This window comes from Haliotis cracherodii, unplaced genomic scaffold (assembly GCF_022045235.1).
Source record: "Haliotis cracherodii isolate W230 unplaced genomic scaffold, xgHalCrac1.p SCAF_7, whole genome shotgun sequence".
NCBI lineage: Eukaryota > Metazoa > Mollusca > Gastropoda > Lepetellida > Haliotidae > Haliotis > Haliotis cracherodii.
In genome coordinates this window covers 8,541,603-8,685,781 of record NW_027266330.1, presented here as the reverse complement: position 1 = coordinate 8,685,781, position 144,179 = coordinate 8,541,603, and the positions used below count along the sequence as shown (strand labels likewise).

General features: G+C 39.2%; 4 protein-coding genes across 4 annotated transcripts; all 4 read left to right on the top strand.

The window, feature by feature from the left end:
• Positions 1 to 534: 534 nt before the first annotated feature.
• On the top strand, positions 535 to 15,662 carry LOC139448569 (uncharacterized). The gene is made up of 4 exons (XM_071230138.1): positions 535 to 632; positions 9,643 to 9,754; positions 11,222 to 11,401; positions 14,856 to 15,662. Exons 2-4 carry the CDS (start codon positions 9,682 to 9,684, stop codon positions 15,587 to 15,589), a joined length of 987 nt encoding a protein of 328 aa, XP_071086239.1. The 5' UTR covers positions 535 to 632; positions 9,643 to 9,681; the 3' UTR covers positions 15,590 to 15,662.
• Positions 15,663 to 40,840: 25,178 nt separating this feature from the next.
• On the top strand, positions 40,841 to 45,635 carry LOC139448051 (uncharacterized). The gene is made up of 3 exons (XM_071229554.1): positions 40,841 to 40,948; positions 42,597 to 42,749; positions 44,917 to 45,635. The coding sequence occupies exons 1-3, from the start codon at positions 40,876 to 40,878 to the stop codon at positions 45,633 to 45,635; spliced, it is 945 nt and encodes a 314-aa protein (XP_071085655.1). The 5' UTR covers positions 40,841 to 40,875.
• A 17,259-nt stretch (positions 45,636 to 62,894) lies between these two features.
• On the top strand, positions 62,895 to 106,952 carry LOC139448049 (uncharacterized). The gene is made up of 4 exons (XM_071229553.1): positions 62,895 to 62,968; positions 100,989 to 101,100; positions 102,564 to 102,743; positions 106,198 to 106,952. The coding sequence occupies exons 2-4, from the start codon at positions 101,028 to 101,030 to the stop codon at positions 106,950 to 106,952; spliced, it is 1,008 nt and encodes a 335-aa protein (XP_071085654.1). The 5' UTR covers positions 62,895 to 62,968; positions 100,989 to 101,027.
• A 30,285-nt stretch (positions 106,953 to 137,237) lies between these two features.
• On the top strand, positions 137,238 to 143,438 carry LOC139448047 (uncharacterized). Its single transcript, XM_071229550.1, has 3 exons — positions 137,238 to 137,310; positions 139,066 to 139,245; positions 142,684 to 143,438. Exons 1-3 carry the CDS (start codon positions 137,238 to 137,240, stop codon positions 143,436 to 143,438), a joined length of 1,008 nt encoding a protein of 335 aa, XP_071085651.1.
• The last annotated feature ends 741 nt before the right edge of the window (positions 143,439 to 144,179 follow it).

Here is a 144,179-nt window from a genome sequence, read left to right as displayed (position 1 = left end):
GGTCGTCTAAGGCGCCGCGATTCGCTGTACAGAGTTGCCTCCCTTGGGCCAGAAACCTATGATTGAGGGTTCGAATCCCGGTTCGCCCCGATCAGTTTCTAGGTTTGTCAGCACCATACCCGTGCTCGTGGGTTTCACCGAAGTGGTAAAAGCGGCGTTAAACCCAACTCACGCATTCATTCACTCACTCTCTCACTGGAATAATGCTGGCTGCGGCGTTTAACAGATAAGAAACCACATTGAGCTCACACACCGTGGTATAAATGAAAAACTGTTAAAAACAGTATCAAGCCAATCATCTCACTCTTTTACTTGAAAACTATAGTTCAGACATTGATATTAGGACGTGTACCTTTATAGCTAGAGAATACATGCTAATCATTTTCCTTCCTGGCAGAGAATGCAGAAGAACATGCGCATTAAATAATTGATCGCAATCGCACAGAATGTCTAGCAACCTGTCGGCAACAACAACAAACCAAAAGCTGGCATTGTTTGTCAAATCACGTGACATTCACCTGAACACTAGGCAGGAATTTTATTCTGGTTCCATAGACAGGTGTAGACGGTCTGACTGACGAGGTCTTCTGACTGAATTAAGTGGAACTTGACAAAGGGCAATCTTATACCAGGTAGGACTCTCTTGATTAAATTTATTTCATGTGTTTCTTTAGCTGGCCTATGCTGTAGCCAGTTGTAACGATGAGGACAGGTCGTGATATGGTTTTGAGAGTCGATTGTGGGTTATTGTTTAATCATTCGCGAGCTTCACATGAACACTTACTCAAAGATCAAAACCTTGAAAAACATATAACATGTAAAAACAAGCGACAAAACCATTTCCATAATCAAAGAAACATCTGATAACAGTAGAGTCCACTGTACGATTCCGACTATATCATAAGCATATGGTTATAAGTCACTATTAAATAGTGGGACCGCCTCCGTGGTCTAGTGAAAGCGTCCGACTTGAGATCGGAAGGTCCTGGGTTCGTTCCCGGCCGCGTCAGGCCAAAAGACGTTAAAAGATGGCACTTTTTGTTCCTCTGTCTGGCGCTCGCCATTAAGGGGCTAAAACTAGTCGGCTGGGAGTCAATATATTGTGTCTGAGTGGGGTATTCATGCGGCATGGTATCCTAGTGGGCTAGCACTATAAATCGGCATCAGTCCAGACTAGTACAAGCAGCTAGATACACGTGCATGCACGCCGCTATATAAGTGCAATAAACTTGTACGCGACTTTAAGCCCTATTTCACCTCACCATAAAAAAGTGATGACACCAGGTTTCCGCGTACAGGTGAGCATAAGCTTCCCCACCGGTGCCACCCGCCACAAACACATGCAAAAGCAAGCTCTTTTGTCAATGCAAAGCTGATATCGAATATCATGTTGGGAGGCGCAACAGCTAACGTGTTCCGTTCACTGCAAATCGATATTAAGGTCGATTCATTGTGTAATTTGTGTACCTGGGAACTACCTCCTTGAATGCTGTTAACTTAATCATGACTTCCTTGTACGTCGATATAAGTCCATTGTTATCTTTATCAATCAATACCGTATTCAACTTTACCAAACTATGTCGTGTCAACTGCATAATCGCTAATCAGATCTTTTATTTTGATCAGGAATATGGTGACAACGCTTGTCCCCTACCTGACAATGGCCATCGCTCGTTTGTGATCAGTAATGTCCCCAAATATGTCATTTACAGTCTACAGAAGTAATTTATTAAAGATCATGTAAAGAACGATATGATGTGCAATAGTTGACTGCCTTTAGTATTCTGTCCTGGTTGTTTAATGTGATTTTGAGATTGCTTTTATTTTTCACTTTGGCAAATTTGATGAAAACAAACAATGAAGGCAGATCTGCCCCCAAACACACAACAATAATTCACTGAAGAAAACTTAAATAAAGGCAACCATTCAGGTGTATAAACTTAACACAAACAGCTGTATTTTGCTACACACACATGCACCCACGCGCGCACGTACGCACACACGCACAAACACATACAAAGTGTGTGGAAATATTACTGACGATAATTGAACTTTGTCGGAACACGTGCCAGGGATTGCATTTACCATGCCATTTCGTAATTAGTTTGATTTGAACATGTATGTGATGAAGATGTTGAGATGAACTGCCACACGATAAACTGTAGCTGAAAACTTACAACGGTAATAGACACGTTACTTGTTTTCTCATGCGTTTTGTCAGCTTCTAAAGACGGTAACACATTGTAATAATTTGAACAATAATAATGAGTGTACTGTTGAATTTCACTCGGGATGAAAGTTATCTGACTTATCATAGTACAGTTGCATTCCTGAAAAGGAAAAGATGTCTTTCCTTGGACAAAACCATGCTATATTGTATTAATTTCAGATATTTAAAGAACAACTTTTCAAACAACTCGCTTGGCTCTGTATTGATGGATGTACCTTCCTTTGTGTGACTTAAGTGTCATGTGTCTTAAAAAAGGGAAGAATGGGTTTCGCAAAAGCAAATCAAGCACTGATAGTCAACAGATTAAAATTAAGAAAATATATCCTCGTTGAGTGCTATAATGAGTATTTGCCATGATAATAAAAGCGACAAAACTCTTTTCATAAACATCAAAAATCACCATTGTAAGATTCCGACTCTATCATTTGGCGGACATTTCCAATTTGATGCATCCCTTACAAAAATGATGTCGATGCAATTCTTTATTTTGACCCTGGGCCATTCCACATATAATTTGCCTTCTACGCGCCAATGGACTTTTTTCTCGTAGATCTATGCTCATAACGTCAATCACCGTTATGTCTGGTCCAGACACGATTATTTACAGTGCAGCATTAAAACAACAAACAAAAAAGACACCAGAAGTGGGAATTCTCCCATCTGGGAATCACACACTGGTCTCTGGCGTAACGATCGAGCGCTTGATACGCCACCGCCCATTTTTGTTGGAAGTGCCAAACCAGTGCCGGGACACGGGTGGCCCAGACGTCTAAGGCACCACGATTCGCTGTGCAGAGTTGCGTCCCTTGGGCAGGCTAGAAACCTATGATTGTGGGTTCGATTCCCGGTTCGCCCGGATTATGTTTCTAGGTTTGTCAGCACCATACCCGTGCTCGCGGGTTTCACGGAAGTGATAAACGTCTGTGACCTATTTAAAGAAGGGTAAGGGCTCTACAAACTATGCTGGCCGTAAGATATGGCGTGATCGATCGAGTTGTCAGGCGCGTTGAATTGTTTGTTTGCAGCCATCGTTGCTCATAATTCCTTACTGGGTTGTGTGATCCCGACTCAATTATTTGCAGATCGCTGTCATATTAATGGAATATTGCTGAGTGGGGCGTTAAATAACTCGAACCACATCATTGACGTTGACCACCCAATACATATATTAAGAGACCTGTAAAACCGTGAAATAGTCGGAATCGTACAATCGGCTCTGCTGTCTATTGGAAATGGAAAGGTTTTTGTCGCTTTGTTAATATTCAATATTCCAGTAGCACTAATCTTAAGTGTCTTAACTTTTGAGGCACCTGCGAGCATGCTCTTCCAAAAGGTCATAATTAAGACTCTTGCTCAAAAGTGTGATTGATCAGGGTTACATCATTCAACATCGTATGCTTTCAATATCTTTTATATTAGGCATGAGGTGGACGTTTCCAAATTTCACGCATCACTAACTAAAATGATGTGTATCGTACAAAATTAAACATGCTGTTTTCATGGGAACATACCAAGGAAGAAAAAATGAAAAAAAATTGTTCAAAAACTCAATATTTACACTAAGTCGCCCATGGGCCTTCATTTCCCATTTTATGTCTCGTTAATACATCACACTGGGAAATTAAGTGACACTAGATATGAAATATACAGGTACACGTGCGCGTATTTTAATGGGGAAAAAACCCGATTCGTCTTTCAATGCATAACGTCTAGCTGAATATCTCACATTCTAACGAAATCTCGAAATAATTATTTCATTATATGCGGTGCGATGTTCACAGGCGATTGAGGAAATCTTGAGTGAATATTATGACACTAAAGCAACTTTTAAATGCATTGTAACTTTTGGTATGAAAATTGTAACAACAGCCTTCTTATGATAATTCTCATATTCTTATTAGTACGATGTATCTAAATACAGAGTCGGCATTATTTACAGGTGAATTAAGTTGAAATGAGTTAAATTTTGTGTCATGATACTTGAAAGATATACATATATGTATTAGCGAAACAAAAACATGAGTTTTAAGTAAAGGAACATAAACTGACGGGCTAAAGAAACTAAACCAAAGTATTTTGTATTTAAAAAATACCACATAAGCAAAATCGCATGAACGCAGCTCCGTCATTACTGAGTTTTAAAAATCCTGCTTCTTCCCGAATATGGACTTTATCAAGCTTTTTTAATTCAAAATTGGATGCACGTGCATCACGACAAAATGGCTCGGAACGGTATAAAACTCGCCAATCTGTATGTTTTACACCACAATCGTACCGACCACTGCAGCTGACATGCCGAGACTGACCGAAAAAAGAGCGAGAGAGAGCAATTGGGATGTTGCAGTTGGGAGCACGCCATGCCCATGTTGCTCGCACCTTCAACTGCACCAGAAAAACGATAACGAGGCTGCAGACACGACTCATACAACCAGGTCGTACAGATGGCAGGCCAAGAAGTGGAAGACCCAGGGTCACAACCACCAATGAAGATCGGTACCTCCGCATCTTACATCTACGCAATCGTTTCGTCACTGTGACGTCATCGGCAGCCGCAGCCTTACATCATGTGGTCAGCAGAAGGACAGTTGCCAGGCGTCTTCGACAACACAGTATTCGGGCCTACCGGCCCTTTCGCGGGATGACAATGTTGTGTTCAGGAGCCCGTGCCATTCGGTGGTGGATTCATCATGGATTTACAGGGACCGTACAACAGACCTGGTTGTCTTTGACCGTAATTTAAATGCTCAAGTCTACATCGACCATGTATTGCGTCCTGTGGTGCTTCCCTTTCTCCAGAGGAATCCCAGAGTAATCTTCCAACAGGACGACGCTCGCCCCCACACCACCAGGATCACCAGAGACTTCCTAACTGCAAATAATGTAAACCTTTTGCTTTGGCCAGTAAGATCGTCTGACTTAACACCCATTGAGAACTTCTGGGACTATCTGGACAGACAAATAAGGGAAAGAAACCCCCCTCCGCCAAGTCGTTAAACGTTGATTCAGGCACTGTTGGAAGAATGACGAGCCAACCCCAATGACGTCATCAGGGATCTTGTAAACTCCGTGCGGCGACGTGTCCAAGCCTGTATTCAGAGCAATGGAGGCCATACAAGATACTGACAGTAATGCATTTATTTAAAAAAAAGGTTTTCTGTTTTCTTTCAGATGATTCGTTTATTTGGCAAATTGTCATTTACTCCCTGTGTCATTCCTTACCTGATATTGAGGTTCATGTAAACGCCACCTTTGTGTAATTAGAACCAGACCATTGTCAGATAAATTTTCTTTCCAACTCGCAACAGTATATTTTTGTGATATATTTGATAATGTTGTCAACACCAAATCAATGTTGGTATGGTTTCTTTTGCTCGTCAGTTTATTCTCGCCCATGGGCGACATAGTGTAAATATTGAGTTTTTGAACATTTTTTTTTTAATGTTTTCTTCCTTGGTATGTTCCCATGAAAACAGCATGTTTAATTTTGTAAATACCTTTGACCGAGTCTGGGCAAAGACTGTAGAGTTTCTGGACTTTTTGTTTCCAGAATTAAAATGAGACGTGTTTAGTATACATAAGTGTTTGTGAAGGTTCTAGTTTCTTCTCTTTAGCCAATGTCAGATGACATTATTCGTTTAAATGAGCGCAATATTTAGAACAAGTGGTTGAGAGTTTATTCCAATGCCGCGTTGACCACTCTTTAAGTTGTATCCTAGCATGTCGGATTGATCTGGAAATAAAAGTGACAAAACCCGTTCCAAAATCTAAAGAAAAATCAGTCCACAATTATATTCCGTATGTATCATAAGAACAAGTTTATGAATCACTAGATATCGAATAGTGATGATACGAGGTGTTCGCGGAATTGCGATCAAACAACTTTTGAAAACCAGAAACCAGTTTTTGCACCATATCTAGTAATCCGTTCAGATCGAAAACTTAATCGAGTATAACGGTTATTTGTTTGTGTTTAAGAAATTAATTGTGTCTAGGCATAAGTGATTTCGATTATGCTACTGCCTGTATCTTGCCGAGCATTTTGAGAAGGAATGTTAGCTTTGGTGCAATTATAACTGTCACAAAGACAACATGACATAAGTTACCCTTAATAACACCATACATGACAATGTGTGCCGCTTGTCTACATAGGTGAATATATTGGAGTAGCCACCTGCTTTATATCACTTGACAAATTTATCTAGGAACATAGGTCGATGTAGACAAATGCTTCCCTTATCCAACATGTGTCGGACCTGTTTTGTATTCAGGCTCTCGTTTTCCCTTTGGGCAGTTTCTGACCAGGCCACGTTTCATAAAACTATGTTAGCGCTAAGGTGATCGTAACTCCCATACTTTAACATAGGCCTGCGACAGTCGCAGCTCTAAGATCGCTTTGTGCAACTGGGCCCTGTTGTTCTGCGTTTCATGTCGGTTGTACCGATGTTTACTCTCTTGTACCGAAATACAGGTATCTTGTCACACGGTACAGGTGTATTGTATTATGGAACAGGTGTGTGGTAACATGATACAGGTGTGTTGTAACATGGTATTATTTGTTTGTTGTTTAACGCTGCATTCACAATAGTCGGCTACATGACGTCGATCTGTAATCAATCTTGTCTGGACCAGACAATTCAGTGTCTGACATCGTGAGCATCGATCTAAGCACTTGGGTTACAATGACATGCAGCACCCAAGTAGTGTAGTGCATGTGTGTTGTGTTGTAGTGCACGTGTGCTGTATTGTAATACATGTACATATATGTTGCATTGTACAAGAGGTGTGCCGTACCGCGGAACAGGTATGTTGTGTTTCAGTAGATGTGTCTTGTATCTTGGAACATATGTATCATATATAGGTATGTGGTATGATAGTACACGTGTTGTACTGTGGTACAGATGTGCTGTACTGTGATCCAGGTGTGTTGTACCGTGGTACAAGTGTGTTGTTTTGTGGAACAGATGTGTTGTATCATGGTACAATTGTGTTGTGTTGTAGTAGATGTGTCTTGTATCTTGGAACATATTTATCATATATAGGTATGTTGTATGATAGTATACGTGTTGTATTGTGGTCCAGATGTGTTATACCGCGGTACAGGTGTTTTATAGTGACATATATGTCGTGGGACAGGTGTACTGTGTTATGGTACATGTGTTCTTTACCGTTGTACATATATGTGTATCATGGTACTTGTAAGTTGTATTGTAGTACAGGTGTGTTGTATTATAGATTCTCAAAAACGAAATAGAATATAAATATAGCAAACATATCAACTATTTTATTGACGACATATGTTGGAGTGAACAACAGTTATGGCACCTGCCACGCAGGTGGTCTAAAATGTTTGAAAGCTGGGGACTTTGATATTGACCAGAAAGAGAGCTGTTATCATATTGTTTCCTCGAAGTAAATATATTTGTTGTCAATATTTAGCTTTATCTCGTCACGGCATGGCTGAGATATTGCCGATGTGACGTTAAATCTTAACTCACTCACTCACTCACTCACTCACTCACTCACTCACTCACTCAATAAATGATTGATAATTGATGGATAATTAATAAACATCATTTAATTTAAGCAAAGAGTGATGGCTTGTGGGATGTCTGAGCCTATTTAAGTATTATTCCGTCTCTTTATGACTTAAATATTAATTATAACTCACTGATGGTCACTTTATATATTCGTGGATCACGAAGATACCTGTTGCATGGTTCTGTCGTTATTTACGAAGTGTGATCATGTTGTTTCCTATTACAAATGATTATTTTTTTTGACACATGTATGTGATTGTAGTGCATGTAACTTTGGTTGAACATATATAAAGAAGCTACCAGCCCAAGGAATGCCATCAGACTGCATTCCTATCACCGCATATCATGTATGTAGGGACACATCACAAACTCTAGCTTTACCGTCCGATAGTGATATGTCATGGCGATTTAGTCAGGTGTGACATATGTCGCTGTTATGAACACTATCATGTTTTCAACTTTCTCGTTACTGACGTTCTAGATTGCTTCACTATTGAACATGGCGGCGGCCATATCAGGCGGTCTATTGCTGTGAACCTCTTTCGTGATATCAAAGTTATTCATGTGTATTGAACACTCTGGCTGATAATAGATTGTTCATGTGTTCATTTTGTTGAAGCATTGTGTTTGAAGCCATGAATTTGTTCAGAGACATAATGTAATATATGTTTACTTTATCTATTGAGTTCAGTGTTTGTGTTCGTGTAGATATGAGGCCGTTCAAAAATAAACGACAAAATCCTTTCCATCGCCACACGAAATCTCGATTGTCGATTGTACGATTCCATCTATATCATGAGCATGTGTTTATGAATCACTATCAAATAGTGATGATGTCAGGTGTTCGGGAAACGCTGGGGTTATCCAGGAATGAACAGGGATATATGATTTCAGGTTTCATTTTAGCTGGTCAAACATGGGTTTTGGCAAAAACAAGTACGTTTCACGAAGTATTTTTCTCCATTACATCGCACGATATGACTTACATACCCTAGAATTTGAGATGTTAAAGTCTTATATATTAATGCAATTCAGAAATATGTTTCATACATAACTCTCGTGTGTTTAACCCACCGTTTTTTCATAGGAATATTGCTATATGACAGTTGTTGTATTTTAGTTATACCACTAATTCGAAGCTACATTACTTCCTGGTGTTGTGTCTCTGAAATGTCATATATGGAATCCCATTCCAGAGGTCTTTCTTTAACGTGTAGTGGCATCAGTGAGGCTAAGGTATTAGGCCTCCATCAATGCACAAGGTGGACACAGTCGCTATTGACTATCTGGGCCCGCCTCTGAACCTCTCGTGTGACATGATTCATTTTCCATATGACAGGAGCCCTCTTCATCTTGACTGTTGCTTGCTACCGTATCTTCAGGCATTGTTCTTTCCATATGGTATAATTCCATCCAAGACAGTAATTTGTTTTGACAAATTCTCTTTGTTTTTGCTTTTGAGTATATCATGTCCTATATATTATAGTGAGTGAGTTTGGTTTTACGCTGCTTTTAGCAATATTCCAGCAATATCACGGCGGGGGACACCAGAAATGGGCTTCACACATTGTACCCGTGTCGGGATTCGAACCCGGGTCTTCGGCGTGACGAGCGAACGCTTTAACCACTGAGCTACACGACCGCGCCCCCCCCCCTTATATTATATCACACTAGTGGTGAATTTAAGATGGACACCGGCGATAGTAAGAAACATATTATATTTTTTTTTTTTTTTTTTTTTTTTTTTATATTAACACAGAAATAGATTTTGCCAGACTAGTGATAACTGTATAAAATGTCACAAACTGCACCATCTGAGGGTGTATACACGAAACGGATGTTTATGTGTTTTACCGACAAGGTTTATGTTTTCAGCCATTGGAAAGACTTGAAGAACAAACTAAACAAAACGACATGGACCACGCTGACCTGAAGGAAACTTTTGAAAAGGAAAGAACTGGAAAGCAGAATGAGGATAATGAGGCTCGTAAGCTGACAGTTAGATTTGATATTTCAAATCAAGCTTTTATTCGCAAGTTGGAATATACCTATGCTGACAGAGTTTATGGTGACACGTGCCACGGTGCTGGCTACCATAGACGTTTTATAAGCATTGACCACATGGTCGTCGTAATACAACTGGACCAGTGTGGAATGTGCCGTTAAGCAACAAAGCAACAAACACACACACATTGACCACATGATGTATTGACTTGAGATATAATTAGTTTCAACATATTTACTGTTACACATGCTATGTAAAGTCGGGATTTTTATCTTTGCAATTTGCACATTACAGCTACGAATAAAAACAAAGTTTAACTCTCAGTTTGAGATTGGTTAGGTAGTACGTACAGTCGAACCTCGTTATCTCGAACCACATCATTTCGAATGTACAGATATCTCGAACCTATTCTCCGGTCCCAACCGCCTCAATATATTCATACATATAAATTTACCTGCTTATCTAGAATTCGAGATATAAATACACAGTGTTACCTCGAACTAAATGTAGAATTGTGTACCTTTATCTTGAAGTTGGCATTTGCCACATTAACAGTTTTGAGCAATTTAAACCAATTGTTCAAAACATTATGTACTTATATTGTAATTCAATTGTAATGGTAATCTTAACTGACAAACAAAACATCGTGAATAGACACGAGGAAAAACATGACATCACTTCCTGAAAAAGCCACTTTACGCTACTCACAATATCCAAGATGGGAAGAAACATGCTTGAGCTAAGAGAGGCACTTTGTTGTTTGTGGGCAGATTAAATAGTGACTGTTGCTATGCCTAATAACATACATGTTATCAACGAGGAAGTCCAGCATTTCCCGTATTGTTTTCTCAGTAAACTTCAGATGGCATTTGCTTTCATTTTTGACAAATTGCTCTGAACCTCTGAGTATAGGTACTTAGCTGTTTCTGATCACCATGTTTGGTATCAAAAGCCCATGAATCAAGGAATGAAATTTGTCCTTAAGTTTGTCACGTTGGATAGTGAGGTACAAAGATAAAATAATAATGTTTGGAACGACAGAATGGAACTTGGTTCTTTTCTGAGATTGCATAAAGTCAAGCAAAACCTTTGGATTTTTAAGAATCCATATGGTATTAATTCCACTGGTCACAAACACTTTCTGTGAATATAAATAAAGTCCTTCCTTGATTGTATTGATTGGAGGATTATGGTTATTTTGTTTCAATTGTTTGTCATGAGCATCAATCCCCGCATTTAAATACAATGACATGCATCAATCAAGTTAGCGATGATGACCACCCGATCCTTTTGTCGCCTCCAGCAGAGAAATCGGCCCTGCTAGGTTGGAGATAATGGGGTCCGACTGAATGTGTTTTTGTAAGTTTGAAGAGACAAATCATGAAGAAGTTGGTTCAAATAAAATGGTTAGCGAGAATGTTGACACTTCACATGCCGTCCATACTTCAGCAGTGTCAACAAAAGACAACGAGGAGCCAAACGCTGTCACTGGTGTACGGCAAAAGAAATCTGATGACAATCTCAAGAAGAAGCTTCCAGAGGATGACACAGACCAGAAAGCTGTGGAAGATATTACCGACAAATTTGCTGGCCTCGCCGTGGATACAGATTCACAGTCTACTTTACAAGGTAAATACAATCAAAAACGTGTAAATTCAAAATAATACTCAGGGCACATTTACTAGTACCTCATTCGACATAAGAGGTTTGCTTAAATGTCTCAATCAACTTAATTGATGATGCATACACATAAAACAGCATTTAATCCCGAGAGGGGTCGGGTAGCCTAGTGGTTAAAGCGGTCGCTCATCACGTCACGCAGAAGACCCAGGTTCGATTCCCGACATGGCTACAATGTGTGAAGCCCATTTCTGGTTTCCCCCGCCATGATATTGCTGGAATATTGCTAAAAGCAGCGTAAAATCAAACTCACTCACTCGCTATTCCCCACATATTGTTGTAGCACTGATCCACACAGCGTGATAGACTCAAGAGTCTTAAGAGAATATACATTGAAAAGAGACTATTATTTACTACTAAATAATGGATCTATACATCTCTACATGTCTCTCCTGAGAGAACAAGACACCAACACGATAATATGAATAATTTTAAATCAAGTATTGCTGGAATCATAAGTATAATATTTCTTCTATGAACCCATATACACATATACACACAGAAAAAAGAGATTGAGCTCGTTTATAAAGCTCACTAAAAATATATATTTATTCTGAAATTTTATATCGTAACTTCCCTCCATATTCATGAATACATCTCCTCGACTTTAAGGCATGTACATGCGTTTCTAATACTCACACACGTGTTTTCCTTTTTATGTAAACAGCACACAATGATTGTTTTACTATCAGGTGCTCATGAAACACTTGTGTTTAACTGTAAATAATGCTCATACAATGTCACGGCTTGCTGAAAATCAACGTCAACGCGCCATGGTTATGCTGCAAACAGCAATGGCACAAAAAGAATTTTCCAATCATTTTAATGTTTATTGAAGTGCAAGATCTCTTGGGAGACGTTATCTACAGCAAGACAACACTCATGACTTGCCACGTACCGGTCGTCCACGTGTGACGTCACGTCAACAAGACAACCATATTATGTTCGTGCATCTATGGAATCGATACTAAACTGCTACATTAACTTTTTGGACAATTCCTGGTTTGAGAGCATTTATTGGCAGAACATATGCAACCAGTAGAGGGACCACAACACCCGGCCCCAATGTCCCGTGATACGACCAATTTTGCTCGCACGTCTCCGTCAGGCACGCCTTGCTTGGTGTAGACAGCATCTGGGGTTCAGGAGACAAGATAGGGACAGTATACTGCTCACGTATAAGTCCAGGTTTCATCTGGACATCTCTGATGGGGTCTCCAGGCTTCCAGCAGAAAGTTTGGGCGAAGCTTGCATTACTGAACGTCGTCATTTTGGGGTTGAAGTGTAATGGTATGGGGTGGCATCAAAACTCATAGTAGAACACATCTCATCATTGTCAATTTCAAAAGCGTACGCTACCTGGACGACCCTTCAAATGCAGGGAAGTAACGTCAGTGTGCAGTGGATAATGCCCACCTACACGTTGCACGTGTTGAAACAGACGTTTGGAGGTAACATAACATTGCTGTACTGCCATGGCCGACAGTTTCACCAAACCTCTCTCCCATAGAACATGTCCGGGATGAGATAGAGCGATGCCTCCCACAGGACCAGAGCCAGCCGGTAACGCTAGCTCAGATGGTCCAATCTTTGAATGACAATTAGAACCTGTCACAGGCTGTCTGGTGCCTTGCCTGTATCAATGCAAATGGTGGTTACGCCCAATATTGGCATTGTTAATTGAGTTCTTCACCATTCCTCTTTTAGAGCGTACCACTGTCCCCTGTTACCTGGTATGGGTTTTGCGAATATTTTTTTTATGATGAAACATTGATCAGACTAATGACCATATATACTGAACAGCATTGAAAACGCATCGCCATGAAAATGGATGTATTTTTATCCGGGCTTAAGTCATATGAAAATATATAAGTGAATGAGTAATATACGACGTTCTGGACGAAGCATGAAGAAGAACAGGTTGTCAAAAGACATTCCTAATTGTTTTGTGAGCGAAATCGCCAAAACGCAGCAAATTGCGTGCACATGATGGAAAACGTGTTTTGTTTCACGGGAAGCATGCAGAATGGGGCTATGAAAGACAGACTTTTAAAAGCTACATCACGTGTTGCTGCAGACGTAAAGGGTACTGACACAAGAAATGCCAAGATTAACAGCAGAGGAACGTGAACGTGCATTGGGCATGCTTCAAGTTTGTACGTCAAGTAGAGTCGTTGCACAACGGTTTCAATGCCATCATTCAACAGTCCTCAGGCTACTGAGCAGATACCAGCAGACAAGAACCACCAGAGATCGACCACGTCCGGGTCAACGTCGTGTAACTACACCACGTCAGGATCGCCATATTGTTCGTCGGCATCTTCGTGATCGTACACTTCCGGCTACCAGGACTGCAGCAACCGTACAAGGCCGGCGGAATTGATCAGTGCTGACACCGTACGTCGACGTCTCCGCTCAGAAGGGCTACGTGCTCGACGTCCATATGTTGGACCCACACTCACTGATCGACATCGAAATGAACGTCTGCGTTGGGCCAAAAGTCATCGTCAATGGAGATTGCGGCAGTGGCATGGTGTGCTGTTCTCTGATGAGTCCCGTTTTCATTTACGGAATGCTGACGGTCGACTGCGAGTGTGGCGTCGACGTGGAGAACGTTACCACAATGACTGCGTTGTACAGACAGATCGATGGGGGGGGGGGGGGGGGGGGGGGGAGGAGGAGTGTCATGGTGTGGGGCGGCATCAGTCATAACCATCGAACAGAGCTTCATGTTTGTGGAGGAGTTAATGCCCTTTACTATAGGATTAACATATTGCCAAATCACGTCATCCCATTCTTTCATCAGCACCAGGATATGCACACCTTCCAGCAAGAGCGTACCTAACGAACAATAATGTGCCTCTGCTTCCATGGCCAGCCCTGTCACCCGAGCTATCGCTAATTGAACATCTATGGGATTACCTGGGTCAACGCCTCTCACGTCGTCCGCAAGTACAGAACCTGAGAGAACTTGAAGAAACACTACGTCAAGAGTGGAATGCCCCAGATCACTATTCGCAGTCTTATTCGATCAATGAGAAGACGTTGCATGGTGTGTGTTGCTGTCAATGGCGGACATACCAGATATTGACTTTTCATTTTAACCCTATGTGTCTTCCTTACACTGATGACGTAATTGTAATTACTGTGTGGTATTCCTGTATCCTTTGTCGTCTTTCCTAATAATCCGTCTATGTCTGTTTTAATCAAAATCGGTCATTGCTCAAGTTGTTTTTGTAATATTTCAAGATTTATTGCTGGTGCGTTTTCAATGCTGTACAGTATATTATGTTGTTATTTTCAATAACATAACATTTACACCACTTTATATGAATCACAGTTACTTTTTGACGCTAGTACATATTGTTGGCTCCAACGGTTCTCTTTGATATATGTGTTTCAGCTACACCGCCCAGTCCGGATCGCGTACCAGCTGTCCCTCCTCAGGATTCTGTGCCTATTGTGCCCAATGCATTGGTCGTGAATGCGCGATCCCTAAACAAAAACAAGTCGTTCCTACAGCGTCGTCTTGATGATGATCTCAACAGGGCGCACGTCATTCTGGTGTCCGAGACGTGGTACAAGGATAAACATACCGAAATTGAAAGAAGCATAAATAGGTATAATGGTTTCTTTGAAGATCGAAAGAAAGATGTAACAGGGAAGAGTAAATCAGGAGGTGCGGCAATCTATCTCTCAGCTGCAGACTGTTCAGAAGCAACGTATGTGTACAAAGAATCCAGTCCTCATAGCGAGGCTATAGGGGTGACCTTCGTGTTCAGAGGCGTGGTATGGTTGGCGATGTGTATTTACAGTGTAAACGCAACGGGGGCCAATAAAGAGGTCCGAACGAATTGGAACAACAAATTCATTCAGTGGGTACTTGCCAGCGAAGGAGCTAAAGACATAGATTTGGAACAGACCATTATAGTCGGTGGAGACCTGAATCACAGTGAAGTGACATTGCCTGGTTTCACCAACTACGTAACAACCAGAACTCGGGGAAACGCCATGCTCGACCTACTCTACACCAATAACGCCAGGGGTTGGGATTCGGTGAACACCTTGGAAGACGAGGAGACACACAGGCCTATTTTGGATCATTTAATTGTGTGGGCTTTCTCTCAAGATATATGAAAGTAATTCCGGAAGTGGGAGGAGTTCCAGCTAACAATTTCACGTTGTGACAACGTTGTGTTTTCGTTGTGGTAACGTTAGGGATATTACGTCCATATCACGTTATTCCGTGGATTCCCATTGTGGGAAACCACGTTGTCACAACGTCATGGGGTAACATTGTGTTACGTCATACTCACGTCGTCATAACGTTGTATTTTTTTCGTTATTGGAACGTTGTATTTTACGTTGTAATAATGTTGTATTTTAAGTTGTGGTAATGCTATAATATTACGTCCCTACGACATTATTCTGTGGACTACCATGGACATTGTCTCAACGATGTGAAATAACTTTGTGTAAGAAGGATGAAATACGTTGTGACAACGTTAACATTACCCGCGAAAATGGTGTAAAAACATCCCAAAAAACATTTCGCGACATGTTCCGGAAATGTTTTTGAATATGCTTTAGTCACGTGTATGTGTATATTTCGAGATACCTTTTACAAATGTTTTGTAAACTGAGCTGTAAACTAGATACATTATGATACCATGACCCTTGCGGCTTGTACTACAGGAAACAAAATAAGAAGGCTGGGCATGCTGGGTAATGTAGGCGAGCGGCCGTGTTTACTGAGATCCCGAGATGGGTATATGTCTAGAGCAATATTGTGCGAAAATAGGCACCTTTTCGCAACCAAATAAGTCCATACGCACTATGCATGGTATTTCGCTCAGAAGAAAGTATCTTTCGATGACTCTGAGGCTTGTTTTGATGTTGTTAACACTACTGACTGTATGTGGTGACGTGGAAGCTGATACCGGTCCGGACACCCGACAATCAACTCTCTCGCAGAAAGATACAGGTGCTGTCGGCATTTCAAAGACAAAATATACAAACGATGATATCATGCAAGCTCTGTTAGACCTAAAACCTGATATTAAAACAGTGAACGAGCGTGTAACGACAATGCACATGAAAGTCGGCGAAAAGGCGGCTGAGGTATGCGAACAACGAGACGAAATCGCTCAGCTTCGTGATCATAATAAAGTACTCCATCAACAGATCAGTGCGATGAGAGACCGACTTGATGACTTCGAATCTCGATCAAGGAGGACTAACCTTCTGTTCCATGGACTTCAGGAAGATAAGAACGAAACTTTGGAAACTTCGGAGCGCAAAGTTCGAGAATTCATGAAGGAAAAATTGGATATCACTGAAGCAGACAATATACTTATCAAAACAGCTCATCGATTACGCAATGGGAAGCAACCCTGAACTGGGGCGTCACAACAACATTCCATATAATGAACGTGTCTGAACTTTCTGTTTTTCAAAGGGACATAACCATGTAGAAGATGAATTCCATGTTCTTATGATTTGTGACCAGTATTCTAGAGCAAGAAGAAACTCTTTTCCCAAGCGTCTCGTTACCCCTCCCTCTATTGAGAATTTTATAAAACTTCTGTCAGCTGAAAACGAACAAACTATTAAAGGCTTAGGAAAATTTCTCTCTCACGTCATGAACATCGAAAGGAAACACAGTGTGGAACGGTAAATCATTATCATATATACAGTATATTTCCATTGTATTATGGGCCGGTGGCCTGAAGTACCGAATAAATTTGTCTGTCTGTCTGTCTGTCTGTCAAAATAAGAAGGACAGACATGGTAAGGGGTTGACCATTTTATATTCTGGGGAGGCTTGGGGCCTGTCGCTGAAATTGTTCACAAAATGTTTAGGTTTCAGACTGGTGAAACAAACGTAATTGCCTGCCACAAAAAATGACATAGTTGCAAGGTGCTTCTTCATAGACTTAAATACAATATATATTTGGTTTTGAAGCTGTGACCGAAAAATTTCTCCTCTCAACAGAAACGTTCCAGCCAACATAATTCACAGCCAGGGGTTTATTTGGTGTATTCCTCAATGATCCAACATTCCTGCTTTTATCTCCTGGAATGCTCGTGTCCCATTTTCACCATTGCTGCAGCGAAAATAACAATTTTCCACATTATAACAAAGTCAAAGCTAGAACTATATTCAGTAAGCATAAATTAATAGTCTATCCAAAAAGATAACACATATTGTATAATTGTCTAAAGGTTAGGTTACACTGTAAATGTAATATCCACATGTAGAACGTTCAATCGGAAATATCTCAGGCTACAGATATCAGATATAAGTAACAAAATTATGAAAAATTGAGTACCATGATAAAAAACACCTAACGTAATTTTGTGTCCATACCATACTCCGGTCTGAAAAGAATGGATTCTTGGCCAGACAAACCAGTGATTGGTATTATGAGCCACGTCCAACAACCTCGGTCAGAGTACAATTACACACAATCAGCCTTCATTTTATCGCCCCTTAGCAGCTGTTAGTACAAACATAGATAATTGTACATTTTTTTCCCGATTCGTTGAAAATTCCTTACACTATTTTAAATCCAATTTATCAAAACTACAGCTTATAGTATAATAAAATATTCCCAACTTAATCTTATATACCTGTATATCAAAATTATTGTACATTTAAAATTAGCTACCTTTATTATTCTGCTTTTATTTCATTTTAATTATTTTACTTACCATATGTTTTATATAAACTTAATATTCCCCTTAGGCAAAGGATTACCGCAAGGCAAACATTATACCAAATGCATTGTTTTTAGAAAGTAATCCTCTTATCGTTAATGTCAAACAGTAGGTTAGTAAAACTCGGGAAATCAGTCAGTCATTACAAGCCTCAGGTCAGAAATTCTTATCCAATTAAAATTGGCGTTACATACTTTAGACCAATAACAGTAAAGGCGCAGTTCCAGCTCCTCGGCCTCTCAACTATGTAAAACCATGCAGATGCCCCTTTGGTATCACATCTACTCAAGAATAAATACTGGAACTGTCGCCATCAACTCTGTGATTTATATTCTCAACTTTATGTTCTAAGGTAAGCTGGTTTCCCTTGTTCAAAATATTTACATGTGTAGTTATTGTTTAGAAATGTTTGAAGTTAGACCAAACAAATATGCAGTAAAGTTATCTCACTTGAACTGAGTACAGGTAATGTATTTATGTTGTCGTTGTACAATGTAAGTAATTATTTGGGATGTGTGTGTTTATAACGTTCTATTCAGTGTTGTTGCAATTAATTATAAAATGTTGTTCATATTTTTATAATACTGCCAACAATTATCATTTATTGTATGTCACATTTTGTTGTGAATAGTTGTATTTTAAATGTATTATACCGACCTCAACATTGTTGAGTTACCGCACATTTATCGATAATGTGAGTATTATTAAAAATATTGTAAAAAGGCTAGTTTAAGGAAATGCAAAGGGCAATACCTATCGTAAGCCTCAAGCTGTTTGAATGTGTACATATCCCATATCCATATTATTAATATACATAAATGTTCATAATCTTGATAGATGCAAAGGTGGTAGTCTCTATATCCGTTTAATATTATGTGTTTGTGCTTAGCCTGGAGTTTAATTATGTCCTTTCTACTTTCAGTATCCAGTTATTTGTAATGTGTAAATGATATCAACTGTAGCCAGTCATCTTCCCGCCATTGTCAACACTACCATGCTAATTCCCCCAACAATCAATTATCAACTCTATGAGCTTATTCTCTCATGAATATTCATTGATAAAATGTTAAATTGTAATATTATACAATATCTTATGTACATCTTTATTATTGTAATAACTTGAAATTTTGTATTGAATGTATCTACATAACATCTGCTCAAGAATAAATACTGGAACTGTCGCCATCAACTCTGTGATTTATATTCTCAACTTTATGTTCTAAGGTTACCCAAATATATGTGAGAGCGCACAGCAGGCTTTCTCATACAGAGGCATAACAACTAGCAGAGACTGCTTTTGAAAAATGAACTAACCTCAACAACTATCCGGTTCCATTTGCTGCACAGTCACTTGGTTGTAATAAGCCTATGTATCCAGAGTGAGCTTGAACTAAGATGGCGGGTGACAACATATGTTCCGCGATAATGTGACGTCATTCTGAAGAATGGGGTCTGAATATTTCTGAGAATGTTAGCGTGTAAAGTGTAGTTGTACGTGTGCCAGATATATGCATGGGAAAGTATGTGTCTGATTACAATGAACGGTTATGCAAGCCTGGCGGAAGAACGGGTGGTAACAAATTACGTACGTATAGAATGTTTAAAGATGGGTATGGATGTGAAAGTTATGTAAGTATGTATATGCCTCGTTCTTACCGCTCTGCCTTCTCCAAATTTAGATCAGGTACTGCTCTTCCGAAGTTGGAAACAGGCAGATATATGAATATGAATGTGAATGAAAGAATGTGTTTTCAGTGTAAGGAAAGTATTGAAGATGAAAGTCATGTATTACTTGATTGCCCTGTGTACGATGATTTGCTTGAAAGTTTATACGAAAAGGTCAGTTTTAGCTATCCCAACTTTCTAGAGTTATGCAATACGTATACTAATCAACGTTTTAAATATTATGTATATTTTACAGCCAAAACCTGCTTTTTAATTCTCCAACGAAGAAAAAATATTTTATATGGCTAGTTACGGATAGAATATTTTCATATCCCTTTTACACCAATATATTTATGCTGTACGTACTGTGATACATTTTAAGTCTCTCGTAACCCTTAACGGGTGGCGCACTTTTATGTCCTTTTATATGTATTTATGTAATTATTTCTGTGAGGTGAGACTCAAATAAACAATCTGTCTGTCTGTCCGATATCAGACTACCGTATTTCCTCATTTGGGCGCTACGCCGTCTATTAATTTCGCGAGAGCCATTGACTCGGAGTGTATTAGATACCTGGCTTGTATTAGATACATGGCTTGTATTAGAGACCCAGCGTGTAATAGAGGAAATACATTTTACAGTTCATATGGGGGTTGATTGATTGGCAGCCATTTTTGGTTAATCGATATGTAGGCTATCTATGTATTCATACGCACGTTAGTTTGTGTTTTGTTTCTCTCAGCAATATTCCAGCTATATGACGGCGGTCTATAAATAATCGAGTCTAGACCAGAGAATCCAGTGATTGATATCATGAGCATCTTATTGAGATACGATGACATGCATCAACCAAGTCAGCGAACCTGACCACCCGATCCCGTTAGTCGCCTCTTGCGACAAGCATAGTCACCTAACAACGAGCGTGATAATGGCCCGTCGTCAATTAATATGAGGGAATTATCAAGTTACAGTGGCCCGCTCATTTTTGATATGAGCGGGCCACTTTAAGGATTGACTGTGTTTTTTTTTCGGTTCATTGAGGTATGAATCGAAAAGCCGATGTGCAAACTGTATGAATCCGCGTAGCGTTTGCACATCGGTTTTTCGATTCGTATCTCAATGAACCGAAACAAGTACACAGTCAATGCCTATAATTAAATTCGACAACGTAAAACATGTCTTATCTACAATAGTTTAATCAAAAACAGTTGTACATATCAAAACAGACAAAAATGACGAGATTGATAAACATTCGAGGTGTAGGAATACATACTGTGGCGTGGCATGAATCAGGTGATCGTTTAAGTAATGCACATAACTTGACACGCCTACACCATCATTAGCTCAACGGAGAGTAGAATCAAAACAATGTTCATTGGACCTGTCAAGTAAGGCAAGAGGCGAAACGAACTGCAACAGTCAGACTGTAACGAACCGGAAGAAATATGTCCGGGAGAAGGCGGCTGTTTCAAATAACATGGTCAGTTACCGCCAGATTCAAACATTACTTCCCTGATTACGGTAAGACACAGATGGAGAAATGCTAGTTAGAAATGAAACCCGAAGACATGAAAGTTGAACCGAGGCGGGCGGGACAAATTAAAAGCAGGCAAGCGAGCCTGCACGTTTGCTGTTTCATTCATTCTCGGCCTTCGGTTTCAAAGGATAGTTTGGACAATGAATATGCATGAAAGTCGCTAAATCTCCTGTGCATGACGATAAACGTGAGCATAAAGGGAATTCCCTCGACTGTAATATTGGGATTCCCCGACATTCCACAGTAATAAAAGTAGGTGGGCGTGGCTTAATTCTTTACATTCATTGGGAAATGAATGCAATAACACGTGACCAGTTCAGCTAATCAGAATGCAGGAATTTCCATGAACAGAAGGAAAATGTACTAGTATGTACTAGTCCGGACTGATGCCGATTTATAGTGCTAGCTCACTGAGATACCATGCCGCAGTATTAACATGAATACCCCACTCAGACACAACATACTGACTCCGAGCCGACCAGTCCTTGTTTTAGCCCCTCAATGCCGAGCGCCAGACAGGGTAACAACAAGTACCATCTTTTAACGTCTTTTGGTATGACGCGGCCGTGGATCGAACCCCGAACCTTCCGCTCTCCGGGCGGACGCTCTACCACTAGACCACGGAGGCGGTCCTGCTTCCAGGTAGTATCGACCCGTGACGATCTGGGGTAGAATAGGTCTTAAGCAGCCCATGCTTGCCGTAAAAGGCGACTATGATTGTCGTAAAAGGCCACTAACGGGATCGGGTGGTCAGGCTCGCTAACTTGGTTGATGCATGTCATCGATCCCAATTGCGTGGATCGATGCTCATGATATTAATCACTGGATTGTCTGGTCCAGACTCGATTATTTACAGACCGCCGTCATAAAGCTGGAATATTAATAAGTGCGGCGTTAAACAACAAGCCAAACCAAACCAAAATCCAGGTAGTATCGTAGACCTTCTCAAGATTGAAGAAAACAGATACTACATGTTGTTTGTTTACAATAGCATTTGTGACAAAGGATTCTAGTCGTACTGAATGGTCTATAGTACTTCCATTTTCGAATATTCCATTGAATATTTGTAGTTAGATTATTGGTTTCCAAATACCAAACAAATCTATTGTTTACCATTCGTAATTTGAGGGATCTGATAGAATACAGCGGTCAACATTACCAGATTTGCCCATGAGCCACCGCCTTCTGACATAAGACTCTAGGCAATATGTTACAGAAATAATTTGTGAGTTCAAATATGTTATATACTGGCCAAGACCAAACAATACATGTATATAAATCATGAATGTGCATACACAATTTTATGCACAGGCCTTTGCATGACCAGCCGATTGATAGGGTCGGGCCCATCCTAGCACCCGTCTAGGTGAAGTAAGGGTCGAAGTGGTGTGTTGGGCAAAGGAAAGCTATTCCTCCGCCGACACTGGGACGCAGGACACGACAACTGGGCTGCCCGATTCGGTTGCCTTTTACGGCGAGCAGTGGAAATTCAAATATTTACATGTACGTTACATCAACACTGGTGTCGTCTCATACCATTGTGTCTGAGGGACGGATCATTTGAGGGAATGAATTGAGGACATTTTGTAGCTGCAAAACCCGATATTTCTTAAATAAAGACTATTAGCCTAAATAGATCTAGAAAACAATGTTAAAACACCTTGCAACAATGAATTTTTTGGGTGGCAGACAATTCCATTTTTTTCAACAATCTGAAGTATAATTCTTGTCTTCAAGCATTTTAAGGGATACCCATTTGTTGTTCTGTTTATATCAAACAGGTCTTTGGACATATCGGGTAACAATGTCTTTATTAGTCAATATATGTGATGATGTTCACATATCCACAATGAAGTCCTAGCAAGTCTCGGGTGTCAATATCAACGAACCGATCAACAAGTGCATTTGATTGTAAGATGGTGAGCTTCCTTGATTTATATATTGTTTACTCAAAGTAATTGGACACCAGGTCATCACGCTCAGATCTGTACACGTCTCATGTGATGTGGTGTGTGATTAATGCATTACAACCAGATAAACAGACAGACATGTATTTTATTTGAGTCTCGCCTTGTTACATTACATAAAAACACACACATATACTATTATAAAAGTATTTAAAAACATTTTTACAAGGTATGGAGCCACCCCATACGGGCTTAATCATGAAAATGACGAGGTAAGATTTTATGTATGTACAGGTGATATACAAAGTATCACAGATCTCTAAAAGTACTAGAAACAATTACATAGCGAAGTACAATCTATCCTATATACAAGTCAAATACAAAATATCACAGATATGTCGTAGAGGTTATCTCTGCCTCTATCTTCAGGGGAGCAAGTCCATATCTCAACCTTGACAAGGCGCTTCTCTGTGATCGGGTAAGATGATGGCTTAAAGAAGTTTCAGTCTGATCATAGTTCTTAAAGGTGCAGTATGATCGCCATTTATTGCCACTTGTTTCTTGTTTTCAGGTGGGTTATGCAATAGCACTTTTCCAATATTCCAAGTTCATCAAAGATTTCATCCATAATTTTGGAGGTCCCATGTTTCTTATCATAGACGTGGTCAAGCGAAATGAAATTACTTGTGCCAAGAGCTTCAGACTGCATGTGTATACTAAATATATGATTCCTTTTTCTTCTTATTGCCAAAGGATGACTCCGAATGAATATTCGCATATTTCACCTGCATATGTTGTCTTGTAACACAGCCCCATTGTCGTACCGTAGAGGGAAGCCAGACCATATCGCCACATATTGTAATGTTGAGGGCGTAACATCGCAGTCAAATGGAAAATCTCATGGTCCTATTCTGTGCCGCTTGTATCCAATCCAATGTATCCAATGTGTGTGTATCACATATATCTGTAATTGTTTTATTAACACATAACAATAGACGGACGTTCTTGTTGTATTAGCACACAGTAATACACGGACGTTTCTTGTTTTATTAGCGCACAGCAATAGACGGACGTTTCTCGTTTTATTAACACAAATCAATAGACGGAAGTTTCTAGTTTTATTAACATAAAGAAATAGACGGACGTTTCTTGTCTTATTAACACATAGCATTAGACGGACGTTTCTTGTTTTCTTAACACATAGCAAAAGACGGACGTTTCTTATTTTATTAGCACATAGCAATAGACGGACGTTTCTAGTTTTATTAACGTATAGCAATAGACGGACGTTTCTTGTTTTATTAACACATAGCAATAGACGGACGTTTCTAGTTTTATTAACATATAGCAATAGACGGACGTTTCTTGTTTTATTAACATATACATGTAGCAATAGACGGGCGTTTCTTGTTTTATTAACATATTGTAATAGACGGACGTATGTTTTATTTAGAAAGAAGCAATGGGTTTCTTGTAATAGCAATGCTGTTACTATGTCTGATAAAAATAATAGTTTAGATTGTATAATATCAACTACTTTTTGACAATGAAGTTGGTCGTCAATTCAGAGTAGGAATCCGACAAAGAACAGGAACAACTGCAAATAAACCTCTAAGCTTCCTTGACATACACTATCTTTCATTGTAAATGGTATTTCAATATCTGCAAGTCTCAACATCAACAGTAAGCTTGAAATTGTGACATATAAATATAGAACTGGGTGTTCTCAAATATTGTATTAATATACTTGAACAACTCGTTCTACAATCGGAACACCATGATTAGTATCCTTATTATTACAATGTTAAGTGTAACGGTGACTTTTTCGTTTTAACTAGACCCCGGTCTCGCCGATACTTCACTATAACACTGCTTATATGTGACAATAAACCCCAAATCACTGTCCACGAGACACTTGAACATCCAGGGTAGAATAAGTCTTCAGCAACCCATGCTTGCCGGAAAATGCAACTATGCTTGTAAGAGGCGACTAACGGGATCGGGTGGTCAGGCTCAGTGACATCATGTCATCATATTCCTTTTGCGTGAATGTTGTCATGTTGTTCCAGACTCGACTTTTTACAGAACGCCGACATATAGCTGGACTATCGCTGAGTATGGCGTTTACCAACAGACAAACATAAACAATATTCCCACAGAATGTACCCGGAAATCGGTACTACAGCTTTCACTACTACTTCTATAATTAACAACAAAAGTTCCTGTGACATTGAATAAGAGTTAATGCAAAATTATGTTTTTCACCAAATCTGAAACAATTTCGGTTTGCAACAGATAAAAGACTTCTGTATGTGTTCAAATGGTATAATTTGCCAAACTGACTTCAGAAAATGCTTCATGAAAAAACATGAACATGCTTAAATGTCAGTTTACAAATCAGTAGCGTGTGTGTCCACCTCTGGTTTGCGATGCAAGCAACCCATCTTCATCTCATGGAATGGACCAGGCGTCTCACAAAGTCCTGTGGGATATCTGTCCATATCTGCTGGAGCATGTTTCGAAGTTCATGGAGTGTCTATGGGACACGTTGTTGACGACAAAGGCGCCGATCCATCTCATCCCACATGTGCTCGATTGGTGAGAGATCAGGGGAGCGAGCCGGTCAGGGGAAGACATTCACGTTGTTTTCTTGAAGAGAATCCTGAACAAGTCGAGCAATATGAGGCCGGGCGTTGCCATCTTGAAAGGTAATGTTTAGGCCATGACGACGCAAAAACGGAAGAACAAAAGGGCCGATGATCACTTTACGGTAGCGCTGTCCATTGAGATTTCCCTCTACCACTATCAAACGGGTCCTCTGTCTTGCTGTAATACCACCCCATACCATAACGCTGCCGCCGCCGAACCGACTTTGTACCATGACACAATGATTGACGTAACGTTCACCTCGACTTGGGTACACTCGAATCCGTCCATCGCTGTTGCTGAGGTGAAAACGAGACTCGTCAATGAATAGAACTTGTTCCCACTGCATGGCCGTTCAGCGTAGACGTGCTTGACGCTGGTTTCCTTTCAAAATGGGACGACTGGCTCGTCCTCTGGCTACAATCCCTGCACATCCGAGGCGACGACGTACGGTTTGTGAAGATATTCGTCGAAGGCCAGGGATGCTTCTTGCAGTCACTGTTGCTGGCTGGAATCGATTTCGTAGGTGTGTTGTTCGAATCCAGTTGTCTTGTCGATTATTGGCTACGCGTGGCCTGCCACTACGAGGATGGTCTTTGACTGCATTCGTCTGTTACCAACGTTGCCATAACCAAGAAATGGTGTAACTGTGGACGTTAAATTGCCTTGCTATATCACGTTGATTCTGCTTCAAACATACCAACGGCTCGCAGAAGCTCATTTTCGGACAGGCGTGGCATTTCGTAATGTTGAATAATTGCGCAATTTTGTTGTTTTTCTGAGTGACTGTTGTCAGCACAATGCTAACAATGCATATGGTATCCCGTTAACGCACATGTTTTATACCCATTCTTGGGTAGTGAAATGCATTGAGCTTGCATAAAAATCAACTCTTGCATGGAATGCCTGCTTTTCTGTAGAAGTTGCGTTTTTGTGACTTGATTCCATACATGTATTACAATACTGAAAACCAAACTTTACTTGTTTGAAAAATACACTAAAATATTGGTGTCACAGGAACTTTTGTTGTTGAGTATATATGTTCTGCAGGTGACCCAGGACAGAACAGATTACCCAGTACCTGATTCTTGTTGTCTAGTAAATGTATGGTCCAGGCACAATGTGTGATTGTATCATTTTCCCAACCCATCGACCACTGTTCGCATGAAAGTCAATTGTTAGCTGTAATATGACTGACTGCGGCTTTCTACAACATTCACCCCCTCACCTTCCCACATGCAATGGTAACTCCACCTCCCTCAGACGTCCCAGATACCCATAAATTCGTATTCGAATTCTGGTTCGACATGACTGTTTCTAGGTTCATCAGGAGCATACCCCTGCTCACCAAAGTCGTTACGTCTGAGACCTGCATCAATTCTGGCTCTCCTCCAACATCAAGCTGTTCTGTTCGGCACTGATGCAACCAAATTTTGAAATTTTGAAGATTTTCGGACAAGATTTATATGTGTCGGAAATTGGTGTTGGTAGATGCTTTCAGAAGTTGATTAGTGTGTATCTTTGTCAAAGAATAGGTGTTTCCACCCTGGTGCTTAAATAGTCTGTTTCTACAAATGTTGACGAAAATCTCCTTGCCACTTCGGGCATCGTAACCAACGACCATGCTGCGTTCATCAGGAAGAGACAGCGACAGGTGATCAGCATCGATGGCCACAAGCTGCCATTGGCGACCACATTAACCTGGTGTTACATCTCATAATGCCGTAAGTAAAAAAACTAAAGTTATAAACGAATCATTTCTGCTCCAGGAATTATTCTTTACGGCAAACATTGTCCCGTCATTTTAATTTGAATCAAGATTAATTTTCTGCTCTATAGCTCACTGTAACAGTGTTTATGTAAGGACATATATTTCCAGTGCTCGTCCGTCCACTATCAACAACTTTAAGAAGGACAACACAGACGTGAACTGATCGTCATGTTTGTTTATACAAGTGACTGAATAATTCTGAAATTAACAAAATTATTGTTTCCTCTTCCAACACCTGCCAATTACACCACTTAATGTGCAGGTATGGACAGCCTCTGATTCCCTCCATACCCATATGTCTGGTCACTAAACTACCCAAGCATTTCATCAATCAACACATAGCCAGCATGATCCAAAGATGCCAACTTAACATGTTGGTGTTATCAGGATCTGTGTGTCCAAAACTTGGTACAACTTCCTGCTTCAGACACGATCGTCCACTGCTGGTGTCCATGTGTACCTCCTGATGACTCGGCAGCTCTGAGGTGTTGAGGGATGTTTCATGTTTCACGCCTCATATTTCTACCTGAAACACCCGCTAACACTTTCTTGTTGAACGATGACTCGGTTTTATTCACAAACATTTTCTCGGGTAATTGTATTCGGTGAACGTCTTTCGTCAGGTGATTGTTGAGAAAGATTTTAATACAGGTAGTATGGTATGTCACAGGTATGTCTGACAATGCATCGAACTGCATTTGGTTAAAACGTCACATCAACAAAATGTTTCAGTTACCATTCATGATACAATGAGTTAAAGGAGAATATTCCTAATCATGTGTCGTGCTTGGGTAGGAAGTTGGCAGTATCAGTCTACCACTGATATGGACAAGGTAAGTTTCAAACTGCGCTTATTTGATGGTTAAAAATTATTAGATTCACTTATAGACAGACTCTCCCAAACAACTTTCTTCAGAAGTATAAAACGTCCTACCTATCTTTCCCTTTACAGAACACTCCTTTGGACAATTCAGATCTAAGTCCTTTTCCTCTGTGGGAATTGACATCTGATCACAATCTGTACTTGTACTGGCACCCTTGACGCAGCTGTACACAGCACCGTCTACCACGCCTCTCTACCACATCCGTCAACGGCAACCTTCTCCACGCTAATCTATGGTGTCATGGTATCTGTCATGTGTGATAATAGTGGTGTACAAAGTTGAAAAATCAAATGTTTTGGCAGAATGGAACTTTGAATACACAATGCCATTTAGAAAGTGGTCAAATGTAGCACGTTATATTTGGGATAACACTTTCTTAGTAAAGTACAGATATTCACGGCTTTCGGCCATGGGAGCCGTGCCAATTTACACTTGTCAGAGGGGTACTCAAAGAACTTGATCTAGACTACCAGTTGTCGGACTTTCATTTTCTGTGGAAGCCTCGGTGGCTGAGTGGGTTAGATCGCTGACTTTGTGTGCTGGCGATTAGGTTCCTCACTCTGGCAAGTGTGGGTTCCAATCCCGGACGGGACTCAACTCAAAAAAGTATAGAATTTGTACTTTACTGAGAAAGTGTTATGTGTTAGAATGGAACTTGGTTCTATTCTGAGATTGCAAAAAGTCAAGCAACCTCTTTGACCTTTTGAGAATCCACATGGCATTAATTAATTCCACTTGTCTGAAATACTTTCTGTGAATATAAAGAAAGTCTTTCCTTGAATTTATTGAGGATTATTAAGGCACTGCAGATCGCTGTGCAGAGGTGCACCCCTTAGGAGTTCCAGACACCTATGCACGTGGGTTTAAATCTCGGTTGAGGTGTCTATCTTAGTCATCACTGAAATTGAAAACATCAAAGACCTGCATCGGGTTGGGCTTTCCTCCCACAATCTGACCTTATGTTAAATAGCTGAAATACTATTCTAAACAGGGGTAAACCTAAGTAACTCGCTCTGTCCCTGACAGCCATATGTTTTGCTATAATACCAGTGTGAGGTTCCCATTATCATATTGACGAAAAGGTTCTGCACAGTTGGCCTGAAATATGTGTGAGCTGAAATACCTGCTCCCATGATTGCTGCCCCTTCTGCCATGAAACAAGGAAACACGGAGTCATTAATTATTTCTCTCAAACTTGCATATGTACAATTCATATGATCATTGGCTGCAATCCCAGATTCGCACCGATTATGATTCTTGGTTTTGTGAACAACATACCTGTGCTCGTGGGTTTCACTAAAACTGTAAACATGTAACACCTGAACTTCTTCGGCCTTTTTTAAAACACTAAGCCTGGAATAATGGGGGACACGGGTGGTCCGGTCGTCTAAGGCGCCCCGATTCGCTGTGCAGAGTTGCCTCCCTTGGGCCAGAAACCCATGATTGTGGGTTCGAATCCCGGTTCGCCCCGATCAGTTTCTAGGTTTGTCAGCACCATACCCGTGCTCGTGGGTTTCACCGAAGTGGTAAACGTCTGAGACCTGCATCACTTCGGGCTTTCCTCTCACATTAAGGTGACACGCCCGTGATATAACTGGAATAATGTTAAAAGTGGCGTTAAACACAACTCACGCACTCATTCACTCATTCACTCACTGGAATAATGCCGGTTGCGGCGGTTAACAGCTAACAAACCACATTGAGCTCACACACCGTGGTATAAATGAAAAACTGTTAAAAACAGCTTGCAGCCAATCCCCTCACTCTTTTACTCGAAAACTGTAGTTCAGTCATTGATATTAATACGTGTACCTTTCTAGCTAGAGAATACATGTTAACCATTTTCCTTCTTTGCAACCAATGCAGAAAAACACATACAAACGCTTTTCGCAATAGAGTGATTTGGTTTTCTTTTGACACTGTTTCTGGTAAATATTCCCTGGATAGAGAAGATATTGGCCACATGGGTTCCAAGCATTGTTTGATATTTGTAAACAATTCAATTCATTAATTTGAGCTCGAACATATGTTTAAGAAAGTAAGAGAGGTTCTGATTACTCGCCAGTGTGTTATCGGATATGTCGACAGATGGATTCAAACTTCAAATGGTATATTTCGAAATTCAAGCGTCTATACTGACTGCACTAACACCCGCCAACAATGTTAGTGAAATATTTAATATGCTACAGTTTCATAGTAAAAGCGACACAATCCTTTCCATATTCAAAAGAAAATCTCTGCTAAAAGCATTCCGACTGTATCGTGAACATGTGTTTATAAATCACTATCAAATAGTGATGGTATCGGGTGTTCGTGAAATGTTAATTCCATGTAAGTGGAAAATAATACAACACAATCGTCTTGCCTCCTACCATCCCAGATAATATTTCCCCCGGGCCCCTTTCAAGGATGTTCTTTTAAACACATACATGCATATCTAAAGAAAGAAGTCTGTGTATTGCTTTAATAATAAATATTGCATATATTTAAGGCAAAGCATTAAACTGACACTTTTGCTACCTACACGTGTCACAAAATGAACCCGTTAGACCACTTCAGGAATTTATTTATTAAATTGCGAAATGTCAGCGTCCAACGGGTCGATGCGTATGTGAACCAACTATTTAATTATCTGTTTTAGAACATTAAAATGTTTCTAACACTGACAAGAGGTATAATAAGTGAATAGTTAGAAGGGGCACTACTTATCACTAATCACTGAAATCAGTGAGTGAGTTGGGTTTCTACAATCTCTAGCTTCTTCTCGGCAGTCTGACATTGACCGCTTGGTCACACTAGTTGCCGTGAGTCGATTTTGCTCACAAACGCAACTGAGCGTGACAAGAGACTGGGCTACCGTCTGCAAGGACAGCTAAAACAACTTGGAGGCAATATTTGTTTTACGCATTTTTCAACACTGATTGGTTACCCGTGATCTATGAAGATTTGGACAAAGGGCGCATGTTAATAAATTTCTTCAGCCTAAACAAACAGACAAAAAGAACGACAGAAGCTCATCGGATGTCGTTATTTGGAAATACCCCTGGTGGTTATAGTTTATAATAAGAAAAGTATCCCTGGAGTGAAAGCATTTTCGGATTTCGGATTGCGTGGGTAAACTACTCCCTTGTTGTCATCCATGTTTTCTGGTATAACCCTAAACTTTTTTATTTGTCGTCATTCAATTGATGCTCAGTTAATTTATTACAGGTATAATTACTGGAGGCACCACTCAGATTACCTGATAAAGGTTCCCATTAGGCATTTCGTGTGTCTGGGGTATTTATTCAATTCAAATCCAGGTTTAAACCGAATCCAGGTTTGAAGTGAGGTGAAATGTATGTCATATAATATGCACGTTTCAGCCCAGCAAGAGGAGTGATCACCATCATTCCTCGCCATCAAAGGATCAGCAGAAATTACGTTGATTGAATAATCACTGTTATTTTGCACAGTGGATTTGTCAAAAGTAAGCGTTTACATGTGTATGTTTACTAAAGAAGACGGAATACCCCAATATCTGGGCGTGAAGTGCCGATGTGAAAACAACATACTTTGTTCAAAGCCGATATAACGTTGATTGATTGCTCATTGTTATCTAACTCAATGGATTTTTTTAAAGAACTGTGGACATTATGAAAACAGTTGTCACGTGGGCTTTCTCAGCTGACCTTTGAGACTTGACACCTATGTGAAACAACTGAAACAAACTAAGTGATCAGTTGAGAAACCAAACACGGATTATAATATCCCGAAACGATAAATATATTTTGAAATATTTGATTGTTACAGAGACAAGTGACATCCAATAAGTTTCTTTGTACAGCTGCAGATGTGTGGAATATTGTTCCTTTATGTGAATATTTACGGTTGCATTCCTCGAACAAGGCAGCTGACTAAAAATATACATATAACTTTGGTAGGTTGTAATTATGATATTTGCATTTTGTTTTCATTCATTTGCTGTAGCATTGAACAGAATCATTCTTGTTCCTCTACGTCTTGGTTGAGAAGTTCTTCGATGCGTGATAGACGTTGTTTTTCACAAGTCTTTTCCTTTGTATGCGTGTATATGTTACAGTCAATGTGTAAAATATGATTCACTCAGGCAATTTATAGAATGTCTAAATATTTCAGGCGATTGACTGAAAATTCTGTTCATTTATTTAACAGATTGACTAAAAATGACTAAGACTGTCAAAAGGGGTTAAAAACATCACAATAGATTAATTATGCTTGGATTAGAATCCAAACAATATAGAAATGTACTTTTAATATCCTTACATTTTCAGTCACTTGGTGATGATATTAAACATAAAAATGTTTGGATTTCGTCATCATAATAATACAGATGGGCATATTTTTCAGTCAATTTGTGAAATAACTGAATATTTAGGCGTTTAATAAATTTCCTAAGTGAAACGTTTGCACATTTTGACTGTAAAAAATAAACACCATAAAATAAGCAATGGGCAGGTGAAATATTTTCTTTGCCTTGCAAGTCAAAATAGTGTAAACGAAAATCACACAATTACCAAGCAAGTGACTTATCAAAACACCGTCACCATTAATGATGCTACCCACAAAGATACCTACATTTCCTTATTATTTCCAAAACTGTATTTCATTTTGTTGATAAATGTGACCATACGCCCTTATACTGTCAATAAAAGTTACAACAGGCCGCGAACTAGTCTAGATCTCTGCTATATCATCCGGGTACTCACGGGGAAAAACAATAACAAAGGCAACAACTCTCGGGGAATTGCTTTAGGTAATTGCCCATTTAACAGTATTCAAGTTATATCACGGCGTGTCAGCTTAATGTGGGAGGAAAGCCCAAAGTGATGCAGGTCTCAGACGTTTACTATTTCGATGAACCTCACGAGCACGGGTATGGTGCTGACAAACCTAGAAACTTAATTGGGGCGAACCGGGTTTCGAACCCACAATCATAGGTTTCTGGCGTGCCCAAGGGACGCAACTATGCACAGCGAATCGCAACGCCTAAGACGACTAGGTCACCCGTGCCCCCCCCCCCCCCCCCCCCCCCCCCCCCCACTGAAATCAAAATCGGGGCACCATGTTATAAATCCTGAAGACGCTCAAATAGCAGTTCATCGAAGATTTACATTCTCTCATCAATTCTAAGATATGTACTTGAAAAAAAAATTGATTTAAATTTCCCAATCAAATCTAGTTATAATCAGCCTGATAAGTCTATGTAAATACATACATGTATATTCTAGTGTCCTCCTCTAAAACACGAAACCAGCTCTTCCCTAAGTTTATTTCAGAAGCTTCGTATAATGTTGTGTTATTTCAATGTGGTAACTGTACATGTATGTCTTTGACTTGCCAATACCTGACTTGCATTTGCATGTGTTTTGTGGTGGATACGCTCTAACCTGATTCATGAGTATGATTCATTAACACATGCTTATGATATAGTCGGAATGGAATGGAAAAGAAGTAAATTATGGAAATGGTTTTGTTTATTTTGTTTCCAATAAAAAGCGTATTCTTTTACAATGTTAATAGTCGTCCACACATCAAGAACAAGTCACTGTGTAATACAAATACCTAACGACGTAATATTTGTGAAGGACTTCGTTTACCATAGGAAATCTTTAATAACCAAACGATTTTGTCCAGACTATTTCACATTATATTCAGAATAAAACTTATCACGAAACATTATGGGATACTAGACATGCACAAAACATTAGTTGGTTATGAGGTTTCCTGACGGTCATTTTGGCCGACACATGATAGTGTTTGATTCTGTTCTTATTTCTGTTCTTATCTTATTTGTTGCCGTGAAAATCACCTCAGCTAATGTGTGTACGAGTATTTGTGATTGGCGTCATGACCACAAGATCACCTTACATTTGAAGTCTAAATAAAGTATAGATATCGGTATTGGTAAAAAGAAAAGAAGCTTTACACTATGATCTTAAATAATGCAGAGTAGCATGCCATGGAAAACGTAACTCAAAATCAGTCAAGGAAAAAAGTAATACAATATATTGCACCGTACATTTAGCACAACTGTCACAAGATAGCGTGACTATTCTGTCTCGAAAGTGTCGCGATAGTGGCGTGAAAGTGGCGTGAAAGTGGCGCGATAGTGGCGAGAAAATTTCGCGAAATTTTCGCGAAAATAGGGGAAGTTACTTATGAAATGTAGTTTACGCATTCAACTATTGATCGCAATCGCACAAAATGACAGGGAAACATAACACACAAGCAGCCTGTCGGCAATGCTGGCGTACTTTGTAACAGGTGTTCCTTCAAAGGCTGGCCGTGTCTGTTATACCACGTGACATGTAGTTAACTGTCTCTAATTCAATAGACAGGTGTAAACGATCTGACTGACAAGGTCTTCTGATTGAATTAAGTGGAACTAAAGCAAAGGGCAATCTTATACCAGGTAGGACTCACTTGAGTAAATTTATTTCATTTGTTTCTTTAGCTGGTCATGCTGTAGCCAGTTGTAACGATGAGGACAGGTCGTCATATGGTTTGGAGAGTCTATTGTGGGTTATTATTTAATCATTCGCGGGCTTCACATGAACACTTACTCAAAGAGGCCGCCTCTGTGATCTTGTGGTAGAGCTTCCGCCCGGAGAGCGGAAGGTTTGGGGTTCGATCCCCGGCCGCGTCATACCATAAGACGTTAAAAGATGGTACTTGTTGTTACCCTGTCTGGCGCTCGGCATTAAGGGGCTAAAACAAGGACTGGTCGGCTCGGAGTCAGTATACTGTGTCTGAGTGAAGTATTCATGTTAAACTGCGGCATGGTATCTCAGTGAGCTAGCACTATAAATCGGCATCAGTCCTGACTAGTACAAGCAGCCACACAAACACACACACACACACACACACACACACACACACACACACGTGCATGCGCATCACTTTAAAGTGGACGCGACGTTAAACCCAATTTCACCTCTTACTCAAAATCCAAACCTTGAAAACATACAGCATGTAAATACAAGCGACAAAACCATTTCCATAATCAAAGAAACTTCTGATAAAAGTAGAGTCCACTGTACGATTCCGACTATATCATAAGCATGTGGTTATGAGTCACTATTAAATAGTGGGACCGCCTCCGTGGTGTAGTGAAAGCGTCCGCCTGGAGAGCGGAAGACCTGGGTTCGTTCCGGCCGCGTCATACCAAAAGACGTTAAAAGATGGTACTTGTTGTTCCTCTGTCTGGCGCTCGCCATTAAGGGGCTAAAACTAGTCAGTTCGGAGTCAGTATACTGTGTATGAGTGGGTATTCATGCGGCATGGTATCTCAGTGTGGTAGCACTATAACTAGGGGGACTAGCACAAGCAGCTACACACACATACACGTGCATTCACGTCGCTATATAAGAGCAATAATCTTGGACGCGACGTTAAACCCCATTTCACCTCACCTCACCTGTACCGTGGTACATTTAGGTGGTATATAGAACGCAGGATTGACCTTGTGATGATTAGTGGTGTACGCGCCACATTTGTATTAGAGGGACATGTGATGTCTTAACATGGACTGTGTTGAGTCTTTGTTGTGTAAACGTATTCATATCAGTTTCATAGTATGCATCACTGACGGTAGAAGATAGATCTTGTATTTATCATGAGCAGTCTGGCACAATCTTGTATATACATGTAATCCAATATGTAATTTTTAATCATGCATATATTATAATCCAGGATTTTAGGTAAACATGTGATGGTGTTGCGACACACTGTATGTCACATTCAAACAGACATGAATCATACCACAGTAGCCAAGCTCTCAACATTCGTTACACACTTAGTTTCGTTTGTTTGTTTGTTTGTTGTTTAACGCCACACTCAGCAATAATCCAGCTATATGATGGCGGTCTGTAACTAATCTGGACAAGACAATCCAGTGATTGACATGATGAGCATCGATCTACGCAATTGGGACACGATGACATGTATCAACCAAGTCAGCGAGCCTGACCACCCGATCCCTATGGTCGCCTTTTACAAGTCTGTACACAATTAGTGCTTGCTTTGTTTTATGGATGTATACATGATGGCCGCTATTATGATTCTGTGCGATTGTATTATTATCACAGGGGCCGTTATGTAGCCCAGTGGTTACAGTGTAAGGTCGCCATGCTTTAGACCAGGTTCGATTCCCCATACTGGTACACAGTATGAAGTCTGTTCCTAGTGTCCTAGTCAATATATGGCGGGAATATTGCTTAAACAGCCTGCCAACCCTACTTACGCAGTGATCATCATCATTAACTTCTTAAACATTGCCACTTTTATCATTATAATAATAATAATCACAATACTCGACATATTTATTTTCATGATATTAAACCCAGTCTTTATCATTATCATCAACTCCTTATATTGCCTTAGTACCCCAACATTGCCCAAGAGTCACTTTCAGCACGCAATGTGTAGATTTCCAACTCAGTATCAATGTTCATATTCACAAGTAATGACCTCACAGCTTTAACTGGGACAACCCAAAGCGACAATTAATACGCATTCCGTCGGGTGACAAACATCTTTCAGTGTGTGGTTATGGGATCGATATATAATCACCGCGCATGTTTCACTTCAACGAGGTACATGCTATACAGCTGAAGATATTATTTTGCGCGTTCACATTTTGGTTTGAAAGGTAGGTGCCAGTTTTCCTTTCCTGTGTAATTAGGTACCACTAGACTATTATAGAAATATAATATAGAAAAATAACTTGAAATGAGTTCTGGATAGTTCGATTCACATTTGCTGGCACTAATCTTGCACTAACACTGTCTGTCCCAGACTCCATTGTTTACAGGTTGTTGTGAGAGGGTAGGTACAGTATCTGACCATGTCTGATTGTGCCTCCGTATACCTGAACGGCAATGTAACATTGCCTGTCCCCAACTCGATTGTTTACAGGTTGTTGTGAGAGGGTAGGTACAATAATTGCCCCTGTGTGATTGTGCCCCGATGACCTGAACGGCATTGTAACACTCCCTGTCCCAGAATCGATTGCTTACAGGTCGCATTGAGCTGGTGATTAGAATTGGTCTTCAGCAACATATGCTTGTCGTAAGATGGAACCAACTAGATCGAATGGTCAGGCTCGCTGACCTGGTTGAGGCCTGTCATCGTATCACAATTGCATTGGTCGATATTCACGCTGCCCGTCATTGATCGCTGGTCCAGACTCGATCATTATGCAATTGCAGTCATAAAATACTGAGTAGCCACCTGCTTTATGTCACTTGATAAATTTATCTGGGTCGATGTGGACAAATGCCTCCCTCATAGAACATGTTTTTGTCTGACCTGTTTTGTATTCAGTACAACATAAGGCTCTCGCTTTCCCTTTGGGCAGTTTCTGACCAGGCCCCGTTTCTATGTTAGCACTAAGGTGAACGTTACTCCATACTTTAACATGGGCCTACGACAGTCGCAGCGCTAAGATCGCTTTGTGCAACTGAGCCCTGTTGTTCTGCGTTGCATGTCGGTTGTACCGATTTTGTTTACTCTCTTATACCGAAATACAGGTATCTTGTCACATGGTACAGGTGTATTGCATAATTGAACAGGTGTGTTGTAACATGGTATTATTTGATTGTTGTTTAATGTTGCATTCACAATAGTCGGCTACATGACGTCGATCTGTAAATAATCTTGTCTGGACCAGACAATTCAGTGTCTGACATCATGAGCATCGATCTAAGCACATGGATTACGATGACATGCAGCACCCAAGTAGTGTAGTGCACGTGTGTTGTGTTGTAGTGCACGTGTGCTGTATTGTAATACATGAACATATATGTTGCATTGTACAAGAGGGTGTGCCGTACCGTGGTATAGGTATGTTGTGTTTAGTAGATTTGTCTTGTATCTTAGAACATTTGTATCATATATAGGTATGTTGTATGATAGTACACGTGTTGTACTGTGGTACAGGTGTGCTGTACTGTGGTCCAGGTGTGTTGTACCGTGGTACAAGTGTGTTGTATTGTGGAACAAATGTGTTGTATCATGGTACAATTGTGTTGTGTTGTAGTAGATGTGTCTTGTATCTTGGAACATATTTATCATATAGAGGTATGTTGTATGATAGTATACGTGTTGTATTGTGGTCCAGGTGTGTTATACCGCGGTACAGGTGTTTTTATAGTGACATATATGTCGTGGGACAGGTGTACTGTGTTATGGTACATGTGTTCTTTACCGTTGTACATATATGTGTATCGTGGTACGTGTAAGTTGTATTGTAGTACAGGTGTGTTGTATTATAGACTCTTAAAAATGAAATGAAATATAAATATAGCAAACATATCAACTATTTTATTGACGACAAGTGTTGGAGTGAACAACAGTTATGGCACCTGCCACGAAGGTGGTCTAAAATGTTTGTAAGCTTGTGACTTTGATATTGACCAGAAAGAGAGCTGTTATCATTTTGTTTCCTCGAAGTAAATATATTTGTTGTCAATGTTTAACTTTATCTCGTCACGGCATGGCTGAGATATTGCCGATGTGACGTTAAATCTTAACTTACTCACTCACTCACTTAATCAATAAATGATTGATAATTGATGGATAATTAATAAAGTTCATTTAATTTGAGCAAAGAGTGGTGGTTTGTGGGATGTCTGAACCTATTTAAGTATCATTCTGTCTCTTATGACTAAAATATAAATTATAACTCACTGATAGTCACTTTATATATTCGTGGATCACGAAGATACATGTTGCATGGTTCTGTCGTTATTTACGAAGTGTGATCATGTTGTTTCCTATTTCAAATACTTATTTATTTGACACATGAATCTGATTGTAGTGCATGTAGCTTGGTGACTTTGGATACATAAAGAAGTTACCAGCCCAAGGAATGCCATCAGACTGCATTCCTATCACCGCATATCATGCATGTAGGGACACATCACAAACTCTAGCTTTACCGTCCGATAGTGATACGTCATGGCGATTTAGTCAGGTGTGGCATATGTCGCTGTTTTGAACACTATCATGTTTTCAACTTACTCGTTACTGACGTTCTAGATTGCTTCACTGTTGAACATGGCGGCGGCCATATCAGGCGGTCTATTGCTGTGAACCTCTTTCGTGATATCAAAGTTATTTCATGTATATTGAACACTCTGGCTGATAATAGATTGTTCATGTGTACATTTTGTTGAAGCATTGTGTTTGAAGCCATGAATGTGTTCAGAGACATAATGTAATATATGTTTACTTTATCTATTGAGTTCAGTGTTTGTGTTCGTGTAGATATGAGGCTGTTCAAATATAAACGACAAAATCCTTTCCATCGCCACACGAAATCTCGATTGTCGATTCTACGATTCCATCTATATCATGAGCATGTGTTTATAAATCACTATCAAATAGTGATGGTATCCGGTGTTCGGGAAACGGTGAGGTTATCCAGGAAGGAACAGGCATATATGATTTCAGGTTTGATTTTCGCTGGTCAAACATGGGTTTTGACAAAAACAAATACGTTTCACGAAGTATTTTCTCCATTACATCGCACGATATGACTTACATATCCTCAAATTTGAGATTTTGAAGTTTTATATATTAATGCAGTTCAGAAATATGTTTCATACATAACTTCCGTGTGTTTAACCCAATGTATTTCCATAGGAATATTGCTATATGACAGTTGTTGTATTTTAGTTATACCACTAATTCGAAGCTACATTACTTCCTGGTGTTGTGTCTCTGAAATGTCATATATGGAATGCCATTCCGGAGGCCTTTCTTTAACGTGTAGTGGCCTCAGTTAGGCAAAGGTGTAAGGCCTACCATCAATGCACAAGGTGGACACAGTCGCCAATGACTGTCTGGACCTGCCTCTGAACCTCTCGTGTGACATGATTCATTTTGCATATAACAGGAGCCCTCTTTATCTGGACCGTTGCTTGCTACCGTATCTTCAGGCATTGTTCTTTCCATATGGTATAATTCCATCCAAGACAGTAATTTGTTTTGACCGATTCTCTTTGTTTTTGCTTTTGAGTATATTATGTCCTATATATTATATCACAATAGTGGTGAAGTTAAGATGGACACATTCGATAGTAGGACACATATTATATTTTTATATTAACACAGAAATAGATTTTGCCAGACTAGTGATAAGGAGGGGTACACGAAAGACTAGGGGGGGGGGGGGGGGGTACACGAAACGGATGCTTATGTGTTTTACCGACAAGGTTTATGTTTTCAGCCATTGGAAAGACTTGAAGAACAAACTAAACAAAACGACATGGCCCACGCTGAACCGAAGGGACCTATTGAAAAGGAAAGAACTGAAAAGCAGAATGAGGATAATGAGGCTCGTAAGCTGACAGTTAGATTTTCTATTTCAAATCAAGTTTTTATTCGCAATATAAGCATTGACCACATGGTCGTCGTAATACAACTGGACAAGTGTGGAATGTGCCGTTAAGCAACAAAGCAACAAACACACACACATTGACCACATAATGTATTAACTTGAGATACAATTAGTTCCAACATATTTACTGTAACACATGCTATGTAAAGTCAGGAATTTTTGTCTTTGCAATTTGCTCATTACAGCTACGAATAAAAACAAAGTTTAACTCTGAGTTTGAGATTGATTAGGTAGTACGTACAGTCGAACCTCGTTATCTCGAACCCCATCATCTCGAATGTACAGATATCTCGAACCTATTCTCCGGCCCCAAACGCCTCAATATATTAATATATATAAATTTACCTGCTTATCTAGAATTCGAGATATAAATACACAGTGTTATCTCGAACTAACTATAGAATTGTCTACCTTTATCTCGTAGTTGGCATTTGCCACATTGACAGTTTTGAGTAATTTAAACCAATTATTCAACTAATTATGTACTTATATTGTAGGCCCGTAAAAGGTGACTATGCTTGTCCGAAAAGGCGACTAACGGCATCGGGTGGTCAGGCTCGCTGACTTGGTTGTTACATGTCATCGATCCCAATTGCGTGGATCGATGCTCATGATATTAATCAGTGGATTGTCTGGTCCAGACTCGATTATTTTACAGACCGCCGTCATATAGCTGGAATATTGCTGAGTGTGGCGTTAAACAACAAACCAAACCAAGCCATATAAATATTGTATTATATATTGTAATTCAATTGTAATGGTTATCTTAACTGACACACAAAACATCGTGAATAGACACGAGGAAAAACATGACATCACTTCCTGAAAAGCCACTTTACGCTACCCACAATATCCAAGCTGTGAAGAAACATGCTTGAGCTGAGAGGGGCACTTTGTTGTTTGTGGGCAGACTAAACAGTGACAGTTTTTTGTAATAAGATACATGTTATCAACGGGGAAGTCCAGCATTTCCCGTATTGTTTTCTCAGTAAGCTTCAGATGGCATTTGCTTTCATTTTTGACAAATTGCCCTGGATCTCTGAGTATAGGTACTTAGCTGTATCTGATCACCATGTTTTGTATCAAAAGCCCATGAATCAAGGAATGAAATTTGTCCTTAAGTTTGTCACGTTGGATAGTGAGGTACAAAGTTGATAAAATAATAATGTTTGGAACGACAGAATGGAACTTGGTTCTTTTCTGAGATTGCATAAAGTCAAGCAAAACCTTTGGATTTTTAAGAATCCATATGGTATTAATTCCTCTTGTCACAAACACTTTCTGTGAATATAAATAAAGTCCTTCCTTGAGTGTATTGATTGGAGGATTATGGTTATTGTGTTCCAATTGTTTGTCATGAGCATCAATCCCCGCATTTAAATACAAAGACATGCATCAATCAAGTTAGCGATCATGACCACCCGATCCTTTTGTCGCCTCCAGCAGAGAAATCGGCCCTGCTAGGTTGGAGATAATGGGGTCCGACTGAATGTGTTTTTGTAAGTTTGAAGAGACAAATCATGAAGAAGTTGGTTCAAATAAAATGGTTAGCGAGAATCTTGACACTTCACATGCCGTCCATACTTCAGCAGTGTCAACGAAAGACAACGAGGAGCCCAAATCTGATGACAATCTCAAGAAGAAGCCTCCAGGGAATGACACAGACAGGAAAGCTGTGGAAGATGTTAGCGACATATTTGCTGGCCTCGCCCTGGATAAAGATTCACAGTCTGCTTTACAAGGTAAATACAATCAAAAACGTGTAAATTCAAAATAATACTCAGGGCACATTGACTAGTACCTCATTCGACATAAGAGGTTTGCTTAAATGTCTCAATTAACTTAATTGATGATGCATACACATAAAACAGCATTTAATCCCGAGAGGGGTCGGGTAGCCTAGTGGTTAAAGCGGTCGTTCATCACGTCACGCCGAAGACCCGGGTTCGATTCCCGACATGGGTACAATGTGTGAAGCCCATTTCTGGTGTCCCCCGCCTTGATATTGCTGGAATATTGCTAAAAGCGGCGTAAAATCAAACTCACTCACTCGCTATTCACGAAATATCTTTGTAGCACTGAACCACACAGTGTGACTCAAGTGCCTTTTGAGAATATACATTGTAAAGAGACCATTATTTACTACTAAATATTGGATCTTTACTTCTCTTCATGTCTCCTCCTGAGAGGACAAGACACCAACACGATAAAAAGAATAATTTGAATTCAAGTATTGCTGGAATCATGAGTATAATATTTCTTCTATGAATCCATGGGCCATATGCATATATACACACGGAAAAAAGAGATTGTGCTCCTTTATAAAGCTCACTAAAATATATATTTATTCTGAAATTTTATAACATAACTTTCACTCCATATTCATGAATACATCTCCTCGACTTTAAGGCATGTGCATGCGTTTCTAATACTCACACACGTGTTTTCCTTTTTATGTAAAACAGCACACAATGATTGGTTTACTATCAGGTGCTCCCGAAACACTTGCGTTTAACTGTAAATAATGCTCATGCAATGTCACGGCTTGCTGAAAATCAAAGTCAATGGCGAGAGGAATGGCGAGAAAAGAATTTTCCAGACATTTTATTGTTCATCGAAATACAACATCATCTCCTAGGAGACGTTATCTACAGCAGGACAACACTCATGACTTGCCACGGGCTGATAGTCCACGTGTGACGACAACCATATACTGTTCGTGCATCTATGGAATCGATATCAAACTGCTGCATTAACGGCTCAGCTAATTCCTGGGTTGAGACCATTTAGTGGCAGAACCTTATGCAACCGGTAGGGGGAGCACAACACCCAGCCTCTATGTCCAGCGATGCAACCAATTTTGCTCGCATGTCTCCGTCAGGCACGCCTTGTTTGGTGTAGACAGCATCTGGGGTTCAGAAAACAAGATAGAGACAGTGTATACTGTTCACATATGAGTCCAGGTTTCATCTGGACATCTGATGGTCGTGCAAGGGTCTACAGGCTTCTAGCAGAACGTTTGGGCGAAGCTTGCGTTACTGAACGTCGTCAGTTTGCGGTTGAAGTGTAATGGTATGGGGTGGCATCAAAACTCATAGGAGAACACATCTCATCATGTCAATTTGAAAAGCGTACGCTACCTGGACGACAACACTCGAGATCATGTTCTACCCTTCAAATGCAGGGAAGTAACGTCAGTGTGCAGTGGAAAATGCCCACCTACATTTTGACGTTTTGAGGTAACATAACACTGCTGTACTGCCATGGCCGACAGTTTCAACACACCTCTCCCATAGAACATGTCCAAGATGAGATAGAGCGATACCTACATCAGGACCAGAGCCAGCCGGTAACGCTAGCTCAAGAGGTCCAATCTCTGAGTGACAATTAGAACATCTCCGAGGCTGTCTGGTGCCTCGCCTCTATCAACGCAAATGGTGGTCACGCCCAATATTGGCATTGTTAATGGAGTTCTTCACCATTCCTCTTTTAGAGCGTACCACTGTCCCCTGTTACCCAGTATGGGTTTTGTTAATGCATTTGTAATGATAAAACATTGATCAGACTAATGACCATATATTATGTTGTTATTTTTAATAACATAACATTTACACCACTTTATATTGATCACAGTTACTTTATGACGCTTGTATATATTGTTGGCTCCAACAGTTCTCTTTGATACGGGGCGGTCGGGTAGCCTAGTGGTTAAAGCGTTGGCTCGTCACGCAGAAGACCCGGGTTCCCGACATGGGTACAATGTGTGATGGGTATTTGTATTGTATTGTATTACAGTTTACAATGGGTATTTCTGGTGTCCCCTGCCGTGATATTGCTGGAATAATGCTAAAAGGGTGTAAAACCCAACTCACTCACTCACTCACTCACTCTTTGATACATGTGTTTCAGCTACGCCGCCCAGTCCGGATCCGGCACCATCTGTCTCTCCTCGGGATGCTGTGCCTATTGTGCCCAATACTTTGGTCGTGAATGCGCGGTCCCTACGCTCACTGGAAAAGAAGTCGATCCTACAGCGTCGTCTTGATGGTGATCTCAACGGGGCGCACGTCATTCTGGTGTCCGAGACGTGGTACATGACAGAAGATACTGAAAGGAGCATAACTGGGTACAACGGTTTCTTTCAAGATCGAAATAACGATGTAGCAGAGAAGGTAAAATCAGGAGGTGTGGCGATCTATCTGTCAGATGCAGGTTGTACTGATGCACAAGTGGTACACAGCGTCGCCAGTAAGATGGCCGAGGCGTTAGGGGTGACCTTCATGTTCAGAGGCGTGAGATGGTTGGCGGTTTGTATTTATAGTGCACACCCCACGAATAAAGATCAAACGAATTGGAACAACAATTTCATTACGTTGGCACAAGAGAGTGCTGGAAGAATAGATTTGAGCCAGACCATTATAGCCGGTGGAGACCTGAATCACAGTAAAGTGACATTGCCTGGTTTCACCAACTACGTAACAACCAGAACTCGGAGAAACGCCATCCTCGACCTACTCTACACCAATAACGCCAGGGGTTGGGATTCGGTGAACACCGTGGAAGACAAGGAGACACACGAGCAGATCTCGGATCATTTCATTGTGAGGGCTTTCTTTCAAGATATATGAAAGTAATTCCGGAAGTGGGAGGAGTTCCAGCTAACAATTTCACGTTGTGACAACGTTAAGATAACGTTGTGTTTTCGTTGTGGTAACGTTAGGTATATTACGTCCATATCACGTTATTCCGTGGATTCCCATTGTGGGAAACCACGTTGTCACAACGTCATGGGGTAACATTGTGTTACGTCATATTCACGTCATCATAACGTTCTGTTTTTACGTTATTGGAACGTTGTATTTTACGTTGTAATAATGTTGTATTTTACGTTGTGGCAATGTTATAATATTACGTCCCTACGACATTATTCTGTGGACTACCATGGACATTGTCACAACGACTTGAAATAACTTTGTGTAAGAAGGATGAAATACGTTGTGACAACGTTAACTCATGACCATTACCCGCGAAAATGGTGTAAAAACATCCCAAAAAACATTTCGTGACATGTTCCGGAAATGTTTTTTAAATATGCTTTAGTCACGTGTATGTGTATATTTCGAGATACCCTTTACAAATGTTTTGTAAACTGAGCTGTAAACTAGATACATTATGACACCATGACCCTTGAGGCTTGTACTACAGGAAACAAAATAAGAAGGCTGGGCATGCTAGGTAATGTAGGCGAGCGAACGTGTTTACTGAGATCCCGAGATGGGTATATGTCTAGAGCAATATCGTGCGAAAATAGGCACCTTTTCGCAACCAAATAAGTCCATACGCACTATGCATGGTATTTCGCTCAAAAGAAAGTCTCTTTCGATGACTCTGAGGCTTGTTTTGATGTTGTTAACACTACAGACTGTATGTGGTGACGTGGAAGCTAATCCCGGTCCGGACACCCGACAATAACGCTCTCGCAGAAAGATAAGGTGCTGTCGGCATTTCAAAGACAAAATATACAAACGATGATATTATGCAAGCTCTGTTTGGCCTAAAAACTGATATTAAAACAGTGAACGAGCGTGTAACGACAATGGACATGAAAGTCGACAAAATGGCGGCTGAGGTATGCGAACAACGAGACGAAATCGCTCAGCTTCGTGATCATAATAAAGTACTCCATCAACAGTGCAGTGCGATGAGAGACCGACTTGATGACTTCGAATCTCGATCAAGGAGGACTAACCTTCTGTTCCATGGACTTCAGGAAGATAAGAACGAAACTTGGGAAACTTCGGAGCGCAAAGTTCGAGAATTCATGAAGGAAAAATTGGATATCACTGAAGCAGACGATATACTCCCCCCCACTCCCGCCCTCTCCCCCCGTATTATTGCAAATACGAGGAACAACAATCTATAAGCGGTTAAAAGGAAATTCAAAGATCAACAAAACCCACAGTACAGAGTTACAGAGGACCTAACACAGCGTGTACGCGAGGCCCGACGCTCCTTAGCTCCATTATATTCTGAAGCTCTAAAAGCCGGATTAAAACCGAAGGTCTAACCAACAGCACATACACGCCCCTTTCGTTACGTCGGAATCTGGACCCAGAAATGGAAGGGAGAGCACACCAGACAGAGGTCCGCGATCGACAACATGGAAATGAGAAGGTCAAGGCACAAGTTGTAGTATTCTCAGTTGGAATATTGATGGATTGTACAAACACGTGAGCTCTTCATTTAGTGATTGTAAACAGTTCTGCAGTAGATACGACATTATTAGTTTCTGTGAGTCGTTTGTTAAGCAGGAAGATGTCTTTGGCGATCTATTGTCCGATTTTCAATCATTTAACTTTTGTCGACCTAAACATAAACAACGTGGCCGTTACAGTGGTGGTGTAACGTATTGGTGAAAGATAATTTCATCAAGAACAATCTTATTCGTCGAATATGTCATTCATTTATCGACTGTGTTGTGTTGCACTTTCAAACAAGTTATTTTGGATTACAAAAAGATTCAGTTTTAATATTTGTTTATATCTCGCCTGAAAAATCCCCTGTTTATAATGAGGCTAACATTGATCCCATAAGTCGTCTTGAGGGATATATTGAGACAATCATAAATATCTTTAACAATCATTACCTACTACTTGCTGGAGATTTCAATGCAAGGATGCATACATTTCTGGATTATATCCCAGCTGATGATCTCAACTTCATCCAGGAGAACAGTGATGACTATCCAACTGATGGGTTCGATATTCCCCGTAAAACAAAGGATAACACTCGATACAACAGTTTTGGTGTCAAACTAGCAGAATTATGTTGCAAACATGATGTCCATGTACTAAACGGGCGGCTATTTGATGATATGGATGGGAACTTTACTTGTATCATTCACAATGGTGCCAGTGTGGTGGACTATTTTCTGGCAAGTACAGATATATTTCCACAATTAAGCTCCTTTGGTGTTCATGAGAGAGATGAATGTAATCACTTCCCTCTTTACTGTACTATTGACTTTCCACTTAATTACTCTGAGGAGTCCAACAGCAACCCCAATGTTTTTAATAATAGTCATATCGGTAATGAAAACCATCAAGATTCACCTCAGCAAGAAAGATGGACCAAGTATACATGGTGCCCATATAACAGTAAATCATTTATGGTGAATTTCCAAGATCTCTTTTTAACATATCGTGACAGTATATACAAACAGATTGAAGAAAATGTAGAAGACAGTGTAGATTCTTTAACAAACCTTTACCATAGTGCTGCAGAAGAGTTTAAAAGAGTTTTTCAAAGGGACATAACTATGTAGAAGATGAATTCCATGTTCTTATGATTTGTGACCAGTATTCTAGAGCAAGAAGAAACTCTTTTCCCAAGCGTCTCGTTACCCCTCCCTCTATTGAGAATTTTATGATACTTATGTCAGCTGAAAACGAACAAACTATAAAAGGCTTAGGAAAATTTCTCTCTCACGTCATGAACATCGAAAGGAAACACAGTGTGGAACGGTAAATCATTATTAAATCTACTCAGCATGCAGATATACATATATACAGTATATTTCCATTGTATTATAGGGCCGGTGGCCTGAAGTACCGAATACATTTGTCTGTCTGTCTGTCAAAATAAGAAGGACAGACATGGTAAGGGGTTGCCCAATTTATATTCTGGGGAGGGTTGGGGCCTGGAATTTAATCGAAAAAATATATTGTCGCTGAAAATTCTACACAAAATGTTTAGGTTTCAGACTGGTGAAACAAACGTTATTGCCTGCCACAAAAAATGACATAGTTGCAAGGTGCTTCTTCATAGACTTAAATACAAATATATATTTGGTTTTGAAGCTGTGACCGAAAAATTTCTCATCTCAACAGAAACGTTCCAGCCAACATAATTCACAGCCAGGGGGTTATTTAGTGTATTCCTCAATGGTCCAACATTCCTGCTTTTATCTCCTGGGATGCTCGTGTCCCATTTTCACCCCTGCTGAAGCGAAAATAACAATTTTCCACATTATAACAAAGTCAAAACTAGAACTATATTCAGTAAGCATAAATTAATAGTCTATCCAAAAAGATAACACATATTGTATAATTGTCTAAAAGTTAGGATACACTGTAAATGTAATATCCATATGTAGAACGTCGAATCGGAAATATCTCAGGCTACAGATATCAGATATAAGTAACACAATTATGAAAAAGTGAGTGCCATAATAAAAAACACCTAACGTAATTTTGTGTCCATACCATACTCCGGTCTGAAAAGAATGGATTCTTAGCCAGACAAACCAGTGATTGGTATTATGAGCCACGTCCCACAACCTCGGTCAGGGTACAATTAAACACAATCAGCTTTCATTTTATCGCCCCTTAGCAGCTGCTAGTACAAGCATAAATAATTGTACATATTTGTCCCGATTCGTTGAAAATTCCTTACAATATTTTAAATCCAATTTATTAAAACTACAGCTTATAGTATAATAAAATATTCCCAATTCAATCTTACATACCTGTATATTCAAATTCTTGTACATTTAAAATTAGCTACCTTTATTATTCTACTTTTATTTCAGTTTAATTATTTTACTTACCATATGTTTTATATAAACTTAATATTCCCCTTAGGCAAAGGATTACCTGAAGGCAAACATTATACCAAATGCATTGTTTTTAGAAAGTAATCCTCTTATCGTTAATGTCAAACAGTAGGTTAGTAAAACTCGGGAAATCAGTCAGTCATTACAAGCCTCAGGTCAGAAATTCTTATCCAATCAACATTGGCGTTACATACTTTGGACCAATAACAGTAAAGGCGCAGTTCAACTCTGTGATTTATATTCTCAACTTTATGTTCTAAGGTAAGCTGGTTTCCCTTGTTCAAAATATTTACATGTGTAGTTATTGTTTAGAAATGTTTGAAGTTAGACCAAACAAATATGCAGTAAAGTTATCTCACTTGAACTGAGTACAGGTAATGTATTTATGTTGTCGTTGTACAATGTAAGTAATTATTTGGAATGTTTGTGTTTATAACGTTCTATTCAGTGTGGTTGCAATTAATTATAAAATGTTGTTCATATTATTTTAATACTGCTAACAATTATCATTAATTGTATGTCACACTTTGTTGTGAATAGTTGTATTTTAAATGTATTATACCGACCTCAACATTGCTGAGTTACCGCACATTTATCGTTAATGTGAGTATTATTAATAATTATTTTATTATACATGTATAAAATAAAATTCATATATAGCTTTGCAGCAAACATTTGCTGTTCCATCATTCAGTATCAAGTCTGCGGTCAAAGGGAGGTAATTGTGTAAGTGGCGCAATCGCAATTCTGCGAGCATGCCAGTTTTGATAGTTTCGGCCTTTCCGAACCAACAGCCGACCAAGCAACACGTTTCAAATTCCCACCCAGCCCTCCCTTTGGCTCATTTACTATTATGATGTAATATTTTAATACATACTTTCTTCATTTATTATTAATGTTAGACATGTTAAGGTGATGTTTTCATCATTGCACATGCTATTTCTAGTATCAATTATACTTGCTCGCCGGTTTTTGCTTTTATGTTGCAGTGCTCCACAGCTGACCATCTTTTGACATCTCAGTTGGCACAAATGAACTGTACTACTTGGTGTGTTCTAGACAGATTGTGTGAAATCATGTGTATATTCATTCGGTGTCAACTAGGCAACTACACCGCACCAGTGACTGAATCTTGAACTCAAGCTGTGTGCGGACTGTTGCAATATACAATATGGACAAGTAGGAGCACTGTGAATTCAGATATGTGTGACCGCGTTTTCTTCACTAGTGGTAATGTATCCAGGATTTTATTTCTGTATGTTATATACATATGTATTTCGGTACAGTTATGTAAAGGCGGCATACTCGGAGGGAGGGACTTTAGGTTAGTTAGATTACAAATAAGGCCCAGTATGGTTACCCTCTTTGGCATGTATTATTCAGTATGGGGAGTTCATTGCTATGGTTACCCTTGCAGTTTGAACCCCTGGTTTAATGTGCTAGTTAGGGTTGGGGCTTATTGATGGTTACCCTGATAAGACCAATCCCTACGTTATGTAATGGGCTCCTAGGTTAATGGTTTAAAAGGTAGCTGCTTATGCATGGTTACCCTCTTAAGTTAGCTTTCCTCAGTCTGATATGCCCATCACCATGGTGCTCAGGCAGTTCGGGACCCATCCCTCCTTGGGTGTTGCCACCAACTCGCATTTAATAAACTGTGCCATTTTCACCCACAGCCATATTTTCTGTGTTGTATGTTACCAATTTGCAAGCTGAAGGTATAATATTGTAAAAAGGCTAGTTTAAGGAAATGCAAAGGGCAATACCTATCGTAAGCCTCCAGCTGTTTGAATGTGTACCTATCCCAGCCCATATTATTAATATACATACATTTTCATAATCTTGATAGATGCAAAGGTGGTAGTCTGTATATCTGTGTAATCTTATGTGTTTGTGCTTAGTCTCGAGTTTAATTATGTCCTTTCTATTTGCAGTATCCAGTTATTTGTAATATGTAAATGATATCAACTGTAGCCAGTCATCTTCCCGCCATTGTCAACACTACCATGCTAATTCCCCCAACAATCAATTATCAACTCTATAAGCTTATGCTCTCATGGATATTCATTGATTAAATGTTAAATTGTAATATTATACAATATCTTATGTACATCTTTATTATTGTAATAACTTGAAATTTTGTTTTGAATGTATCTACCTAACATCTGCTCAAGAATAAATACTGGAACTGTCGCCATCAACTCTGTGATTTATATTCTCAACTTTATGTTCTAAGGCTACCCAAATATATGTGAGAGCGCACAGCACGCGTTCTCATACCGAGGCATAACAACTAGCAGAGACTGCTTTTGAAAAATGAACTAACCTCAACAACTATCCGGTTCCATTTGCTTCACAGTCACTTGGTTGTAATAAGCCTATGTATCCAGAGTGAGCTTGAACTAAGATGGCGGGTGACAACATATCTTCCGCGATAATGTGACATGAATTAGGTGATCGTTTAAGTAATGCACATAACTTTACACGCCTACACCATCATTAACTCAAATAACATGGTAAGTTACCGCCAGATTCAAACATTACTTCCCTGATTACGGTAAAACACAGATGGAGAAATGCTAGTTAGAAATGAAACCCGAAGACATGAAAGTTGAACCGAGGCGGGCGGGACAAAAACAGGCGAACGAGCCTGCACGTTTTCTGTTTCATTCATTCTCGGCCTTCGGTTTCAAACGGTAGTTTGGACAATGAATATACATGAAAGTCGCTAAATGTCCTTTGCATGACGATACACGTGAGCAGAAAGGGAATTCCCTCGGCTGTAATATTGGGATTCCCCGACATTCCGCAGTAATAAAGTAGTGCACCTCGGTGGGCGCGGCCTAATTCTTTACATTCATTGGGAAATGAATGCAATAACACGTGACCAATTCAGCTTATCAGAATGCAGGAATTTCCATGAACAGAAGGAAAGTTTACTAGTATGTACTAATCCGGACTTATGCCGATTTATAGTGCTAGCTCACTGAGATACCATGCCGCAGCTTAACATGAATACCCCACTCAGACACAATATACTGACTCTGAGCCGACCAGTCCTTGTTTTAGCCCCTTAATGCCGAGCGCCAGACAGGGTAACAACAAGTACCATCTTTTAACGTCTTTTAGTATGACGCGGCCGGGGATCGAACCCCGAACTTTACACTCTCCGGGCGGACGCTCTACCACTAGACCACGGAGGCGGTCCTACTTCCAGGTGACGATCTGGGGTAGAATAGGTCTTCAGCAACCCATGCTTGCCGTAAAAGGCCACTGACGGGATCGGGTGGTCAGGCTCGCTTACTTGGTTGATGCGTGTCATCGATCCCAATTGCGTGGATCGATGCTCATGATATTAATAACTGGATTGTCTGGTCCAGACTCGATTATTTACAGACCGCCGTCATAAAGCTGGAATATTGCTGAGTGTGGCGTTAAACAACAAGCCAAACCAAACCAAAATCCAGGTAGTATCGTAAACCTTCTCAAGATTGAAGAAAACAGATACTACATGTTGTTTGTTTACAATAGCATTTTTGACAAAGGATTCTAGTCGTACTGAATGGTCTATAGTACTTCCATTTTCGAATATTTCATTGAATATTTGTAGTTAGATTATTGGTTTCCAAATACCAAACAAATCTATTGTTTACCATTCGTAATTTGAGGGATCTGATAGAATACAGCGGTCAACATTACCACATTTGCCCATGAGCCACCGCCTTCTGACATAAGACTCTAGGCAATATGTTACATAAATAATTTGTAAGTTCAAATATGTTATATACTGGCCAAGACCAAACAATACATGTATATAAAACATGAATGTGCATACACAATTTTATGCACAGGCCTTTGCATGACCAGCCGATTGATAGGGTCGGGCCCATCCTACCACCCGTCTAGGTGAAGTAAGGGTCGAAGTGGTGTGTTGGGCAAAGGAGAGCTATTCCTCCGCCGACACTGGGACGCAAGACACGACAAACGGGCTGCCCGATTCGGTTGCCTTTTACGGCGAGCAGTGGAAATTCAAATATTTACATGTACGTAACACCAACACTGGTGTCGTCTCATACCATTGTGCCTAAGGGACGGATCATTTGAGGGGATGAATTGAGGACATTTTGTAGCTGTAAAACCCGATATTTCTTAAATAAAGTCTATTAGCCTAAATAGAAAACAATGTTAAAACACCTTGCAACAATGAATTTTTTGGGTGGCAGACAATTCCATTTTTTTCAACAATCTGAAGTATAATTCTTGTCTTCAAGCATTTTAAGGGATACCCATTTGTTGTTCTGTTTATATCAAACAGAAAACCCGACCTCTGCAAGAGGTCTTTGGACATATCGGGTAACAATGTCTTTATTAGTCAATGTATTTGATGATGTTCACATATCCACAATGAAGTCCTAGCAAGTCTCGGGAGTCAATATCAACGAACCGATCAACAAGTGCATTTGATTGTAAGATGGTGAGCTTCCTTGATTTATATATTGTTTACTCAAAGTAATTGGCCACCAGGTCATCACGCTCAGATCTGTACACGTCTCATGTGATGTGGTGTGTGATTAATGCATTACAACCAGATAAACAGACAGACATGTATTTTATTTGAGTCTCGCCTTGTTACATTACATAAAAACACACACATATACTATCATAAAAGTATTTAAAAACATTTTTACAAGGTATCGAGCCACCCCATACGGGCTTAATCATGAAAATGACGAGGTAAGATTTTATGTATGTACAGGTGATATACAAAGTATTACAGATCTCTAAAAGTACTAGAAACAATTACATAGCGAAGTACAATTTATCCTATATACAAGTCAAATACAAAATATCAGATATGTCGTAGATGTTATCACTGGCATTATTATTAAATACATCATATAAATATAATATAACAGCACATGGTGTGCCTCATCTTCTATTGCATCTGGACAGAAGGGACATGTTCTCTGTTCTACTGGACTGTTCGTTTACCGCCTCTATCTTCAGGGGAGCAAGTCCATATCTCAACCTTGACAGGGCGCTTCTCTGTGATCGGGTAAGATGATGGCTTACACAAGTTTCAGTCTGATCATAGATCTTAAAGGTGCAGTATGGTCGCCATTTATTGCCACTTGTTCCTTGTTTTCAGGTGGGTTATGGAATAGCACTTTTCCAATATTCCAAGTTCATCAAAGATTTCTTCCATAATTTTGGAGGTCCCATGTTTCTTATCATTGACGTGGTCAAGCGAAATGAAATTACTTGTGACAAGAGCTTCAAACTGCATGTGTACACGAAATATCTGATTCCTTTATCTTCTTATTGCCAAAGGATGACTCCGAATGAATATTCGCATATTTCACCTGCATATGTTGTCTTGTAACACAGCCCCATTGTCGTACCGTAGAGGGAAGCCAGACCATATCGCCACATATTGCAATGTTGAGGGCGTAACATCGCAGTCAAATGGAAAATCTCATGGTCCTATTCTGTGCCGCTTGTATCCAATCCAATGTATCCAATGTGTGTGTATCACATATATCTGTAATTGTTTTATTAACACATAACAATAGACTGACGTTCTTGTTGTATTAGCACACAGTAATAGACGGACGTTTCTTGTTTTATTAGCACACAGCAATAGACGGACGTTTCTTATTTTATTAACACATAGCAGTAGACGGACGTTTCTAGTTTTATTAACACATAGCATTAGACGGACGTTTCTCGTTTTATTAACACAAATCAATAGACGGAAGTTTCTAGTTTTATTAACACAAAGCAACAGACGGACGTTTCTTGTCTTATTAACACATAACAATAGACGGACGTTTCTTGTTTTATCAGCACATAGCAAGAGACGGACGTTTCTTGTTTTATGAACACATAGCAAGAGATGGGCGTTTCTTGTTGTATTAACACATAGCAAGAGACGGACGTTTCTTGTTTTATTAAAACATAGCAGTAGACGGACGTTTCTTGTTTTATTAACACATAGCAAAAGACGGTCGTTTCTTATTTTATTAGCACATAGCAATAGACGGACGTTTCTTGTTTTATCAGCACATAGCAAGAGACGGACGTTTCTTGTTTTATGAACACATAGCAAGAGACGGACGTTTCTTGTTTTATTAACACATAGCAATAGACGGACATTTCTTGTTTTATTAACACATAGCAATAGACGGACGTTTCTTGTTGTATTAACACATAGCAATAGACGGACGTTTCTTGTTTTATTAATACAAAGCAACAGACGGACGTTTCTTGTTTTATTAACACATAGCAATAGACGGACGTTTCTTGTTTAATTAAAACATAGCAATAGACGGACGTTTCTCGTTTTATTAACACATAGCAATAGACGGACGTTTCTAGTTTTATTAACATATAGCAATAGACGGACGTTTCTAGTTTTATTAACATATAGCAATAGACGGAAGTTTCTCGTTTTATTAACACATAGCAATAGACGGACGTTTCTCGTTTGATTAACACATAGCAATAGACGGACGTTTCTCGTTTGATTAACACATAGCAATAGATGGACGTTTCTAGTTTTATTAACACATAGCAATAGATGGACGTTTCTAGTTTTATTAACATATAGCAATAGACGGACGTTTCTCGTTTTATTAACACATAGCAATAGACGTACGTTTCTTGTCTTATTAACACATAGCAATAGATGGACGTTTCTAGTTTTATTAACACATAGCAATAGACGGACGTTTCTCGTTTTATTAACACAGCAATAGACGGACGTTTCTTGTTTTATTAACACATAACAATAGACGGACGTTTCTTGTTTTTGTGAACACATAGCAACAGACGGACGTTTCTTGTTGTATTAACACATAGCAATAGACGGATGTTTCTAGTTTTATTAACACATAGCAGTAGACGGACGTTTCTTGTTTCATTAACACATAGCAAAAGACGGACGTTTCTTGTTTTATTAACATATACATGTAGCAATAGACGGACGTTTCTAGTTTTATTAACATATTGTTATAGACGGACGTATGTTTTATTTAGAAAGAAGCAATGGTTTCTTGAAATAGCAATGCTGTTACTATATATGATAAAAATAATAGTTTAGATTGTATGATATCAACTACTTTTTGACAATGAAGTTGATCCTCAATTCAGAGTAGGAATACGACTGAGAACAGGAACAGCAGCAAATAAACCTTTCAGCTTCCTTGACATACACTATCTTTCATTGTAAATGGTATTTCAATATCTGCCAGTCTCAACATCAACAGTAAGCTTGAAATTGTGACATATAAATATAGAACAGGGTGTTCTCAAATATTGTATTAATATACTTGAACAACTTGTTCTACAATCGGAAAACCATGATTAGTATCCTTATTATCACAATGTTAAGTGTAACGGTGACTTTTCCGTTTTAACTAGACCCCGGTCTCGCCGATACTTCATAATAACACTGCTTATATGTGACAATAAACCCAAAATCACTGTCCACGAGACACTTGAACATCCAGGGTAGAATAAGTCTTCAGCAACCCATGCTTGCCGGAAAATGCAACTATGCTTGTAAGAGGCGACTTACCGGATCGGGTGGTCAGGCTCATTGACATCATGTCATCATATCCCTTTTGCGTGAATGTTGTCATGTTGTTCCAGACTCGACTTTTTACAGACCGCCGACATATAGCTGGACTATCGCTGAGTATGGCGTTTACCAACAGACAAACATTAACAATATTCCCACAAAATGTACCCGGAAATCGGTACTACTGCTTTCACTACTACTTCTATAATTAACAACAAAAGTTCCTGTGACATTGAATAAGAGTTAATGCAAAATTATGTTTTTCACCAAATCTGAAACAATATCGGTTTGCAACAGATAAAAGACTTCTGTATGTGTTCAAATGGTATAATTTGCCAAACTGACTTCAGAAAATGCTTGATTTCATGAAAAAACATGAACATGCTTAAATGTCAGTTTACAAATCAGTAGCGTATGTGTCCACCTCTGGTTTGCAATGCAAGCTACCCATCTTCATCTCATGGAATGGACCAGGCGTCTCACAAAGTCCTGTGGGATATCTGTCCATATCTGCTGGAGCATGTTTCGAAGTTCATGGAGTGTCTATGGGACACGTTGTTGACAACAAAGGCGCCGATCCATCTCATCCCACATGTGCTCGATTGGTGAGAGATCAGGGGAGCGAGCCGGTCAGGGGAAGACATTCACGTTGTTTTGTTGAAGAGAATCCTGAACAAGTCGAGCAATATGAGGCCGGGCGTTGCCATGTTGAAAGGTAATGTTTTGGCCATGACGACGCAAAAACGGAAGAACAACAGGGCCGATGATCACTTTACGGTAGCGCTGTCCATTGAGATTTCCCTCTACCACTATCAAACGGGTCCTCTGTCTTGCTGTAAAACCACCCCATACCATAACGCTGCCGCCGCCGAACCGACTTTGTACCATGACACAATGATTGACCTAACGTTCACCTCGAGGTGGGTACACTCGAATCCGTCCATCGCTGTTGCTGAGGTGAAAACGAGACTCGTCAGTGAATAGAACTTGTTCCCACTGCATGGCCGTCCAGCGTAGACGTGCTTGACGATGGTTTCCTTTCAAAATGGGACGACTGGCTCGTCCTCTGGCGACAATCCCTGCACATCCGAGGCGACGACGTACGGTTTATGAAGATATTCGTCGAAGGCCAGGGATGCTTCTTGCAGTCACTGTTGCTGGCTGGAATCGATTTCGTAGGTGTGTTCTTCGAATCCAGTTGTCTTGTCGGTTATTGGCTACGCGTGGCCTGCCACTCCGAGGATGGTCTTTGACTGCATTCGTCTGTTACCAACGTTGCCATAACCAAGAAATGGTGTAACTGTGGACGTTAAATTGCCTTGCTATATCACGTTGATTCTGCTTCAAACATACCAACGGCTCGCAGAAGCTCATTTTCGGGCAGTCGCGGCATTTCGTAATGTTGAATAATTGCGCAATTTTGTTGTTTTTCTGAGTGACTGTTGTCAGCACAATGCTAACAATGCATATGGTATCCCGTTAACGCACATGTTTTATACCCATTCTTGGGTAGTGAAATGCATTGAGCTTGCATAAAAATCAACTCTTGCATGGAATGCCTGCTTTTCTGTAGAAGTTGCGTTTTTGTGACTTGATTCCATACATGTATTACAATACTGAAAACCAAACTTTACTTGTTTGAAAAATACACTAAAATATTGGTGTCACAGGAACTTTTGTTGTTGAGTATATATGTTCTGCAGGTGACCCAGGACAGAACAGATTACCCAGTACCTGATTCTTGTTGTCTAGTAAATGTATGGTCCAGGTACAATGTGTGATTGTATCATTTTCCCAACCCATCGACCACTGTTCGCATGAAAGTCAATTGTTAGCTGTAATATGACTGACTGCGGCTTTCTACAACATTCACCCCCTCACCTTCCCACATGCAATGGTAACTCCACCTCCCTCAGACGTCCCAGATACCCATAAATTCGTATTCGAATTCTGGTTCGACATGACTGTTTCTAGGTTCATCAGCAGCATACCCCTGCTCACCAAAGTCGTTACGTCTGAGACCTGCATCAATTCTGGCTCTCCTCCAACATCAAGCTGTTCTGTTCGGCACTGATGCAACCAAATTGTGAATTTTTGAAGATTTTCGGACAAGATTTATATGTGTCGGAAATTGGTGTTGGTAGATGCTTCAGAAGTTGATTAGTGTGTATCTTTGTCAAAGAATAGGTGTTTCCACCCTGGTGCTTAAATGGTCTGTTTCTACAAATGTTGACGAAAATCTCCTTGCCACTTCGGGCATCGTAACCAACGACCATGCTGCGTTCATCAGGAAGAGACAGCGACAGGTGATCAGCATCGATGGCCACAAGCTGCCATTGGCGACCACATTAACCTGGTGTTACATCTCATAATGCCGTAAGTAAAAAAACTAAAGTTATAAACGAATCATTTCTGCTCCAGGAATTATTCTTTACAGCAAACATTGTCCCGTCATTTTAATTTGAATCAAGATTAATTTTCTGCTCTATAGCTCACTGTAACAGTGTTTATGTAAGGACATATATTTCCAGTGCTCGTCCGTCCACTATCAACAACTTTAAGAAGGACAACACAGACGTGAACTGATCGTCGTGTTTGTTTAAAAAAGTGATTGAATAATTCTGAAATTAACAAATTAGCGTTTCCTCTTCCAACACCTGCCAATTACACCACTTAATGTGCAGGTATTGACAGCCTCTGATTCACTCCATACCCATGTGTCTGGTCACTAAACTACCCAAGCATTTCATCAATCAACACATAGCCAGCATGATCCACAGATGCCAACTTAACATGTTGGTGTTATCAGGATCTGTATGACCAAAACTTGGTACAACGTCCTGCTTCAGACACGATCGTCCACTGCTGGTGTCCATGTGTACCTCCTGATGACTCGGCAGCTCTAAAGGTGTTGAGGGATGTTTCATGTATCATGGCTCACATTTCTACCTGAAACACCCGCTAACACTTTCTTGTTGAACGATGACTTGGTTGTATTCACAAACATTTTCTCGGGTAATTGTATTCGGTGAACGTCTTTCGTCAGGTGATTGTTGAGAAAGATTTTAATACAGGTAGTATGGTATGTCCGGTGTATGTCTGACAACGCATCCAACTGCATTTGGTTAAAACGTCACATCAACAAAATGTTTCAGTTACCATTCATGATACAATGAGTTAAAGGAGAATATCCCTAATCATGTGTGGTGTTGGGGTAGGAAGTTGGCAGTATCAGTCTACCACTGAAATGGACAAGGTAAGTTTCAAACTGCGCTTATTTGATGGTTAAAAATTATTAGACTCACTTATAGACAGACTCTTCCAAACAACTTTCTTAAGAAGTACAAAACGTCCTACCTATCTTTCCCTTTACAGAACACTCCTCTGGTCAATTCAGATCTAAGTCCTTTTCCTCTGTGGGAATTGACATCTGATCACAATCTGTACTTGTACTGGCACCCTTGACGCAGCTGTACACAGCACCGTCTACCACGCCTGTCTACCACATCCGTCAACGGCAACCTTCTCCACGCTAATCTATGGTGTCATGGTATCTGTCATGTGTGATAACAGTGGTGTACAAAGTTGAAAAATCAAATGTTTTGGCAGAATGGAACTTTGAATACACAATGTCATTTGGTCAAATGTATCCCATGTTATATTTGTGATAACACTTTCTTAGTAAAGTACAGATATTCATGGCTTTCGGCCATGGGAGCTGTGCAAATTTACACTTGTCAGAGGGGTACTCAAAGTACGTGATCTAGACTACCAGTTGTCGGACTTTCATTTTTGTGGAAGCCTCGGTGGCTGAGTGGGTTAGGTCGCTGACTTTGTGTGCTGGCGATTAGGTGCCTCACTCTGGGAAGTGTGGGTTCCAATCCCGGACGGGACTCAACTCAAAAAAGTACTAGAATCTGTGCTTTACTGAGAAAGTGTTATCCCAAATATAACTTGTGTTAGAATGGAACTTGGTTTTATTCTGAGATTGCAAAAAGTCAAGCAACCTCTTTGACCTTATGAGAATCCACATGGCATTAATTAATTCCACTTGTCTGAAATACTTTCTGTGAATATAAAGAAGGTCTTTCCTTGATTTCATTGAGGATTATGAAGGCACTGCAATTCGCTGTGCAGAGTTGCACCCTTTAGGAGTGCCAGACACCTATGTCCGTGGGTTTAAATCTCGGTTCAGGTGTCTATCTTAGTCATCACTGAAATTGTAAACATCAAAGACCTGCATCGGGTTGGGCTTTCCTCCCACAATGTGACCTTATGTGAAATAGCTGAAATACTATTCAAAACAGGGGTAAACCGAAGTAACTCGTTCTGTCCCTCACAGCCTTATGTTATAACAGTGTGAGGTTCCCATTAGCATATTAACGAAAAGGTTCTGCACAGGTGGCCTGAAATATGTATGAGCTGGTGTTTCAGCTATTGACCAGAAGCTGAGCACCATTCATATATATTTTGATTTCTCTTATGTGTCAGTGTGACATCTATTATCTGTTGTTTCTAAATATCTGATGTGCTCTGCACTAACATTGAGCCATATTTGTCCCGAGGGTAGCATTCACAACTAAATCATTACATTTCAGTAAACGAAACTGTAATTCAACTTAGCATATATTTACGCATTCACAGCCGTAATCTCCAAAAGGTGCTCCCCATGGTATATATATCAACGTGAAATTGGGAATTCTATCGTGCAGAAAACCTGCTCTCGTGATTGCTGCCCCTTCTGCCACGAAACAAGGAAATACGGAGTCATTAACTATTTCTCTCAAACTTGCATATGCACAATATATATGATCATTGGCAATACCAGATTCGCACCGATTATGATTCTTGGTTTTGTGAACAACATACCCGTGCTCGTGTGTTTCACAAAAACTGTAAACATTTAACACCTGAACTACTTCGGCCTTTTTTAAAACACTGAGCCTGGAATAATGGGGACACGGGTGGCCCGGTCGTCTAAGGCGCCGCGATTCGCTGTACAGAGTTGCCTTCCTTGGGCCAGAAATCTATGATTGTGGGTTCGAATCCCGGCTCGCCCCGATCAGTTTCCAGGTTTGTCAAAACCATACCCGTGCTCGTGGGTTTCACCAAAGTGGTAAACGTCTGAGACCTGCATCACTTCGGGCTTTCCTCTCACATTAAGGTGACACGCCGATATATACTAGTAACTGGAATACTGTTAAAAGCGGCGTTAAACCCAACTCACGCATTCATTCACTCACTCACTCACTGGAATAATGCTGGTTGCGGCGGTTAACAGCTAACAAACAACGCTGAGCTCACACACCGTGGTATAAATGAAAAACTGTTAAAAACAGCTTTAAGCCAATCCCCTCACTCTTTTACTCGAAAACTATAGTTCTGTCATTGATATTAGTACGTGTACCTTTCTAGCTAGAGAATACATGTTCACCATTTTCCTTCCTGGCAACCAATGCAGAAAAAACACATACGCATTAAACTATTGATCTCAATCGCACAAAATGTCAGGATAAACGTAACACACATGCAACCTGTCGGCAATGCTAACGTACTTTGTAACAAATTTTCCTGCAAAGGCTGGCTTTATCTGTTATACCACGTGACATGTAGTTAACTGTTGTACTATAAAGGTGTGTCCCTAATTCACGTGAACACGAAGCGGGAATTTTATTCTGGTTCCATAGACAGGTGTAAATGATCTGACTGACAAGGTCTTCTGACTGAATTAAGTGGAACTTTAGCAAAGGGCAATCTTATACCAGGTAGGACTCGCTTGATTACATTTATTTCATTTGTTTCTTTAGCTGGTCATGCTGTAGCCAGTTGTAACGATGAGGACATGTCGTGATATGGTTTGGAGAGTCGATTGTGGGTTATTATTTAATCATTCGCGGGCTTCACATACATAAACACTTACTCAACGATCCAAACCTGAAAAAACATATAGCATGTAAACACAAGCGACAAAACCATTTCCATAATCAAAGAAACATCTGATAAAAGTATTGTTCGATTCCGACTATATCATAAGCATGTGGTTATGAGTCACTATTAAATAGTGGGACCGCCTCCGTGGTCTAGTGGTAGAGCGTCCGCCTGAAGAACGGAAGGTCCTAAGTTCGATCCCCGGCCGCGTCATACCAAATGACGTTAAAAGATGGTACTTGATGTTCCTCTGTCTGACGCTCGCCATTAAGGGGCTAAAACTAGTCGGCTCGGTGTCAATATATTGTGTCTGAGTGGGGTATTCATGCGGCAAGGTATCTCAGTGGGCTAGCACTATAAATCGGCATCAGTCCGGACTAGTACAAGCAGCCACACACACGTGCATGCACGTCGCTATATAAGTGCAATAATCTTGTATGAGACTTTAAGACCCAATTCACCTCACCATAAAATAGTGAGTGAGTGAGTTGGGTTCAACGCCGCTTTTTACAGTATGCCAGTTATATCGCGGCGTGTCAGCTTAATGTGGGAGGAGTGAGTGAGTGAGTGAGTTAAAATTTAACGTCACATCGGCAGTATCTCAGCCATATAGTGACGAGAACAGATTGAAAGTTAAATATCTGTCACAAAGGCTATCGGCTATCATGTTGGGAGGCGCCACAGCTAACATGTTCAGTTCACTGCAAATCGATATTAAGGTCGATTCATTGTGTAATTTGTGTAACTGGGAACTATCAAACTACCGCCTTGAATGCTGTTAACTCAATCATGACTTCCTTGTACGTCCATATAAATCCATTGCTATCTCTATCAATCAGTACCGTATTCAACTTCACCAAAATATGTCATGTCAACTGCATAATCGTCTATCAGATCAAGGAAGTGTTCCGGCTTTTTTTATTTTGATCAGGAACATGGTGACTGCCTTTAGTATTCTGTCCTGGTTGTGTAATATGATTTTGAGATTGCTTTTGGTTTTCACTTTGGCAAATTTGATGAAAACAAACAATGGAGGCAGATCTGCCCCCAAACACACAACAATAATTCCCTGAAGAAACCTTAAATAATAATACCATTCAGATGTATAAACTTAACACAAACAGCTGTATTTTGCTACACACACACGCACGCACGCACGCACGCACACACACACACACACACACACACACAAAGTGTGTTGAAAAATGACTTTGAAAGGGACGATAATTGAACTTTGTCGGAACACGTGCAAGGGATTGCATATACCATGCCATTTCCTTATTAGTTTGATTTGAACATGTATGTGATGAAGATGTTGAGATGAAGTGCCACAGGATAAACTGTAGATGAAAACTTACAACGGAATAGACAGGTTACTTGTTTTCACATGCGTTTTGTCAGCTTCTAAAGATGTGTGAGACGGTAACACAATCTAATAATTGGAACAATAATAATGAGCGTACTGTTGACATGAATTTCACTCGTGATGGGAGTTATCTGACCTTTCATAGTATAGTTGCATTCCTGAAAAGGAAATTCATTGGCTCTTTATTAATGGCTGTACCTTCCTTTGTGTGACTCGTAGTTTTGTCAAATGTCTTAAAGAAAGAGAATGGGTTTCGCAAAAGCAAATCAAGCATTGATAGTCAACAGATTAAAATTAAGAAAATATATCCTCGTTGAGTGTTATATGTAATGAGTATTTGCTATCATAATAAAAGCGACAAAACCCTTTTAATAAACATCAAAACTCACCATAGTAAGATTCTGACTCTATCATTTGGCGGACATTTCCAATTTGATGCATCCCTTACAAAAATGATGTCGATGCAATTCTTTATTTTGACCCTGTGCCATTCCACATATAATTTCCACATATAATTTGCCTTCTACGCGCCAATGGATTTTTTTCTCGTAGATCTATGCTAATAACGTCAATCACCGTATTGTCTGGTCTAGACTCGACTATTTACAGTCCGCCATCATATAGCTGGAATATTGTTGAGTGCAGCGTTAAAACAACAAACAAAAAATCAAGAAATGGGGATTTTCCCATCTGGGAATCACACCCGTGTCTCTGGCGTAACGAGCGAACACTTGATTGGCCACCGCCCATTTTTGTTGGAAGTGCCAAGACTTCACCAGTCCTAGGGGGCACGGGTGGCCCAGACGTCTACGGCGCCACGATTCGCTGTGCAGAGTTGCGTTTCTTGGACACGCTAGAAACCTATGATTGTGAGTTCGATTCACGGTTCCCTATCAGCACCATACCCGTGCTCCTGGGTTTCACCGAAGTGGTAAACGTCTGAGACCTGCATCACTTCGGGCTTTTCTCTCACATTAAGTGAGTGAGTGAGTATGGTTTTACGCCGTTGTCTCACATTAAGGTGACACGCCGTGATATAACTGTAATACTGTTAAAAGCGGCGTTAAACCCAACTCTTTCCATTGTACCCACATATAACAACGGTCGAGGCAAAACGTGACCTATCAAAAGAAGGGTTAGGGCTCTACAAACTACGCTGGCCGTAAGATATGGCGTAATGGATCGAGTTGTCAGGCGCGATGAATTGTTTGTTTGCAGCCATTGTTGCTCATAATTCATTACGGGGTTGTGCAGACCGCTGTCACATTAATGGAATTTTGCTGAGTGGGGCGTTAAATAACTCGAACCACATCATTGAAGCTGACCTCCTAATACATATACATATATATATATATATATATATATATATATATATATATATATATATATATATATATATATATATACTGAACAACAAGTTCCTGTGACATTGAATAAGAGTTTATGCAAAGTTATGTTTTTAACCAAATCGGAACAAATTTCGGTTTGCAATAGATGAAAGACCCCTGCATGTGTTCAAATGGTTTACTTTGCCATACAGACTTCAGAAAATGCGTGATTTCATAAAACAACAACACATGAACATGCCAAAATGTCAATTTACACATCAATAGCGTGTGTGTCCACCTCTGGTTTCGATGCAAGCAACCCATCTTCGTCTCATGGAATGGACCAGGCGTCTCACAAAGTCCTGTGAGATATCTGTCCATATCTGCTGGAGCATGTTTCGAAGTTCATGGAGTGTCTGTGGAACACGTGGTTGACGTCGAAGGCGCCGATCGGCCTCATCCCACATGTGCTCGATTGGTGAGAGATCAGGGGAGAGAGCCGGCCTGTGAATGGCATTCACGTTGTTTTGTTGAAGAGAATCCTGAACAAGTCGAGCAATATGAGGCCGGGCGTTGTCATATTGAAAGGTAATGCCTGGGCCATGACGACGCAAAAACGGTAGAACAACAGGGCCGATGATCTCGTCGCGGTAGCGCTGTCCATTGAGATTTCCCTCTACCACTATCAAACGGGTCCTCTGTCTTGCTGTAATCCCACCCCATACCATAACGCTGCCGCCCCCGAACCGATCTTCTTCCATGACACAATAATAGACGTAACGTTCACCTCGACGTTGGCACACCTGAATCCTTCCATCGCTGTTGCTGAGGTGAAAACGAGACTCGTCAGTGAATAGAACTTGTCCTCACTGCATGGCCGTCCAGCGTAGACGCTGTCTGCACCACTGAAGACGTGCTTAACGGTGGTTTCCTGTCAAAATGGGACGTCTGGCGGGTCTTCTAGTGACAATCCATGCACATCTGAGGCGACGACGTACGGTGTTTGAAGATATTTGTCGAAGGCCAGGGATGCTTCTTGCAGTCACTGTTGCTGGCTGGAATCGATTTCGTAGGTGTGTTGTTCGAATCCAGTTGTCTTGTCGATTATTTGTCTACTCGTGGCCTGGCACTCCGAGGTTGGTCTCTGACTGCATTCGCCTTTTACCAACGTTGCCATAAACAACAAAAGGTGTTTCTGTGGACGTTAAATTGCCTTGCAACATCACGTTGACTCGATCCTGCTTCAAGCATTCCAATGGCTCACAGACGCTCATTTTTGGACAGGCGTGGCATTTCGTAATGTTGAATAATTGCGCAATTTTGTTGTTTTTCTGAGTGTTTGTTGTCAGCACGATGCTAAACAATGCATATGGAATCCCGTTAACGCACATGTTATTATACCCATTCTTGGGTAGAGAAACGCATGGGGCTTGCATAAAAGTCAATTTTTGTATGGAGTGCATGTTTTTCTGTAGCAGTGGCGTTTTTGTGACTTGATTCCATACATGTACTACAATATTGAAAACCAAACTTTACTTTTTTGAGAAATACACTAAAATATTGGTGTCACAGGAACTTTTGTTGTTGAGTATATATTAAGAGACCCGTGAAACCGTGACATAATCGGAATCGTACAATCGACCCTGCTTTATGCAGATATTTCTATTGAAAATTGAAAGAGTTTTGTCTCTTTATTTATATTCAATATTCCAGTAGCACTAATCTTAAGTGTCATAACTTTTGAGGCACCTGCGAGCATGCTCTTCCATAAGGTCATAATTAAGACTGATGCTCAAAAGTGAGATTGATCAGGGTTACATCATTCAACACCGTATGCTTTCAATATCTGTTATATAAGGCATGAGGTGGACGTTTCCAAATTTACGCATCACTGACTAAAAACATGTGTTTCGTATGTTCCACTGTTGCTCAGGTAAACAAGTGACTTACCTTTGCATGTGTTTGTGACGGGTGCCATCGAAGGGCAGGATATGCTCACCTCGTATATGGATTGTTTGCATTTACTTGTATCACGTCCCATTTTAATTCTGGAAACCCAAAAGTCCAGAAACTCTACGGTCTTTGACCAGTCTCGGTCAAAGGTATATACAAAACTAAACATGCTGTTTTCATGAGAACATACCAAGGAAAAAAACATGAAAAATAATTGTTCAAAAATTCAATATTTACGCTATGTCGCCCATGGGCCTGCCCGAAGATTGGCAAAATGGGTAAGCCCATGGGCGAGAATATGGTCCTTTACTTAAAACTCATGTTTTTGTTTCGCAAATACATAAATGTATTTCTTTCAAGTATCATGACACAAAATTTAACTCATTTTAACTTAATTCGACGATTTTATAGCGATATTGAAATATTTCGCCCATGGGCGAGAAAACGGTTTGGCCCATGGGCGAGAATATTTTCCAGTTTTAGTTTCGTAAATACATTAAGGGATTATAAGCATGACACATGATTCAACATATTTTAACTTAATTCAACTAATTTTTGGCGTTATTAAAATATTTCGCCCATGTTTTCGTCAGTCCCTTTAAAGAATTAACTAATTGTGTACAAAGTATATTGTATCATGTGAAACATACTTTGTATTATATCATTACATTACTATTTAAAAAGGGCCTTTGGTTGGATGTTTCCTTTGCAGACGGTTTACAAATTTCACCTTTTTGACATATTGCAACGATCTTTAATGAACCCGGCCTTATCTCTCAAAACGTTTTGACAGTTTATCATACGAATTTATGCACGTGTACACCAATTCATTGGCGTTGTTTTCCAACGAATTAAAGTTGATTTGTTTCTTTTTCATTTCCCATTTTATGTCTTGTTGATACATCACACTGGGAAATTAAGTGACACTAGGTATGCAATATACAGGTACACGTGCGCGTATTTAATGGGGAAAAACCCGATTCGTCTTTCATTGCATAACGTCTAGCTGAATATCTCACATTTTAACGAAATCTCGAAATAGTTATTCAATTTTATGCGGTGCGATGTTTACAGGCGATTGAGGAAAACTTGAATGCATATTATGACACCAAAGCAACTTTTAAATGCATTGTCACTTTTATTATAAAAATGGTAACAGTTCAGGAAAAACAACAGCCTTCTTATGATAATTCTCATATTCTCATTAGTACGTTGTATCTAATTACAGTATCGGCATTATTTACAGGTGATTCTACTATACCTGCTCTCAGTCAATTACGATCTACCACTCCATGCGTGAATAAACAGTTATGCAGGTGTTTCTGTGGGCAAATGCCTAGCTTGTATATGTATATTTTTTTGTGGATACATGTATTACAAATTTTCGTTGATATGTGGATATATTAAGCACAAAGACAAAAAAAGTTTCTGAAAGATGAATTAGTGCCTTGATATATTCAACGAGAGGTGTATCATCGTTTAGTGGGTCATTCATTAAAAAGTATGTTCGGAGGAGATATCAAAGGAGCCGCCCAATATATACAGTGTCGTTCGGTGAACTACCACCCCACCCTATCCGTAAGAGTTATGTAATCGGCACACAAATATATTTGATGCGGTGTCAGTGTGGAAGGAGTTTGAAATACGTCCGCCACTGGCCACAGAAATCCTCAAAGTATAGTAACAATCAACAAGGTCAATGCCGTACTAATTACCTAGTGACGCATGTAACAACGACTGTCAATATGTCTGCTACAGCTACCATACCATCATCCCTAGGCCTGTCACAACTGGCATATCGACGGCTTTTTCACAATATTAATTGTAGAAACGTCGTTAAGAGACTAACGTATGTCGTATACAGTCCTCATATTTGCTATACAAAAATAATTACGTCAAATGGGAATTCAACTGGATGTTACCTTCCTTATATAAGCCCTGTTTGTAAAAATATGTACAAGACAAAAGATTTAAACACACTAATAAAATCAATTAGAGCGCATAGACATAAAACCGAATTAAATATGTCTTGGTATCATCTTTTGTGTATTAGATGATGGTAATGACCTGAAATGTTTTAACTTTAAATTAGGAAGGAGAAACATTAAAGTGTTTTATAATACTTGGGAACATGAGCAATAAGATGTAGCAACATAAACATGCATGGAATGGAATAGGGAAATGGTAAAAAACACAAATTGAAATAGTTTTGAATAAAACATTATTGTACTAAATAACTTGCACAAGCGGTGCCCAAAATTGTTTGACCGTGCTGTATGTGTTGTAGACTGACGACTAGCAAGTAATTGTCATGCTGTACGCATGGTTCCTTATACAATTTCAGATATAGAACCGGTATAAAACTGAGAACTCATATGCCAAGCACAACCTGCATTCACACACGGAAGCAATATACTTGTGTGTATGCCCTCTCCTCACAAAAGTATTTGCATTGTAATAAATATAGCAATAATAAAACTTGGTTAATTTGGTATGTCTCCGACAGATATGATTTTCAGTTTTTTTACATCTTTGATTGATACGGATTACGTACATGTAGTCTAGTCACTGTCTCTAATGTATCTGCTTGTTAGAAATTTCAAATGTCCTGTTAAAGCACTGTTCCTATAATATAGCTGTTTCTTTTATCCGGTATAAATAGTTGATTCGTCTTGTCACACAGTCATTTTTACTTGATCGAATGATTTCCACGAAAAATTCCGACAGAGAGTTCTGTATTTTATTATATACATGTATTGTTAATTGTAGAAGATGCTTACATCACTGTATCTCAGAACGCAAAACTGATAACATTCAAACATGTAATTAGTACACAGTTAATTGTTACATATAATTTCCTGCATATTCCTTTTTGAACAAAAAGCCTACATGTATACTGAAATCGATGTCCACTGTTAAAAGGGTATTAGTGCAGTCAGCCATGGTAAATGGAGAGACAATAACAAGGTGATTAATTATTGTCTGTTGCAGAATATGCGGTAAAAGTGTAGTCATTTATACATATACACATCACACATATACAGATGAAATATACGATATGATACATTGCAAGAACAAACTAAGATACGGTTTCTATTAAAAATAATTATATGATGATGGGTTCAGGCAGCATGTTTAAATTTTCAGGCCAACACGGTTGAGATACAGCATCGGCATAATCAACTGGAGTTGTTTTCTGCCGGTCGTAAGTTCATTGTTTGACTGAGCACGTTTGTGTCGAGGTTGCGATATTTTCTTCTCTTTGATGGCAGCCTGCCACCGGCCTGAATTTTGAGAAAGGTCTCAGCATGGGACTGTTAGTTTCTTCTTAATGATGTCAAGAAGCTTACAAACTTGTAGATGTTGGTGTGGTTAGGACACAATACGTTCATCAGATTCAACTGTTCAGGAACATTGTCACTGAATTTCAGAAATCTGTCATGATCAAGGATTTCGAAGGTGAACGAGGGGAAAGGCAGACGCACGTGGATTTACTCTCAGGTTATTATTGTCTGCAGTTCACATTTTTGCTCATTTCATATACTAATTGAACAGAGTTCACCTGCACATGTCCACTTCAGTGAGACAGACTGTAACCAAAAATGCAATGAGCTGTAGCTGTCAATCCCTTATAACAACGACGAGAAAAAGTCTCAGCATGGGACTGTTAATTTCTTCTTAATGATGTCAAGAAGCTTACAAACTTGTAGATGTTGGGGTGGTTAGGACACAATACGTCCATCAGATTCAACTGTTCAGGAACATTGTCACTGAATTTCAGAAATCTGTCATGATCAAGGATTTCGAAGGTGAACGAGGGGAAAGGCAGACGCACGTGGATTTACTCTCAGGTTATTATTGTCTGCAGTTCACATTTTTGCTCATTTCATATACTAATTGAACAGAGTTCACCTGCACATGTCCACTTCAGTGAGACAGACTGTAACCAAAAATGCAATGAGCTGTAGCTGCCAATCCCTTATAACAACGACAACAACAACCAGGGTGAGGGCACAGTAAGGTTAAACCGTGTCCACCAGACAATCTCAGTTGGCTAACGTCATATATTCCATCAAGTCAGCTCTATTTTCAGCGCATAATTGTGTTTTACATATTGAATAAAAGGAATTTAAAAAATCATATTTAACAAACCTACACATTACCAAATACAAAACTGTATAACCCTTTCTAGACTTTGTTCCAATTAACCTGGATCATTCAACTCGCTCGCGAAAGTCGTATACGACTTTAAAGTGAATACATCTACAGTGAACAAGTAACTTTTAACTGTATCATATATATATATATATATACTCATGATAAGCAATTATTTTCGTTCCTAATTCGAATGAGCACATTCTGGGGCTAAATCTGCATAAGGACAGACAAAATATTTCTTAGTACAATGCAAACGATACAAACGCAGCGGCTGATAATAGAGACATTGACTTAATAATCTGCAATATATCATTTGTTCTCGTTCAATCTATTGTACATATTGAAGTGATTGTAAAGTTTCAAGGAGTACTAAAATGTTGTGGTATTATGAATGAATTTAGAATACGAATAGCGAAAAACAGTCACCATAGGGGATGTACATGTATAACTTGTCTTCCATCACCACGCTTGTGTCGAGGCCCGTGGTCATTAAACTAATCGGTCCCATAAAAGGAGCAAATAGTTTCGCAGATATCCCGCTGTACTTGCTATGGTTCACTCCCAATTGTCAGACGACCTAATCATCGGACAGACCAGTCAAGTGTGACCAGTGTACCTGCCTGGACTTACCTCCTAAATACTGAGCTGTGCAATACTGTCATGCTGTGGGCAGAGTAAGCGGCTCCAACTCGTTGAGTGATACAGATTAACCAGATTATGATTGCGTTTGTAAGTTACGTTTGATCTGTGTCGGGTTGCAGTTGTTTTATCAGGTAAGACCAGGGGTAGTTTTTTCAATGAAGCCTTTCAACCGTTGAGCTTGTTTTGCATTCATTTCATTAAATACATTGTTAGGTAGAATAATAACACGTTATATAGATTAAACATCTCCCTAACCTGAGTATAATCTCACATGTACTCTAAGTACCGTACTATATTACTTTGAGGAGACATTGAGTAGGCATTGTATGCTGTCGGAATGACTTTACACAAATCCCTGCGTCAATGGACCCGTGAAGATCCGGGGTAGAACAGATCTTCAACAACCCATTCTTGGCGTAAAAGGGCGACAGCGCTTGTCGTAAGAGGCGACTACCGGGATCGGGTGGTCAGGTTCGCTGACCTGGTTGATGCACTCCACTCGACATGTTGATGCGTCGGAGTTTTTAGATACTTTACTGTACGGAGACTTCAACAGCAGGTGTGCGGGTCTACGCGACCACGTGGAAGGTGTCGACTTGCTGCCTGAAAGAGACTGTATTTATAACACACTAAATAACCATGGGCGTTTGATTTGTGATTTTCTTTGTAGTGCTTATATGTGTATTGTGAAAGGACGGAAAGGAGTGAATGATTTTACGCTTGTAGCCCCGAGAGGTAACTCTGTTGTTGATTTTTGTATATGTAACTATGAATGTTTAGAGAGCATTACTGATTTCCGTGTTTTGCGACCTAGTGTTTTGGTTGAGGAAGCGGGGCTAGTTGGTGTGTTAGACGCTGAGGCAGTGAGTAAGCTTGACCACTCTGTGTTAGTGTGGACTATGAACTTGGACTCCTATGTATATAATACCCCTGTAGCGAAAGATGATAATGGATCAGGTTTTACACTCAAGTGTGATTCTACCAATATACCCGACAATTTCCTAAAATCTGGAGAGGTTCATGATCGGATAGACAGTATCATATCAGTGCTAGAATCATCTAATCAAAAACAGTGTGACATAGATAATGCTTTTAACCTATTTCAAGAAACTGTTATAAGTGAAATGTACAGAGACTCTGGCTGAGCTATGGTACGATATGTGTAGAGCGGAACGCAATTGGTGTAAATCCCGTGGTCCAAGACGTGTTGGTCTGAAAGCTATATACGTGCTGAAACGTTCAGTGTTTGATAAAGCCATTAACGTGCTAAACGTGAATACAGAAACAAGACTATTAGAGAGATAGAGGACATGTGTGATTCGGGGACAAGAGAAGAAGACAAGATTGGAAGAGTTGAGGTTGGGAATGAAAGAAGAAAACAGATTCCTATTGAAGTAGTTACAGAGGATGGAAGGGTTGTAAGAGACAGATAGGCTGTGTTAAACACAAGGACACAAGCGTACTGCACTCTTCTCAACACTAACTCTAACAGCACCGAGGAGGAAGTTGTGCACCACAGTGACGTCACTGACATTAACCCCCATCTTAATGAAGAAATAACGCTACAGGAGATACACCATGTCATGATGCAAGCAAAGAAAGGTAAAGCTCCGGGATGGTATATGATGGTATACATGTGGATGTTTTGAAATATGAAGAAATTCTTAAGTTTTTATACAGAACTTCTAACTTGTGTTTTCTTACTGGTTAAGTTCCAACTGACTGGTCAAAAGGAATCATTAACCCCATACCGAAGTCTGCAACATATGACCCACGTAATCCACTCTCATATAGAGGCATAACGCTTGCCAACTCATCTTATAAATTGTATTGTGGAGTTTTAAGCAATAGATTGACAGAACATGCGGAAGGGGTTGATATTTTATGTGATGAACAAAACAGTTTTAAAAGAGGACGATCAACTACAGAGCACATTTCCACTGTGACATCCATAATAGTGAGTGAGTGAGTTACAACTTTAAGTCACATCGGCAATATTTCAGTCATATCGTGACTATCAATAGTTAAATATAATACATAGATTGAAACTTATATAAAACACCTGCCAACGAGGGACAGTAAAATAACTAGACTTATCACAGAAATTAATTTAAAACTAGTATCTTATCATAAAATCAATAGCACTATACTTAATATTACACTATAAAAACAGGCTACAGATCGCCAGCAACTGAAGGTAGACCACCATACTGGGGACGACATCCATAATAGAAAAAGTAATACTCGTAAGAGTATGGGGAAACAGACTTTTGTTGCTTTCGTGGACTTCAAGAAAGCTTACGACTGTATTGATCGAGGTATTCTATCTAGTAAATTGAGTGATCCAGGGGAATATGTTTAATGCTATTGTCTCACTGTATCGGAATGTTCAGGCTTGTATGCGGATAAACGGGTCGTTTACGTCTTGGTTTAACGTCAAGAGTGGTCTACGCCAGGGGAGCCTACTTTCTCCACTGTTATTCAACCTGTACATCAATGACCTCATAACTACGCTGAATGCCTTAGAAGTTGGTGTAACTGTTGACGATGAATGTATTTGTGTTCTGGCTTACGCTGACGACATCATTCTTCTGGCTGAGAGTGAACAGGACTTAAATATACTTATTAACGGGCTTGGGCAGTGGTGTACGACAAACAATTAATCCCAACAACTCGAAGATTGTGCATTTCCGGAGCCAGGCAGTGACAAGAATGGATAGTTTATTCCAGTGTAGCGGCATTAATTTTGAAATAGTGGAGAGTCACTGTTACCTCGGTTTGTTACTAACAGAACATCGGATGGGGAATGCAGTGGCAAGTGCTGCAAGTCGTGCTCTGGGACTTCTCATATCAAAGAGCAAGAATCTAGGAGGGATGGAGTACAAAACATTTACCAAGCTATATGACTCCATGGTGTGGGCAACAATAGACTATGGAGCTGCGATATGGGGAGCTCATCGCATTCCAGCTATCAGCACCGTACATAACAGGGCCATGAAGTATTTTATGGGAGTGAGGAAGTCAACCCCAAACAGCGCTGTATCAGGGGACATGGTTTTGGAGCCACCGGTTGTACGGCTATGTAGAAGTGTAGCAAGGTATTACAAGCGATCGTGCGACGTGAATCCTGACAGACTTGTATTTAAGTGTTCAAGTTGGCAGACTCAGCGGCGTCATTAGACACACGTAACTGGAATCTCCGTGTCAACAAGAAACTACGATGTTTACAGATAAACCATTTAATCCCTATTGGAAACACTTTTTATATACACTTTTTAAGAAGTACGGTTGGAGAGAAGATAAAGCAGAAGTTCTTACGGTAATGGAGTAAGTCAGTCAGACAGGAGGAAAGTAGACATGGTCTCACCGCCGTCCTCTAGCTCTATTCCTCTGTGATGTGGCCCCGCTCCGTGTTGAGACAGGTCGCTACAATAATATACCATTGAATGAACGGGTGGTTTTTAACTGTCATGAATGCGTGGAGGATGAAAGCCATGTTTTATTTCATTGTCCTTTATATAAAAACTTTACTGATAGCCTTTTAACTACATGTGCGAATCTCTGTGATACCTTTCAAGTTTTTATCTGATGTTGATAAGAGCTCTTTTATTATGTCCAATGATGATTTGTTTTTTTCTAACGGACAAAACCTGCAAACTTTTACTTGAAAAACGCAAGAATGTTTTATATAATGCTTAGATTTACCTTCGTGATATATTTTACCACTTATAAATTCTACTTGTATTTATTTTTATGTGACCTCGTCTCTCATAAATCATATTGAGTGGTTCTGTACTTTTATCTATGTTCTATGTATATACGTATGTAGTATGTTGTACAGAAGTGAGACGTAAATAAACAATTGTCTGTCTGTCTGTCTGCATGTCACCGTATCCAAATTGCGTGGATCGATGCACTGGTCCAGACACAATTATTTACAGACCGCCGTCATATAGCTGAAATATTGCTGAGTGCGGCGTTAAACAACTAACAAACAAACAAAACTTTGAGGGATTCACAACAATCACTATGACGAGGTATGCATATCTTGCAATCAACCTGAATCCAGTTACTGGAATGTCAAACCCGGGCTTGGTTAAAACAAGAATTGCAGTTAGATCCGCTATAAGTTGTAGATCTCCTGTATACGTAGTCAAGAGATGCAACAGCGAGGCAGCAATGTCAATTTATGAGGGACAGACAAGTACTCGAACATTGATAAACAGAGCAGCCAAAGATAAAAATGAAATCACATCATGTACGAAAATAGAAATCATATCAACAAAAAAAGAGAAAGTGTATAAGTACTAAAACATGCAATAGATATTTGTACCCTACGCACGTACATGACTCCCATTCGACAGTCTACAACACACGAATAACTGTCAACCAGTTTGGGCACCCCTTGTGTCAGGCAAGTTATATAATTCAATAATTTTGTATTAAAATTCTTTTCAATTTGTTTTCACCATTTTCCCTATTCCATTCCATGCATGTTTATGTTGCTACATCTTATGGCTCATGTTCCCAAGTATTATAAAACACTTTAATGATTCTCCTTCCTAATCTAACGTTAAAACATTTCAGGTCATTACCATCATCTAATACACAAGAGATCATATCAAGACATATTTATTTCGGTTTTGTGGCCTATGCGGTCTTACAATTGATTTTATTAGTCTTTAAATCTTTTGTCTAGTACATATTTTCACAAACAGGGCTGTTAGCTTATATAAGGAAGGTAACATCCAGTTGAATTCCCAGTTGACGTATTTACTTTTATTTATCAAATATGAGGACTGTATACGACATACTCTTAACAACGTTTCTACAATTAATATTTTGAAAAAGCCGTTGATATGCCAGTTGTGACAGGGATGATGGTATGGTAGCTGTAGCAGACATATTGACAGTCGTTGTTACGTGCGTCACTAGGTAATTAGTACGGCATTGACCTTGTTGATTGTTACTATACTTTGAGGATTTCTGTGGCCAGTGGCGGACGTATTTCAAACTTCTTGCACACTGACACCGCATCAAATATATTTGTGTGCCGATTATATAACTCTTACGGACAGGGTGGGGTGGTAGTTCACCGAACGACGCTGTATATATTGGGCGGCTCCTTTGATATCTCCTCCGAACATACTTTTTAATGAATGACCCACTAAACGATGATACACCTCTCGTTGAATATATCAAGGCACTAATTCATCTTTCAGAAACTTTTTTTGTCTTTGTGCTTAATATATCCACATATCAACGAAAATATGTCATACATGTATCCACAAAAAAATATACATATACAAGTTAGGTATTTGCCCACAGAAACACCTGCATAACTGTTTATTCACGCGTGGTGTGGTAGATCGTAATTGACTGAGAGCAGGTATTGTAGAATCACCTGTAAATAATGCCGACACTGTAATTAGAGAAAACGTACTAATGTGAATATGAGAATTATCATAAGAAGGCTGTTTTTTTCTGAACTGTTACAATTTTCATACCAAAAGTGACAATGCATTCAAAAGTTGCTTTAGTGTCATAATATTCACTCAAGTTTTCCTCAATCGCCTGTAAACAACGCACCGCACATACTTCAGTAATTATTTCGAGATTTCGTTAGAATGTGAGATATTCAGCTAGACGTTATGCAATGAAAGACGAATCGGGTTTTTTCCCCATTAAAATACGCGCACGTGTACCTGTATATTGCATATCTAGTGTCACTTAATTTCCCAGTGTGATGTATCAACGAGACGTAAAATGGGAAATGAAAAAGAAACAAACTAAACTTTAATTCGTTGGAAAATACATGGTGTACACGCGCATGAATTCGTATGATAAACTGTCAAAACGTTTTGAGAGATAAAGCTGGGTTCATTATAGATCGTTGCAATATGTTAAAAAGGTGAAATTTGTAAAACTTCTGCCAAGGAAACATCCAACCAGAGGCCCTTTTTAAACAGTAATGTAATGATATAATACAAAGTATGTTTTACATTATACAATAAACTTTGTACACAATTAGTTAATTCTTTAAAGGGACTGACGAAAACATGGGCGAAATATTTTAATTACGCCAAAACATAGTTGAATTAAGTTAAAATGAGTTGAATCATGTGTCATGCTTATAATACCTCAATGTATTTGCGAAACTAAAACTGTTGAGCAAAGGAAAATATTCTCGCCCATGGGCCAAACCTTTTTTCTAACACGTCCCATTTTAATTCTGGAAACCCAAAACTCCAGAGACTCTACGGTCTTTGCCCAGTCTCGGTCAAAGGTATTTACAAAATTAAACATGCTGTTTTCATGGGAACAGCCATCAGCATTCTGTCTGCAAGAGACATATCTCAAGCCAACAGATAAGTTTGACTTGCGAAAATACATTTGCATCATTCATTTTCTCCTCCCGCTGTTAAAGCTACTGGGGGATGTTCTTTTTGAGTGAGGCAGGATGTGATCCACAACCCTCTTCCTCTGAATGCCAACCTACAAGCTGTTGCAGTTAACCCACACTGCACGTAGTAGTTACTTTGTGCTCCTTATATATTCCACCCTCTTCAGCTCTTAGGCGGTCTGAACTACAGTCATTATATGACCAACTCCCGAAACCTTGTATAATCATGGGAGACCTGAATGGCCATAATCCTCTACGGGGAAGTGCCAACACAAATTCAAAGGGAAAAGTCATTGAAGATTTTATCACTGACAATAATCTATGTATTTTTAATGACGGCTCAAAAACTTACTTACATCCTGCTAGCGGGACTTATTCTGTTTTGGACAGTTTACGATGATCTTTGTGGAAGTGACCATTTCCCTTCTATTCTTACTGCCAACAACCCAGCTGATGAGCCGCCATCAACGAGATGGAATTTTTCAAAGGCAAATTGGCCTTTATTTCAATCATTATGTGAGGAAATATTGACACCTGATATTATGAAAAATGTCCTGGATCCGATTCAGGTGTTTTCGGACAAACTATTTGAAATTGCTGATGGCACTATTCCTAAGTCCTCTGTCCTTCCACATATTCGAAAACGATGGTTTGATACAGATTGTAAAAAGGCTAGGAAGATTAGGAAGAAGGCGGAAAAATCTTTCTGTCAACATCCTACAGTACATAATCTCAATAATGTGAAAATAACAAACGCCAAGAAACGCCATTCAATTAAGCAAACAAAACGCCAATCGTGGAGAAGGTATGTATCCAAAATCAATTCCCGAACTCCGATTTCAAAGGTATGGAACATGATAAAAAAAATCAAAGGTTAAGGTTCAAAATCTGCTGTTTATCATCTTGAAGATGGTGGTCAATTGCTTACTGACAAAACTGACATTGCAAATAAACTGGGCGAAACTTTGGCCCAACACTCTTCATCATCTAATTACGTACCTAAATTTCAAAAATACAAACAACAACAAGAGAAGAAAAATATTAATTTTAGTTCCGACAATGGATTATAATGAAATATTTTCAATTCATGAGCTAAATACTGCACTTGGACAGGCCCGGGATGATGCAACTGGTGCTGATAACATCCATTATCAATTTCTAAAACCCTTGCCTGAATCATGTTTAGAAGTTCTGCTTTGTATCTTTGATGAAATATGGACTTCGGGGAATTTTCCATCTTCTTGGCATAATGCCATTGTCATACCTATACCAAAGCCTGGCCGGGATCATTCAGATTCTTCAAATTATCGACCGATATCATTACCTAGCTGTGTCTGTAAAACCATGGAACGTATGGTAAACAATAGATTAGTTTGGTACTTGGAAACCAACAATTTAATTACTAACATTCAATGTGGTTTGCGAAAAAACATAAGTACCATCGACCTTTAGTACGTTTGGATTCGTTTATAAAAAGTGCAATTGTTAATAAACAGCACGCGGTATCAATCTTTTTTGACTTGGAAAAGGCATATGATACCACATGGAAACATGGTATTTTAAAAGATTTACTTGATTTTGGTTTGAGAGGCCGTTTGCCTCAATTTGTATCTCAGTTTTTAACTGACAGGCATTTTCAAGTCTGCGTGGGCTGTACCCTGTCTGATCATTATAATCAGGATCAGGGTGTCCCACAGGGCAGTATATTGTCTGTCACTTTGTTAAGTATTAAGATTAACAGTTTAGCAACTGTATTAAATGACTCGATTGATGGGTCATTATTTGTAGATGATTTTAACATTTCGTGTCGTGGCAGAAATATGCACACCATTGAAAGACAATTGCAGCTCTGCTTAAATAAAATTCAGAATTGGTGTGAATAAAATGGTTTCAAATTTTCAAAATCCAAGGCAAATTGTTTTCATTTTTCTCGAAGTTATAAACCTCATAAAGATCCTGAATTGTTTCTTCACTATACTCTGATCAAGGTTATTGAGGAGGCCAAATTTTTGGGACTTGTTTTTGACCTTCATTTGACCTATTTGCCGCATATGAAGGATCTGAAGAATAAATGCCTGAAGGCTTTAGATTTATTGAAAGACGTATCAAATTCTAAGTGGGGAGGGGATCAGAGAACCCTCCTCCACTTATACATATCTCTTATTCGCTCCAAATTAGATTATGGCTCGATTGTATATGGTGGAGCCTGTAATAGTAATCTCGAAAAATTAGATACAGTCCACCATCACCCTGAGACTATGTCTTGGCGCCTTTAGGATATTTCCTATTGAGAGCCTTTATGTCGAAGCTGATGAGCCTTCTCTTCACCAACGCCGTATTAAATTGTCTCTTCAGTATATTACAAAACTACGTTCAAATCTATCAAATCCTGCTTATGATACAGTTTTTCATCCACAATATGAAGAACTGTGTCAGAAGAAACCAAAACATATTCCACCTCTTGGGATTCGGATGAAATCCCATATTACCGCTGCCAATATAGAACTGGATACTGTATCTCCATACAGACTTTTATCAACTCCTCCATTGCAATTGGTTCTACCGACAGTGGATCTAACGCTTGCTATTAACAAAAAATCAGAAACTAATGACTTACAATATCAACAGGATTTTATACAGTTACGGAGCAAATATGATCCTCACCGTTCTATTTTCACAGATGGATCCAAGGATGGGGGCAATGTGTCTAGTGCTACTGTCATTGGATCTAAAACTATCTCTTCCCGATTACCAGACAACAGCTCTATATTCACAGCCGAGTCTAAGGCAAAACTCACAGCCTTGGAATACATTCAACAGCAGTCCGTACATAAACGGTTTATTATATTTTCTGATTCACTGCCCTGTCTTCAGGCGATTAAAAACATGTCTTTGGGTCATCCATTCATCTTGGATACATTTGAACTGTACAATAATCTTGCCACTGGCCAGTACGACATTGTCTTCTGTTGGTTGCCCAGCCATGTGGGCATAGTGGGTAACACAATGGCTGATGCTGATGCAAAAGCAGCTCTCAAAAAATCTGTGACACCACTTCAAATTCAATACAGTGATTACAAACCTGTGATCAGATGTTACATCAGAGATCTTATGCAAAAGAAATGGGACACCCAAGTAGGTATCAATAAGTTACATCAAATTAAGCCAAATATCGGTTACACCTACTTGGGTTGTCAGTCCAGATTTGAAGAGGTCATTTTACGACGATGTCGAATTGGCCATTCAAGATATACAAATGAATATTTATTAAAAGGTGAAGATCCTCCGTTCTGTATCCCTTGCGATGAAAGAATCACGGTCAAGCATGTCCTGCTTGACTGTATTGATTTTTCCATCACAAGGGATAAGTATTTGATAAATTTTGATATGTATTGTAATAAGTATGTGCTCTTAATTTGGTAGAATGAAGTAATCACTGAGATTGTTAGTGGCTGTACCCTCAAACGGGGTTGAAGTAACGTAAAATAATTGTTCCCCTGAGAAGGTATGTCAGTCCCATTTTATTCAAAGTATTTTTTACAATAATCTCGCCACTGGCCAGTACGACATTGTCTTCTGTTGGTTGCCCAGCCATGTGGGCATAGTGGGTAACACAATGGCTGATGCTGCTGCAAAAGCAGCTCTCAACAAATCTGTGACACCACTTCTTATCCCATACAGCGATATTAAACCTGTGATTAGATGTTACATCCGAGATCTAATGCAAAAGAAGTGGGACATCCAAGTTACATGCAATAAAACAAACCATCGGTTACACTCACTTGGGTTGTCAGTCCAGATTTGAAGAGGTCATTATGCGATGATGTTGTATTGGCCATTCTCGTTATACGCACGAATACTTGTTAAACGCTGAATATCATCCATTCTGTATCCCTTGTGATGAGAGAATCACCGTCAAGCATGTTTTTCTTGATTGTGTCGATTTCTCTCTCACAAGGGATAAATATTATCATTCATCTTCTTTAAAGGATCTTTTTAATAATGTAAGTACTCATTTAATTCTTGAATTTTTAAGAGAAATAGAACTAATAGATAAATGTTGAATAGATGAAATGCATTTTAAATAAGTTCAACATTAACATCAACTGAGATTATCGATGATGGTGCCATTCGGGTGGTTGAAGTAGCGTAAAAATATTGTCCTCATAGTAGTGCCACGTAAATCCATTCTCGATCAAGGTCAGTAATATTGACTTGTGTTTTAGAACTCAAATGGTAATGTCTTTTTTAATATTGGCTAGCATACAGTACAGCCACTGGTAGCCAAAGTGATGGCATAAATCCTGCTGGGGAGTCATGCAGGAAGCATAGGTACTGTAAGTCCCCATGATCTCCAGTCAGGTGGTATAACTTTGGTTATTAGTGGTCTATGGCCTTGTTTTAATTGGTAGGACTTAATCTAGTATTGCTATATGTTTTTTTTAAAGAAATTATGATTTTGTTTGTTTTATTAAAAACTGTGATATACCTTACTATTTGACTGTCCTTTGTCGACAGATCTTTTAGATTTAATACCTAGTTCCCATCGCTATATGGCTGAAATACTGCCGATGCGATGTCAAATTTAACTCACTCACTCACTCACTGTCCCTCATAAATTGACATTGCTGCCTCGCTATTGCATCTCTTGACTACAGGAGATCTACAACATATAGCGGATCTAACTGCAATTCTTGTTTTAACCAAGCTCGAGTGTGACATTCCAGTAACTGGATTCAGGTTGACTGCAAGATATGCATACCTCGTCATAGTGATTGTTGTGAATTCCTCAAAGTTTTGTTTGTTTGTTTGTTGTTTAACGCCGCACTTAACAATATTTCAGCTATATGACGGCGGTCTGTAAATAATTGTGTCTGGACCAGACAATCCAGTGATTGACATCATGTGCATCGATCCACGCAATTTGGATACGGTGACATGCATCAACCAGGTAAGCGAACCTGACCACCCGATCCCGATCCCGACAAGCACTGTCGCCCCTTTACGCCAAGAATGGGTTGTTGAAGATCTGTTCTACCCCGGATCTTCACGGGTCAATTGACGCAGAGATTTGTGTAAAGTCATTCCGACAGCATACAATGCCTACTCAATGTCTCCTCAAAGTAATATAGTACGGTACTTAGAGTACATGTGACATTATACTCAGGTTAGGGAGATGTTTAATCTATATAACGTGTTATTATTCTAACTGTACAATGTATTTAATGAAATGAATGCAAAACAAGCTCAACGGTTGAAAGGTTTCATTGAAAAAACAACCCCTGGTCTTACCTGATAAAACAACTGCAACCCGACACAGATCAAACGCAACTTACAAACGCAATCATAATCTGGTTAATCTGTATCACTCAACGAGTTGGAGTAGCTTATTCTCCCCACAGCATGACAGTATTGGGCAGCTCAGCATTTAGGAGGTAAGACTAGGCAGGTACACTGGTCACACTTGACTGGTCTGTCCGATGATTAGGTCGTCTGACAATTGGGAGTGAACCAACAGACAATAATTAATCATCTTATTATTGTCTCTCCATTTACCATGGCTGACTGCACTAATACCCTTTTAACAGTGGACACCGATTCCAGTATACATGTAGGCTTTTTGTTTGAAAAGGAATATTCAGGAAATTATATGTTACACTTATTTTACTTATTGCTCCAGATGAAAGAAGTTTACAGCGTATGTTGGACACAGTCAGCGCCTTGTGTTCCAGATGGAGACTACAAGTAAACATCAACAAGACTAATGTTGTCCATTTTAGATGCAAAGTGAAAGACAAATCTGACTTAAGTTTCACAATCTCGGGACAGGATGTGCACTATACAAAGGCAAAGTATCTTGGTCTGTGGTTCGAAGAAAACTTGGACATGAATTTCGCTACGAAAGAACTAGCTAAGTCAGCTAACAGAGCTCTATCAGTTATAAACAGTAAATTCAAACAAACTGGTGGCATGGCGTTTGAGGTTTATAATACACACTACAACAATTTAGTCGTACCGATCCTAACGAATGGATCTGGAGTGTGGGGAACAAGGGAGTTTAGATGCATAAATAATGTTCACCACCGTGCTTGCAGATTATTCCATGGAGTTGGCGCGAAAACCCCTAACCTAGCTGTGAGAGGCGAACAGGGATGGTACCCATGCCTCACCCTACAACAGATTGAAGTAATCAGACTTTGGAAAAGGATCAATCGTCTTGACCCAAATAGAACGCCCAGAGTTTGTTTTTTTTCAAATCATTTTTATTCCAGTTTCAGTGGTTACATACACAGTGATATATACATATATAGTATTATTAACATTTTGACACCGCTTATTTGGAGGATGGGCCTTGATCCTGTAGGATCCTGTAGGAACAAAATGTTCTGGCATGAAAGTAGTTAACACCATATTTATGAGCAATAGTAGAAAGATAATCTAATAATAGAAGAATAAACAGTACTATATTATAGTATTGTAATCCTTATCTTGGAAAAACATTGCAGTCTTTCTTTGGCAATAGAGTCAGAGAGATTGGAAACAATCCATAATAACACACAGTCAGCAATCTATGTAAGATTCAAGGCATCATGTAAACCATAATACAATATCCACTTTTTGTTATAAGTGCCAAGCTTATTATTAGTTTTTGCTGACAGATATTCCAAATAAATAGCATCTTTTAATACTTGTTTAAAAACGTCCAATGAGGGTTTCCTTTTCTTTAAACTAGAACTAAAATTGTGTCTCTTAGCTAACATAATAATATGATTATTTGCAGGTTTTGCACTTATTTCACAAAAACATACATTAAATCTTGTAAAAAGTATATGATTTTTTCCAACAGAATTCAAGAAAGACTCCAAGTTTTGCCAGAATTCGAACACATATTCACTGTCATAAAATACGTGCATCAAGTTTTTTTTCTTTATCTTTTCTCCTCCCTGGCAGTTGGTGAGGCCGTAAGTAGACCTTTCCCCCAGTCGTTTTACCAAATCTGACACTAATCAACTAGTATATCAACAGGAATATTTACAGTTAAGATCTAAATACGATACACACCGTTCAATCTTTACTGATGGATCCAAGGACGGTGGCAGAGTAGCAAGTGCCGCTGTCGTTGGATCAAAACATTTATCATCTAGAATACCAGACAATAGCTCTATTTTCACTGCTGAGGCCAATGCTGTCCTTACAGCCTTGTTATACATTCAGAAACAGTCTGCATATAAACAATTTATAATCTTTTCTGATTCTCTATCTTGTCTTCAGGCACTGAAAAACGTCTCTTCTAATCATCCAATTATTTTAAACATTTTAGAACTTTATAATGATCTTTCAACTGGCCAATACGACATCGTCTTTTGTTGGTTGCCCAGTCATGTGGGCATAAAAGGCAACACAATGGCTGATGCTGCAGCTAAAGCAGCACTCGTGACACCACTTCAAATCCAATACAGTGATTACAAACCTGTGATCAGATGTTACATCAGAGATTTTATGCAAAAGAAGTGGGACACCCAAGTAGGTATCAATAAATTACATCAAATTAAGCCAAATATCGGTTACACCTACTTGGGTTGTCAGTCCAGATTTGAAGGGGTCATTTTACGACGATGTCGAATTGGCCGTTCAAGATATACAAATGAATATTTATTAAAAGGTGAAGATCCTCCGTTCTGTATCCCTTGTGATGAAAGAATCACGGTCAAGCATGTCCTGCTTGACTATTGATTTTTCCATCACAAGGGATAAGTATTTCAAAGTTTCATCCATCAAGGATCTTTTTAATCAGATTAATTTTTATTTAATTCTTGGTTTTTGAAAAGACATAGAATTGATTGATAAATTTTGATAGGTATTGTAATAAGTATGTGCTTTTAATTTGGTAGAATGAAGTAATCACTGAGATTGTTAGTGGCTGTACCTTCAAAGGGGGTTGAAGTAACGTAAAATAATTGTCCCTCTAAGGAGGTATGTCAGTCCCATTTCATTCAAAGTATTTTTTTCATTTTCCATGCTTTTAATCGTAGAATTCTTGGTTTTTTTTACTGATGTGGCTAAAACTCACTGACAATCACCAGTAGCCAGAGTGATGGTGTAAATCCTGCTGGGTTACCATGTAGGTAGCAGAAGTATCGTAAGTCCCCATGGTACCTAGTGTGGTGACCTACCTTTGGTTATTGGTGATCTATAGCCCTTTTTTATTGTGTACTGTTTTGAATTGTTCCAATTTTATGATGATCTGCTAGTTTTTAATCTACATCTATGATAGTCTAGTGTTTTTACTGTCCTTCGTCGACAGATTTAACTGTCTTTATTTATATATGATTCATGTCCAACTTGATTTAGTCACGATATGGCTGAAATATTGCCGATGTGACTATAAACATTAACTCACTCACTCACTCACTTTCTCTATCTTGCAAAACTCACATAAATCATCATCGACAAGTTTCATTTTATAAAGTTCTTTTTTTTGTACATATCATTCTATGCAGAAATATAAATTGAAAATCTATCGATTTTACATCTCTAATGTCTTTTCTAAAAGAGACAAAAAAATTAGTCAATTCTAAGCATTCACCAAATTCAATTTCCCATTTCTTACATATTTTAGGTTGTGAGTCAGAAAAAAATAAGTTTATCATAAAAGAGTCTTGAACCTTTATTACAAATCAATAAGTCCTGATAACAAGGAAGAATATACATGTCAAAGTATAAATCTACATCAAATTGTTTTTTAATTGCTGTTTTCCATGCTTGGGAAAATTTGAAATAAGTTGAGCATAATGCAAAAAGGTCCCTTTAATATTGTATCTTTATTTTAGAATTTCAAATGGAATAAATCTATTTCCCTGACAAAAATGTTTTAGGGACCAAATACCCTTATTATACCAATCTTTCATGAAAAACTTTGGGATATTTAAGTAGTGGTTTAACCATAATGGTTGATTCATAATATTTTCAATAAGAGAAATGCCTAAATCATATTTTCCAAAATATTCACACCAAAACTTTAATAACATCGTTCCAATTAGGGTTAGAAGCTTTTGTATAAATAAAAGCATTGAACCTAATCTTAGTAAATCTTTTACTGGAATGTCATATTGTTGACATTTCTGATGTTTCATACATTTACTTAAAAAGGAGATTTTTAGAGATTTCACAAAAGTTTAAATATCAGGCATTCTTAGTCCCCCATTTTTATATTCTCTCTTAATATTTTCTCTTTTTATTTTACCTGTTTTTCCATTCCAAAGAAAATCAAAAAATATTTTATCTAATTTCTTAATAAAAGCATCGGGCGGATTTGGGAATGCCGTGAATATGTGAACTAGCTGTGGCAAAGCAAGTGCTTTAATAACTGTAATTTTCCCAATTAATGTTAAATTCCTTTTTCTCCAGTTTGCTAAAAGTTTAGTGATATTTTCTAATCTTTTACGAGTATTAATTACCCATAAATCATTTAATTGCGGGTTAAGAATAATACCTAGAACTTCAAAGTCTCCAGTGTGCCACTCCAAGTTGAGCTGATCACATATTTTTAATCTACTCCCAGCGAGGGCGCCTATCCATAAAACCTTTGTTTTATCTATATTAATTGTTAGCCCTGACATTTGGTAAAACTCATTAAGTGTTTTAATTACAGCATTAAGACATTCTGGAGTACCATCTAAGAATAATTCAGTGTTGTCTGCATATTGACCAAGTTTATGTTCTTATCCATGCATCTCTATACCTCTAATGTTTGTATTCTCTCTAATAAGTATGCTTCGGATTTCAGCTACTAGAATAAAAAGATATGGGGAAATGGGATCACCTTGTCTACATCCTCTTTCATTTTCAAAGAACGACGAAAGGTGGCCATTTTGTATGACACGGGACGAACTATTGTTTATAAGCATATTTAACACAATCAACAATATAGGATCCAAAACCAATTTTTTTAAGTACGTCTATTATGAATCATTTGGAAATTGTATCAAAGGCTTTCTCAAAATCTATAAGAAGAAGAAGCCCTGTTCTATTTTGTTCTTTTAGATGAAATATGATATCATATAATAATCTTATATTTTCTGCTATGCATCTTCCTGGTATAAAGCCAGTTTGATTTTCATCAATTAGGGAAGGGAGAGTTTTCTTTATTCTATTTGCAATACATGTACTCATTATTTTGTATAATACATTAAGGAGGGTTATAGGTCGCCAGTTTTTAAGTAAAGTTCTATCCTTTTTACCTTTGGGAATAAAGGTGATGATACCTCTATTTACTGTTATTGTTAATTTCCTATTACTAAAAGATTCATTAATGTATCTGAAGATCCAAGGGCCTTATTCCTTCAAATAAAAAAAAAAAATGATATGCTGAATCCACCAAGACCTAGACCTATTTTTCATATCCATGACAACTCTATTAATTTCTTCTTGAATGATTTCTTGTCCTATACTACCTCTTAAATTCAAATTAAGTTTGGGAGTTTTAACATCTTTTAAAAAACTATCTAGGTTATCGTTTTCACAATTTGGATTAGTATATAATTTTTGATAGAAATGTTTTTGTTGCTCTAGTATCTGGTTTCCATCTGTAGTCATATTACCTGAATCATCTACTAGTTTATGTATCAGCTTATTTGTAAAATTTCTTTTCTCTAAATGGCAAAAATAACTGGTTGGTTTCTCTTCTTCATCATACCATCTTAGTCTGCTTCTAATTTCTTGAGCTCTTACTTCTTCCTCTTTTAATTGTTCTAATTCTAATTTAAGCTTGGAAAGTTGGGCGAATTTATTATCATTTACATGTTGAAAATCCTTTCTTATTTGATGTACTACCTCGTTTATATCTTTTTCAAGTGATTGTATTATATTCTTTTTTTTCTCTTCAAATAAGTTGATATTGAAATTGAATTCCCTCTAACTTTCATCAAAAAGGTTTCGAATACAATTGTTCCTGGGGATTTTAATTTTAAAAGCTCCACTGGAACATTATCCTGATCAATACAGGCATATTCAAGTTTAACTTCAAGTGTTTTTTAACCATATCACAAAATTCCTTATTATATAACAAAGAGGAATTGAATTTCCAGTAACCCTTCCCTTTTTCTTTGTTTACAGATGTGGATAAGGTTAAAGAGATGGCTGAATGATCCGATTTGTAGCCTGCTGATATATTTGCATCTAGTGTAATATTACTTACATTTTCTGATATTAAAAAGAAGTCTAGTCTACCTTGTTGTCGCGGGTTCCTTTTCCACCAGGTATATTTATTAAAAGTAGGGTTCAGTTCTCTCCAGATATCATGAAGATTATATCTCTCCATATTTTCTATAATGAAATTTCGCGCTTTAGGGTTGTTGATATGTTATAATATTTTTTTGTTATAATAATTTTCAAGATCTATGTTTGGCTCCATTATCAAATTCCAATCACCACATATAACCCAAAAGTCATTTTCAAATTCTAGCATATCTGTAAATAATTGTTTATAAAAATTTGGATCATCATTATTAGGGCCATAAATATTAGCTATTACCATATCAATTCCATCAATATTTAGTGAAACAATTATGAAATTTCCATTTTTATCCTTTTTATATGAATGTATATCGATTTCACAGTTATTGTTAAAAAGAATGGCTACCCCTTTAGCATTAGATCTTAAAGGAGCAATAATACTTTGCAGGACCAATTCATTTCTCACAATTCTTTCGTTCTCCTCAGAGATATGAATATCTTGAAGGCATATTATGTCAAATTTATTTTTTGATTAATATTCAATACTTCTTTGCGTTTATTTTTATTTGATAGCCCTCTACAGTTAGCAGATATTATTCTAATTTTACTAGTCATTGTCAAATTTTAAAAGTATGATTGTCAATATACTCATAACCACTCTAAGCCACTGAAACCGTTTTTTAGTTTTTTTAAAAAAAACATAAATTAAGAAAAACATAAAAACAAACACATGTACCTCCTTTCATCAGTCTTGTCCTCCTATTGGATCTGATACCTAAAATCCCCCATTGAGTATCTTGGTATTTAAATCATAAGGGAAAGGCCAAATCAAATTTACTGAGGCTTTGGCAAATAAAGTTATTATGAATTAGCATATATCTTCCTGCTAATCATGCTAATTATTAAGTGAGATCTACGTCAGCTAACCTATTGTATAATAAATCGTTAAATTATATGATCTAACTAAAGCTTGATATGCTAGAATCTGCAGGTATCATTACGTATATTAGATCTAGATAATGATGATCAAAATACAATACCTCACTACAAAAAGAAGAGATTAGCATATATATTAATGCTATTTGTTAAATGCAAACTAAGTTTGACTAGCAAAATAAATCTTACTGAAGATTGACAAGATCTTTTCATATTTGACCTAGATCTTAACGCCGTGGTTATCAAATTCAAAGCAAAATACGCAAAACACACAAGTATTGTGTGACACATGATATTTTGCGGATTGCCGTCACTACGTATATTAGATCTAGATAATGGTAAACAAAATACAATACCTCACTACAAAAAAGTGAGATTAGCATATATATTAATGCTAATTGTTCAATGCAAACTAGGTTTGACCAGCAAAATAAATCTTACTAAAGATTGACGAAATCTTTTCATATTTGACCTAGATCTTAAAGCCATGGTTATCAAATTCAAAGCAAAATACGCAAAACACAAGTATTGTGTGACACATGATATTTTGCGGATTGCCGTCCTACGTATATTAGATCTAGATAATGATAAACAAAATACAATACATCACTAAAAAAAAAATTTAAAAAGTGAGATAAGCATATATATTAATGCTAATTGTTAAATGCAAACCCGGTTTGACTAGCAAAATAAATCTAACTAAAGATTGATGAGTATCTTTTCGTATTAGCCCCAGACCTAGACCTAGATCCAAACGCCATGGTTATCAAAATCAAAGCAAAATACGTAAAATATACATGTATTTTGTCAATGAAATAAAAGATGGTTATGCAGTAATCTATCTTGATATTTTACTGATTGTCATCACTACATATATTAGATCCAGATAATGATAAACAAAATACAATACATCACTACAAAAAAGATATATTAGCATATATATTAATGCTAATTGTTAAATGCAAACCAGGTTTGGCTAGCAAAATAAATCTAACTAAATATTGATGAGTATCTTTTCTTAGACCCAGATCTAGATCTAAACGCCATGGTTATTAAAACTGAAGCAAAATACACATGTATTTTGTCAAAGAAATAAGAGATGATCTATGCAGTAATCTATCTTGACATTTTGCGGATTGTCATCACATTAATACTGATATAAGTTTTTTATAAATAATACCGTTAGATCTGTTTGGATATAACTAAAATAATTACCCCATTGGCTGTATCCATATAAAAAAAATCCACACTCAATGAATATAGAACTCAAACATTTTCAACGTTCAATAATAAACGTTAGTCAAACCTTGATCAGATCAGCGGCTAGTCCTTTATTAGCCTAATATAGTTCCATGCCTTCAGCTTTCAAGTCCAATAAGGACGTAGGGTATAGCTTGTCAATCACAAACCACTTACTATGTATATTCTACGTTGAGACCCAGAGGTCTCCAGGGAGAGTCAGAATCCTCACGAATCTTGAGAATAACTTGGGCACCTACTACATCGATTCTAGTATGCACCTTACGGTCTTTTCTTAACTTGAAGGCTTTTTCTGCAAGCAGACCTCTGTGCTTTTTCATCGTAACCGGTAGATCTGTCCGGATACTGACTTTATTCTCTTTCAGCGGTTTCCAATTCTTGTAGCTGCGTTCCAGAGTTTTGTTCCTGTCTTTTAGGGAAGCAAACTTTGCAATAATCAGCTTAGGTTGTTTTTCAGAATAGAGAAAAGTTGTCGTCTTCCGTTGGAGGCGATGCACCGCCGAAAATGCTATGCAACTCACAGCTTCGTCTTCGGAATCGTTGTCGTCGCTAAATAAGGATAGTACTTCCCTAACTGCTGTCTCAGGTTCCTTGTGATCCGGTATCCAATAGAATAAGAGGTTTGGCTTGCGTTGTTGAATTTCTAGGAGAAGATTATTTTCTTCGAAAGCACTTAGTTTCTGGTCATATTCGGTTACCACTTCTTGATTTTTTTTCTTGTTCTTTTCGATGTTGTTGGCGTTGAAGTTCAAACTTTCAAAAAGACCCTCCATTCTTGTTTGTAGTTTTTTGTTTTCCATTTTGATCATGTCAGTCAAAAGACTTGTATTGGCTTCGATTGTTTTCGTCATATGATTTTTCATCTCCGTAACAGCCTGTTGGATCAAGTCACTTTGAACGGCATGGCCGTCTCGTTGTTTTTTTCAGTTATTTCCGAAGTCATTTGTTTTTCGTTTTTGTCCATGATATATTTGTCCTGCGTTTCATTTGATTTACTTTTTTTTTGTTTTTGGAGAAAGACAGCTTTCGCCCACTCCTTAAATTAGATGCCATCGTTGGCCATAACTTGTTGATGTGAGTGGATTTGGGAGAGCGATGTGTTACACGTCTCGCCTGTTCGTCGCCATAACCGGAAAGCCAGCAGAACGCCCAGAGTTGTCCTAGCTTGGTCTCTTCGTTACAGGAAAGGATGGGCAAACACAGTGATTACTCTGCTTCAAAGACTGAACTTGAATATTCAGGATATACACAACATGAACGAATTTGAATTCAACTGTGTCAAATCAAAGCTGTTAGAACTTGACAAAGAAAAGTGGCTTACAAGTCTCCATGATGATAGTGTACAGAGTAATGGAAACAAGTTACGGACGTATAGGATTTTCAAGACATACCTGACAACAGAAACCTATGTAAACAAGATAATGCCATGATCACACAGAAGTATCCTAGCTAAGTTTCACTGTGGAACTCTCCCTCTAGAAATAGAGACCGGTAGAATATGTAGGCCATCTGTACCGCTGCAAAATAGAGTCTGTAAATTCTGTCACCATTCATGTGACGAGGACGAAATGCACTTTCTTTTAAAATGCCCCTTTTATTCTGATTTCAGAATCTTACTGCTCGAAAAGCAAATCTAGCCAATGCGACCGTACATGATGTAGATAAACTTAAGCTCTTGATGAATAACCCACATATACAAAGTGTTGTAGCTAAAACACTTTGTATATGTGGGTTACAAATGTTTTGCAGGAGGACGCAGACTCAAGACGTGTTTGTCTGAGATGTAAAGTCACTTTCCCTGAAAAGTAACGGTCTTCATATTATCAGATCAATAATTTCCTCGGAAAAGAATTTAAAGATGTAAAGGTTGGAGTTATCACTTGTTAATAATTGCTCACATTATTTTCTAAATTGAGATTTTAAAGACTAATAAGGTTACACAATGGCAACAGTCTAAACTGAAAGTATAATTTGTTATGCTTGATAGAAGATACTCTCTAATATTAACAGCTTGCAAGTATATGCTAATCAAAGGGTTAAACACTGTCGTTGTTAACTTGCAGGTAAAGAAGTGCACGTGACATCTTAATAAAAAATTCTCTCTCTCTCTCTCTCTCTCTCTCTCTCTCTCTCTCTCTCTCTCTCTCTCTCTGTAACAATTAACTGTGTTTTAATTACATGTTTGAATGTTATCAGTTTTGCGTTCTGAGATACAGTGATGTAAGCATCATCTACAATCAACAATACATGTATATAATAAAATACAGAACTCTCTGCTGGAATTTTTCGTGGAAATCATTCGATCAAGTAAAAATGACTGTGTGACAAGACGAATCAACTATTTATACCCGATTAAAGAAACTGCCTTATTTTAGGAACAGTGCTATATCAGGACATTTGAAATTTCTAACAAGCAGATACATTAGAGACAGTGACGTAATCCTTATCAATCAAAGGTGTAAAATAACTGAAAATCATAACTGTCAGAGACCTACCAAATTTACCAAGTTTTATTATCACTATATTTATTACAATGCAAATACTTTAGTGAGACATTTTTCAGAGGAGAGGGCATACACAAGTATATTGCTTCCGTGTCTGAATGCAGGTAATACTTGGCATCTCAGTTCTCAGTTTTATACCGGTTGTCTGAATTTGTATATGGAACCATGCGTACAGCATAACAATTACTTGCTAGTCGTCAGTCTACAACACACATAACACGGTCAAACAATGTTGGGCACCGCTTGTGCAAGTTATTTATTACAATAATGTTTTATTAAAATCTATTTCAATTTGTTTTTTTTGTTGATTATACGTTGAATATATCAAGGCACTAATTCATCTTTTAGAAACTTTTTTTTATCTTTGGGCTTAATATATCCACATATCAACGAAAATATGTATCCACACAAAATATACATATACAGGCTAGGTATTTGCCCACAGAAACACCTGCATAACTGTTTGTTCACGCGTGGAGTGGTAGATCGTAATTGACTGAGAGCAGGTATTGTAGAATCACCTGTAAATAATGCCGACACTGTAATTAGAGAAAACGTACTAATGAGAATATGAGAATTATCATAAGAAGGCTGTTGTTTTTTTTCTGAACTGTTACCATTTTCATACCAAAAGTGACAATGCATGTAAAAGTTGCTTTGGTGTCATAATATTCACTCAAGTTTTCCTCAATCGCCTGTAAACATCGCACCGCATATAATGAAATCATTATTTCGAGATTTCGTTAGAATGTGAGATATTTAAATTCTTTAAAGGGCGAAAACATGGGCGAAATATTTTAATAACGCCCAAAAATTAGTAGAATTAAGTTAAAATGAGTTGAATCATGTGGCCTGCTTATAATCCCTTAATGTTTTTGCGAAACTAAAACTGTTGAGCAAAGGAAAATATTTTTTTTCTCGCCCATAGGCGAAATATTTCAATATCGCTATAAAATCGCATTTAAGTTAAAACACGTTTTGTGTCATGATACTTGAAAGATATACATATATGTATTTGCGAAACAAAAACATGAGTTTTGAGTACAGTCCGTTTGACTCCAAATTAGAACGATGAATTGCAAAATAACTCGAAATCCAGAAAAGTGTATGAAACAATCAATACGGTACTTGACCATGAATACCCTGTACCCAACAAAATCTAAATTTTGTTTATTTTAAGACCCATGACGGATGAAGTTCTTTAAGAAACTATCATGTAATTTTGTATAGAAATGTGTACATGACACGTAGGGGGGACAAACCGTGGAAGGAACAGCGCAAGCACGGTCTCCACGTGCTACACAGTGACCGGGTTCATTCGTACGCTTTTTCTAAATAAAAAAAGATTGATACTGCATGCTGGTTATTTACGATTGCATTTTTGACAAAGGATTCTAAACGTGCCAGATGGTCAGTGGTACTTAAGTTTTGACGGAAACCACATTGTATGTTACTTATGAGTTTGTTGGTTTCCAAGTACCACACCAGTCGATTGTTTACCATTCGCTCCATGGTTTTGCATACACAGCTGGTCAGTGATATTGGTCTATAATTAGATGCATCAGTATGGTCCCTACCAGGTTTAGGTATGGGAACAAATATTGCATTACGCCCCAAAGGAAGAAAATTTCCCGATGTCCAAATGTGATCAAATATATTAAGTAACGTCTCTAAACATGAATCAGGCAAATGCTTCAAGGGCTGAAAGTGAATATTATCAGCTCCTGTTGCAGTATCGTGCGCTTGACCTAGGGCAGTATTTAGCTCATGGAGTGAAAATACCTCATTATAATCTTCTCCATTTTGAGAAGTAAAATCAACCCTCTTCTTTTCCTGTTGTTTCTGATATTTTTGAAACTTAGGCTAATAGTTTGACGATGAAGAATGTTTGGTCAGCGTTTCGCCTAATTTATTGGCAATGTCCGATTTATCTGTTAAAAGATGGTCACCTTCCTTGAGATGGTGGACAGTCGATTTTGACCCTTTGCCTTTAATTTTTGCTATCATGTTCCACACCTTTGATATTGGTGTGCGAGAATTAATTTTCGAGACATAGTTCCTCCAAGTCTTACGCTTGTTTTGCTTGAAGGTACGGCGTGCCTTGGCACTTGTAATTTTAACATGATTCAAATTATGGACAGTTGGATGTCGGCGGAAATATTTCTCAGCCTTTTTCCTACTCTTCCTAGCCTGTTTGCATTCTTTATCAAACCATGGTTTTCGAATGTGTGGATTTGCAGAGGACTTTGGAATGGTTATGTTGGCAATTTCGTTTAATATATCAGAAAACAGCTGAATAGGATCAATTACATCAGTGGACACATCAGGCTTCAACGTAGCAGTAGAGAGTTTCTGAAAGGAAGGCCAGTTGGTTTTGGTAAAGTTCCACCTTGATGTGGCTGGAACATCAGATGGATCATTTGGTGTCAGGATTGAAGCAAAATGATCGCTTCCACTCAGGTCACCGTGAACCTACCACGTAAATTCGTTCAAGAGATTGGAATCTTTTAGGGACAGATCTAAAGCGGAATACGTTCCAGTAGCAGGATGTAAATATGTATTTGATCCATCATTAAAAATGCACAGGTTGTTATCGGCAATAAAATCTTCCAGGACTTGTCCTTTAGGATTGACGGCAACACTTCCCCATAATGGGTTATGGCCGTTTAAATCACCAATGATCACACAGGGCTTAGGGAGCTGGTCATATAGTAATAGAAGGTCTGATCGCTGTAGCGCAGAAGAAGGGGAAATATACAGAGAGCACAGTGTAAATGTTATGTGCAAAGTCAGGCATACTGCGACAGCTTGGAGATCGGTTTGAAGTGTCACAGGGCTGTGGATCACACCCTGTTTCACCAAAACAGACGATCCTCCAGTAGCTTTAACACCTGGTTGTGAAAAAAAATGGTAGGAACTAAACCGACGCAAATCAAAGTTGTCAGTCTGTTTGAGATATGTCTCTTGTAGACAGATTGCCGACGGGTTAAAATCTTATATTAATAAATGTACTTCATTAAAATTGGTCCTGAGACCTCTGCAATTCAACTGAATCAGCGGATTCATAATGTTCAAGTAACAGGTGGATAAACTGGAGATCTACGTCTCCCATTTCGTGGCGACTTACTTCTGTTGCACCCATTTGGATGAGTAGAGACATCCATGTCCTCCAAGGTTTGAAACCTATTATACATTTGAAGAGGGTCACGGAGACCCTTCGGGACACGATCCGAATTTCTAGAATAATCAACTTTCTTGCTGGCGTTTGTCACAACAGGTAATGGTTTTGGTGCTGACGCCACTGTCACAGCTGCTGAATATGACACCGCTGTTGAGGTACAGACTGTAGACATGACCAAACGTTTCGCTTCAAGGAAGGTTATGTTTCTCTCATGTTTTAATTTGACAATCTGAAGCTGAATTTTAAACTTGGGACAGGGCTTTGAGGAAGCCACATGGTCTCCAGAGGAGTTGGTTTAGAAAAAGTCATGAGATAAGTGTTTGATTTCAGGATTGCATCATCTCGTATGTAGGTAAAACGTCTGACATTTGTAACTCCTTGCTCTTTCAATTCATCGGCTATTTCAATTTCGGACATGTCAGAGAGACAGCGGTCTCTATCTCTGATAATGCCTTTGCTTGAATTTAGAGTCTTGTGCGGCACAATCAAAACAGGAGTAGAAATCAAATGTGTAGCAGCTTGTAGGGTTGTTGATTGCTTAGGAGTCTTACATTCAACGAGCATTCTACGAGAAATAACATCTTGCAATTCTCCAACTATGCCATTAAGTGCTTTAGAAATGGCAAATAGGTTTAACTTCAATGGCGTACCATCAGTGGCAGAAACCACTAAAAATCGAGACCAACAAGTAGACGAATTCTTCAGGGTTGCATTCTCCTCATCTGTGAAATCCTCTAATGCACGTTGTTGTTTTTTTCGTGTGCCATGGTTAGTGTTGTTAAGGTTCATCACCCCAGCTCCCCACCCTCAACGGAGTGTCATAAAGACAATGCTAAATACCAGTCGACCTCCAACTGTCAGCACCAAGGATACTGAGGTGATATACTCAAGCAGAAGAATTAATTGAAAATTAATTAATCCACCAGATTGGCCCATGAGCCACCGCCTTCTGGGCATACGACTCTAGGCATGTTAATGATTTGTCAATCAAAATCAACTATTTCATTGACGACATGTTTTGGAGTGAACAACAGTTATGGCACCTGCCACGCAGGTGGTCTAAAATGTTTGTAAGCTGGTGACTGATATTGACCAGAAAGAGAGCTGTTATCATTTTGTTTCCTCGAAGTAAATATATTTCTTGTCAACTTTATCTCGTCACGGCATGGTTGAGATATTGCCGATGTGACGTTAAATCTTAACTCACTCACTAAATCAATAAATGATTGATAATTGATGGATAATTAATAAACATCATATAATTCGAGCAAAGAGTGATGGCGTGTGGGATGTCTGAGCCTATTTAAGTATCATTCCGTCTCTTTAATTTATGACTAAAATATTAATTATAACTCACTGATGGTCACTTTATATATTCGTGGATCACGAAGATACATGTTGCATGGTTCTGTTGTTATTTACGAAGTGTGATCATGTTGTTTCCTATTACAAGTGATTATTTATTTGACACATGTATGTGATTGTAGTGCAAGTAGCTTGATGACTTTGGTTGAACATATATAAAGAAGCTACCAGCCCAAGAAATGCCATCAGACTGCATTCCTATCACCGCATATCATGTATGTAGGGACACATCACAAACTCTAGCTTTACTGCCCGATAGGGACATATTATGGCGATTTAGTCAGGTGCGATATATGTCGCTGTTGTGAACACTATCATGTTTTCAACCTACTTGTTACTGACGTTCTAGATTGCTTTACTGTTGAACATGGTGGCGGCCATATCAGGCGGTCTATTGCTTTGAACCTCTTTCGTGATATCAAAGTTATTTCATGTATATTGAACACTCTGGCTGATAATAGATTGTTCATGTGTACATTTTGTTGAAGCATTGTGTTTGAAGCCATGAATGTGTTCAGAGACATAACGAATATATGTTTACTTTATCTATTGAGTTCAGTGTTTGTGTTCGTGTAGATATGAAGCTGTTCAAATGTAAACGACAAAATCCTTTCCATCGCCACGCGAAATCTCGATTGTCGATTGTACGATTCCATCTATATCATGAGCATGTGTTTATGAATCACTATCATTAGTGATGATATCTGGTGTTCGGGAAACGGTGAGGTTATCCAGGAAGGAACAGGGATATATGATTTCAGGTTTCATTTTAGCTGGTCAAACATGGGTTTTGGCAAAAAGAAATACGTTTCACGAAGTATTTTCTCCATTACATCGCACGATATGACTTACATACCCTCAAATTTGAGATGTTGAATTTTTATATATTAATGCAATTCAGAAATATGTTTCATACATAAATATTGTGTGTTTAACCCAATTTATTTTCATAGGAATATTGCTATATGACAGTTGTTGTATTTTAGTTATACCACTAATTCGAAGCTACATTACTTCCTGGTGTTGTGTCTCTGAAATGTCATATATGGAATGCCATTCCGGAGGCCTTTCTTTAACGTGTAGTGGCCTCAGTTAGGCTTAGGTGTTAGGCCTCAATCAATGCACAAGGTTGACACAGTCGCTATTGACTATCTGGGCCTGCCTCTGAACCTCTCGTGTGACATGATTCATTTTGCATATGACAGGAGCCCTCTTTATCTGGACTGTTGCTTGTTACCGCATCTTCAGGCATTGTTCTTTCCATATGGTATAATTCCATCCAAGACAGTAATTTGTTTTTGCTTTTGAGTATATATTGTCCTATATATCATATCACAATAGTGGTGAAATTAAGATGGACACCTTCGATAGTAAGAAACATATTATATATATTTTTTTATATTAAAACAGAAATAGATTTTTCCGGACTAGTGATAACTGTATAAAATGTCACAAACTGCACCATCTGGGGGTGTATACACGAAACGGATGTTTATGTGTTTTACCGACAAGGTTTATGTTTTCAGCCATTCGAAAGACTTGAAGAACAAACTAAACAAAACGACATGGCCCACGCTGACCTGAAGGAAACTGTTGAAAAGGAAAGAACTGAAAAGCAGAATGAGGATAATGAGGCTCGTAAGCTGACAGTTAGATTTTCTATTTCAAATCAAGCTTTTATTCGCAAGTTGGAATATACCTATGCTGACAGAGTTTATGGTGACACGTGCCACGGTGCTGGCTACCATGGACGGTATATAAGCGTTGACCACATGGTCGTCGTAATACAACTGGACAAGTGTGGAATGTGCCGTTAAGCAACAAAGCAACAAACACACACACATTGACCACATAATGTATTAACTTGAGATACAATTAGTTCCAACATATTACCATTATCTCAAAGTTGGCATTTGCCACATTAACAGTTTTGAGTAATTTAAACCAATTGTTCAACCAATTATGCACTTATATTGTAGGCCCGTGAAGATGCCGGGGAAGAATAGGTCTTCAGCAACCCATTCTTGCCGTAAAAGGTGACTATGCTTGTCGTAAAAGGCGACTAACGGGATCGGGTGGTCAGGTTTGCTGACTTGGTTGATACATGTCATCCATCCTAATTGCATGGATCGATGCTCATGATATTAATCACTGGATTGTCTGGTCCAAACTCGATTATTTTACAGACTGCCGTCATATAGCTGGAATATTGCTGAGTGCGGCAAACCAAACCAAACAAAAACAAAAACTTATATTGTAATTCAATTGTAATGGTAATCTTAACTGACAAACAAAACATCGTGAATAGACACGAGGAAAAACATGACATCACTTCCTGAAAAAGCCACTTTACGCTACTCACAATATCCAAAGAAGAATCATGCTTGAACTGAGAGGGGCACTTTGTTGTTTGTGGGCAGACTAAATAGTGACTGTTGCTGTGCCTAATAAGATACATGTTATCAACGAGGAAGTCCAGCATTTCCCGTATTGTTTTCTCAGTAAATTTCAGATGGCATTTGCTTTCATTTTTTGAAAAATTGCCCTGAACCTCTAAGTATAGGTACTTAGCTGTATCTGATCACTATGTTTTGTATCAAAAGCACTTGAATCAAGGAATGAAATTTGTCCTTAAGTTTGTCACGTTGGATAGTGAGGTACAAAGTTGATAAAATAATAATGTTTGGAACGACAGAATGGAACTTGGTTCTTTTCTGAGATTGCATAAAGTCAAGCAAATCCTTTGAATTTTTGAGAATCTATATGGTATTAAGTTCACTTGTCACAAACACTTTCTGTGAATGTAAATAAAGTCCTTCCTTGATTGTATTGATTGGAGGATTATGGTTATTTTGTTTCAATTGTTTGTCATGATCATCAATCCATGCATTTGGGATAGAATGACATGCATCAATCAAGTTAGCGATCATGACCACCCGATCCTTTTGTCGCCTCCAGCAGAGAAATCGGCCCTGCTAGGTTGGAGATGATAGGGTTTGACTGAATGTGTTGTTGTAAGTTTGAAGAGAATCATGAAGAGGTTGGTTCAAATAAAATGGTTAGCGAGAATCATGACACTTCACATGCCGTCCATACTTCAGCAGTGTCAATAAAAGACAACGAGGAGCCCAACACTCTCACTGGTGTACGGCAAAAGAAATCTGATGACAATCTCAAGAAGAAGCTTCCAGAGGATGACACAGACCAGAAAGCTGTGGAAGATGTTGCCGACAAATTTGCTCGCCTCGCCGTGGATACAGATTCACAGTCTACTTTACAAGGTAAATACAATCAAAAACGTGTAAATTCAAAATAATACTCAGGGCACATTGACTAGTACCCCATTCGACATAAGAGGTTTGCTTAAATGTCTCAATCAACTTAATTGATGATGCATACACATAAAACAGCATTTAATCCCGAGAGGGGTCGGATAGCCTAGTGGTTAAAGCGGTCGCTCATCACGTCACGCAGAAGACCCAGGTTCGATTCCCGACATGGGTACAATTTGTGTTTCCCCCGCCATGATATTGCTGGAATATTGCTAAAAGCGGCGTAAAATCAAACTCACTCACTCGCTATTACCCACATATTGTTGTAGCACTGACCCACACAGTGTGATAGACTCAAGAGTCTTATGAGAATAAACATTGAAGAGTCCATTAATTACTACTAAATAATGGATCTATACTTCTCTACATGTCTCTCCTGAGAGAACAAGACACCAACACGATAATATGAATAATTTTAAATTAAGTATTGCTGGAATCATAAGTATAATATTTTTTCTATGAACCCATATACACATATACACACGGAAAAAAGAGATTGTGCTCCTTTATAAAGCTCACTAAAAATATATATTTATTCTGAAATTTTATAACGTAACTTTCACTCCATATTCATGAATATATCTCCTCGACTTTAAGGCATGTACATGCGTTTCTAATACTCACACACGTGTTTTCCTTTTTATGTAAACAGCACACAATGATTGTTTTACTATCAGGTGCTCCTGAAACACTTGTGTTTAACTGTAAATAATGCTCATACAATGTCACGGCTTGCTAAAAAACGACTTCAACTCGCCGTGGTTATGCTGCAAACAGCAATGGCACAAAAAGAATTTTCCAATCATTTTAATGTTTATTGAGGTGCAAGATCATCTCTTGGGAGACGTTATCTCCAGCAAGACAACACTAATGACTTGCCACGTACCGGTCGTCCACGTGTGACGTCACGTCAACAAGACAACCATATTATGTTCGTGCATCTATGGAATCGATACTAAAATGCTACATTAACTTTTGGGACAATTCCTGGTTTGAGACCATTTATTGGCAGAACATATGCAACCAGTAGAGGGACCACAACACCCGGCTCCAATGTCCCGCGAAACGACCAATTTTGCTCGCACGTCTCCGTCAGGCACGCCTTGCTTGGTGTAGACAGCATCTGGGGTTCAGGAGACAAGATAGGGACAGTATACTGCTCACGTATAAGTCAAGGTTTCATCTGGACATCTCTGATAGGGTCTCCAGGCGTCCAGCAGAACGTTTGGGCGAGGCTTGCGTTACTGAACGTCGTCATTTTGGGGTTGAAGTGTAATGGTATGGGGTGGCATCAAAACTCATAGGAGAACACATTTCATCATTGTCAATTTGAAAAGCGTACGCCTCCTGGACGACTCTTTCAATGCAGGGAAGTAACGTCAGTGTGCAGTGGATAATGCCCACCTACACGTTGCACGTGTTGAAACAGACGTTTGGAGGTAACATAACATTGCTGTACTGCCATGGCCGACTGTTTCACCAAACCTCTCTCCCCATAGAACATGTCCGGCATGAGATAGAGTGATGCCTCCCACAGGACCAGAGCCAGCCGGTAACGCTAGCTCAGATGGTCCAATCTTTGAATGACAATTAGAACCTGTCACAGGCTGTCTGGTGCCTCGCCTGTATCAATGCAAATGGTGGTTACGCCCAATATTGGCATTGTTAATTGAGTTCTTCACCATCCCTCTTTTAGAGCGTACCACTGTCCCCTGTTACCTGGTGTGGGTTTTGCGAATAATTTTTTTATGATGAAACATTGATCAGACTAATGACAATATATACTGAACAGCATTGAAAACGCACCGCCATGAAAATGGATGTATTTTTATCCGGGCTTAAGTCATATGAAAATATATAAGTGAATGAGTAATATACGACGTTATAGACGAAGCATGAAGAAGAACAGCTCGTCAAAACACATTCCTAATTATTTTGTGAGCGAAATCGCCAAAACGCAGCAAATTGCGTGCACATGATGGAAAACGTGTTTTGTTTCACGGGAAGCATGCAGAATGGGGCTATGAAAGACAGACTTTTAAAAGCCACATCACGTGTTGCTGCAGACGTAAAGGGTACTGACACAAGAAATGCCAAGATTAACAGCAGAGGAACGTGAACGTGCATTGGGCATGCTTCAAGTTTGTACGTCAAGTAGAGTCGTTGCACAACGGTTTCAATGCCATCATTCAACAGTCCTCAGGCTACTGAGCAGATACCAGCAGACAAGAACCACCAGAGATCGACCACGTCCGGGTCAACGTCGTGTAACTACACCACGTCAGGATCGCCATATTGTTCGTCGGCATCTTCGTGATCGTACACTTCCGGCTACCAGGACTGCAGCAACCGTACAAGGCCGGCGGAATTGATCAGTGCTGACACCGTACGTCGACGTCTCCGCTCAGAAGGGCTACGTGCTCGACGTTGGACCCACACTCACTGATCGACATCGAAATGAACGTCTGCGTTGGGCCAAAAGGCATCGTCAATGGAGATTGCGGCAGTGGCATGGTGTGCTGTTCTCTGATGAGTCCCGTTTTCATTTACGGAATGCTGACGGTCGACTGCGAGTGTGGCGTCGGCGTGGAGAACGTTACCACAATGACTGCGTTGTACAGACAGATCGATGGTGGGGGAGGGAGTGTCATGGTGTGGGGTGGCATCAGTCATAACCATCGAACAGAGCTTCATGTTTGTCATGGAAGAGTTAATGCCCTTTACTACAGGATTAACATATTGGCAAATCACGTCATCCCATTCTTTCATCAGCACCAGGATATGCACACCTTCCAGCAAGATAATGCAAGAGCGCACACAGCACGTGTTTCAACACAGTACCTAGCGAACAATAATGTGCCTCTGCTTCCATGGCCAGCCCTGTCACCCGATCTATCGCTAATTGAACATCTATGGGATTACCTGGGTCAACGCCTCTCACGTCGTCCGCAAGTACAGAACCTGAGAGAACTTGAAGATATACTACGTCAAGAGTGGAATGCCCCAGAACACTATTCGCAGACTTATTCGATCAATGAGAAGACGCTGCATGGCCTGTGTTGCTGCCAATGGCGGACATACCAGATATTGACTTTTCATTTAAACCCTATGTGTCTTCCTTACACTGATGATGTAATTGTAATTAATGTGTGATATTCATGTTTCCTTTGTCGTCTTTCTTAATAATCCGTCTATGTCTGTTGTAATCAAAATTGGTCATTGCTCAAGTTGATTTTGTAATATTTCACGATTTATTGCTGGTGCGTTTTCAATGTTGTTCAATATATTATGTTGTTATTTTCAATAACACAACATTTACACCACTTTATATCAATCACAGTTACTTTTTGACGCTAGTACATATTGTTGGCGCCAACGGTTCTCTTTGATATATATGTTTCAGCTACACCGCCCAGTCCGGAACGTGTACCAGCTGTCTCTCCTCAGGATTCTGTGCCTATTGTGCCCAATGCATTGGTCGTGAATGCGCGATCCCTAAACAAAAACAAGTCGTTCCTACAGCGTCGTCTTGATGATGATCTCAACAGGGCGCACGTCATTCTGGTGTCCGAGACGTGGTACAAGGATAAACATACCGAAATTGAAAGAAGCATAAATAGGTATAATGGTTTCTTTGAAGATCGAAAGAAAAATGTAACAGGGAAAGGTAGAGCAGGAGGTGCGGCGATCTATCTCTCAGCTGCAGACTGTTCAGAAGCAAAGTATGTGTACACAGAATCAAGTCCTCATAGCGAGGCTATAGGGGTGACCTTCGTGTTCAGAGACGTGGTATGGTTGGCGGTGTGTATTTACAGTGTAAACACAAGTGAGGCCGATAAAGAGGAACGAACGAATTGGAACAACAAATTCATTCAGTGGGTACTTGCCAGAGAAGGAGCTAAAGACATAGATTTGGAACAGACCATTATAGCCGGTGGAGACCTGAATCACAGTGAAGTGACATTGCCTGGTTTCACCAACTACGTAAGAACCAGAACTCTAAGACGGGAAGGGGCAGCTGACACTGAACACATCATCGACCTACTCTACACCAATCACGCCAGGGGTTGGGATTCGGTGAACACCTTGGAAGACGAGGAGACACACGAGCAGATCTCGGATCATTTCATTGTGAGGGCTTTCTCTCAAGATATATGAAAGTAATTCCGGAAGTGGGAGGAGTTCCAGCTAACAATTTCACGTTGTGACAACGTTGTGATAACGTTGTGTTTTCGTTGTGGTAACGTTAGGGATATTACGTCCATATCACGTTATTCCGTTGATTCCCAATGTGAGTAACCACGTTGTCACAACGTCATGGGGTAACATTGTGTTACGTCATATTCACGTCGTCACAACGTCGAACGTTGTATTTAACGTTGTTATAATGTTGTATTTTACTTTGTGGCAATGTTATAATATTGCGTCCCTACGATGTTATTCTGTGGACTACCATGGGCGTTGTCACAACGACGTGAAATAACTTTGTGTAAGTAGGATGAAATACGTTGTAACAACGTTTACTCATGTCCATTCCCCGCGAAAATGGTGTAAAACATCCCAAAACCATTTTGCGACATGTTCCGGAAATGTTTTTTCAATATGCTTTGGTCACGTGTATGTGTATATTTCGAGATACCCTTTACTAATGTTTTGAAAAGCCCAGTTAATAGTCAGGTCGTGATTTGCTGACAATGTTCAAAACGTAAAAACCCCACTGAGCTGTTAACTAGATACATTATGACACCGTGGCCCTTTAGGCCTGTCCTGCAGGAAACAAAATAAGGACAGACATGGTAAGGGGTTGACCATTTAATATTCTGGGGAGGGTTGGGGCCTGGAATTTAATCGAAAAAATATATTGTGGCTGAACATTCTTCACAAAATGTTTAGGTTTCAGACTGGTGAAACAAACGTAATTGCCGTAATAATACGATGCATGAACAGAAACATAACAAGTAGCAGAGACTGCTTTTAAAAAAATAACTTACCTCAACACCGATCCAGTTCCAGTTGCTGCACAATGATTTGGTTGTAATAGGCCTATGTATCCAGAATAAACTTGAACTAAGATGGCGGGTGACAACATATCTTCCGCGATAATGTGACGTCATTCTGACGTCACTTCACGAGATAACAAAGCTTTACTTTTCATTATAGCTACAACGGATCGAATTAGGAGATAAAACAACGCGTAACAACACAAGGTACAAAGGTCCGCAATCTTAGAATATTCCGAAAAGTGGTCACAGGTAGCTATATAGGCAACAAATATTACTAAAGTTAAGGTTAAGAATTCCATAGTCTTGAGTAGTTCAAAATAAGTGTTCAAAAGCCATCGTTTTTCAAAACGAAGTTGACAAATTACCCATCAAATTTAGTCCAAAGATAGATGTTTTAATTTCACCTGTCGTGCACTGTTTAGACTCACTCAAGTCATTTCATGGAAATCCGCGAGAAAAATAATTCCTTGGAAATCGAACATGCCATTTCCATTGTAGGGATGACAGGTTATAGAAATAGTTTCTAAAATGCTAAACGAATATATTTTTACAACACACTTTATGAATTAACATTCAACTATTTGTTTTACATGACCAGATATGGGTATGTACATTTGATTGACTGAGAAATAATGATAAGTAGGCTGATAATTCCTTCCATTTTCTGTCGAATCTATTAATACTACTATTTTTCTTTGTGATAATTTGTTTACATACATCTTTTAATATTGTTATTGAAAAAGAAAAGCATTAGGGAGTTTTCTTAATGCTTGATTGGTGAATGTATTTTTTGCGAGAGGAATTATATGGTGGAAAAGTTTTTGTTGTAGCACAAAACTTCATTTTCAATCATTTCTTTTTGGTAACTAGAGCTCTATTTTGATCCCGCACTGGGAATATATTAGTTGAACATCATTAGTCCACATTCTACAATTAGAGAAAACATTATTCCATAAAATGCTTTGATTAAGTTCATTTTCCCATTTATCATACATCAGAGGTGGTGAGGTGAAATTGGGTTTAACGTCGCGTCCAAGATTATTGCACTTATATAGCGACGTGCATGCACGTGTGTGTGTGTGTGTGGCTGCTTGTACTAGTCCGGACTGATGCCGATTTATAGTGCTAGATCACTGAGATACCATGCCGCAGTTTAACACGAATACCCCACTCAGACACAGTATACTGACTCCGAGTCGACCAGTCCTTGTTTTAGCCCCTTAATGCCTAGCGCCAGACAGGGTAACAACAAGTACAATCTTTTAACGTCTTTTTGTATGACGCGGCCCGGGATCGAACCCTGGACCTTCCCCTCTCCGGGCGGACGCTCTACCACAAGACCACGGAGGCGGTCATCATACATCAGAGGAAAGTTATGCAGCTATGAGTTTTTCATAAAATATTCTGGGGGCCTTAGTTCTTATCAACAAGTCTCTCAAAATGTTATTTATGTATAAATTAGCTGTGATACAAGATCTGCCATTTATTGCTTTTATACATGATTTAGGGATATTTAGCATTACTCTGTTGTAGACAGGTAAAGTACCATTAATTTGAAATTTGTTTTGTAAGTCTTCATTTGTTAAACATCTGTTGTTGCTTCATAAATCTTTTAAACTATGAATACCCTTATTAAACCAATGTTTTAGAAGGAAATTAATTTTAAATTGGTGATTGAACCATACTGACAAAATTTCTTCAACTTTATGTTTTCTGTAGTAATTTCTCCAAATATTCAATATATCCCTCCAAAACGGATTTTTGAAAGAAATAAACTTATCAATATTTGCTCCCAAAATGAATATCTATTTTGATTGAAAGTTATTTAATGTTGACAAATTCGGTTTTTGTAAACGTGTCCTTAAAAATGATAATTTCAATGAATCAATAAATTTGCGGGTATCTATCATTCTCAGACCACCTTCTCCGTATTTCCTTATCTAAGTAGATGTTTTTATTTTGTCTGGTTTGTTATTCCAAATGAATGTATAAAATAGTTTATTCAATTTCCCAATAAAATGATCGGGTGAGTTTGGAAGTGCTGAAAATATATGAACTAATGTTGAAAGAGCCAGAGTCTTAATAACTGTGATTTTATCTATTAATGTCAGAAGTCTTTTTTACCCAGCTTCCCAGTAATCTATTAATATGTTCGAGTCTTTTTCTTGTATTAATTACCTATAGATCATGTAATGTGGGATTAAATATTATTCCCAAGACTTCACAGACTTTCCCTCATGCCAGTCTAGTATTATGTTTTCACAGAGTTTGATGCTGCGTCCTGCCATTGAACCTACCCATAAAGCTTTAGTTCTAAAAAATAGATATTCAAAGTATCAACTGCAGCGCTGAGACACTCTTCAGATCCTTCTATGAATAACTGTGTATCATCTGCATATTGACCTAATTTATACTCGATATCATTTATTGTTATTCCTTTTATGCCTTTAATATACCTAATCATTATTCCTAGTATCTCAGCTACAAGCAAAAATAGGTAGGGTGAAAGCGGGTCACCTTGCCGGCCGGTTCTGAAAAAAAAGTGGAGATATGTCCATTTTGTATTACACAAGATGATGCATTCTTAGTTAAATTGTTAACCCATTTAATTATATTTGGTCAAAAACCAATTTCTTTCATAACCAATTCAATAAATGTTTTGGAAACTGTTTCAAAAGCCTTTTCAAAATCAATAAGTGATAAAAATCCTGCCTTATTTTGCTCTTTCAGCTCATACATGATATCGTACATTGTTCTCAAATTTTCATTTACACATCGACCAGGTATAAAGCCTGTTTGGTCACTATGTAATAGCGTACCTAATGTTTTCTTAATTCTGTTTGTTACACATGTGCTTAAAGTTTTATATGTAGTATTTAGAAGAGAAATCGGTCGCCAGTTTTTCAGCAGCCTTCTGTCTTTGTTTTGTTTCGGATTACATGTAATTATTGCTCTGTTCATAGTTAAAGTAATTTGATTATTTCGGAAAGTTTACACCTAAGTCATTCCAAACGAATTTTAAAAAAATCAACTGGAAACCCATCCAGGCCAGGGCTTTTGTTATTCTTCAATGATTTAACAACTTTTGCAAGTTCAAATATTTCTATAGGTTTTTCAAGGCTTTCCGCAAGTGAGTTACTAAGTAAGGGAGTATCAACATCATCTAATACTTGTCTGATTTCAAAAGTATGTTCCCTATCAGAACTTCTAGATGAGTATAGGTTTTTCTAAAATTCTTTCTGTTCAGACAGTATTTCGTCACCTTCCGCGATGACTTCACCGTTAGCATTTATTAAATTATTTGTGCAAGTTCTTTTTTCCATGTGACAAAAATACTTAGACGTTTTTTTCCCTTCTTCATACCACTGAATGCTACTTCTTATTTGCCTTCCACTCTCTTTATCTTCCTTTAATTGTTCTCATTTTTTCTTAGACTTTGATAAATCAGAGGAGCTTCTCTCACTTACTGATTGAAAGTCATTTCTTATCGTTTCTTCTGATTCTAAAAAAAATTTTTTCCAATATTTGTGTTTTTTCCTATATATATATATATATATATATATATATATATACAAAAATGAGGTAAATGTTCACTCGGTGTACATGTAATATATAATAAAATAATAAAGTCCACGTTAGTCCATCATCTTCTTTATATCAGTTTCATATACATAGTACTTTCGCTGTCTCATGACAGCTCTTCAGTGTAACTGACATTGACATATAATGACGTCATACTTATGATTACGTCATAAATTACAACTGTGACGTCATAATGTATTTACACACTCCAGCGACGACACCAAGTAATTTAACAATTGTAGGGAGACATTTGAATTAAATATACAGTATTTGTAAAGTAACAGTGCAACAATTACGATTGAAATGACAAATCTATTAATACATTCTAGAGTTCAATTTTGGTTTCATCGATTGGATAAACATTTGTTCTTTTTCCAGTCTCAGCTGCTTGTTACTTGTATACAATTTATAAAACGGAAAAATAGTAAATTTCCCGTTTCCGCAATCATCAATGTGTTTGCTGACACCTAAGCATCGAACATTAGGGTCTCTAATCTGCTGTTTGTGTACAGTGACTCTATCTTTTAATTCCATGCCGGTTTCACCGATGTAGTTTTCGCCGCATCCCGAACATCTCATAACATACACCACATCTTTGCTGCGGCAGTTCACGCTGGAGTGTGTAAATACATTATGACGTCACAGTTGTAATTTATGACGTAATCATAAGTATGACGTCATTATATGTCAATGTCAGTTACACTGAAGAGCTGTCATGAGACAGCGAAAGTACTATGTATATGAAACTGATATAAAGAAGATGATGGACTAACGTGAACATTATTATTTTATTATATATATATATATATATACATATTTTAGAAAAGATGAGGATGAAATGGATTTTCCCCTTATTTTCATAAGGAAGGTATCCAAAATTAGAGTTTTAATTCAGTGTCATTACTATTTCTGAGACTATTTTCATCAAGTGCCAAATCTGCATATTCCTCTTTTGTTTCAACAAAGGTTTTTTTTTCACAAGATCCACATAATCTTTATTATACAATAAAGAGTTATTGAATTTCCAATAACCGTTACCCCTTTCTTTGGATGAAGAATCTGACAAAGTCATGGTAACAGCAGAATGGTCAGATTTATAGCCAGGTAAGATTGAGGTATTTAATGTCAAATTAGCAATATCACCTGAAACAAAACAAACATCATGTCTAGCCTGTTGCCTTGGATTCTTTTTCCACCAAGTACATTTCCTTACATCTTCATTTCGTTCTCTCCAGATATCAACTAAATCAAGATTTTCTGGAGTTTCTAAAAATATTTCTTGAGCTTGGATTGTTAATGTTTTTATTATTTTCAAGAGCAATAGTTGGATTCAAAACCAGTTTCCAATCTCTACACATAACAATAGAATAATTTTCAAATTCCTCAATATAAATAAAAAATGCTTTATAGAAATTTCGATCATCCTGCTTTGGTCCATAATCAGTCTGCTATAATAAAGTTTTCATTGATATGATCAATTTTACATTTATGTATCGTCGCCATCCTATGGTCCATAACTTAAACAAATTTAAAATATTAAATGCTAAGGCAAGGCGAACATTTGAACAAAGTAAACGCCAATCTTGGCGAAATTATGTGTCAAAAAGAAATTCTCGGACGCCCATGTCCAAGGTATCGAACATGGTCCACAAAATTAAAGGTAAGGGCACTAAATCTAGTATTCACCATCTTAAAGATGGGGACCTACTACTAACTCATAAATCAGATATTGCTAATAAACTTGGTGAAACTATGGCAAAACACTCTTCCTCATCTAACTATGTACCTCAATTCCAAAACTATCAAAAACAGCAAGAAAAGAAACCTATTAATTTTAATTCAGATAATGGGGAAGATTATAATGAACTATTCTCTATTCATGAACTCCACACTGCCCTTGGACAAGCTCATGATACTGCTACAGGAGCTGATAACATACATTATCAACTCCTGAAGCACTTACCCGACTCATCCTTAGAAACACTATTGAATATTTTTGATGTCATTTGGACCTCAAGGAAGTTCCCTCCTTCGTGGCGTGATGCTATTGTTGTCCCGATTCCCAAGCCCGGTCGAGATCATACTGATCCATCCAATTACCGACCAATATCATTGACAAGCTGCGTTTGCAAAACCATGGAACGCATGATAAACACTCGTCTCGTTTGGTACCTGGAATCCAATAATCTTATTACTAATATACAATGTGGTTTCCGGAAAAACAGAAGTACCATCGATCATTTGGTTCGCTTAGAATCATTTGTTAAAAATGCAATAATAAATAAACAACATGCAGTGTCTATCTTTTTCGATCTAGAAAAAGCATATGACACTACATGGAAACATGGTATTTTAAATGATTTACATGATTTTGGATTACGAGGCCGTTTGCCTCAATTTATATTTGAATTTTTAACTGACAGGCAATTTCAGGTCCGCGTGGGCTCTACCCTGTCTGATCATTATAATCAGGATCAGGGTGTCCCACAAGGTAGCATCTTGTCTGTCACATTGTTTAGTATTAAGATAAATAGTTTGTCCAAAGTTTTAAATGATTCGATTGCTGGATCGCTCTTTGTGGATGATTTTAATATTTCGTGTCGTGGCAAAAACATGCATACTATTGAAAGGCAGCTTCAGCTATGTTTAAATAAAATCCAGAAATGGTGTCTCGAAAATGGTTTTAAATTTTCAAAATCTAAAACCAACTGTATACATTTTTGTAGGAAATATAAACCCCATAAAGATCCAGAATTAATTTTAGATTATACTCCCATTAAAGTTGTAAAGGAAGCCAAATTCTTAGGTCTAATATTCGATCATCATTTGACCTTTCTGCCCCACATAAAATACTTAAAGAATAGGTGCTTGAAGGCCCTAGATTTATTAAAAGTTGTCTCAAATTGTAAGTGGGGAGGGGATCAAAAAACCCTCCTCCAACTATATCGAACACTTATCCGCTCGAAACTTGATTATGGCTCCATCATATATGGTGGGGCCTGTAAGAGCAATTTAAAATTACTTGACACCATTCATCATCAGGGCCTGAGACTTTGCCTTGGAGCCTTCAGAACTTCTCCTATTCATAGTTTGCATGTGGAAGCTGACGAACCATCTCTTAAACACCGTCGCATTAAATTAGCTCTACAATACGTCTCTAAATTACGTTCCAATAACTCCAATCCAGCATATGACTGTGTTTTTAATCCCCTTTACGGTAATCTATACAAAACAAAATCTTCTCTTATACCACCACTAGGGATACGACTACAAGCAGATATTTCTGCTGCTAAAATAAACCTTGGTAATATAGCCCCCACTCAGCTTTTCTCTTCTCCACCATGGCAGTTAGTACATCCAGAGGTGGATCTAACTTTAGCTAAACTGAAGAAATCTGACACAAATCAACTAATTTATCAACAACAATATAATGAATTAAGGAACACATATAATACTTACAAATCCATATTTACAGATGGATCCAAGGATGGTGACGCTGTTGCCAGCGCCACTGTCATTGGATCCAGAACCATATCATCTAGATTACCGAATGATAGTTCTATTTTTACAGCAGAATCACAGGCAATATTAACTGCGCTGAAATATATAAATACCCAATCTAAACATAAACGGTTCATTATCTTTTCTGATTCACTTTCCTGTCTTCAGGCAATTAATAATATATCTTGTCATCATCCACTTTTACGTGAAATAATTGAACTACATAATGATCTTGCTACTGGCCAGTACGACATCGTCTTTTGTTGGTTACCAAGCCATGTTGGTATCATTGGTAATACAATGGCCGATGCTGCTGCAAAAGCAGCACTCACCAAATCTGTGACACCACTTCTTCTACCATACACTGATTTTAAACCCATAATTAGATCTTACATCCATGATCTAATGCAAAAGAAGTGGGACACTCAAGTAGGTATAAATAAATTACATGAACTTAAACCAACTATCGGCTACACCTACTTGGGCTGTCAGTCCAGATTTGAGGAGGTCATAATACGACGATGTCGTATTGGCCATAGCAGGTATACAAACGATTATTTATTGAAAGGTGAAGATCCTCCGTTTTGTATCCCTTGTGATGAAAGAATCACGGTCACGCATGTCCTGCTTGACTGTGTTGATTTTTCCATCACAAGGGATAAATATTTTACATCATCATCAATTAAGGATCTTTTTAATAGAATCAATTCTCATTTAATCATAGGTTTTTTAAAAGAAATTGAACTTTTTGATAAATTTTGAATTGTGTACATAGCTATATTTTATATTGGTAATGTATAATTTGTAACTTCGATGGTCAGTGGCTATATCCTCAAAGGGGGTTGAAGTAGCGTAAAATTATTGTCCCCCTGAGAGGATATGTAAGACCACATCATTCAAAGTACATTTATTCTTTCCTCGGTTTTACAACGTAGTATATTTGTTTCTTTTAATGGTTGGCTAAAATTGAATACCATTACCAGCAGCTGAAGGGATGGTGTAAATCCTACTGGGGAGCCGTGCAGGTAGCAAAAGTAATGTAAGTCCCCTCGGTCCCTTGTAAGGTGGCCTAACTTTGGTTGCTGGTGATCTATAGCCCAATTTTATATTGTCTTGTTGATTATAAATGTATTGTTTTAACTGTTCTCAACTAGTTTTACTATTGAACCTGTGATATTCTAGTTATCTTACTGTCCATCGTTGACAGCTTTTTATTAAATCAAAATGTAATTATTATAACTGTTTCGTCGCGATATGGCTGAAATACTGCCGATGTGACGATAATTCTCACTCACTCACTCACTCACATTTATGTATAGTTGCTTCTATGTTATTATTTATCAACATAGCTACCCATGCTTGCCGTTAAAAGCAAGTAGCGGGTGGCCAGGCTCGCTGACTTGGTTGATGCATGTCCTCGATCCCATATCTACTAATGTGGATATCTTGTAAACAAATAATAGACATTTGTTTATTACGCCACACGTTCATTACTTCTTTTCGCTTATACTCTTGTGCTAGCCCACGGCAATGAGCAGACACTATATGCATCTTATCAGCCATTGAGATAATAAATAAATATATTTAATTTGTTTCTCTGTTGGTTGCCTCGTGAATTGGATATATTGTTTTACTTTAAAAAATGAAAACAAACACAAACATGGTGTGTAAAACAAACCAAAAGACTCCTTAACACCTATGCCATACTCTATCCCAACTTATAACAATGAAACAATAAAAGCCAGGCCATCACTAGTGCCAATAGACCCGTGAAGATCCGGGGTAAAATAGGTCTTAAGCAACCCATGCTTGTCGTAAAAGGCGACTAAGAGGATCGGGATGTCAGGCTCGCTGACTTGGTTGATGCATGTCATCGATTTCAATTGCCGCAGTTTAACATGAATACCCCACTCAGACACAACATACTGACTCCGAGCCGACCAGTCCTTGTTTTAGCCCATTAATGCCGAGCGCCAGACAGGGTAACAACAAGTACCATCTTTTAACGTCTTTTGGTATGACGCGGCCGGGGATCGAACCCCGAACCTTCCGCTCTCCGGGCGGACACTCTACCATTAGACCACGGAGGCGGTCCTGCTTCCAGGTAGTATCGACCCGTGACGATCTGGGGTAGAATAGGTCTTAAGCAACCCATGCTTGCCGTAAAAGGCGACTATGCTTGTTGTAAAAGGCCAATAACGGGATCGGGTGGTCAAGCTCGCTAACTTGGTTGATGCATGTCATTGATCTTAATTGCGTGGATCGATGCTCATGATATTAATAACTGGATTGTCTGGTCCAGACTTGATTATTTACAGACCGCCGCCATAAAGCTGGAATATTGCTGAATGCGGCGTTAAACAACAAGCTAAACCAAAATCCAGGTAGTATCGTAGACCTTCTCAAGATTGAAGAAAACAGATACTACATGTTGTTTGTTTACAATAGCATTTGTGACAAAGGATTCTAGTCGTACTGAATGGTCTATAGTACTTCCATTTTCGAATATTCCATTGAATATTTGTAGTTAGATTATTGGTTTCCAAATACCAATCAAATCTATTGTTTACCATTCGTAATTAGAGGGATCTGATAGAATACAGCGGTCAACATTACCAGATTTGCCCATGAGCCACCGCCTTCTGACATAAGACTCTAGGCAATATGTTACAGAAATAATTTGTGAGTTCAAATATGTTATATACTGGCCAAGACCAAACAATACATGTATATAAATCATGAATGTGCATACACAAATATATGCACAGGCCTTGACATGACCAGCCGATTGATAGGATCGGGCCTATCCTACCACCCGTCTAGGCGAAGTAAGGGTCGAGGTGGTGTATTGGGCAAAGGAAAGCTATTCCTCCGCCGACACTGGGACGCAACACACTGCAAACGGGCTGCCCGATTCGGTTGCCTTTTACGGCGAGCAGTGGAAATTCAAATATTTACATGTACGTTACACCAACACTGGTGTCGTCTCATACCATTGTGTCTAAGGGACGGATCATTTGAGGGGATGAATTGAGGACATTTTGTAGCTGCAAAACCCGATATTTCTTAAATAAACTTTTTAAGACTATTAGCCTAAATAGAAAACAATGTTAAAACACCTTGCAACAATGAATTTTTTGGGTGGCAGACAATTCCATTTTTTTCAACAATCTGAAGCATAAATTCTTGTCTTCAAGCATCTTAAGGGATACCCATTTGTTGTTCTGTTTATATGAAACAGAAAACCCGACCTCTGCAAGAGGTCTTTGGACATATCGGGTAACAATGTCTTTATTAGTCAATGTATTTGATGATGTTCACATATCTACAATGAAGTCCTAGCAAGTCTCGGGAGTCAATATCAACGAACCGATCAACAAGTGCATTTGATTGTAAGATGGTGAGCTTCCTTGATTTATATATTGTTTACTCAAAGTAATTGGACACCAGGTCACCACGCTCAGATCTGTATACGTCTCATGTGATGTGGTGTGTGATTAATGCATTACAACCAGATAAACAGACAGACATGTATTTTATTTGAGTCTCGCCTTGTTACATTACATAAAAACACACACATATACTATCATAAAAGTATTTAAAAACAATTTTACAAGGTATGGAGCCACCTCATACGGGCTTAATCATGAAAATGACGAGGTAAGATTTTATATATGCACAGGTGATATACAAAGTATCACAGATATCTAAAAGTACTAGAAACAATTACATAGCGAAGTACAATTTATCCTATATACAAGTCAAATACAAAATATCACAGATATGTCGTAGAGGTTATCTCTGGCATGATTATTAAATACATAATATAAATATAATGTAAAAGCACAGGGTGTGCCTCATCTTCTATTGCATCTGGACAGAAAGGACATGTTCTCTGTTCTACTGGACTGTTCGTTTACCGCCTCTATCTTCAGGGGAGCAAGTCCATATCTCAACCTTGACAGGGCGCTTCTATGTGATCGGGTAAGATGATGGCTGAAAGAAGTTTCAGTCTGATCATAGTTCTTAAAGGTGCAGTATGGTCGCCATTTATTGCCACTTGTTTCTTGTTTTCAGGTGGGTTATGCAATAGCACTTTTCCAATATTCCAAGTTCATCAAAGATTTCTTCCATAATTTTGGAGGTCCCATGTTTCTTATCATAGACGTGGTCAAGCGAAATGAAATTACTTGTGACAAGAGCTTCAAACTGCATGTGTACACTAAATATCTGATTCCTTTTTCTTCTTATTGCCAAAGGATGACTCCGAATGAATATTCGCATATTTCACCTGCATATGTTGTCTTGTAACACAGCCCCATTGTCGTACCGTAGAGGGAAGCCAGACCATATCGCCACATATTGCAATGTTGAGGGCGTAACATCGCAGTCAAATGGAAAATCTCATGGTCCTATTCTGTGCCGCTTGTATCCAATCCAATGTATCCAATGTGTGTGTCACATATATCTGTAATTGTTTTATTAACACATAACAATAGACGGGCGTTCTTGTTGTATTAGCACACAGTAATAGACGGACGTTTCTTGTTTTATTAGCACACAGCAATAGACGGACGTTTCTTATTTCATTAACACATAGCATTAGACGGACGTTTCTAGTTTTATGAACACTTAGCAATAGACGGACGTTTCTCGTTTTATTAACACAAAGCAATAGACGGACGTTTCTTGTCTTATTAACACATAGCAGTAGACGGACGTTTCTTGTTTTCTTAGCACATAGCAAGAGACGGACGTTTCTTGTTTTATGAACACATAGCAATAGACGGACGTTTCTTGTTGCATTAACACATAGCAATAGACGGACGTTTCTTGTTTTATTCACACACAACAATAGACGCACGTTTCTTGTTTTATGAACACATAGCAAGAGACGGACGTTTCTTGTTGTATTAACACATAGCAAAAGACAGATGTTTCTAGTTGTATTAACACATAGCAGTAGACGGACGTTTCTTGTTTCATTAACACATAGCAAAAGACGGACGTTTCTTGTTTTATGAACACAGAGCAACAGACGGACGTTTCTTGTTTTATTAACACATAGCAATAGACGGACGTTTCTTGTTTAATTAAAACATAACAAGAGGCGGACGTTTCTTGTTTTTTAAACACAGAGCAAAAGACGGACATTTCTTATTTTATTAACACATAGCAATAGACGGACGTTTCTAGTTTTATTAACATATAGCAATAGACGGACGTTTCTTGTTTTATCAACACATAGCTATAGACGGACGTTTCTTGTTTTATTAACATATAGCAATAGACGGACGTTTCTTGTTTTATTAACATATACATGTAGCAATAGACGGGCGTTTCTAGTTTTATTAACATATTGTAATAGACGGACGTATGTTTTATTTAGAAAGAAGCAATGGTTTCTTGTAATAGCAATGCTGTTACTATGTATGATAAAAATAATAGTTTAGATTGTATGATATCAACTACTTTTGGACAATGAAGTTGATCCTCAATTCAGAGTAGGAATCCGACAAAGATTAGGAACAACAGCAAATAAACATTTAAGCTTCCTTGACATACACTATCTTTCATTGTAAATGGTATTTCAATATCTGCCAGTCTCAACATCAACAGTAAGCTTGAAATTGTGACACATAAATATAGAACAGGATGTTCTCAAATATTGTATTAATATACTTGAACAACTTATTCTACAATCGGAACACCATGATTAGTATCCTTATTATTACAATGTTAAGTGTAACGGTGATTTTTCCGTTTTAACTAGACTCCGGTCTCGCCGATACTTCACTATAACACTGCTGATATGCTGTGACAATAAACCCAAAATCACTGTCCACGAGACACTTGAACATCCAGGGTGGAATAAGTCTTCAGCAACCCATGCTTGCCGGAAAATGCAACTATGCTTGTAAGAGGCGACTAACGGGATCGGGTGGTCAGGCTCAGTGACATCATGTCATCATATCCATTTTGCATGAATGTTGTCATGTTGTTCCAGACTCAACTTTTTACAGACCGCCGACATATAGCTGGACTATCGCTGAGTATGGCGTTTACCAACAGACAAATATAAACAATATTCCCACAGAATGTACCCGGAAATCGGTACTACTGCTTTCACTACTACTTCTATAATTAACAACAAGCTGACCACCCAATACATATACCGAACAACAAAAGTTCCTGTGACATTGAATAAGAGTTAATGCAAAATTATGTTTTTCACCAAATCTGAAACAATTTCGGTTTGCAAGAGATAAAAGACTCCTGTATGTGTTAAAATGGTATAATTTGCCAAACTGACTTCAGAAAATGCTTGATTTCATGAAAAAACATGAACATGCTTAAATGTCAGTTTACAAATCAGTAGCGTGTGTGTCCACCTCTGGTTTGCGATGCAAGCAACCCATCTTCATCTCATGGAATGGACCAGGCATCTCACAAAGTCCTGTGGGATATCTGTCCATATCTGCTGGAGCATGTTCCGAAGTTCATGGAGTGTCTATGGGACACGTTGTTGACGACAAAGGCGCCGATCCATCTCATCTCACATGTGCTCGATTGGTGAGAGATCAGGGGAGCGAGCCGGTCAGGGGAAGGCATTCACGTTGTTTTCTTGAAGAGAATCCTGAACAAGTCGAGCAATAAGAGGCCAGGCGTTTACGTGTTGAAAGGTAATGTTTTGGCCATGACGACGCAAAAACGGAAGAACACAAGGGCCGATGATCACTTTAAGGTAGCGCTTTCCATTGAGATTTCCCTCTACCACTATCCAACGGGTCCTCTGTCTTGCTGTAATACCACCCCATACCATAACGCTGCCGCCGCCGAACCGACTTTGTACCATGACACAATGATTGACGTAACGCTCACCTCGACGTGGGTACACTCGAATCCGTCCATCGCTGTTGCTGAGGTGAAAACGAGACTCGTCAGTGAATAGAACTTGTTCCCACTGCATGGCCGTCCAGCGCAGACGTGCTTGACGCTGGTTTCCTTTCAAAATGGGACGACTGGCTCGTCCTCTGGCTACAATCCCTGCACATCCGAGGCGACGACGTACGGTTTGTGAAGATATTTGTCGAAGGCCAGGGATGCTTCTTGCAGTCACTGTTGCTGGCTGGAATCGATTTCGTAGGTGTGTTGTTCGAATCCAGTTGTCTTGTCGATTATTGGCTACGCGTGGCCTGCCACTCCGAGGATGGTCTCTGACTGCATTCGCCTGTTACCAACGTTGCCATAACCAAGAAATGGTGTAACTGTGGACGTTAAATTGCCTTGCTACATCACGTTAATTCTGCTTCAAACATACCAACGGCTCGCAGACGCTCATTTTCGGACAGGTGTGGCATTTCGTAATGTTGAATAATTGCGCAATTGTGTTGTTATTCTGAGTGGCTGTTGTCAGCACGATGCTAACAATGCATATGGTATCCCGTTAACGCACATGTTTTATACCCATTCTTGGGTAGTGAAATGCATTGAGCTTGCATAAAAATGAACTCTTGCATGGAATGCCTGCTTTTCTGTAGAAGTTGCGTTTTTGTGACTTGATTCCATACATGTATTACATTATTGAAAACCAAACTTTACTTGTTTAAAAAATACACTAAAATATTGGTGTCACAGGAACTTTTGTTGTTGAGTATATATGTTCTGCAGGTGACCAGGACAGAACAGATTACCCAGTACCTAATTCTTGTTGTCTAGTAAATGTACGGACCAGGCACAACATGTGATTGTATCATTTTCCCATCCCATCGACCACTGTTCGCATGAAAGTCAATTGTTAGCTGTAATATTGCTGACTGCGGCATTCTACAACATTCACCCCCCCCCCCCCCCCCCCCCCCCCCCTCCCAGATACCTATTAATTCGTATTCGAACATACCCCTGCTCACCAAAGTCGTTATGTCTGAGACCTGCATCAATTCTGGCTGTCCTCCAACATCAATCTGTTCTGTCCACTATGAAAATACAGCGACATATTTTTACATCAGTTAACTTAAGTACTGTTCGGCACTGATGCAACCAAATTGTGAAATTTTGAAGATTTTCAGACAAGATTGATATGTGTTGGTGTTGGTAGATGCTTTCAGCAGTTGATTATTGTGTATCTTTGTCAAAGAATAGGTGTTTCCACCCTGGTGCTTAAATGGTCTGTTTCTACAAATGTTGACGAAAATCTCCTTGCCACTTCAGGCATCGTAACCAACGACCATGCTTCGTTCATCAGGAAGAGACAGCGACAGGTGACCAGCATCGATGGCCACAAGCTGCCATTGGCGACCACATTAACCTGGTGTTACATCTCCTAATGCCGTAAGTAAAACTAAAGTTATAAACGAATCATTTATGCTCCAGGAATTATTCTTTAGGGCAAACATTGTCCCGTCATTTTAATTTGAATCAAGATTAATTTTCTGCTTTATAGCTCACTGTAACAGTGTTTATGTAAGTACATATATTTCCAGTGCTCGTCCGTCCACTATCAACAACTTTAAGAAGGACGACACAGACGTATCAGTCGACCACTGAAATGGACAAGGTAAGTTTCAAACTGCGCTTATTTGATGGTTAAAAATTATTAGACTCACTTATAGACAGACTCTTCCAAACAACTTTCTTAAGAAGTACAAAACGTCCTACCTATCTTTCCCTTTACAGAACACTCCTTTGGACAATTCATATCTAAGTCCTTTTCCGCTGTGGGAATTGACATCTGATCACAATCTGTACTTGTACTGGCACCCTTGACGCAGCTGTACACAGCACCGTCTACCAATGTCATTTGGTCAAATGTAGCCCATGTTATATTTGGGATAACACTTTCTTAGTAAAGTACAGATATACATGGCTTTCGGACATGGGAGCTGTGCCCATTTACACTTGTCAGGGGGGTACTCAAAGTACGTGATCTAGACTACCAGTTGTCGGACTTTCATTTTTGTGGAAGCCTCGGTGGCTGAGTGGGTTAGGTCGCTGACTTTGTGTGCTGGCGATTAGGTGCCTCACTCTGGGAAGTGTGGGTTCCAATCCCGGACGGGACTCAACTCAAAAAAGTATTAGAATCTGTACTTTACTGAGAAAGTGTTATCCCAAATATAACTTGTGTTAGAATGGAACTTGGTTCTATTCTGAGATTGCAAAAAGTCAAGCAACCTCTTTGACCTTATGAGAATCCACATGGCATTAATTAATTCCACTTGTCTGAAATACTTTCTGTGAATATAAAGAAGGTCTTTCCTTGATTTCATTGAGGATTATGAAGGCACTGCAATTCGCTGTGTTGCACCCTTTAGGAGTGCCAGACACCTATGTCCGTGGGTTTAAATCTCGGTTCAGGTGTCTATCTTAGTCATCACTGAAATTGTAAACATCAAAGGCCTGCATCGGGTTGGGCTTTCCTCCCACAATGTGACCTTATGTGAAATAGCTGAAATACTATTCAAAACAGGGGTAAACCTAAGTAACTCGTTCTGTCCCTCAGTGTGAGGTTCCCATTAGCATATTAACGAAAATGTTCTGCACAGGTGGCCTGAAATATGTGTGAGCTGGTGTGTTAGCTATTGACCAGAAGCTGAGCACCATTCATATATATTTTGTTTTCTCAAACTAAACTTATGTGTCTGTGTGACATCTATAATCTGTTGCTTCAAAATATCTGAAGTGCTATGCACTAACATTCAGCCATATTTGTCCCGAGGGTAGCATTCACAACTAAATCATTACATTTCAGTAAACGAAACTGTAATTCAACTTAGCATATATGTACGCATTCACAGTCGTAATCTCCAAAAGGTGGTCCCCATGGTATATATATCAACGTGAAGTTAGGAATTCTATCGTGCAGAAAACCTGCTCCTATGATTGCTGCCCCTTCTGCCACGAAACAAGGAAATACGGAGTCATTAACTATTTCTCTCAAACTTGCATATGTGCAATTCATATGATCATTAGCTGCAATCCCAGATTCGCACCGATTATGATTCTTGGTTTTGTGAACACCATACCCGTGCTCTTGGGTTTCACCAAAACTGTAAACATGTTTTTTAAAACACTGAGCCTGGAATAATGGGGGACACGGGTGGCCTGGTCGTCTAAGGCGCCCCGATTCGCTGTGCAGAGTTGCCTCCCTTGGGCCAGAAACCTATGATTGTGGGTCCGAATCCCGGTTCGCCCCGATCAGTTTCTAGGTTTGTCAGCACCATACCCGTGCTCGTGGGTTTCTCCGAAGTTGTAAACGTCTGATACCTGCATCACTTCAGGCTTTCCTCTCACATTAAGGTGACACGGCGTAATATAATTGGAATAATGTTAAAAGCGGCGTTTAACCCAACTCACTCACTCACTCACTCACTCACTCACTGGAATAATGCTGGTTGCGGCGGTAAACAGCTAACAAACCACATTGAGCTCACACACCCTGATATAAATGAAAAACTGTTAAAAACAGTATAATCCATTCAGTCATTGATATTAGTACGTGTACCTTTCTAGCTAGAGAATACATGTTAATCATTTTCCTTCCTGGCAACCAATGCAGAAAAAACATATACGCATTAAACTATAGATCGCAATCGCACAGAATGTCAGGATAAACGTAACACACATGCAACCTGTCGGCAATGCTAACGTACGTTGTTACAACAAAGGCTGGCCTTGTCTGTCATATCACGTAACATTCACGTGAACACGAAACGGGAATTTGATTCTGGTTCCATAGACAGGTGTAGACGGTCTGACTGACAAGGTCTTCTGACTGAATTAAGTGGAACTATAGCAAAGGGCAATCTTATACCAGGTAGGACTCACTTGATTAAATTTATTTCATTTGTTTCTTTAGCTGGTCATGCTAAAGCCAGTTGTAACGATGAGGACAGGTCGTCGTATGGTTTGGAGAGTCTATTGTGAGTTATTATTCAATCATTCGCGGGCTTCACATGAACCTTAGATAACATATAGCATGTAAAAACAAGCGACAAACCCATTTCCATAATCAAAGAAACATCTGACAAAAGTAGAGTCCATTGTACGATTCCGACTACATGTATATCATAAGCATGTGGTTATGAGTCACTATTAAATAGTGGGACCGCCTCCGTGGTCTAGTGGTAGAGCGTCCGCCTGGAGAAGGGAAGGTCCTAGGTTCGTTCCCGGCCGCGTCATGCCAACAGACGTTAAAAGATGGTACTTGTTGTTCCTCTGTCTGGCGCTCGCCATAAAGGGGCTAAACTTAGTCGGCTCGGAGTCAGTGTACTGTGTCTGAGTGGGGTATTCATGCGGCATGGTATCCAAGTGTGCTAGCACTATAAATCGGCGTCAGTCCGGACTAGTACAAGCAGCTAGATACACGTGCATGCACGCCGCTATATAAGTGCAATAATCTTGGACGCGACTTTAAGCCCCATTTCACCTCACCATAAAATAGTGATGACACCAGGTTTCCGCGTACAGGTGAGCATAAGCTTCCCAACCGGTGTCACCCGCCACAAACACGTGCAAAAGCAAGCTCCTTTGTCAATGCAAAGCTGATATCGGATATCATGTTGGGGACGCCTAAGCTGACATGTTCAGTTCACTGCAAATCGATATTAAGGTTGATTCATTGTGTGATTTGTGTACCTGGGAACTATCAAACTACCGCCTTGAATGCTGTTAACTCAACCATGACTTCCTTATACGTCCATATAAGTCAATTGTTATCTCTATCAATCAATACCGTATTCAACTTCACCAAACTATGTCGTGTCAACTGCATAATCATCAGTCAGATCTTTTATTTTGATCAGGAACATGGTGACAATGCCAGTCCCCTACCTGACAATGGCCATTGCTCGTTTGTGTTCAGTAGTGTCCCCTATATGTCATTTACAGTTAGTCTACAGAGGTAATTTATTAAAGAACACACACACACACACACACACACAAAGTGTGTGGAAAAAATACTTTGAAAGGGACGACAATTGAACTTTGTCGGAACACGTGCCAGGGATTGCATATACCATGCCATTTCCTTGTTAGTTTTATTTGAACATGTATGTGATGAAGAGGTTGAGATGAAGTGCCACAGGATAAACTGTAGATGAAAACTTACAACGGTAACAGACAGGTTACTTGTTTTCACATCCGTTTTGTCAGCTTCTAAAGATGTGTGTGGTAACACATTGTAATAATTGGAACAATGATAATGAGCGTACTGTTGACATGAATTTCACTCGGGATCGGAGTTATCTGGCTTATTATAGTAAAGTTGCATTCCTGAAAAGGAAAAGATGTCTTTCATTGGACAAAACCATGCTATATTGTATTAATTTCAGATATTTAAAGAACAACTCTTCAAACAACGTCGCTTGGCTCTGTATTGATGGATGTGCCTTCCTTTGTGTGACTTATTGTTTTGCCAAGTGTCTTAAAAAAGGGAATGGGTTTCGCAAAAGCAAATCAAGCATTGATAGTCAACAGATTAACATTAAGAAAATATATCCTCGTTGAGTGCTATAATGAGTATTTGCCATCATAATAAAAGCGACAAAACTCTTTTCATAAACATCAAATATCATCATTGTAAGATTCCGACTCTATCATTTGGCGGACATTTCCAATTTGATGCATCCCTTACAAAAATGTTGTCGATGTAATTCTTTATTTTGACCCTGGGCCATTCAACATATAATTTCAACATAAAATTTGCCTTCTTCGCGCCAATGGACTTTTTTCTCGTAGATCTATGCTCATAACGTCAATCACCGTTTTGTCTGGTCCAGACTCGATTATCTACAGTGCGGTTTTAAAACAACAAACAAAAAACAAAAAAGGCACCAGAAATGGGAATTTTCCCATCTGGGATTCACACACTAGTCTCTGGCGTAACGATCGAGCGCTTGATACGCCACCGCCCCTTTTTGTTGGAAGTGCCAAGTCTTCACCAGTGCCGGGATACGGGTGGCCCAGACGTCTAAGGCACCACGATTCGCTGTGCAGAGTTGCGTCCCTTGGGCAGACTAGAAACCTATGATTGTGGGTTCGATTCCCGGTTCGCCCCGATTAAGTTTCGAGGTCTGTCATCACCATACCCGTGCTCGCGGGTTTCACCGAAGTGATAAACGTCTGAGACCTACATCACGTCGGGCTTTCCTCCCACATTAAGCTGACACGCCGTGATATAACTGGAATACTGTTAAAAGCGGCGTTAAACCAAACTCACTCACTCACTCACCAGCGCCTTTCCAATGTACCCACATATAACAACGGTCGAGGCAAAACGTGACCTATTTAAAGAAGGGTTAGGGCTCTACAAACTATGCTGGCCGTAAGATATGGCGTAATGGATCGAGTTGTCAGGCGCGATGAATTGTTTGTTTGCAGCCATCGTTGCTCATAATTCATTACTTGGTTGTGTGATCCAGAGTCGATTATTTGCAGACCGCTGTCACATTTTGCTGAGTGGGGCGTTGAATAACTCGAACCACATCATTGAAGCTGACCACCCAATACATATACCGAACAACAAAAGTTCCTGTGACATTGAATAAGGTTTAATGCAAAGTTATGTTTTTTACCAAATCTGAAACAATTTCGGTTTGCAACAGATGAAATACTCCTGTAAGTGTTCAAATGGTATAATTTAACATACTGACTTCAGAAAATGCGTGATTTCATAAATAAAACCATGAACATGCCAAAATGTCAGTTTACAAATCAATAGCGTGTGTGTCTACCTCTGGTTGCGATGCAAGCAACACAACTTCGTCTCCTGGAAAGGACCAGGCGTCTCACAAAGTCCTGTGGGATATCTGTCCATATCTGCTGGAGCATGTTTCTAAGTTCATGGAGTGTCTGTGGAACACGTGGTTGACGTCGAAGGCGCCGATCCATCTCATCCCACATGTGCTCGATTGGTGAGAGATCAGGGGAGCGAGCCGGTCAGGGGATGACATTCACGTTGTTTTGTTGAAGGGAATCCTGAACAAGTCGAGCAATATGAGGCCGGGCGTTGTCATATTGAAAGGTAATGCCTCAGTCATGACGACGCAAAAACGTTAGAACAACAGGGCTGATGATCTCGTCGCGGTAGCGCTGTCCATTGAGATTTCCCTCTACCATTATCAAACGGGTCCTCTGTCTCGCTCTAATCCCACCCCATACCATAACGCTGCCGTCCCCGAACCGATCTTCTTCCATGACACAATGATTGACGTAACGTTCACCTCGACGTTGATACACTCGAATCCGTCCATCGCTGTGGCTGAGGTGAAAACGAGACTCGTCAGTGAATAGAACTTGTCCCCACTGCATGGCCGTCCAGCGTAGAAGCTGTCTGCACCACTGTAGACGTGCTTGACGATGGTTTCCTTTCAAAATGGGACATCTGGCGGGTCTTCTGTCGACAATCCATGCACATCTGAGGCGACGACGTACGGTTTGTGAAGATATTTGTCGAAGGCCAGGGATGTTTCTTGCAGTCACTGTTGCTGGCTGGAATCGATTTCGTAGGTGTGTTGTTCGAATCCAGTTGTCTTGTCGATTATTTGTCTACGCGTGGCCTGCGACTCCGAGGTTGATCTCTGACTGCATTCGTCTGTTACCAACGTTGCCATAAACACCAAATGGTGTTTCTGTGGACGTTAAATTGTCTTGCAACATCACGTTGACTCGATTCTGCTTTAAGCATTCCAATGGCTCGCAGACGCTCATTTTCGGACAGGTGTGGCATTTCGTAATGATGAAAAATTGCGTAATTTTGTTGTTTTTCTTTATAGAATCCCGTTAACGCACAATTTTATATATCCATTCCTGGGTAGTGAAACGCATGGGGCTTGCATAAAAGTCACACTTTTGTATGGAATGCATGCTTTTCTGTAGCAGTTTTGTGACTTGATTCCATACATGTACTACAATATTGAAAAACAAACTTTACTTGTTTGAAAAATATACTATAATATTGGTGTCACAGGAACTTTTGTTGTTGAGTGTATATTAAGAGACCCGTGAAACCGTGAAATACAGATTTCTATTGAAAATGGAAAGGTTTTTGTCGCTTTATTTATATTCAATATTCCAGTAGCACTAATCTTAAGTGTCATAACTTTTGATGCACCTGCGAGCATGCTCTACCATAAGGTCATAATTAAGACTCTTGCTCAAAAGTGTGATTGATGAGGGTTACATCATTCAACACCGAATGCTTTCAATATCTGTTATATTAGGCATGAGGTGGACGTTTCACTGACTAAAATGATGTGTATCGTATGTTCCACTGTTTGCTCAGGTAAACAAGTGACTTATGCATGTGTTTATGACGGGTGCCATCGAAGGGCAGGATATCCTCACCTTGCATAGGGATTGGCTGCATATACTAGACTAAGTATATATAAGCGTTTGTGAGGGTTCTAGTTTCTTCTCTTTAGCCCATGTCAGATGGCATTATTCGTTTATATAGAACAAGTGATTGTGAGTTTCTTTCAATGCCGCACTGACCAATCTTTAGGTTGTATCCTAGCATGCCGGATTGTTCTGGAAATAAAAGCGACAACACCCGTTCCAACATCTAAAGAAAAGCCAGTCCACCATTATATTCTGTATGTATCATAAGTACGAGTTTGTGAATCACTATCACATAGTGATGATAAGAGGTGTTCGCGGAATGGCGATCAAACAACTTTTGAAAACCAGAAACCAGTAGTTGCACCATGTCTAGTAATCCGTTCAGATCGAAAACCTAACGAGTATTACGATTAATTGTTTGTGTTTAAGAAATTGTTCCAATTGTGTCTAGGCATAAGTGATTTCGATTATGCTACTGCCTGTATCTTGCCGAGCATTTTGAGAAGGAATGTTAGCTTTGGTGCAATAATAACTGTCACAAAGACAATATGATATAAGTTACCCTTAATAACACCATACATGACAATTTGTATCTACTCCTACAAGTAGAACATCTGAGAGCATGTTCATTGAAACCTCAGAGCACTAATCAAGTTCAATGTCTGTTGTTCGTGTACTCGTTGATCAGTTTACACCATAACACTTTAAATTGATGATGGAGAACTCACATTGTATGTGTTTTCACATTTCTGGGAAGTATCTACACAAGTTTTTTTTTATATGCTAACTGGCGACTATATCTGACTGAACATTAACATTTCCACATTCTTACAATTTACGTCGGAAACATGTTTCGTTCTCGGAATCGTCGAATTGCCTTTTATATTGATACACCGAAGTCAACAGATGTACATATTAACGAATGGTGTATATCCAACTAAAAAAGACTATTAATGTGATGCAGCTCTTCATGTCACGACCGTACAATCAGACATATATATCTTATGTGTTTGTAAAGATGAATGGGGTTGAGTTTAGCGGGGTTAAACAACAAATAAACAAACAATTAACCTGTTGATTACATGTATTAAGAGCGAGGAAATTAATGTGTGCCGCTTGTCTACATAGGTGAATATATTAGAGTAGCATCCTGCTTTATATCACTTGACAAATTACACTTGGAACGTAGGTCGATGTGGTAAAATGCCTCCCTTATCCAACATGTGTCGGACCTGTTTTGTATTCAGGCTCTCGCCTTCCTTTAGAGCAGTTACTAACCTGGCCCGTTTAATAAAACTATGTTAGCGCTAAGGTGATCGTAACTCCCATACTTTAACATGGGCCTAAGACAGTCGCAGCTCTAAGATCGCTTTGTGCAACTGGGCCCTGTTGTTCTGCGTTTCATGTCGGCTGTACCGTTGTTTACTCTCTTGTACCGAAATACAGGTATCTTGTCACATGGTACAGGTGTATTGTATAATTGAACAGGTGTGTGGTAACATGATACAGGTGTGTTGTAACATGGTATTATTTGTTTGTTGTTTAACGCTGCTTTCAAAATAGTCATGCAGCACACAAGTAGTGAAGTGCACGTGTGCTGTGTTGTAGTGCACGTGTGCTGTATTGTAATACATGTACATATATGTTGCATTGTACAAAAGGTGTGTTGTACCGTGGAGCAAGTATATTGTGTTGTAGTAGATGTGTCTTGTATCTTGGAACATATGTATCATATATAGGTATGTTGTATGATAGTACACGTGTTGTACCATGGTAGACAGCATCCGCCGTCTAATGGTAGAGTGTCCGCCCGGAGAGCGGAAGGTCCGGGGTTCGATCCCCAGCCGCGTCATACAATAAGACGTTAAATGATGGTACTTGTTGTTCCTCTGTCTGGCGCTCGGCATTAAGGGGCTAAAACAAAGACTGGTCGGCTCGGAGTCAGTTTACTGTGTCTGAGTGGGGTATTCATGTTAAACAGCGGCATGGCATCTCAGTTTGCTAGCACTTTAAATCGGCATCAGTCCGGACTAGTACAAGCAGCTACACACACATACGTGCATTCACGTCGCTATATAAGTGCACTAATCTTGGACGCGACGTTAAACCCCATTTCACCTCACCTCACCTTGTACCGTGGTACATTTAGGTGGTATATAGAACGCATGATTGACCTCCTTGTGAAGATTAGTGGTGTACGCGTCACACTTTGTATTAGAGGGACATGTGATATCTTAACATGGACTGTGAGTCTTTGTTGTGTAAACGTATTCATATCAGTTTCATAGTATGAATCACTGTCGGTAGAAGATAGATCTTGTATTTGTCATGAGCAGTCTGGCACAATCTTGTATATACATGTAATCCTATATGTAATTTTCAATCATGCATATATCATAATCCAGGATTTTAGGTAAACATGTGACGGTGTTGCGACACACTGTATGTGACATTCAAAACAGACATGAATCATACCACAGTAGACAAGCTCTCAACATTCGTTACACACTTAGTTTCGTTTGTTTGTTTGTTTGTTGTTTAACGCCACACTCATCAATAATCCAGCTATATGACGGCGGTCTGTAACTAATCTGGACAAGACAATCCAGTGATTGACATGATGAGCATCGATCTACGCAATTGGGACACGATGACATGTATCAACCAAGTCAGCGAGCCTGACCACCCGATCCCGTTGTCGCCTTTTACAAGTCTGTACACAATTAGTGCTTGCGTTGTTTTATGGATGTATTCATGATGGTCGTTATTATGATTCTGTGCGATTGTATTATTATCACAGGGGCCGTTATGTAGCCCAGTGGTTACAGTGTAAGGTCGCCATGCTTTAGGCCAGGTTCGATTCCCCATATAGGTACAAAGCTGGAAGTCTGTTCCTAGTGTCCTAGTCAATATATGGCCGGAATATTGCTTAAACAGCCTGCCAACCCTACGTACGCAGTGATCATCATCATAACCTTCTTAACCATTGCCACTTTTATCATTATAATAATAATCACAATACACGACATATTTATTTTCATGATATTAAACCAAGTCTTTATCATTATCATCAACTCCTTATATTGCTTAGTACCCCAACATTGCCCAAGAGTCACTTTCAGCACGCAATGTGTAGATTTCCAACTCAGTATCAATGTTCATATTCACAAGTAATGACGTCACAGCTCTAACTGGGACAACCCAAAGCGACAATTAATACGCATTCCGTCGGGTGACAAACATCTGTCAGTGGGTGGTTATGGGATCGATATATAATCACCGCTCATGTTTCACTGCAACGAGGTACATGCTTGTACATGCTGTACAGCTGAACATATTATTTCGCGCGTTCACATTTTGGTTTGAAAGGTAGGTGCCAGTTTTCCTTTCCTGTGTAATTAGGTACCACTAGACTATTATAGAAATATAATATAGAAAAATAACTTGAAATGAGTTCTGGATGATTCGATTCACATTTTCTGGCACTAATCTTGCACTAACACTGCCTTTCTCAGAGACGATTGATTACAGAGCGTTGTGAGAGGGTAGGTACAGTATATGACCATGTCTGATTGTGCTCCGTATACCTGAACGGCATTGTAACACTGCCTGTCCCAGACTCCATTGTTTACAGGTTGTTGTGAGAGGGTAGATACAATAATTGACCCTATGTGATTGTGCCCCGATGACCTGAACGGCATTGTAACACTCCCTGTCCCAGAATCGATTGCTTACAGGTCGCTGTGAGCTGGTGATTAGAATTGGTCTTCATCAACATATGCTTGTCGTAAGATGGGACCAACTAGATCGAATGGTCAGGCTCGCTGACCTGGTTGAGGCCTGTCATCGTATCACAATTGCATTGGTCGATTTTCACGCTGTCCGTCATTGGATCGCTGGTCCAGACTCGATCAGTGTGCAATCGCAGTCATAAAATACTGAGTAGCCATCTGCTTTATGTCACTTGATAAATTTATCTGGGTCGATGTGTACAAATGCATCCCTCATCGAACATGTTTTTGTCGGACCTGTTTTGTATTCAGTACAACATCAGGCTCTCGCTTTCCCTTTGGGCAGTTTCTGACCAGGCCCCGTTTCACAAAGCTATGTTAGCGCTAAGGTGAACGTTATTCCCATACCTTAACATGGGCCTAAGACAGTCGCAGCGCTAAGATTGCTTTGTGCAACTGAGCCCTGTTGTTCTGCGTTTCATGTCGGTTGTACCGATGTTTACTGTCTCGTACCGAAATACAGGTACCTTGACACATGGTACAGGTGTATTGTTTAATGGAACAGGTGTGTTGTAACATGGTATTATTTGATTGTTGTTTAACGCCGCATTCACAATAGTACAGCTACATGACGTCGATCTGTAAATAATCTTGTCTGGACCAGACAATTCAGTGTCTGACATCATGAGCATCGATCTAATCACTTGGATTAAGATGACATGCAGCACCCAAGTAGTGTAGTGCACGTGTGTTGTGTTGTAGTGCACGTGTGTTGTGTTGTAGTGCACGTGTGCTGTATTGTAATACATGTACATATATGTTGCATTGTACAAAAGGTGTGTTGTACCGTGGAACAGGTACGTTGTGTTTTAGTAGATTTGTCTTGTATCTTGGAACATATGTATCATATATAGGTATGTTGTATGATAGTACACGTGTTGTACTGTGGTACAGATGTGCTGTACTGTGATCCAGGTGTGTTGTACCGTGGTACAAGTGTGTTGTATTGTGGAACAGATGTGTTGTATCGTGGTACAATTGTGTTGTGTTGTAGTAGATGTGTCTTGTATCTTGGAACATATTTATCATATATAGGTATGTTGTATGATAGTATACGTGTTGTATTGTGGTCCAGGTGTGTTATACCGCGGTACAGGTGTTTTATAGTGACATATATGTCGTGGGACAGGTGTACTGTGTTATGGTACATGTGTTCTTTACCGTTGTACATATATGTGTATCAGGGTACTTGTAAGTTGTATTGTAGTACAAGTGTGTTGTATTATAGACTCTCAAAAACGAAATGAAATATGAATATAGAAAAAATATCAACTATTTTATTGACGACATGTGTTGGAGTGAACAACAGTTATGGCACCTGCCACGCAGGTGGTCTAAAATGTTTGAAAGCTGGTGACTTTGATATTGACCAGAAAGATAGCTGTTATCATATTGTTTCCTCGAAGTAAATATATTTGTTGTCAATGTTTAACTTTATGTCGTTACGGCATGGCTGAGATATTGCCGCTGTGACGTTAAATCTTAACTCACTCACTCACTCACTCACTCACTTAATCAATAAATGATTGATAATTGATGGATGATTAATAAACATCATTTAATTTAAGCAAAGAGTGATGGCTTGTGGGATGTCTGAGCCTATTTAAGTATCATTCCGTCTCTTTATGACTAAAATATAAATTATAACTCACTTATGGTCACTTTATATATTCGTGGATCACGAAGATACATGTTGCATGGTTATGTCGTTATTTACGAAGTGTGATCATGTTGTTTCCTATTACAAATGATTATTTCTTTGACACATGTATGTGATTGTAGTGCATGTAACTTTGGTTGAACATATATAAAGAAGCTACCAGCCCAAGGAATGCCATCAGACTGCATTCCTATCACCGCATATCATGCATGTAGGGACACATCACAAACTCTAGCTTTACCGTCCGATAGTGATATATATGTCGCTGTCATGAACACTATCATGTTTTCAACTTACTCGTTACTGACGTTCTAGATTGCTTCACTGTTGAACATGGTGGCGGCCATATCAGGCGGTCTATTGCTTTGAACCTCTTTCGTGATATCAAAGTTATTTCATGTGTATTGAACACTCTGGCTGATAATAGATTGTTCATGTGTACATTTTGTTGAAGCATTGTGTTTGAAGCCATGAATGTGTTCAGAGACATAATGTAATATATGTTTACTTTATCTATTGAGTTCAGTGTTTGTGTTCGTGTAGATATGAGGCTGTTCAAATATAAACGACAAAATCCTTTCCATCGCCAAACGAAATCTCGATTGTCGATTGTACGATTCCATCTATATCATGAGCATGTGTTTATAAATCACTATCAAATAGTGATGGTATCAGGTGTTCGGGAAACGGTATGGTTATCCAGGAAGGAACAGGAATATATGATTTCAGGTTTCATTTTAGCTGGTCAAACATGGGTTTTGGCAAAAAGAAATACGTTTCACGAAGTATTTTCTCCATTACATCGCACGATATGACTTACATACCCTCAAATTTGAGATGTTTAAATTTTATATATTAATGCAATTAAGAAATATGTTTCATACATAACTTTCGTATGTTTAACCCAATTTATTTTCATAGGAATATTGCTATATGACAGTTGCTGTATTTTAGTTATACCACTAATTCGAAGCTACATTACTTCCTGGTGTTGTGTCTCTGAAATGTCATATATGGAATGCCATTCCGGAGGCCTTTCTTTAACGTGTAGTGGCCTCAGTTAGGCTTAGGTGTTAGGCCTCAATCAATGCACAAGGTTGACACAGTCGCTATTGACTATCTGGGCCTGCCTCTGAACCTCTCGTGTGACATGATTCATTTTGCATATGACATGATTCATTTTGCATATGACAGGAGCCCTCTTTATCTGGACTGTTGCTTGTTACCGCATCTTCAGGCATTGTTCTTTCCATATGGTATAATTCCATCCAAGACAGTAATTAGTTTTGACCGATTCTCTTTGTTTTTGCTTTTGAGTATATTATGTCCTATATATTATATCACAATAGTGGTAAATTTAAGATGGACACCTTCGATAGTAAGAAACATATTATATTTTTTTTATATTAACACAGAAATAGATTTTGCCAGACTAGTGATAACTGTATAAAATGTCAAAAACTGCACCATCTGGGGGTGTATACACGAAACGGATGTTTATGTGTTTTACCGACAAGGTTTATGTTTTCAGCCATTGGAAAGACTTGAAGAACAAATTAAACAAAACGACATGGACCACGCTGACCTGAAGGAAACTGTTGAAAAGGAAAGAACTGAAAAGCAGAATGAGGATAATGAGGCTCGTAAGCTGACAGTTAGATTTTCTATTTCAAATCAAGCTTTTATTCGCAAGTTGGAATATACCTATGCTGACAGAGTTTATGGTGACACGTGCCACGGTGCTGGCTACCATGGACGGTATATAAGCACTGACCACATGGTCGTCGTAATACAACTGGACAAGTGTGGAATGTGCCGTTAAGCAACAAAGCAACAAACACACACACATTGACCACATAATGTATTAACTTGAGATACAATTAGTTCCAACATATTTACTGTAACACATGCTATGTAAAGTCGGGATTTATATCTTTGCAATTTGCACATTACAGCTATGAATGAAAACTCTCAGTTTGATATTGATTAGGTAGTACGTACAGTCGAACCTCGTTATCTCGAACCCCATCATCTCGAACCCCATCATCTCGAATGTACAGATATCTCGAACCTATTCTCGGGCCCCAAACGCCTCAATATATTAATATATATATATATAAATTTACCTGTTTATCTAGAATTCGAGATATAAATACACAGTGTTATCTCGAATTTACAAATGAATTGCCTACCTTTATCACAAAGTTGGCATTTGCCACATTAACAGTTTTGAGTAATTTAAACCAATTGTTCAACCAATTATGCACTTATATTGTAGGCCCGTGAAGATGCCGGGGCAGAATAGGTCTTCAGCAACCCATTCTTGCCGTAAAAGGGGACTATGCTTGTCGTAAAAGGCGACTAACGGGATCGGGTGGTCAGGCTCGCTGACTTGGTTGATACATGTCATCCATCCTAATTGCGTGGATCGATGCTCATGATATTAATCACTGAATTGTCTGGTCCAAACTCGATTATTTTACAGAATGCCGTCTGTAGCTGGAATATTGCTGAGTGCAGCAAACCAAACCAAACAAAAACAAAAACTTATATTGTAATTCAATTGTAATGGTAATCTTAACTGACAAACAAAACATCGTAAATAGACACGAGGAAAAACATGACATCACTTCCTGAAAAAGCCACTTTACGCTACTCACAATATCCAAAGAAGAATCATGCTTGAACTGAAAGGGGCACTTTGTTGTTTGTGGGCAGACTAAATAGTGACTGTTGCTGTGCCTAATAAGATACATGTTATCAACGAGGAAGTCCAGCATTTCCCGTATTGTTTTCTAAGTAAATTTCAGATGGCATTTGCTTTCATTTTTTTGAAAAATTGCCCTGAACCTCTGAATATAGGTACTTAGCTGTATCTGATCACTATGTTTTGTATCAAAAGCACATGAATCAAGGAATGAAATTGGTCCTTAAGTTTGTCACGTTGGATAGTGAGGTACAAAGTTGATAAAATAATAATGTTTGGAACGACAGAATGGAACTTGGTTCTTTTCTGAGATTGCATAAAGTCAAGCAAATCCTTTGAATTTTTGAGAATCTATATGGTATTAAGTCCACTTGTCACAAACACTTTCTGTGAATATAAATAAAGTCCTTCCTTGATTGTATTAAGGATTATGGTTATTTTGTTTCAATTGTTTGTCATGAGCATCAATCCATGCATTTGGGATAGAATGACATGCATCAATCAAGTTAGCGATCATGACCACTCGATCCTTTTGTCGCCTCCAGCAGAGAAATCAGCCCTGCTAGGTTGGAGATAATAGGGTTTGACTGAATGTGTTGTTGTAAGTTTGAAGAGACCAATCATGAAGAGGTTGGTTCAAATAAAATGGTTAGCGAGAATCATGACACTTCACATGCCGTCCATACTTCAGCAGTGTCAACGAAAGACAACGAGGAGCCCAACACTCTCACTGGTGTACGGCAAAAGAAATCTGATGACAATCTCAAGAAGAAGCTCCCAGAGGATGACACAGACCAGAAAGCTGTGGAAGATGTTGCCGAAAAATTTGCTGGCCTCGCCGTGGATACAGATTCACTGTCTACTTTACAAGGTAAATACAATCAAAAACGTGTAAATTCAAAATAATACTCAGGGCACATTGACAAGTACCCCATTCGACATAAGAGGTTTGCTTAAATGTCTCAATCAACATAATTGATGATGCATACACATAAAACAGCATTTAATCCCGAGAGGGGTCGGATAGCCTAGTGGTTAAAGCGGTCGCTCATCACGTCACGCAGAAGACCCAGGTTCGATTGCCGACATGGGTACAATTTGTGTTTCCCCCGCCATGATATTGCTGGAATATTGCTAAAAGCGGCGTAAAATCAAACTCACTCACTCGCTATTACCCACATATTGTTGTAGCACTGACCCACACAGTGTGATAGACTCAAGAGTCTTATGAGAATATACATTGAAAAGAGACCATTATTTACTACTAAATAATGGATCTATACTTCTCTACATGTCTCTCCTGAGAGAACAAGACACCAACACGAATAATTTTAAATTAAGTATTGCTGGAATCATAAGTATAATATTTCTTCTATGAACCCATATACAAATATACACACGGAAAAAAGAGATTCTGCTCCTTTATAAAACTCACTAAAAATATATATTTATTCGGAAATTTTATAACGTAACTTTCACTCCATATTCATGAATATATCTCCTCGACTTTAAGGCATGTACATGCGTTTCTAATACTCACACTTTCCTTTTTATGTAAACAGCACACAATGATTGTTTTACTATCAGGTGCTCCTGAAACACTTGTGTTTAACAGTAACTAATGCTCATACAATGTCACGGCTTGCTGAAAATCAACGTCAACTCGCCGTGGTTATGCTGCAAACAGCAATGGCACAAAAAGAATTTTCCAATCATTTTAATGTTTATTGAGGTGCAAGATCATCTCTTGGGAGACGTTATCTACAGCAAGACAACACTCATAACTTTCCACGTACCGGTCGTCCACGTGTGACGTCACGTCAACAAGACAACCATATTATGTTCGTGCATCTATGGAATCGATACTAAAATGCTACATTAACTTTTGGGACAATTCCTGGTTTGAGACCATTTATTGGCAGAACATATGCAACCAGTAGAGGGACCACAACACCCGGCCCCAATGTCCCGCGATACGACCAATTTTGCTCGCACGTCTCCGTCAGGCACGCCTTGTTTGGTGTAGACAGCATCTGGGGTTCAGGAGACAAGATAGGGACAGTATACTGCTCACGTATAAGTCCAGGTTTCATCTGGACATCTCTGATGGGGTCTCCAGGCTTCCAGCAGAACGTTTGGGCGAAGCTTGCGTTACTGAACGTCGTCATTTTGGGGTTGAAGTGTAATGGTATGGGGTGGCATCAAAACTCATAGGAGAACACATTTCATCATTGTCAATTTGAAAAGCGTACGCCTCCTGGACGACTCTTCAAATGCAGGGAAGTAACGTCAGTGTGCAGTGGATAATGCCCACCTACACGTTGCACGTGTTGAAACAGACGTTTGGAGGTAACATAACATTGCTGTACTGCCATGGCCGACTGTTTCACAAACCTCTCTCCCATAGAACATGTCCGGCATGAGATAGAGCGATGCCTCCCACAGGACCAGAGCCAGCCGGTAACGCTAGCTCAGATGGTCAAATCTTTGAATGACAATTAGAACCTGTCACAGGCTGTCTGGTGCCTCGCCTGTATCAATGCAAATGGTGGTTACGCCCAATATTGGCATTGTTAATTGAGTTCTTCACCATCCCTCTTTTAGAGCGTACCACTGTCCCCTGTTACCTGGTATGGGTTTTGCGAAAAAAAATTTATGATGAAACATTGACCAGACTAATGACAATATATACTGAACAGCATTGAAAACGCACCGCCATGAAAATGGATGTATTTTTATCCGGGCTTAAGTCATATGAAAATATATAAGTGAATGAGTAATATACGACGTTCTGGACGAAGCATGAAGAAGAACAGCTCGTCAAAACACATTCCTAATTTTCTTGTGAGCGAAATCGCCAAAACGCAGCAAATTGCGTGCACATGATGGAAAACGTGTTTTGTTTCACGGGAAGCATGCAGAATGGGGCTATGAAAGACAGACTTTTAAAAGCCACATCACGTGTTGCTGCAGACGTAAAGGGTACTGACACAAGAAATACCAAGTTTAACAGCAGAGGAACGTGAACGTGCATTGGGCATGCTTCAAGTTTGTACGTCAAGTAGAGTCGTTGCACAACGGTTTCAATGCCATCATTCAACAGTCCTCAGGCCACTGAGCAGATACCAGCAGACACGAACCACCAGAGATCGACCACGTCCGGTTGAACGTCGTGTAACTACACCACGTCAGGATCGCCATATTGTTCGTCGGCATCTTCGTGATCGTACACTTCCGGCTACCAGGACTGCAGCAACCGTACAAGGCCGGCGGAATTGATCAGTGCTGACACCGTACGTCGACGTCTCCGCTCAGAAGGGCTACGTGCTCGACGTTGGACCCACACTCACTGATCGACATCGAAATGAACGTCTGCGTTGGGCCAAAAGGCATCGTCAATGGAGATTGTGGCAGTGGCATGGTGTGCTGTTCTCTGATGAGTCCCGTTTTCATTTACGGAATGCTGACGGTCGACTGCGAGTGTGGCGTCGACGTAAAGAACGTTACCACAATGACTGCGTTGTACAGACAGATCGATGGTGGGGGAGGGAGTGTCATGATGTGTGGGGCGGCATCAGTCATAACCATCGAACAGAGCTTCATGTTTGTGGAAGAGTTAATGCCCTTTACTACAGGATTAACATATTGCCAATTCACGTCATCCCATTCTTTCATCAGCACCAGGATATGCACACCTTCCAGCAAGATGATGAAAGAGCGCACACAGCACGTGTTTCAACACTGTACCTAGCGAACAATAATGTGCCTCTGCTTCCATGGCCAGCCCTGTCACCCGATCTATCGCTAATTGAACATCTATGGGATTACCTGGGTCAACGCCTCTCACGTCGTCCGCAAGTACAGAACCTGAGAGAACTTGAAGATATACTACGTCAAGAGTGGAATGCCCCAGAACACTATTCGCAGACTTATTCGATCAATGAGAAGAAGTTGCGTGGCCTGTGTTGCTGTCAGTGGCGGACATACCAGATATTGACTTTTCATTTAAACCCTATGTGTCTTCCTTACACTGATGACGTAATTGTAATTACTGTGTGATATTCATGTTTCCTTTGTCGTCTTTCTTAATAATCCGTCTATGTCTGTTCTAATCAAAATTGGTCATTGCTCAAGTTGTTTTTGTAATATTTCACGATTTATTGCTGGTGCGTTTTCAATGCTGTTCAATATATTATGTTGTTATTTTCAATAACATAACATTTACACCACTTTATATCAATCACAGTTACTTTTTGACGCTAGTATATATTGTTGGCGCCAACGGTTCTCTTTGATATATGTGTTTCAGCTACACCGCCCAGTCCGGATCGTGTACCAGCTGTCTCTCCTCAGGATTCTGTGCCTATTGTGCCCAATGCATTGGTCGTGAATGCGCGGTCCCTTCGCAAAAACAAGTCGATCCTTCAGCGTCGTCTTGATGATGATCTCAACTGGGCGCGAGTCATTCTGGTGTCCGAGACGTGGTACAAGGATAAACATACCGAAATTGAAAGAAGCATAAATAGGTATAATGGTTTCTTTGAAGATCGAAAGAAAGATGTAACAGGGAAAGGTAGAGCAGGAGGTGCGGCGATCTATCTCTCGGCTGCAGACTGTTCAGTAGCAAATTATGTGTACACAGAATCCAGTCCTCATAGCGAGGCTATAGGGGTGACCTTCGTGTTCAGAGACGTGGTATGGTTGGCGGTGTGTATTTACAGTGTAAACACAAGTGAGGCCGATAAAGAGGAACGAACGAATTGGAACAACAAATTCATTCAGTGGGTACTTGCCAGAGAAGGAGCTAAAGACATAGATTTGGAACAGACCATTATAGTCGGTGGAGACCTGAATCACAGTGAAGTGACATTGCCTGGTTTCACCAACTACGTAAGAACCAGAACTCTAAGACGGGAAGGGGCAGCTGACACTGAACACATCATCGACCTACTCTACACCAATCACGCCAGGGGTTGGGATTCGGTGAACACCTTGGAAGACGAGGAGACACACGAGCAGATCTCGGATCATTTCATTGTGAGGGCTTTCTCTCAAGATATATGAAAGTAATTCCGGAAGTGGGAGGAGTTCCAGCTAACAATTTCACGTTGTGACAACGTTGTGATAACGTTGTGTTTTCGTTGTGGTAACGTTAGGGATATTACGTCCATATCACGTTATTCCGTGGATTCCCAATGTGAGTAACCACGTTGTCACAACGTCATAGGGTAACATTGTGTTACGACATATTCACGTCGTCATAACGTCGAACGTTGTATTTAACGTTGTTATAATGTTGTATTTTACTTTGTGGCAATGTTATAATATTGCGTCCCTACGACCTTATTCTGTGGACTACCATGCGCGTTGTCACAACGACGTGAAATAACTTTGTGTAAGTAGGATGAAATACGTTGTGACAACGTTTATTCATGTCCATTCCCCGCGAAAATGGTGTAAAACATCCCAAAACCATTTTGCGACATGTTCCGGAAATGTTTTTTAAATATGCTTTAGTCACGTGTATGTGTATATTTCGAGATACCCTTTACTAATGTTTTGAAAAGCCCAGTTAACAGTCAGGTCGTGATTTGCTGACAATGTTCAAAACGTAAAAACCCCACTGAGCTGTTAACTAGATACATTATGACACCATGGCCCTTTAGGCCTTTCCTGCATGAAACAAAATAAGGACAGACATGGTAAGGGGTTTACCATTTGATATTCTGGGGAGGGTTGGGGCCTGGAATTTAATCGAAAAAATATATTGTGGCTGAACATTCTTCACAAAATGTTTAGGTTTCA

Coding starts and splice junctions, on each gene's coding strand:
- LOC139448569 (XM_071230138.1), top strand. CDS start 9,682: ATGGACCACGCTGACCTGAAGGAAACTTTTGAAAAGGAAAGAACTGGA. Junction 9,755..11,221: donor GAATGAGGATAATGAGGCTC/GTAAGCTGACAG, acceptor TCCATACTTCAG/CAGTGTCAACAAAAGACAAC. Junction 11,402..14,855: donor TTCACAGTCTACTTTACAAG/GTAAATACAATC, acceptor TATGTGTTTCAG/CTACACCGCCCAGTCCGGAT.
- LOC139448051 (XM_071229554.1), top strand. CDS start 40,876: ATGGCCCACGCTGAACCGAAGGGACCTATTGAAAAGGAAAGAACTGAA. Junction 40,949..42,596: donor GAATGAGGATAATGAGGCTC/GTAAGCTGACAG, acceptor TCCATACTTCAG/CAGTGTCAACGAAAGACAAC. Junction 42,750..44,916: donor TTCACAGTCTGCTTTACAAG/GTAAATACAATC, acceptor CATGTGTTTCAG/CTACGCCGCCCAGTCCGGAT.
- LOC139448049 (XM_071229553.1), top strand. CDS start 101,028: ATGGCCCACGCTGACCTGAAGGAAACTGTTGAAAAGGAAAGAACTGAA. Junction 101,101..102,563: donor GAATGAGGATAATGAGGCTC/GTAAGCTGACAG, acceptor TCCATACTTCAG/CAGTGTCAATAAAAGACAAC. Junction 102,744..106,197: donor TTCACAGTCTACTTTACAAG/GTAAATACAATC, acceptor TATATGTTTCAG/CTACACCGCCCAGTCCGGAA.
- LOC139448047 (XM_071229550.1), top strand. CDS start 137,238: ATGGACCACGCTGACCTGAAGGAAACTGTTGAAAAGGAAAGAACTGAA. Junction 137,311..139,065: donor GAATGAGGATAATGAGGCTC/GTAAGCTGACAG, acceptor TCCATACTTCAG/CAGTGTCAACGAAAGACAAC. Junction 139,246..142,683: donor TTCACTGTCTACTTTACAAG/GTAAATACAATC, acceptor TATGTGTTTCAG/CTACACCGCCCAGTCCGGAT.